The 143,760-nt window shown below is 46.8% G+C and overlaps 2 protein-coding genes, 2 long non-coding RNA genes and 2 pseudogenes across 7 annotated transcripts; 2 read left to right on the top strand and 4 right to left on the bottom strand.

Moving 5' to 3' along the window:
- The first annotated feature begins 5,493 nt into the window (after positions 1–5,493).
- Positions 5,494–8,741, top strand: LOC143266998 (uncharacterized). Its single transcript, XR_013041874.1, has 3 exons — positions 5,494–5,893; positions 6,327–6,534; positions 7,941–8,741. It is a non-coding gene; the product is annotated as an uncharacterized LOC143266998 (long non-coding RNA).
- Positions 8,742–28,952: 20,211 nt separating this feature from the next.
- Positions 28,953–87,938, bottom strand: Znf652 (zinc finger protein 652). Of its 3 annotated transcripts, none has more exons than XM_076543202.1 (6): positions 87,920–87,938; positions 47,361–48,513; positions 44,430–44,577; positions 44,010–44,125; positions 43,419–43,563; positions 28,953–34,104 (listed from the first exon to the last, which is right to left on the bottom strand). In XM_076543202.1, the coding sequence occupies exons 2-6, from the start codon at positions 48,255–48,257 to the stop codon at positions 33,572–33,574; spliced, it is 1,839 nt and encodes a 612-aa protein (XP_076399317.1). In that variant the 5' UTR covers positions 48,258–48,513; positions 87,920–87,938; the 3' UTR covers positions 28,953–33,571. The 3 variants fall into 3 exon arrangements, with proteins under 3 accessions (XP_076399317.1, XP_076399316.1, XP_006971987.1); XM_076543201.1 differs by lacking the exon at positions 87,920–87,938 and adding an exon at positions 87,363–87,515; XM_006971925.4 differs by lacking the exon at positions 87,920–87,938 and adding an exon at positions 52,422–54,000.
- LOC143266996 (large ribosomal subunit protein eL27 pseudogene) lies at positions 57,468–63,617 on the bottom strand (annotated as a pseudogene).
- On the bottom strand, positions 66,816–77,954 carry LOC143266997 (small ribosomal subunit protein eS27-like pseudogene; annotated as a pseudogene). Its single transcript, XR_013041873.1, has one exon. The product of XR_013041873.1 is annotated as a small ribosomal subunit protein eS27-like pseudogene (transcript).
- LOC121831437 (uncharacterized) lies at positions 87,864–90,537 on the top strand. The gene is made up of 2 exons (XR_006074871.2): positions 87,864–88,025; positions 89,429–90,537. It is a non-coding gene; the product is annotated as an uncharacterized LOC121831437 (long non-coding RNA).
- A 31,429-nt stretch (positions 90,538–121,966) lies between these two features.
- Phb1 (prohibitin 1) lies at positions 121,967–134,215 on the bottom strand. The gene is made up of 7 exons (XM_006971926.4): positions 134,093–134,215; positions 132,759–132,873; positions 129,876–130,037; positions 126,531–126,673; positions 126,246–126,362; positions 123,245–123,340; positions 121,967–122,343 (listed from the first exon to the last, which is right to left on the bottom strand). Exons 2-7 carry the CDS (start codon positions 132,844–132,846, stop codon positions 122,131–122,133), a joined length of 819 nt encoding a protein of 272 aa, XP_006971988.1. The 5' UTR covers positions 132,847–132,873; positions 134,093–134,215; the 3' UTR covers positions 121,967–122,130.
- Positions 134,216–143,760: the final 9,545 nt, after the last annotated feature.

Genomic DNA, 143,760 nt, shown 5'->3' with positions numbered 1-143,760 from the left:
CATAAATGTAATTTTTAAACTAAAAAAAAAAAAAAAAAAAAAACCTCTAAAAATAGTATTTAGTTCTGCAAGGACATTTAAGAAGCCAATAAGAATGATTATGGGGGCTGGGGAGAGGGGATAACCAGGAGGCTGAGGTAAGAGGTTTGCTTTCAGTGTATTTATCCTTTGTACCATCTCGTCAGGGTTTCGTCTCTCATACCTCAGTATTTTGCCAATAGGGCTGGCAAGACAGATGAACAGTTACGAACATTACTGTTCTTCCACAGGACCCTGGTTTGACTCTCAATATCCACACCTGCCTGTAACTCCAGCTCCAGGGGATCTGCCGCCCTCTCTGGCCTCGTCCAAACACAGTGCACAGACATAAACACAGGACAGAAAAGAAACCTTTTAAAAGTGTAAATTTATGTCACTGATCATTTGAAACTTTATATATTTAGGGACTGATTGGATGGCTCGGCAGGTGAGGGCACTTGTCACCCAGCCCAGTGGCCCGAGTTCAGTTCCTGGGACTCACTTGGCAGAAGGAGAGAACTGACGCCTGAAAACTGTCCTCTGACTGTAACGTGCACACTGGCATAGGCACACCTGCCCACACGGGCAGACGGGTGGGCAGGTGTGCATGTGTGCATGAATGAGTGGAGGAGGTCAGAGGACGACTTCTGGACATTGATTCCTTTCTTCCGCTGGGCGTTCCCCGGCTTGAAGTCAGGTCATCAGCCGTTTTGCTGGCCCAGCATTTTTTTTTTTTTTAAATAGGGTATCAAGTAGCCCTGACTGGCCTCAAATTAGCTATGAAGTAGAGAACTCTGATCCTCTTTCCCCCACCACCCAAGTGCTGGGATATTGGGTGTGCACCATTACATCTGGCTTGCACAGATGGAACCCAGAGCCTCATACAAGTTCTACCATTGAGTTACATTCCCAGCCCCTCGGCTTTAACTTCATTTTATATTTTCTTTTTTGACCTCGAGTCTCACTGTGTCCTGTGCCACTGGCTGTTCTGGAACTTGCTCTGTACCAGGCTGGCCTCAAACTCAGAGACCCACCTGCTCTGCCTCCCAGGTGCTGGGATGAAGGTGAGCATCCCCATGTCCAGCCGCTCTGTCTCAGTTTTGAAAGTTTGTTAAATTGGTTGGTCTTACTATATAGCCTAGGTTGGCCTGAAACTTACTATGTAACTCAGGCTGGCCTCAAACTCATAGCCATCCTCCTGCTCCAGACTCTAGAGTACAGGGATTATAGGTGTGCACCACCACACTGATCTCAGTTGAAACATGTAGACCTCCATCACAGTCCAAAGTGCTCTACTCCCAGATGTTTGCTTATTTTTAACCTCTGTACACAGACAGAAGCTGAGCTACAGGAGAGACAGTGAGTATGTTCCCAGGCCATGGCCTGAGCCATGCCGAGTCATCCAAGGAGAAGAAGCAGTGACTGTCACCAGTTGGCTATGCTCTCTTAGATTTTGTTACCATCAGATGCAAGCCATCGTTTCTGATCATTATTCCCAACAACAAATCAGGGAACGAGAGAGAACCAGGATTTCAAATAGCTGTGGCAAGAGGCAATGAAGGAGGAACTGAGAGATTCTGCTGCCCACCAGTTTCAGGAAAGAAGAGTTCTACTCCTCATCCTCCTCCCCCGCCCCCCCCCTGCCCCCTGTGACTCACAGGATCCTTCATGTGGTTGATGAATTTGGTCTTTTCTGGGGGTGGGGTGGGGGGGTGGAGTTTGGTCTCATTTTGTAACCCCAGCTAGCCTGGGACTCATGGCCTCAAACTCACAGAGATCCTCCTGCCTCTGCCTCCGGAGTGCTGGGATTAAAGGTGTGTGCCGCCAAGACTCACTCACTTTTTTAAAAAAATCTTGTTTTTGGTCATTTCTAGGCATTTGTTGACAGAGAAGGGATGACCCAAGGCGCCTTTGTCCTCCATTAAGTACCTCTTATGACGCTGGGCCTTGTGATGCAGACCTGTAACACCAGCTGTTCAGAAAGCTAAGGCCTCAAGAGGATGCAAAGTCCAAGGATGGTCTGGGAAACTTAGTGATGAGCCCCATCTTTAAATTAAATCACCAAAAACCAAAAAACCCGATTGTGGGGTGACGCTGGGGAATGATTTTAATCACAGCAGAGGCAGGTAAATCTCTGAGTTTGAGGCCAACCTGGTCTACAGAGCTAGTTCCAGGACAGCCAGTGCTACACAGACAAACTGTGTCTTGAAAAAAACAATCAAAACCAAAAAAAAAAAAAAAAACCCAAAAGACAAAAACCCCAAACCAAAAAACAAAACACACACACACACACACACACACACACACACACACACACACACACACACACACGTGGTTCCAACACCCACATAACAGCTCACAATCTTCTGTAACTTCAGTTCGAGAGAATTTGATGCTCTCTTCTGGCCTCCACAGACCCAGATGTGCACAGATATACAAGCAAACGAAACATCTTTAATGTTCTTAATTAATTTAATTTTAATTAATTTAATTAAAGGCACACTCCTTTAATCCCAGGTGGATCTCTGTGAGTTTGAAGCTAGCCTGGTCTACATAATGAATTCCAGGACAGCCAGAGAGAGCAACAGTGAGTGAGACCCTGTCTCAGAAAACAAAAGACAAACAACAACAAATCCATCCATATCAAATAAAATATTAAAATAAAAACGATACGAAAAGCAATGGGGAGACAGGTCAGGGGTAAGGTACTTGCCTTGTATGCACAAAGCCCTAGGTTTGAATCTCCAGCATCCGCAAAACCTTTGTGTGTGTGTGTGTGTGTGTGTGTGTGTGTGTGTGTGTTCATGTATGCGTATGTAGTTGCACATGTGGGTGCAGGTTCATGGTCACACTGCACACATAGACCAAAGGACAGTCTCTGGTGGTGGTTCTCAGGTGTCCACCATTTTTCTTATTTATTTATTTATTTATTTATTTATTTAGGTTTTTGTTTTTTTCGAGACAGGGTTTCTCTGTGTAGCTTTGCACCTTTCCTGGAACTCACTTGGTAGCCCAGGCTGCCCTCGAACTCAACAGGGATCCGCCTGGCTCTGCCTCCTGAGTGCTGGGATTAAAGGCGTGCGCCACCACCGCCCAGCGTATTTATTTATCTATTGTTTTTTAGATTATGTTTATTTTATTTTATGCATATGAGTTTTCCTTGCAAGTATGTATCTGTACCATGAGGTCAGAAGATAGCTTCGAATCTCCTGGAACTGGAGGAAGAGATGGTTGTGAGCTGCTGCGTGGGTGCTGGGAACCAAACCCAGGTCCTCTGCAAGACCAACAGGAGCTCTTAACCCTGAGCGGTCTCTCCAGTCCCTTATTTGTCTTTTGTACAGGTTCTCCCACTGGCCTGGAGCCCACTAAGAATGCTAGGCTGGGGGGCTGGAGAGATGGCTCAGTGGTTAAGAGCACTGACTGCTCCTCCAGAGAACCGAGTTCAATTCTCAGCACCCACATGGCAGCTCATAACTGTCTGTAACTCCAGTTCCAGGGGACCTGATACCATCACACAGACATACATGCAGACAAAACACCAATGCACATTAAAAAAAAAATTATTAAAAAAAAAAAAAAAGCTTGGTAGCCAAGCAGTGGTGGTTCACACATTTAATCCTTGAACTTGGGAGGCAGAGGCAGGCAGATCTCTGAGTTCGAGGCCAGCCTGGTTTACAACCAGAGCTACAGAGATAAATAAATCCTGCCTTGAAGCACCAAAACAAACAAAAAAGAATGTTAGGCAGTCTCATAAGCCAATAAGCCAGCATGGCCCAGGGATTCAACTGTCTCCACCTCCCCAGTGCAGGGATTACTCATGGTAGCTGGGCATAGTGGTGCAGGCCTTTAATCCTAGCACTCTGGAAGCAAAGGGGGGCAGATCTCTGTGAGGTGTGAGTCAGTTCAGCAAATTTAGGCTAGCAGGGCTCTATAGTGAGACCTTGTCTAAAAAACAAAACAAACAAAAAACAAAGAGGGGGTTTGGAACTGCCCAGTGGTTAAGAACACTTGATTGCTCTTGCAGAGGACCTGGATTTCATTCCTAATAGCCACACGGTGGCTCACAACTGCCTGTAATTCCAGCTCGAGGGGATGGAACATGTCCTCTGACCTCTCAAGCTTTTGCATGGTGTGTCTACACACACTCATGCACACACACACATGTACATAAAAGACAACTTAGAAATGCGTTTTTAAAAAAAGAAAACAGCACACAAGCATATGCCATCATGCATGTCTTTTTTAATATAGGTTTGGGGCCTCACACTCATTCCAAACGGAGGTTTCTCCCCAGCCGCCATATCTTCCCTTGTGTGTGCACACACAGTAGATACATGTCTCGTGTGGAGGTCAAGGACAATCTGTGGGAGTCAGTTCTCTTCCCACGACCATTGGGTCTGGGGACTTGAGCTCGGGCCATTAGGTTTGGTGGCGATGGCCTTTACACGCTGAGCCCCCGCCCCCCAAATCTTTTATTGAGTACACTGGGTGCGCAGCGCTGGGGGGGTGAGCCCACTTTCGACGGTGAGGCGAAAAGAAAAGAGAACTCCTTGCTTAGGCCTGCAGAGAAAGTTTGTGAATGTGAGTGTCTCAGAACAGCGGTGTTGGGAGGCAGCGTGGGGGTTAATTTAGTCCCTAAACCGATAGGGAAATTGAGACCCAAGGCAGGGGAAGGACACCAGGGTATAGCTCAGAGATACACTACCTGCTTGGGATGTGTAAGCACCAAAAACAAAACCAAAGGGCCCCCAAGGAGAGAAGGGGCTCAAGTACACACTCTGAAACACTCAAATAGCCCCTAATTGGACTTTTTAAGGAGAAAACGGGAAATCTGGTCCATAGCTTCCAGTTCTGGTGGGGTGAAAGGGGAAACTGAGACTCGGGTCCTACTGTCAGCTATGGACACCGGCCACCACTACCACTACCATGTGCCCAGTGTATGTTGACAAGCCCTGCACTCTGAGGAGATGAGGAGAAGCCTGGGCAGGGGCGGTGGAGTCTTTCCTAACAGGAGTCCAGAAGGGGATCCCCTGCCTCTTCTGTCTGCTCCAACAGGGGTCAGAGACCCTTGAAGCCTGCCCTCCCCTCCCCAGAGGGTACAGCCATGTGGAGGATTGGAATCTATCCGTCTGAGGGTAGAGGGCTTCCTGGGACCCGCTGCTGTGAGCCCTCGACTTTGCCGTCTGTGAAATGGGGCTGCCCTGCCATGCTTGCAGGCCAGCGGGGTTAAAGAGCATCTCAAGAATAGCCGGGTTATTGTGCCTGGCTTTTCCTAAAGCACAGATTCCTCCTCTCCTCCCCCAGGACCACGGAGGCGTCTGGAAATTGAGCAGAGCCAGCCAGTCTCGGCGCTGAACAATCAGCAGCCGCGACGCAGGGCTCCGCCGCCGAGACAGCGGCAGACGCGGGGGTGGCGCGGGGACCGGGCGGTGCGCGCCGGGGTTGCCATGGCCCCGGCTTCGCTGCGTTCGCCGCGGCGCCCAGGGCGTTCCCGCTGCGGTCCCTGGGCGCCGGCGAGAGCCGGGAAGGGACCTAGATCCGTGGCCGGGGACCCTCGTTCCTCGGGGCAGCGGCCTCCGCCCAGCCCCGGCCACGCCTCGGAAGGCGCCACGTCCCTGCCTGGCGCGTCGGGGCCCGACGCCCTCAGGGGTCCGCCAGGGCGCCGGGCGCTTGGGGCCGGACGGGGCGGGGACCAGGACCTGAGCCCCCCGGGTCCCCACCGCAGAGGTCTGTGTATGAATTCGAGAACTTGCTGTTGGATCTGCATTACGACTCTCTCCCGACACACAGTCAACTAAGAGCTGGCAATGAAGGGGATCCCAAAAGTCAGCGGGCGCAAGGGCTGGGACAGCTGCGGCCCTCTCCACCGAACTGGGTCGGTTCTAGAGGGTTCCTGGAGGCTGGCCTATCATTCTCCCATCTCAAGAGGGTCGTGGAATGATTGGCCTCTGTCACCCTGCGTCCAGGAGTGTACAGAGCCTAGGGCTCAACCAACTCTTTGCATCTCGCTGATGGGGAAACTGAGGCCCATAGAGTCGCTACTGTAGTGAACGACTTGGTGGGACTAGAGTCCCCGCCTTTGTCTACGGTGTGGTCTGCTTTCTCAACTCTCCACAGCCCACCTCATTCTAAATCAGAATTGCTCTGAGGCTAAGGACATCCAGACCTTTGCCAAGACTAAATTAGAAAAAAAAAAAAAAAAAAAAAAAGTCTGGAAAATGAAGGGTTCCTAATAAAAACCGTCTTCTTGGGCCTGTTCACCCACTGGCACCCCAAGTCACCTGCACAACCTTGCTTGACATTTGCAGCCTGGCAGCTCCGGACATACACACAATGGCACCTTCTGTGGCATCTAGAGGCAGGAAAGCCTAGAGACCTGATGTGACCCTGCTCCTCTGGGGCCCTTCTCCCAGACCTCAGAACTGCTGTACGGTCCATGCTTGGGAGGCTCCTGTGATTCCCTTAGTGTCCTGAGGGTCATTCATCTGTGCCACATTTATGAGGGTCTCCAAGCAGGTGAGTGTGCTCTCGTGTAAGCAACAGAGCCTTTATTTTATTTTATTTTATTTTTTTTTTATTTTATTTTATTTATTTTTTTTTTTTTTGAGACAGGGTCTCCTGTAGTCCGGGCTGGCTTCAAACTCCCTATGTAGTCGAAGATGACTTTGAATGCTGGAATTATAAGTAACACCATGCCCAATTTATGGGATGCTGGGGTTTGAACATGTTAGGCTTTGTTCATGTTAGGCAAGTACATGTTAGCAACTGAGTCCTTAGTCCCATCATTGACCTCTTTACGTCTCTCTATAACAGCTTACAAGAGTCCTACCCCCTGACTTTACAGCCTGCGTTTTCCTCTACCTTAAAAAATAAAATAAAGGGGTTGGGGATTTAGCTCAGTGGTAGAGCGCTTGCCTAGCAAGCACAAGGCTCTGGGTTCAATCCTCAGCTCCAAAAAAATTAAAATAAAATAAAATAAAATAAAATAAAAATGCCTAACGGAGGCCTGTGAGATGGCTTAGCATGTAAAGGTGCCCACATGATGGGAGGAGAGAACCGACTCCTGGAAGTTGTCCTCTGATCTCCACATGCATGTGCCATCACATGTAACCACCCCCACGCACATAAACATAAAATTAATTAATTCAATTCAATTCAAAATGCCCAGAGCTGGAAGACAGAGATGAGAGGATGAACGAGATTTCCCCACTACTGTCTCATGCATATAGGTGAGTTTCTTTCATCCCTTCTTTCATGTTTTAAGATTAAAAAAAAAAAAAAATTGGGGCTGAAGAGATGGCTCAGAGGTTAAGAGCACCGACTGCTCTTCCAGAGGTCCTGAGTTCAATTCCAAGCACCCACGTGGTGGCTCACAACCATCTGTAATGAGATCTGGCGCCCTCTTCTGTATGCATAATAAATAAATAAACCTTAAAAAATATTTTAAAAAAAGATTAAAAAAAGTTAATAATGGGCATGTACAAATGCCTGGGGACCCCAGAGACACTGGATTACTATAAGGCTGAAGTTAGAGGCAGCTGTGAGTTATCTGCTGTGGGTGCCGGGAACCGAACCCAGGCCCTCTACAAGAGCAGTACATGCTCTCAACCACTGAACCACACCCCCAGCCTGAGGAACTTCCTTATTGACCCTCTGATGGCTCTTACACTGCCCCACAGGCCCAGTTATTTCTCTTGCCGAGTGCTGTGTGTGTGTGTGTGTGTGTGTGTGTGTGTGTGTGTGTGTGTGTGGTGTAGGCTGCAGGTACTGTCTGCGACAGGGTCCTTTCCAGAACTCTTCTCCAGCACGGGCGGGCGGGCGGCTCTGGCTTTTGCCAAGCAGGGTGTGGCCGCTCTGTTTCCCTTGGCAAAGTGAGTCCACCCTGCAGGCCTGGAATTGCCATCTTGCTCTTGTCTCCACAGCACGCGCCTTCCACGGTTATATTTAGACATGGCTTCATTTCCAGTCTTTACGGAGGGCTAATTCAGCCATTCTCCAAACACACGGTGGCGGTGCTTCAAACCACACCAAGGAGGAGTCTCCGCTTCAGTGGCCCACATCAAAAGTAGCTCTTTCGAGATGACTGCTCGGCCCCAAACAGCGCCACAAGGGAAGGCCACTTGCTCCTGCTGTGGCTAGCTGCAAACCCTAGGGTTCTTAGGGTGACCCAGAGAGAAGTGGAGGTACCAGAGGAGGACTTGGGTCTTCCTCCAAACACGTGAGACCGACTGAACTGTTGGTCACACTTAATTCTTTGCATGATCTATTTTGGGGCACGGGGGTGGAGGGTTAGAGTCTCACATGGGCCATGCTGGCCTCAAACTCTGTGTAGCCAAAGATGACCTTAAGCTCAGTTTCTCTGCCTCCACTGATGGAATTATAGGCATGAGCACTACATTCAGATTTGTACAGATTTATACCAAGATTAAATCAAGGACGAAGAGGCTGGAGAGAAGGCTCAGTGGTTAAGAGTGAGTCTTGTTCTTATAGGTCCTACAGATGACCCGGGTTCGTTTCCCAGCACCCACATAGTGGTTCACGACCATTTGCAACCCCAGTCCCAGGGCATCTGATGCCCTTTGTTGAACTCCAAGGGCACTAGGCATGTACATGGTGTACAGACATACACACAGGTACTCACAGGTAATCCATCCATAGACATAAAATAGATACTAAATCCCATACACACACCTTTAAAAAAAAAAAAAAAAAGACAAACAGGGTTTCTTTGTGTAGCCCTGGCTGTCCTAGAACTGGCTCTGTAGATCAGGCTGGCCTGAACTCAGAACTCTACCCGCCTCTGTCTCCTGAATGCTGGGATTAAAGGAGTGTGCCACCAGGCCTAGCTCCCCCTCCCCCCACTCGGCTTTTTTAAAATTGAGAACTTAAGATGGGCATGGTGGCTGGGCAGTGGTGGCACACACCTTTGATCCAGCCCTCGGGAGGCAGAGGCAGGCAGCTAGGGCTACACAGTGAGACCCTGTCTCAAAAAGGAAAAAAAATAAAGTTGAGGGCTTAGTGTGCGCCAGACAAGCACGCTGCCCACTGAGCCACGGCCCCGGCCGCTGCCTGTGTCTTCTCAGCCAGCAGAGAAATGCCACATGGGGGGGGGGCACAGTGTGGCAGATCCCAAAGTGCCTTTAGGTGTCTGATCCATGCCCACAGAGGGAAGAGCGTGCATTTAACTTCTAAGTTCTTTCTGGTCATGATGCCCAGAGGTAATTTCTTTAAGTCCTGACAAGTAAGAGCTGCTAGGTTGGGGCACTTGGGTCAAGCAAGCTTGGTTTGAGGCCTTAAGAATCCTAGGTCTCTCATGAGCATCTCTCAGGCACGACAGCCCAGTCACGAAGTGTGACGTATGACGGGGGACCATCACAGAGCCTTTTTTGCTATTATCTTTTTTTTTTTTTTTTGAGACAGGCAAGTCTTAGTCTTGCAGCTCAGGCTAACAGGCACGGGCCAGCCCTCCTGGTTTCATCATGGACTCTTGAGTAAGGAAGAGATCTTCAAAAGAACTTACTTCACTTGGGAGTCTGAGGCGGGTTGATTGCTACAAGTTCCAGGCTAATCTGGTCTATATAGATTAAGTTCCGGCCCATATTGTAAGACCTCATTCCAAGAAACCAAAACAGAGATAAATAGAGATAACTTGCCTAGCCCATTTGGAGAGCCTCCTTTTTTTTGTGTTTGTTTGTTTTGGCTTTTTTGATTGTTTATTTATTTATTTGTTTTTTTGTTTGTTTTTTGCTTTTCGAGGCAGGGTTTCTCTGTGTAGCTTTGCGCCTTTTCCTGGAACTCACTTGGTAGTCCAAGCTGGCCTCGAACTCACAGAGATCCGCCTGGCTCTGCCTCCCAAGTGCTGGGATTAAAGGCGTGCGCCACCACCCCCTGGCTGTTTATTTATTTTTAATAAAAGGTTTCTCTATATAACAACCCTGGCTGTCCTGGAACTCACTTTGCAGACCAGACCGGCCTTGAACTCACAGAGATCCACCTGGCTCTGCCTCCTGAGTGCTGGGATTAAAGGTGTGCGCCACCGCCCTTGGAGCCTCCTTAAATACTCATTTGCATACCTGCTGTCACATGCTATGGCTAGACTGAGGAGACCGTGGAGACAATTTTCTTCCTCCAAGGAGCTCACAGGACTAGGGAACAAAGGAGTCTGCCACTAGTTATAATGGGTGGGATTAGGATTGGAATAGCCCAACTGGCCATGGTGGAGCATACATTTTAATCCCAGCACTTGGGAGGCAGAGACAGGAGGGTCAGGAGTTCAAGGCCAACCTGGACTACATAAGACCCTATCTCAAAACAGACAATTTGCACAAACCTGTGACAATTACACATAGAGTGTGGGGTGGCAGAGGAGGGACCATCTCTGCTTGGCAGAGAATCATCTAGCACTTGAGCTGGGTGTGGATCCGGAAAGGTTGGCTGAGACGCAGGATGGAAGGCCGGTTCTCAGGCTGCTGTTCTTTCAGTACATGGTTGGTGCTGCCTGGTTTTCTGGCCATTGGACACCAGCTAGAGACATCTGAGAGGAAGGAACCTTAATTAACAAGATGCCTCCATAAGACTGGGTTGTAGGCATGCCTGGGAGGCATTTTCTTACTTAGTGATTGATGGGTGGGGCCACCTCTGGGCTGGTGGTCCTGGGTTCTATAAGGAAGCAGGCTGGGCAAGCCATGAAGAGCAAGCCAGTGAGCAGCTCCCTCCACGGCCTCTGCATCAGCTCCTGCCTCTGGGGGCCTGCCCTGTTTGAGTTCCTGTCCTGACTTCCCTCAGTGATGAACAGCAGTGTGGAAGTGTGGGCCGAATAAACCCTGTCTTCCCCAACTTGCTCTTTGGTCATGGTGTTTCATCACAGCAATAGAAAGAACCCCTAACAAGACGCGGTCATTTCCTAACACCTTGAGATGGCTTTCTGAGGGGGCAGGGGAGGAAACGGTGCCAGGTGGAAAGACTTCAAAGGTGCTGGTGAGACAATGGGAGTTCTGGCCTTGGCACAGCCGGATAGAAACCAGGGTGGTCTAGTTGCTCTATTTGTCCCGGTGACGGGAGGAGAGGCAGTTTCCACGTAACTCTCCATCATAGCCTGGATGGCTCCAGATGCATAGCCTGGCGAATGTGAACATTTGCTTCCTGACTGTGTGAGGCTTACTCATGGGCAGAGAAAGTACTTTCCAGACTTGCTGGTTCCTGCCATCTGGCACAGGGTGCTCAGAGGAATCCAGTGTCTTAGCGCAAGGCAAAACCCAACTTGGGAGAGAAGGTGTTGCGTTCAACATGCAATTACGGGATGATGACTAGCCGCTAAAAAGGTGTTGGGAACCATTTCCTCTCATTCTGGATCAGTCCCTTTCGCAGATGAGCAGACAAGAGGGTTTTTTTTTTTTTTTTTTTTTTTTTTTTATGTTATTTTGAGAGCAGAACAAGAGAGATACCAACATGAAAGCGAAATGATAAGCGAGGAGTGACTTCCTGAGGAATGCAGCCTTGGCGCTGGCTGTCCTGAAACCAGGGCTTTGTCCTAAAGCTGGTCTGGTCTAAAAAATATTGGTATCCTGGCCTGGTGGCATGAGCCTGTAATCCTACCTACTTGGGAAGCTGAGGCAGTCGGACCAAAAGTTCGAGGGCAGCCTGGGCAACTCAGTGAGAGTATTTTCAAAATAAAAAGTAAAGGAAGGCTGTGGATATACAACATTTCTTAGTGTGTGCAAGAATAGTAGAGAAGTGTCTCCTGGGGTCAGTCCTCCTCATCCTCCTCCTAGTCTAGAACACAGGAGTGAGGCTCACTCCTAGGCACACCAGAGCAGGGAGGAGACACTGGGGTGGCATGGACTCCAGACAGGCAGAGGCATTTGTTGGGGGTAGGGCTGGGGCGGTAGGAGGAGGCAGCAAGTACCGCAGGTGATTCTGCTGGACACGTCCCTTGATCGAGCCCCGAACGGGGCCAGAAGAAAAGGAAGGAGAGATTGGCCAGTAAGGAAGGAGGCTGCTCTGAGGGGTCAGGAATACCGAACAGGAACACCAACTCGTGGACATTACTTCTCTGCCTTCCTCAGTTGTGAGTTTCCGAAAATCAGATCAGCGAGCTGCTGTGTAGCTGACTGGTGCACTGATTCCACAGCATAAGCTGGTCTCCCGAGCACAGCGGGCCCAGGTGAGAGGGCACTCACCACTGCGGGCCAGCTCTGAGAGGAACGCCCTGCGGAGGGCCTGGGAAAATGCCAGCCCACAGGCCTGGAACTGTCGACTTTTCCAGAGCAGGAATGTAAGCAGGCCAGAGTGAGCAGTGTGGCTGGGCTTAACAAATAACATCCCAGACAATCTCAGACCACAAAATAGTGCTCTCTCTGGAAAGCTCCGAAATTAGAACTTCAAACATTAGCTAGTTACAAATTAGGAGTCCTCTATTTACCTCGATCGCCCTCAGGGGGCCACATCTTTCTGTGAAGGTCGCCAAAGCAAAGAGCGAACAGAATTAATGCATGTTGCTAAGATGGGACATGTTTGGGTCTCTTCAAACTCACACCCACCATCTTGAGTGAAAGAACACGGGCCTTTTCAAAGGTGGTGGCTTTTTCCATCTCTTTGTGATCCACGTTCCTCTGACCCCAGCCCAGGTCAAGGAGAGAGCTGGGCACTTGAGCCCAGGAGACCAATGGCTGAGCATTGGAAATGCCAGCTACCCTTGTGAATCTGAGTAAAGGCTGGCTACAACCGACAGAACAAGCTTGAAGGCAGGTGAGTCTGTGAGTTTGAGGCCAGCCTAGTTTATGTAGTGCGCTCCAGGACAGCCAGGACTATATAGGGAGACTCTATCTCAAAAAAAAAATTATTTTATTTTTTTGTGCTCTCTCTCTCTCTCTCTCTCTCTCTCTCTCTCTCTCTCTCTCTCTCTCTCTCTCTCTCTCTCTCTGATGTGGGGGTAGGGAGCATGTGCCATGGTGCCTGGGTTAAGGTCAAGGGACAACTTAGTTCTTGCCTTTCAACTTCACCAGTGTTCAGGTGACTGAACACAGGTCACCAGGCTTCCATGACAAGCTCCTTTACCCCCCACCCCAAGCCATCTTGCTGGCCCCATAATCACCTTTGTTCACATAAAAATACCAACTCCACTTCAGTGGAATAAAAAAGTTCCCTCTGAGTCCGATCTAAATGACTGTGGCACCGTGGCCTGGGAACATAGATTCCAATTACCCCGAATGACACGTTCCACCACGCAAAGGTTGCATGAGCTCTGATTTTCAAAACATGGCACACGACTCCCTCAAAATATTGCAATACATTCTGGATAGTCACAGATGCCCTGGAACTAACCTCTGTCCACACCAGTGGTTCTCAACTCTTGGGGTCGCCTAAGGCCACTGGAAACAGACATTTACAATTCTTAACAGCAGCAAAATTACAGTTATGAAGTTGCAACAAAAATAATTTTATGGTTGGGGGTCACCACAACATGAAGAACTGTATTAAAGGGTCGCAGCATTAAAAAGGCTGAGAACCACTGGTCTACAAGTCATCCGTGAATAGTTTGCCTTAAACAGGTTAGGCAAGCACTCTGTCACTGAGTTACATCAGCCTGACATGAACTTTCATAGTCACAGAAAGGAAACTCATGAATTAATGTGCTTATAAAGTGGACAGTAGGTGGGTGTAGCATGTATGCCCGTAAAGCCAATACTCACTATATTGAATCCCAAAGGAGGACCATAAGTTCCAGGCCACAGGAAGTTCTAGGGCAGCCTGGGTTACCTGGAGATAACCTGTGTCTCAAAAAACTAGCAACAAAGCCTGACCTTGAGGCACAGACCTGTATCCCAGCTACTTGGGAGTGTGAGACAGGGGGATTCAAGACTACCCTGGGCAATTTAGCAAAACCTAAAAAGCAAATAGAGGGGCTGGTGGGATAGCTTGGTGCTAAAGGTGCCTATCTACCGTCAGGCTTGACGATCTGAGTTTGATCCCTGGGCCCCACATGGTGGAAGCAGAGGACCACTTCCAAAATTTCCTCTGACCTCAGTACACACACTGTGGGACATGCACACCCTTACACACACACACACACACACACACACACACACACACACACAAAATGTAAATAAACGTATGTTAGCTAATAAAGAAAAGCTAATCCCAATACTCAGGAGGCAGAGGCAGGCAGACCTCTGAGTTTAGCCTGGTCTACAGAGTGAGTTTTAGGACAGTCAGGGGTTGTAAGAGAAACCCTGTCTTGAAACACTGAAACTTCCAAGTTCATGGCCACCAGTTAGGCCATTTCCCATAGTGCATGGCTCTGAGACTCCACGCCCTCCCAGCCCCCACTCTTCTTTTCCCAGAAAGTCCCAGATGTTCCGGGGCCCTGCCGAAGCTTTGCCTGCTGGGAGGACTGGCCATCACCCGTGTTACTCAGGGGGTGACCAGAGTGGGACAATGCTGCAGTCCTGGTCTGTTCTCAGCTTGTATCCACCGAGGCAACGCATCTGTGAACTAGGCTCTCGAGGGACGGTTGCCTCCCTATGGGCGCCAGGGCAACGGTGGAGGATGGAGGACGTGGGGTCCGGGCCTTGTGCCTGTAGAACGTACCTGTACCGCTTGTGTCCTGTTCTTGCTCAAGTTCAAGCCTGGATACATTCCTCCCCAAACCTTGAAGTGCTGTTGGGCCCGTGTGACTTTGTAGAACTGAACTCAGTGATGGGCAACTCTGGCCTCAGGAACACGGATGAACACGGTCAGCTGTTCTTTCTACTGGGAACCACTGACATTCAGAAGCTGCCCCCTCCACCCCACAGTAGGGATAAAATTTAGACCTGGCCATACATACTGCCAGTGCTCTACCGCTGAGCCGTTCTACAAAGAACGTATATCAGCTTACATGGATAACAGGACCTAGTCCAGAATCCTATGTACTGACCCATCTCGCTGGAACTACCCATAAATTGCATATAGTTTCTCAAAGACATCACCAATACTATAGTTGGACGCCAGTGGCTGCCAAGTGGTAGTGTTTACTATGGCTAGGGCCTGCCTTTCTATTCTGGACACTACCAGCAGCTTCTCACGCTCGCTGCGAACTGAGGCAGTACTACTAAGTACAGGAAGATGCCTTCAGAACCCTCAGGGGCCTCCCAGGCACTGCCTCATTCACTTACAGTACAGATTGCAAACCTTAAATCTCATGTGAATATTAGCTCAAAAAAAAAAAAAAAATGAGAGGTGGTGGCCAAGGGATGGCTGGTCAAGAGTGCTATGCTGGCTGCTCTTCCAGAGGAACCAAGTTCGATTCCCAGCACCTCCATGGTACCTCACAACTGTAACTCCAACCCCTGGGAATTTGATGGCCTCTTCTGGCCTCCTCCAGTACTGCATGCATAGAGTGCACAGACAGACATGGAGGTTAAACACACAAGCACAATAAAATAAAATGGAAAGAAAAGTCCGAAATGTTGTCTGTGAATCATGTGGATTCCTCTAGTGTGGGCCCATGAGGAATAATACTCTCTGATTTCACGAAGTTAAAGAAAAAAGTTTGGGAAGGGAAGACAGGATACTTGAAAGTTCAAGACCTGCCTAGGCTATTATTGAATTTGAGGCTGGTCAGGGCAGTTGAGCAAGAATCTATCTCAAAATAAAAAGTAGGCAAAATGGGTGGGGGGGTGCTCCCCAACAAACCAATCAACTCAACCGGGAAACGGGTGGGCCCTTGGTCCATCATAACCAGGGCAGTCTGGGTACAGACATGCGCACAAAGGGAACACCTCATGAAGGTGAAGGTCGGTGGAGGCTTCTACCAGCCAAGCAGTAGCAAAGGCTGCCAGCCAAGTGCCAGGGAGGGGAGGAGTGGCAGGGAGCACTTCTCACAGTGTACAGACAGGCAGCTCTAGCACAGTCTCACCAGAACTGTGAGGGGATTGACTCAGGCTGGCCTGAGATGCAGTATGGTGCCGAGAATCACCCTGAAACCTTAACCCTCTTACCTCCACTTTCATAATTTTTGTAATTTAATTTCAATTTTCTGAGTGCCGAGGATTGAACCAGATCCCCGGGCACTAAGTCAGCACACCCTCAAGCTGTGGACCCACTTTCAGCTTTAGACACAGGGTTTCCCAAGTTGCTCAGGCTGGCCTTGAACTTGCCCATCTCCTGCCTCAGCCTCCCAAGAGCTGGGACTACAGGCATTGGCTACCATGTTCAACACCATTCCTGAACTTCAGTGTCTTTCTTTTCATTTCTATTTTTATTTCCCCCTTTAAAAACATCTTTTGGGAGCTGGGTGTGGTGGAGCACACCTTTAATCTCAGCACTCGGGAGGCAGAGGCAGGTGGATCTTTCTGAATTTCAGGTCAGCCTGGTCTACAGAGCAAGTTCCAGGACAGCCAACGCTACACAGAGAAACCCTGTCTTGAAAAACCAAAGTGGGAAGGGGAGGGATCTTTTGGATTGGGTGTGGTGGTACACACTTTAATCCTGGCCTTGGTAGCGGGGAGGCATGCGGGTCTCTGAGTTCATGGCCAGTCTGGTCTGTGTATATATCAAGTTCCAGGCCAGCCAGGGCCATATAGTAAGATTCTGTCTAAATAAATAAATAAATAAATAAATAAATAAATAAAACACTGTTTATAGTCTGGCTAGGCGGGGAATTTTCCAGACCATCAAGTCCTGGCCTATTTTGGATTTTTGCAACAGTCTTTTATTATTTTGAAATTTATTCATTTTATGTGTGTGAATGTTTTGCCTGCGTGTGTGTGTGCGTGTGTGTGTGTGTGTGTGTGTGTGTGTGTGTGTGTGTGTGTGTGTAAGACAGAAAGGGTTATGCCCTGGGACTGGTGTTACAGATGGTTGTGAGCCGCCATGCGGGTGCTGGGAATTGAGCTCAGGTCCTCTGCGAGAGCAGCAAGTGCTCTCAACCTCGGAGCCATCTCTCCAGCTCTGTTTGATTTCACTTAGAGATAGGGTCTCTTTATGTAGCCCTGGCTGTCCTGGGGCTTTATAGCCTAGGCTGGTTTCAAATTCACAAAGATCAACCTGCCTCTGTTTCCAAAGTGCTGGAATTAACCACCACGCCCAAGCAGCTCTGTTTTATTTTAGTGTGTGTGTGTGTGTGTGTGTGTGTGTGTGTATGTGTGTATGTGTGCACTCTCATGCTCTAGTTTGAATGTGTGTGTACTCCTGACCGCGGTGGTACAAGTCCGGCAGTCAGAGGACAAATGGGGAGTCACTCGTTTCTCCCCCCGTGTGGATCCTATGAATTGTAGTCAGATCATCAGCCTTGGTGGTAGGTGCCATCTCACCAGCCTCCACAACGTGGTCTTATGTAGCTCAGGCTTGCCTAGAAGATTCTAATTCTTCTGCCGGCAACTCCCAAGTGCTGGGATTACAAGCATAAGTCACCACTCCTAGCTTACTTAAGAAAAAAAAATTATTAGAGTGTGTGTGTGTGTGTGTGTGTTCTCTAACTTTTAAGTGGGTTCTATGTTTTATTCAGGTCCTCAGGCTTCCGAGGCAAGCACCTTACCCCCTGAGCCATCCTGCCTCTTCCCTCACCTCTCCCACCGCTTGCTTTTTATTTAACAGTTCTTTCCAGATGTATTGTTTTCTTCTTACATGTTACCACGAGTAGCAAAAAAGCAGCCAGGCTTTGCCCTGGAACTCATCATTAGCATTTGCCAACTGTCTTGCCTAGGATGACCCCACACAGTTCCTCGGAGCTGGAGCCGGCCGCCATGCACTGCGCCTCTCTCCTCCTTTGGCTCCCGATGGCACATTCCTCTCTGACGTGTTCACTGAGGGTGTCCAGCTGCTTCTAGTCTTCCTGTAGCTTCAAGCTTCTGCTGGGTATGACCTATCACTCAACACTGGGGAGGCAGAGGCAGGATTGCTGCCAGTCCAAGGCCAACCTGGTCTACACAGCATGTTCCCAGGCCAGCCAAGGTGGCACTGTGAAGCTGTCTCAAAAGGAAAACAACTGATGAAGTCTTCTCTGCTCAAGATTTCTGTAACTGCTATAAGCAGGGCCACCAGCTTTGTGTAATTTGTGTGTACACGAGACAGGGTCTCATCATGGAGCCTTGGCTGGCCTGGACTTGCTTATATAGACACGGCTGGCCGTGAACATCCTCTGCCTCCTGAGCGCCACCATGCCTGGCCTAGCCTCTGCCTCCTGAGTGCCACCATGTTTGCTAGCTTCTGTATTTTTTACTAAAGGTTGTTGTTCAAGGCAATCTAGGGTTTGTTTTCTTATCAAACTTCTCAAAGTTCTTCCCAGCCCCCTCCCCTGCCCAATTTCAAAGCCGAGATTGTAGGTGTGTGTGATACCAACTTCAGTGTGCTCACATTCTGGTTTTCTACTGCATAATAACACAGCTGCAGTTCTTTTTGAGAGACAGGGTCTCTCGACGTAGCTCTGGCTGTCCGGAACTCACTCTGTAGACCAGGCTGGCCTCCGACAGACACCTGCCTGCCTCTGTCTCCCAAGTACCGGGATGAAAGGCGTTTGCCTCTCTGCCCAGCTCAGACGTAGTAGCTTTGAGCAACTCGGAGCCCTGTGACTTTTTACACTCATCCCTTGCTCCTCTGCCCCCATGAGTGACAAAATACCCACAGCCTGCCTTGCTCCTCCAGCTCACCAGCTGTGCTCACCAGGAGCCCTCAGGCAGACTTCCCTGACTGTCCCCTATGACCTGCACCCAGGGCACCCCCCTGCTGAACACTGCACCCCTTTAACACAATGCTCAGTGGCTCTATCTACCACGGGGTAGAAACCTCATTACCAGTTGGCCAGCAAGGCCCATGTGAGAGCCTCCTTCCTCAAGTCATTCAACCCGTCAGATGTTCTGGGCACCGACACCAGCACCCAAAGCCAAAAGCTGGTAAGTGCAGGAAGTAGGCCAGGTCAGAGGTCATGTTGGACTCCAGGCCTGGCTGTGATGCAGTCACAACGAAGTCTGCAGATGATGTCACAGGAGATAGGAGAGGGTGACTCTAATCCATCCCATCTAAAGCAACAGGTTTATCTGAACACCAGTCTTTGGATGTGGGCCTCCTCCTCAGTGCTGGCTTTATAGATGTGTACCACTGTCAGACTCTCACGGTTGTGTGTGTGTATGTATTTTTTGAGACAGGGTTTCATGTAGCCCAGGTTGGCCCCACACTTGCTACATAGTCAAGGATGAGCTTGAACTTCTGATTCTCTTGCCTTCGTTTCCCAAGTTCTAGAATTACAGGCAGGCAAGTGCTACCATGCCTGATTTATGTGATGGTGGGGACTGACCCAAGGCTTGTGCATGCGTATGTCCCTGGTCCTTGCAACTATACTTTGCTTCATAACAAATTACCCCCAGAAGCCCCCTGGTGGCACAGTCCTGTAATCCAGCTTTTGGGGAGGCTGAGGCGGTATGATCCGAAGTTAAAAGCTTACATGGACTACAGAGTGAGTTCAAGGCCAACCTAGGCAACTTGCTGAGACTTGAAGAAGAGGTGGGCGGGGGCTGTGGGTCAATGAAAGAGTGCTTGCCCAGCACACACGAGGCCCTCAGGTCCAGTGCCACCCAAACCTTAGTGGTGCCCAGATCTTAGCGGCTAAAACCGCATTACCTTGGAGTTCCTGCTGTCGGTGGCTATCACTCCCAGCCCAGAGTCTCGGGCTCTGCCCTGACTGGAGAGCTGTCTTCTAACCTTGCTCATGCGACTTTCAGCACGCCCTTGCAGATCGACTTCCAAGTTCACTCCCGTGGCTGCTGGCCGGCTTCGGTTCCCTGGCATGCTGCTTTGGTTGCCTAAGTGTTTTCACGACACAATAGGCAGCTGGTGACTGAAGATCATCGAGGCCGCATCCAGAAGTGGTTTTGGTTTTGAGATTGTGTCTCATATAACCCAGGCCGCCTCAGAACTTACCTTGCAGCTGAGGGTGCCTTTGAGTTTCTGATTTTCCTGACTCAGGGCCCTGAGGGCTAGGACCACAGGCCTCCACCCCAGACTAACTGCCTCCCGGTTCTTCACCGTTTCATCTTGCCGGTGGCACCCTGTCACTTCTGACATACTGCACTTACCAGGAGGTCACTGAATACAAGCCAAATCAAGGAGGGGGTCATTTAAGGGTGTGGCTACAGCAGGGAGTGGGTCCCTCGGGGACATTTTTGAGTCACATGCTACTGGAAGTTAACTGTCCCAAAACCTACCTGGCAAACTTTCATCTGCACAGCTTCACTTAATCCTCACGGTGACCTTATGGCAGTGGTTACTAATGCCACCGCTTGCAGACGTGACAACAAGCTCCAAGTGGCTAAATTGGTTGCTCACAGCCATGGACGATGATTCAGTGGTGGTTCTGGACCTGTGTTTCAAGACCCCCACAGGGTTGCTTATCAGATATCCTGTATATCATATATTTACATTACAATTCGTAACAGTAGCAAAATCACAGCTATGAAGTAGCAATGAAATAATTTTATGGTTGGGGGTCACCACAACATGAGGAATTGTATTAAAGGGTCACAGCATTAGGGAGGTGGAGAAGCACTGGACTGTGCGGTAGAGGAGGAGAGATGTATCCTGGGCTCACCTGTGAACAAGCCCATGTGTTTCTCTTCCTCTGCTGGAAGCTCTCCTACATACTCGAAGAATCAATGTTGTACAGGTGTGTGGAACTGAACTGGGACCAGCCAAAGGGCTGGAAAACCCGGCATTTCCCGACTGCAGGGTTCAGGAATGGGGCTGGGAACAGAACGTGGGATGCATGCCCAAGGGGAAACTTGAAATGGTTGTACAGTGAAATTCTCCCTCCTTCCTAGAGGAAGCAGGGATCCAGAAACCAAGCTAAGGACTGATGATTGTAATCAAGAGTATTTGCTTCTTCTTATATAGGGGGCTGTGTGAAGGTACCAGGTCCTAGTAACCGTTAGACCAAAATCTGTGGGCTGTTTCAAGTTACCTATTGCTGTAGGACAACCTGTCTCCCATCCTAGTGGCCTACAACAGTATTTGATTTCTCAGATTCTGAGGGTGGATTGACTGGGTGGTTATTTTGCTGGTCTCATTGGGTTCTAAGCATGCTGTTAGCGGTTGGGTCAGCTGACCTGGAGCATCTGAGATCTTCTCACTCTTTGTCTCTGCACTCCCCAATTCTTCAGGGGTCTAGCCTGAGCTTCCCACCCGCCAAGGTCTAGGCTGTTCTCAAACTGATCAGGTAGTTGAGGATAACACTATTTCTAATCCTCCTGCTTCCCCCTCGGAAGTGCTGGGATTAGAGGTATGGGCTGCCACCAAACCTGATCCTAGTCCAGGCTCCCCCATCTCCTTTCTCAGGTCTCTCTCTGGATGTGCACATGTACATATACATGGAGGCCTGAGGGGGACCTCAGGAACCTTCTCCCTTTGCTCCTTCACTCCTTCACTGAGGCGTCTTCTCTAAATCACACCCAGAGCTCACCACTATGGCTAGTCTCGCTCTGGGGATTCGGTCTCTGCCTTCTGAGACTAGAATCACAGGCCACCCAGCATGCCTGTGGGCTTGGGAGAATCTCAACTCTGGTCCTCACATCTGTGTAAGAAATGCCCTAAGTTCTGTACCATCTTCCAAGTCTGTGTGTCCTTACTGGGAGTCATGTTCCAAGGAAATAAAAGCAGAAGCTGCCAGATGGCTCCACACACGGGGAATCAGATGGAATTTGACACATTATAAAAAGGTGTGGACGTAAGGTTTTTGTTTTGTTTTATTGAGATAGGGTCTCACTGGAACTCACTGTGTAGCCCAGGCTGACCTGGAAGTGACAGAGCTCCACCTGCCTCTGCCTCCTGAGTGCTGGGATTAAAGGCATGCACCCTGCCCAGCACAAGGACATTTTAAGTCACAATAACTTACTTTGGAGACCTAAAGAAGACGGGTTATGAAGGGCCTCAAGGGTAGCTAAGTTGTAGAGCACTCGCCTAGGATGTGTGAGCCCCTGGGTTCAATGCCCAGCACCCACTTCCCAAAAGAGGGCCTGTGTTTGAATTGCAAAGAAGTACTTGTAGTTAGCTACCTACTCTGGTTCTAGTAATGGGTTATGGGCGTCAGTGAGGAGCAAAGTGTCTGAGAAGGCAGACTCTCCTCTGCAGGATCCAGGCTGCAAAATACAGCCATGGAGTTCGGAAGCAGTCAGGAAGAGAAACGGCTAAGACCTAAGATACTGAAAAATTCAGTTAAAACCACCTGACTGTCTATGAAATTGAATTCAGGCCGCTGCAGCAGAAGAACAGAACAGGACTGTACACATAAGCTGCTGTGGGACAGAGTTTGTACTCCAAACAGGACTCATTAATGAGTCCTAAAATTAATTTAGGGGCTCATGATCCACATTAAGAATAATAAGGCTGGGGCCGAGGAAGACACTTGGATCTGTAAGGGGCTTGCTTTGTAAACATGAGTCCCAGGGTTCATCTGAGAACCCGCACTAAAAGGCCAGGCATTGGCGGCGCTTGACTATAATCCCAGGGCTGGGGAGGGGACAGAGGGGTCACTGGGGCTTGCTAGCCAGCCAGTCTAGCCTAACTGGTGAGCTCACGGTTCAGTGAGACCCTTTCTCAAAGGAAGTGGAAGGCATTTCTGAGGGTGACACCTGTGGCTATCCTCTGGCCTACCAATCTAACACACACACACACACACACACACACACACACACACACACACACACAGAGCACATGCTCACACTCACTCTCATGAACAGGCAGGCACACACATGCATCAACAGGCAGATAAATAAACAAAGCTGGATCTGGTGGCACATGCTAGTGACCCTAGAACTTGGGAGGCTGAGGTTGGAGAAGTGTAAGTTCAAGGCCAGTACTATATCATGAGCTCCAGGTCAGCCAGAGGTACATAGTGAAACTGTCTCAAATAAATAAGAGCACAGTACATACAGCTATCTTTCTTGATTTTTTTATTCACGTATATAACATTTACATGTGTGTTAAATATAAAAACACTAATATATATATGTATATATGTGTATATATATATGTGTGTGTGTGTGTGTGTGTGTGTGTGTGTTTGTTTGTTGTTTTGGAGACAGTTTCCTCTGTGAAGCCCTGGCTGTCCTGGAGCTCTGTAGACCAGGTTGGCCTTGAACTCAGAGATTCACCTGCCTCTAGCTCCCTAGTGCTGGGGTTAAATGTGTGTGCCACCACCACCCAGCTATAAATATATCTCTTCCTAAAGCTGTGGTCAAACTGTAAAAGGCACTGATGTAATGTGTAGAGGTAACTGGGGTAGAGGTAAGCTACAGTGTGCAGGAATAAGAAAAATGGGTTGCTGGACACAGTGACACACACTTATAATCCTAGCACCTGGGAGCTGGAAGCAGGACCAGCAGGAGCTCAATGTCACCCTCAAACACATAACAAGAACACAGCCAGGACTACACAAATCCATCTCAAAAACAAAACCAGGTGGGTGTTGTGGTGTACCCTTTAATCCCAGCACTGAAGTGGCAGAGGCAGGCTGATCTTTACAGGGAGCTTCCAGCCAACCATGGCTACTATGAGACCCTGTCTCAAAAAACAAAATGAAACAAACAAAAACCCACCAAAACCAAACACCACCCCTCCCCCCCAAAAGAAAAGAAACAGCTTGTTAATATCTGTCAGGGATCCAAAAGGGCTGGGGTGACTCAGCAGTTAAGAACCCTCAGCACCCACATCAGGCATCTCACAACCACCAGTAACTCCAGCTCCAGGGATCTGACACCCTCTTTCTGGCCTCCGAGGGCACCTACACACACACACACACACACACACACACACACACACCCCAAACCTTACACCCTCTTTCTGGCCTTCGAGGGCACCCACACACACACACACACACACACACACACACACCCACCCCAAACCTTAAAAAAAGCAGAAGAGAATGAAAACGGGCCCTCCTGTGATCTGTTCAGCTCTGTTCCGTTCTAAGAGGTTTCAAACAGGGAAATGGGAACAATACGGTTTCCTTCCTAGACACTGAGTCCCTAACTGGAATCCTGTAAAGGAACAAACAGGGTGGATGAGAGCTGGGAAGGCTTGTGACAGAGCTGGCTTGTCCTCCAGTTGGCACAGCCCTATCTCAGAGGGCAAGCTTCAGGTTACAAGGACCCACACCACCTGACACTGCATTACATCATTTTAAATATACTCCTTCATTCATTCCCCTCCCCCAGAACAGAACCCAGGACCTTACTCACGCTAGGTGAATGCTCTAATCACCCAACACCGTCCCTAGATCTCTTCTTGTTTTTTGGTTTGAGACAGGGTCTCACTAGGTTTTCCAGGTGGCCTTTGAATTTGTGAGCCTCTTGCCTCAGCCTCCCATGGGGCTAAATTGAGGCCTTGGCTCCAGGCTCAGCTGACATGTTTGTCAGGTTTTCTCCCCTGGAAAGCATGCTCGTCAGAGTGCCGACTCCCTGCCTTGCCCACCTGCTGACTCTCTAGGCCTAGACCAGCAGCAAGGACTCACTAGACACATGTGGTGTGCACGGCCGAGGGACTGGAGTGGGTAGGGCGAGGAAAGGAGCCTCACCCAGCACTGCATTTCCAGCTGCTGCCACCCACTGGCTGCGCCTGTTAAGCTGTCTGCACCTGTGTTGATGCTTCCAGCCGGGTCACACCCAGTCCTGACCCTTCCCCCGGGTGCTTCTCTCAGGGATTCTGTGACCACTGCACCCAGTGCCGGTCAGCGCAGGGTCACTGCAGCCGAGCATCACCGAGGAGGGCAGCGCTGCACAAAGGACATCAGGTTAACTGTGGTAGGCAGCCTTGGGAACGCATCACCCAGTTGGACCTGGTGGTGCAGGCCTGTGATCCCAGATACTCAGGAGGTTGAGACAGGAGGATAGCAAGTTGGAGACCTGCCTGAGTTCCGGAGTGAGTTCAGGGCCGGCCTAGACAACGTGGTAACACGCTGTGTCCAAACACAAAGTGTGAAGAGGGCTGAGGATGTAGCAACGGTAATGCTGACGCAATGTGCATAAGCTCTAGATTCAGTCACCAGGAGTGGGTGGGCAGGGGACAGGAAATATGGTAAAGGGCAGGCAGAATTTGGGGCTGGGATAGGTGCTACCAACTAGAGTTACCAACCAATAATCCAGGTGTGGCTTACATGATTATTTTACATAAAATGAGCAATCATTAACCAAGGGACCCTCAGAATGTCATCTGAGCTTAAGGAAGAAATGAAGAAAGACAACATAGGAATATGGCTACTTTTTCTTCTTTTTTACTTTGAACATTAGCATGAAGTTGATTACCGTACACATCCAAAGGCCCAGCATGTTGGAGAAAAAAATCATTAAATGGTACACCTTGTACCAGAGTCTTAATAAGAACAAAATACACAATGCTACATTGAGTGGTTAAAAATACACAAAAAAGTAGTTTTAACAATCTATAAATTTTTATACTTAAGATCATGATTGAGTTGAAATAAAAAAAGTGCATTTCAATTGCTAAAAAAAATAATATTGGTATACTTAACACAAGGAGGAAATTATCACACCAGGGGATCTGACAGGATGCTAGGGGAAAAGACGACTCGGACACCAGGCATTGCGGGCCAGGTCAGAGCCCGCCTGACTCCATCCATCATGAAGCGCCTCAGGTCAAGCAGCCCATGCCCATCCTTCCCATCTCCAGAGATCCTGTCCTACCTACCTGTCACCACCCCCTACACACATACACACTGAAGGTCCTCTGAGCTTCTTTACAACTGAGAGATACCCTCTCTCACCGAGTCCCAGTTTAATGTGACCTTCAACTGGGCCTGTATAGAGACAAGAGGGAGCCGTGCCCGTTCCTGACTAAGCAGTCAATCTTTTGACCTTGCAGGCAGGACCAGAACCAAGCAGCTTGTCTCTTCTCATACTCCTTTGGACAAACATTCAACAGCAAGCTTTGTAAACCTAAGGCTAAGGATTCTTGGCAAGCAAACTGGGCTTCCTTTAAGAAACGAGAAAGTACAAGTGACCTCAGCACTATGGGGAAAGCCACCCGCTACCTAACATGGTCACAGCTTCCATTCCGCTCTGGACAGTGCTGGAACTACAAGGAGCCCCCACTCTATGTGTCTGGCATTGTTCAGGTTCTTGGGTCTTGCTGGGGAAAAGGGACCAGGAAGACATCAGTAAGGGATGTCTTTCCCTAGGTAACTGCTTCCTGATCCTGCAGGGTAAATGTTCACAGGCTGCTGTTTTCCCTAGTGGAGACCCAACTATTCATCTGAAGATGCCCAAAGAGCTGACGAGGGCCAGGAGCCCAAAGACAAGGAACTGTGGAGAGGGCTGGGCCAAAATTCTAGCCTGAAGGGGTACCTGCTGTGGGAGACCTCCCCCCTCGACCTGGAAGACACCTTTTGGTCAGACAAAGTGAGAACATGTGTGCTTACACACACTCCAAAGTCTCCACTGCTGTGACAGATGTGAGGCTGCAGGGCCACAATGGGATTCGCGGGGAGGAAACAGGGGAGAGGGTTACCTTTCAGCTCTGCATTTACTAAATACTGGATCCTTCATGATAAGGGCCAGCTTTCGATCTCATGTCACCAGTATTAACAAAGCCTGGATGATTATGCTGCCTGACCCACACGGACCTCAGACCCAGGAATCTCTGCTCCCACCACAAGGCCTGAGCAACTACTGAACTCAGTGTTTCCGTCAAATCCAATCAGTGAACCAAGGGAGATCCCAGAAGAGACTTAAAAGCTGAGAAGAAAGTCCTTTACCACCCCCTTACGGTCAAAACAAGTACTGCATATGGAATAGAATCAGCTCAAGAAATGAAAAAAAAAATCATATTCAAATTTGTGGAAGATTAACTCATTTGATTTTCTGGGGCCATATATCGGGCGGTACAACTGGAGAAGGAAACACACACCACATACACTACACCGTTCTTTCCTTTTCAACTGAACTCAAATGAGTAATCATGCACGGGAAGATACTTTCCAATGCCGCCAAGCAGTCTCAGATCCCATGCAGGGTGCAAGGGAGACCCTGCTTCTGGCTAGTGGCCCCCTTCACCTATAAGGCAGACTGGAAAGGCTGTGCTCATTCAGGGGAGCCAGAGACACAGAAACAAGCTGCGTCCTTCTCGGGCAGGCTCTTGACTTGACTAAAACCAGGCAACACAAGCCATCAGATTTCTTTTTGACATTAAGCAAAACCCAGCTTCCAGATCTTTTTGAACATCTCCATTTCCTATAAAATCATTTTTAAGTAATTTGTCACATTCCTGATTTCACCAGAGACGCTCAAATAGGATGAAGGTAACCTGGAGTTAAGTGACGGGAACACCTCTGAGGAGCAAGAACTTCCTTTGATCCCTAATAAACACACAAAACAAGCAGCCATCCTTTTCAAAGGATGTAGCTCCTCCCAGTGATAGGTTAAGTATGGCTCTCTGCTATCTGAATGCCTGGGATTCTGGAGAGAAGAGTAACCAATTTAAAAGCAGGTACTTTTAGGCATCCAGTTCTCAAGAAGTGACTGTCTAGATCAGCGATGGGCAACAGCAAGGCCGAAGCTTGTTCATGATTTCTCCAGGAGACTCTACCTCGTAGTCTGCATACTGCCCTCATTGCAAACCACCAGTGAAACATCCAAACGTCCTGACTTCTGTTAGCAAACCAATCCTCACAATCTGCTACTGTCCCACCAATTAATATCCTGTCTGTTCCCAGACAAAAAGGATTAAAAATTTATCAACAGCTGCCTTTTGAGACTCTTACCTCCTGCGGCTTTCAGTCCTGGGTGCCTCCGTACTAATAACTTTCAGGAAAGATGCAGGAGATTGTAAATCAGAAAGCAAAGGTTTTGACTAAGGTCAAATACTCATCAGTGTTCATTCACCTACACAAATCCAATTTCCTCACTGAAAGAGTTCATCTGCTTCCACTTTAGGAGGGGACAGTCAACCCATTACATAGCACAAGGTTTAATTTGGGGTGGGAAGGACCAGCCAGGTGCTAAGTAATTTTTAATCAATGAAGTAAGTGCACATACTACACACAGAACACACTTCAGCTTCCTTTTTATTACATCTTTCATATATTATACACCAATTACACTTTTTAAATGACTTGTAAGAGGACAACTAGAAAATAAAATAAACGGGTTTGTGAGGGGACAGGTGGCTGGGTGAGAGGAGCCGATCCCCCCTCCCAAAAAAAAAAAAAATCAATAAAGGACTTCTGTTAAACCCGAGAGCACTTTTAAATTCCTATGACTAACAGAAGATCACGGGAGGAACCCTGTGAAACGTTTATGAAAGAGAGGATGTGTAGCAACAGCAGCATTCAGTATTCCTTTAATTCGAAAGGGTAGGCATTCAGGAAGACTTCGGATGAGAAAAGGATGGCCCAGAGACATACTGGCTGACCTCTGACTATAAAAGAACACTCAGCCTTCAGTGAAAGAACAGGAAGAAGGCGAAGGATCAGGGCGGATGTAGTAACAGAGGTGTCGTACGTGGGGAGTAAGATACAGAGAAAGAGCAGCAACATGGGGAAGAAAACATAAGTGTGTTCACGATCCTTAGCCAGGTTTGTAGCAAGTTAAGCCCTTTGGGTTAAGGGTGAATTCCAACAGTCATGCAGAATGAAACAATCAGAGGTAGGATCCAGACCAGGGACAGAAGGTTCCAGGACATGGGCTTTTTGAAGGCACTCGAGAGCTGTGATGTAGACTAAAGCCGCACACAACAGCCGAGGGTCAGAAGAACAGGTAACTACTCACTCCTGTGGCTACAGTAATAGAAACAATACCAGGAACACTGTCACTGTGCACAAAGCAACCAAGAACACCCAGTTAACAGGGTGGAAAGACTCACTCTATCACAACACAGCCTCTACTAAGGGAACAAGAAAAAGGAATTTATTTTCAGAATATATAGGTCTGCAAAGTAGTTTTGATTTACATGTGTGATTTTGTTGTTGGAATGGTACGGCATCTGGCTCTTTAAACAAATTTACTGAAGCTAGAGCTTCAAAGTTGGGACATTCAAGGAATTTGATTTTCCTTAGAATCTTGCAAAAGCTATTCTCTAAGATGAAAAGGTCTGATTAAAAGTCTATAAAAAGTCTAGCGAGTATAAAAGTATAGAACTGTGAAGGTGGACATATTGACAACGTTTATGGCTTCCATAGCAAGTGTAGCGAGGATCTCTGGGTTGCTTTATCGAGGTAGTTCCAGGGTTGGAAGGTCAGCATTGCTTCTCATGAATGCTACAGATGACAGAAGCAGACCAGCTAGTGAGCTGTTATTGCATAACAACGCCACTATTCTAATGGCTAATGACCTTTTATTCCTGAAAAAAGAAAAAAAAAGATGGCAAGAGAGAACCCTTGGGGAATTTTCTAACTTAAAGTAAAGAAAAAACTTAAAACCCAATAATGTTTTGCTCAGCTTCAGAGTTATAACAATCCCAGCTGATTTTTTTAAAGCGTTGATAAAATGGTTATATGTAACATACCTTCTTTTCATGACATGTTCCACAGATAGTCTGGAACAGCATCAAAATCTACATCATGTGGACCATCAAAGTAACAAGTGGTATTTTTCATACAGTAGCTTAAACAGAGGGTTCCTTTAACTGAAACGGGTTCTTTTAATGGAAGTTTTAGTTTTTCTCTCTTTAACACAAAAACTCACCCACCATAGTGTATTTTCCTAACCAAAATCTGCAAGAGGGAATAAATCCATATATATATACATGTATATATATACACACATATATATATACATGTATATAGATACTGATTTATTATACCCATACACACACACACACACACACACCCCTGCAATGGAGTTCTCTGCTTCATAGTCTCAAATTTTAAATCTTCCAGTGAGACAAAAATGAAACTAAATACATATCCAATAATAAAAACTGAAATTTCAAGGAGTTAAAAAATTCAAAGTATCCGAGATTTTGCCTCTGGTTAGCAGTGGCAGGGGTCCAGCTCAGAAAGATGCTTCCAAATGAGGAGGTTCTTAGACAGGACAACTCCGGAAAGGCCCATGCACAAGGACTGATTTAGAGTTCCTAAGATGGTACATGGAAATAATTTTCAAAGGTTTCTTTCAACTTTATTAAAGTTTTATGTGGAGACTTCTCCATTTGCTAAAAATAAGAATCAAGTAAAAAATAATATAGAAAAATGAAGCCACATTCCTTTAAAGGGTTTCTCTTCTTTTCGTTCAGTTTGGAAATCTAACCCAGTATGAGCTCACCTGACTCCATTTGAGAGCAGCAGCCTTTTATTAAATCTGTGAGAAAAGAACAAAAGCCGTACAACCCAACCTCTAAAAATGTAATGCCAACTCAAAAACATCCTTGGAGAAGCCAGGCAGGCTGAAGCAGGCACCCATAATCTCAGCTCTTGGGAAGCTGAGGTGGGAGGAGTTATTGGTTTGAGGCTACCATGGTCCATGTAGGGAGTTCAAGGCCAGCTTGGGTATTTAGTGAGACCATTTCTCAAAAAAAATGACAACAATAAAAAGTTTTTGGCTACTGGCTGTTGTGGTTTACTCCTCTGGACCCAGTCCTCAGGCTGTGAGTTTGAGGCTAGCCTGGTCTACATATAAGTAAATAAGTAATCCTTGCAACAATAAAAACCATTTGAAGAGCAAATAATCCTGGTGATGATACAGGCCTTTGAAGGTAGTATAAAGTGACAACGAGAAAACCTCCTTCTGGAACGTGGCCTGTGTCTTTACAAGACAAAAATACAGATGGGCCTAGAACGCAAACTCCTCCACGGCCTTTTTTCTAACAGATAACAAGGATGTAAGGGGTTCTGCAGAACTCTTGGGGTGCTGCAGCACACGAGGGCGGGCATGCCACACAATGCAACTTTTATCCTAGGAGCGGACCCCAAGCACAATTTCAACCCTGAGTTTGAGTCTTCAGCACGTTAAACCCAAAGCACCTGCATGCTTCAGGCCCAACCCTGTGGCCCCTGTGCTCAGAAGCATTTCTGTGTGGATTTCATTATGCTCATTATTCACACATGAAGCTGGTGAGAGTCAGTTTTTAGAGCAGGTTCCCTACAAATTCCAAGTCAGGGAAGATATACTTATCCAGGAAAAAAAACATGGCATTTCTAGATTGTTCCACAATACATTTAGGTAAGAATTACACAGTGTGACAGTGCTAATTCATTGTTTAAAATTCCTGTTTTCCTGCTTCTGTTAAGGATAGTGGTGGTTATTGAGTTACTACTGGACTTCCTATGTAGCAAACAGTTTCTTATGGCTATAGTCATTTGAATAAAAAAAAAAAATCAAAACTGACTACCTGAATTTTTCAATGAGTATTCATAGTACATCCATAAAATGGTTGAGTCAACAGCCTCCAGTCTAGAATTCAGAATCTCTGCCCAATATCATAAAATCATTTAGTATAAAATAAGATACAACCAATTAACTAAGCTACAATTTATACTTTTTTGATAAAAATATTTTAATATTATAGGCTTGACCATGAAATATTGATATGTCTACATGAACGTGTGGATCTGCAGACTTCCCATGGGATACAAAGGAGACTGTGGAGGTGACTGGAGAGCCTCTAAAGGCGCAACAGTCAGAAACGAGGAACTGGCTTCCTTACTTGGATTGGGTGTGTGGGTGCTCCAAGAATGTATGCAAATATTAAAATTACCATTTATTAAAATGTATACCTAAACCAGAGGAAAAGTGTGTCCTGAGATACTTTTCTGCCTCAGCACACAATTTTTCCTATCACTGCAGAGGACACGGTGAAACTGGAGTCAATCTAGAAATATTAACCAAAACTAATGTAGAGGAGGATACTGAAAAGCAGGAACCTCGGCTCAATCCAGAGTCCATGTGTCCCCACTGCAGAGTTAAGTGGCCAGAAAAAAAGTGCGTGACGCATATCTGCACATCTAATATCAAAGATAAACAAATAACAGCTAAGGTTCTGATTTCAGAGCCTGAGGAAAGAGAAATGAGAGAGTTCTGAGATTTTTAAGGAGAGAAGGGGAAGGTAAGTGGCCCCCTTTTGGACTCGCTCTCTAAGGTGAAGAAGTGTAAGGTGTGTAGCTCCCTGCACACATCTGCCAGCTGAACTGAAACCACTGTGTCAGCCCTTCTTAGCTTTCCACATAATCCACTCCAGGGTGGCCACGCTCTGTGCAAGTTCCCCAAGTGACCGAGTGAGGTGCCCGGGGCAGAGCTGTCGCTCCTTCCTCATCTAAGATGCTGCTGTCACGCCTACCTACGAGGATGGGGCAGCAGTACTGGGGCAGGGGAGTTCCTCTCACTACAATAGAAATGGCAGGTGCAGATCAGTGTGGACACCCACACTTTAGAGACCGCAGACATTTTGAAACTTAAAAGCCAATTTGTCTTCTCCCCCCCATTTCTCAGCCACTATCAGCAACTACAGTATCTGTGATTTCAGTTCACCATTTAGCTTCTCTTACCAACTCTTGGAAAACACAGCAACTTCAAAATAAGAGATTCCAATTTATCTTCCCCTAACAGCTGAGCATGACACAGTTCCTACAGAAGTGAGGAACAGATGTGATCAAAAGGAATCCTCTGCCACTTCCTTCTGAAGGTGTTCACACCGTGCCTCAGATTTCCAAATCAGGCAAGCTTTTGATGACCCCACCCCAGCACAGCACCCACTGAATCCACAGGCGCAAAGGGACACCAAGGATGGAGGTGTCCGGGAGCCTGACGGACTGAGTGCCCAGCAGGGGTTTTCAAGTTCCTGAGCACTTGGGTTGAACCTTGCTTTTGTAGTAACCTGGTCTGCTGACCCCCATCCAGTCTCAGAAGCACCTTTGAGTTGTACGGATGTAAGAATAAATTTGAAATAGAACTTATTATATGTATCTTTAAGAATCACATTTTGATGATTATAAAAAATTTATCTATTTTACAACATGGGTTTAGCTACACTGAAAAAATTACACAGCTTATTGAAATACATTTCATTTTAGAAACAGACTACTAAAGTCTATACAAAAACTCTAAAATAATTTCTGTAGTAAAATAAGAGTGTGTTAAAAGAGCTACACAAAGAAGAAAATTCCCATCTTCTCTATAATGCTTGATATTGTGTGAAACGTGGCCAGCTCGACTGCAGTCAGCACCAAAAGCTGAAAAGAATTCATTACAATACACAGTGATACAGTTAATGCTCTGGATTAATCTCACAGCCTCCCCGATTAGTATAAAGGAAACCAGGCCTGTCTCCTCTTTGAGGAGAAGACCAGGATATAAAAGCAAGCATACCTCATCCGCTGATATGAAATTATAAAATCCCACAGTCTGAGTATCTGAAATTTAGAAAAGTCATCAGAAAATGCAAGCAAACTGAGCTTTAGTTCGGTGGTTCCCCTGGTTGCGAGGGCAGTCTTCTTGTTCACTCCCTCGGGTCAGTCTGATGGTTCACCAGCACAATGGCCAAGGCCCGGAATTCGGGAGCCGTGGAGACAGGGAGACCCCAGAGAGGCACAGCTGCACCCTTCTGCCAACTCACCGCGGGGGTGACACTCGGGCGGGCGCTAATGATGCTGGGCCTGGGCCGCGCTGTTCTTCTCTGCCAGGTGCCTCAGGAAGGTGTCCTCGCTCTGGCCTCTGTGGTTTAGGGGCTCACTCTTGAAGAGGGCCGGGGGTGGGGGCAGGTGAGGCACAGGTGGAATGGGGAGGTGGTGCGCATGGTGCGGATGCGTGTGGATGTGCAGGTGTGAGAAAGGGTGCGGGACGGGCCTTGAGGGAAGCGTGCCGCCGCCGCCGCCGCCCACGGGGTTCATACTGACTGCGGGGGCTGGGCTGGTGGGAGTGTTGGGCACAGCTGGAGCGGGAGCAGCGGGCGCCGAGGTCAGAGGGATCTGGACAGCTGGCGGCACGTTCACTGGACTGGTCACCCGGAAGCACTTCTCCTTGTGGGCCTTCAGCATGTTAGAGAAGCGGAACCGCTGGCCACACACGTCACAGGGGTAAGGCTTCTCGCCTGTGTGAGTTCTGCGATGCCTCTTCATGTTGGGCCGGCTGGTGAAGCTTTTGCCGCAGATTTCACAGATAAAAGGTTTCTCTCCTGAGATGAGCACAGACAAACGGTTGATGTTCGGGGTGTGAAGATGTGTGCCTGCCACTCACGCTTCCCCTCAGCATTCTGTTCCCCAAACTGAGACTTAACAGGTCACAGGAGGCACAAACACACCTTATAACCTACCGTGCTGGAAGGGGAAGGGGAAATTCGAGGCCGTGGTGGACGCTGCAGGCGTGACCTATGACCCTTGTCTCTGCCGGTTAACTACTGCTGTGCCACCAGCCCTGACTTGCAGCAGGTGCTCACACCACTGCGCAGCAGGGCTTGCTCAGGGAGCCTGCTCTGCTCCAGTCACTCCATGGTAGCTTTCCACTCTCACAGCAACTGGACGAGGCAGGACACTATCCCTACTGTCTGTGGGCTAGCTTGCCCAAGGTGATCTGTTAGGCACAAGTTAGCAACCCTTAAGTCTAGCTCGCAGTCTGTGCTGCTGGCACAGAAGCCACAGCACTTCCTACCCTCTGGGTGCATTTCTACCTGCATGAAAGAATGCATTTCGCACAGCACTTCCTACCCTCTGGGTGCATTTCTACCTGCATGAAAGAATGCATTTCTCACAGCACTTCCTACCCTATGGGTGTATTTCTACATGCATGAAAGAATGCATTTCTCACAGCACTTCCTACCCTATGGGTGTATTTCTACATGCATGAAAGAATGCATTTCTCACAGCACTTCCTACCCTCTGGGTGCATTTCTACCTGCATGAAAGAATGCATTTCTCACAGCACTTCCTACCCTATGGGTGTATTTCTACATGCATGAAAGAATGCATTTCTCACAGCACTTCCTACCCTATGGGTGTATTTCTACATGCATGAAAGAATGCATTTCTCACAGCACTTCCTACCCTCTGGGTGCATTTCTACCTGCATGAAAGAATGCATTTCTCACAGCACTTCCTACCCTATGGGTGTATTTCTACATGCATGAAAGAATGCATTTTTTACAGCACTTCCTACCCTATGGGTGTATTTCTACATGCATGAAAGAATGCATTTCTTACTTTTTTTATGTAACTCATAACTCATAACCAGGAACAAACACCTCTTTACCCACACCATAGTCCAGTTTCTTTATTATTCTAGTGGAAAGCTGGATCTCCTATTGACTCCTTCACAGAAGCCAGAACTCCACCCTAGCCACCCATGCTTCCTAAGAACGGAACTAAAGGGTCAGATAGAGCTGCCTTCCCCTTGTGGAAGAGCCTTTACTGTGACTCACACTCATCTTTCTGGTTGAATGCTGGGCCTAGCTTGGCTCCTTTTTAATCCATTTCCTTCCATCTTCTTTCTTCATTCTTCCTCCCTTCCCTTCTTTTTTAAGACAGGGTTTCATTATGTATCTCAGGCTGGCTCGGAACTCAAGATCTCTTGCCTTCAGATTCCAGAGCGCTGGGATTACTGGTGTGAACCACAAGTACCTGGCTCCTCCGTCACTTCCCTCTTCCCTTTACAGACAGGGTCTCATACATCCCAAAAGGGGACCTTATATTTCCTATGTAGTCAAGGATGACTTTGAACTTCTGAGTCTCATGCCTCCACCTTCCAAGTGCTGGTGTCACAGGCCTGAGTCATCATGCTTAGTTTCCCTTTAATCATCTTAAGAACTTCAAATACGGCCAGTGAGATGGTTCAGTGGGTAAAGGTACTTGTTGCCACGCCTGAGAACCTGAGTATGACCCCCATGGTAGGAGAGAATTGACCTCAAAAGCTGTTCTCTGACCACCATAAATGCTCCATGCCACAAGGTCATCCTCACCCCCAAATAAATATATGTAAATAATCAAACAAACTCTTCTAATTGCATGCTAAGTGATTCTGGTTATATCCATCTGAGAGAAATGCCATTGGAAACAATTGTATATAGCATAGGAATATAATTATTACCATGAAATCTATGTAAAGGTATCTATAATCTATTAGTAAAGCAAAACAAGTTATGAAAATATGTGCATAGCATTAGCCACTTTCATGTAAAATATGCACAGGAAAGGCATGGAAAGAAACACATTGTATTGTCAAGATTACTTCCAGGATTTCTAAGTAACAGGATTATAGATGGTTCATTCTTTCTTTCTTGTTTTTCTTTTTTTAAATGTAGCCCTGGCTGGCCCACAACTCCATATGCAGATAAGGCTGGCTCAGAGTGATTCAGCTGCCTCTGACTTTCAAGTGCTGGGATTACCAAGGCATGTACCACCACGCCCAGCCTTATTAAAAATATATATATATACATATACATACATATATACACGTCTATATATTTTATGTGTCTAAGTGTACTGCCTGCCATGTATGTTTCACATTCATGCCTGGTGACCACAGAGGCCAGAGGAAGGGACCAGAGCCTTTGGACTGAAGTTACAGATAGTTGTGAGCCAACATATGGGTGTGGGAACTGAACCCAGGCTTTCTTCAAGAGCATCAAGTGCTCTTAACACTGGGTCATCTCTCCAGCCCATTCTTATTTTAAATACTTGTCTGTATTTGTCTTGCTGAAATAAACATGACTTTCTTATTCAATAATATATATATACATACATACACATACATACACATTTTTTTTTTAAAGATAGGTTTTTGCTATGTAGCCCTGGCTGGTTTGGTAACCACTCTGTAGTCTGGGCTGGCCTTAAACTCATGGCAATCCTTCTGCCTCAGTCTCCTGAGTTCTGGGAAACAAGATTGTTCCCTAGTAAAGTGTTGAAAAGGACAGCTGTGCTACCTTCTTCAGCCCTGACCTCCCATCCTTGCTCTGAAAGTCCTTGTTTGTCATCTGTAGCAGCCACGTGGAAACAGTGCAAGGACCTCACTGACCAGTCTAGTGAGATCATACGCTCTGACTCACCATTCATTCATTCATTCATACACACACACACACACACACACACACACACACACACACCCCACTCACAAGCAGCACATACTGAAGGTTCTCAATTAACATGTTTAATTTTCTAGCTCTCTCTAATCATCTCCACTCATAATCTCCTGGCCATTGTGACTTGCCAGAGAAAGCTTCAAAGGAGTTGGGGCTGATTACAAGTCCATGATTCAAATGAAAAATCTTACTGAATTAGTAATCTTTTTTTTTTTTTTTTTTTTTTTTTTTTTCCGGTTTTTCGAGACAGGGTTTCTCTGTGTAGCTTTGCGCCTTTCCTGGAACTCACTTTGGAGACCAGGCTGGCCTCGACCTCACAGAGATCCGCCTGCCTCTGCCTCCCGAGTGCTGGGATTAAAGGCGTGCGCCACCATCGCCCGGCTGAATTAGTAATCTTTTACTTTTGTTTTTTTCTGTGACAGGGTTTCTCTGTCATGTGTAGTCTTAGCTGTCATGGAACTCTCTCTGCAGACCAGGCTGGCATCGAACTCATAGAAATCCACCTGCATCTGCTTCCCCAGTATTAGAATTAAAGGTGTGTGTCATCACTGCCTGGCCAATCTTTTACTTCTTAATATATTAGCAAAAATTTCCACATTTTTGTCACATGCCTTCACTTGACATAAACCCGTTACCCCTGTACCTCTGACTCATTTATTTGGCCTCATTGCCTACCTGTGCTTAATTGCTGGTATTAAGGTTACTCTGAAGCTTAAGATAAAATAAAATGTAATGTTTGAAGTCAACCACTGTACCATGCTCCACTTTGAAGAAGGCTGGGAAATGTGGGCTGGAGAGGACAGCTGAATTCACAAGATAACTAGAAAAGCCTGCACATTAACTTTTTTAGGGATCTACCTAGTAGACCCAGCTGACCCAGCTGGAGAAGCAGAATTGTAAGTAGCCTGAAGAAGGGCATTATACTGCTGTCAATCTTGACAGCACATCTCTCCACAATCTGTACTATCTATCACTTTGCTGTAAATAAAGCTATCTTGCTACTAAAAAAAAAGGCATTATAAATGAACAAGAGTCTGCAAGGAAGACAGAGAGGACTTGGGTGGTTGTCTTTTGCACTGTGCATGGGGAACAGTGATCTGTCCCACAACTCCAAGCATTCCTGCCTACGTGGCATGAATATCTTTGGCAGCATCAGAAATCCATCCATCTATCTCATGTAAATCTCCTTGAGCTTTCAATCCGGTCTCACACTGCTTACTGGTCATTTCCACTTGAATGTGCCACAGATCTCAAAACTAACAAAACAAGTTAAACTCATTATCCTACGGAGCAAACCGCTCCACTCTCCACTATTTTCTACCTAGAAGATCTTCTAAAGCCTCTGGGACCAACCCTTACTTCACCTCACTGGTCTACCATCTGTGTTCTTCACCCCTCACTGGAGCCAAGGTGAACTCTCAAAACTGTCCCTCACCAGAAGAGCCACACCTTTCTCACTGTTCTTTAAGTCCAGAGGTTTCATACGAGGTTTATGCTAGAGCCTCTGTGTCCTGCTCTCCAGTACCATGTCTTATACTCCTGCCTCTTTGCACATCCATGACCTCTTAGTTCAGTGGATTCCCAAGCTGTCAGCACAAAACTGCCATCAGCCTTTGCTAGTCTCCACACCCACCAGCCTGAGCATAAGCTTTGTGGAGCTAAGGGCTGTCTCCAGCTTGCTTACCACAGCAGCTTCATTTAGGAGGCTCTTCATCCCATTTTTGGTTTTTTGAGACAGGGCCTCTTTACGGAGCCCTAGTTGTCCTAGAACTCATCATGTGGACCAGGCTGGCCTCAAACTCAGAGAGATCTGCCTGCCTTTGCCTCCCAAGTGCTGGGATTAAAGGTGTGTGTGTGCACCACCATGCCTGGCCTTAGTAGGCTCTTAAAAATATTTTTAAAAGTGTAAAAACAGGAATTTCTTCTCACATTTTAATGCCCCTGAAACTGTCATTTACCTTATATTCAATGGCATATCACTGTTTAATTTACAACATTTTCTCAGCAGCATATAAATTAATTTTACAACTTAAAGCAACATGGATTCAATGAAGTATGGTGTTCACCATTTAGATCATTACATTACCTTCTTTTGCTAATTCTCTATCCCTGGCAATCTTCTCATAATTCAGCTTCTAATATAGAGTTTAGTTTAAGCAAACAATGTTGACCAAAAGGCATTAACAGTTCTGGCCTGGGCTGGAGATGTAGCTCTGCAGTAGAGGACTTAACTAGCACATGTTGAGACCCTAATCCCTAGGACAGAAACAAACAAACCTGATTTGAGAGATGGCTCAATGGTTAAGACCACTGGCTGCTCTTCCAGAGGACTTGGGTTCAATTCCCAGCAACCACATGGTGGCTCACAACCATTTGTAACACTAGTCTCAGGAATCCAACACCCTCTTCTGGCCTCTTCACCAGGCAAGCATATGATACACAGATATACATGCAGGCAAAACATCCATACACATATAATAATAATAATAATAATAATAATAATAATAATAATAATAAGTCTTCCAAACTACTTGCCATTCACATATAATAAATAAGCAATTTGATATCATCAGGACCATGTAGCATATCTAAGAACCTCTGATCTTGAGCTGCTGACTACAGTGAGCAAAGCCCATTCGAGAACCAGACCCCGTGATGATGCTTCCTACATTTATAATGTCCAATATACCTTGTTTTATTACTTGTTACATTAAATAGTAACAGAATCACCGAGTGTCCAGTTAGAGTAAAGCTGTGTTGAGCAAATTATTTACTCTTTAACCTCAGCTTCTTTATTTTAAACTAAAGACAACAACCCCCCAAATAGGTCACTGTGGAATAAACACAAGCTCGTGCTTAGAGCAGCATCCGGCACACAGGTGCTCAGAGTTATTGTCACTATCACTGTTAGTCAGTGGACCATTTCTGGAGGGCAGAAACCAGTTCTTCATTCATCCTGGTGTCCTTACGCACGTGGTATGAGGACAATCAGCAAACATTCTGCTTTAAACTTACCCTGTGCCTAGACTGTACTAGGAACCCTGCCTGATGGTGGTCAGCTTTCCTAGGTAAGATCTGCCTTATGTGGCTGGAGACATGACTCAGGGGTTAAGAATACCACTGACTGTTCTTCCAGAGAACTCAGTTTCAATCTCCAGCACCCACATGGCGGCTCACAACTGTCTGTAACTCTAGTTCCAGAGGACTGGACACCCTTACACAGGCAAAACACCAATGCACATAAAATAAACAAAAGATCTGCCTTACTTTAACTGCCAAGAAATAACTCAATCGATGCTAGTTCCCACAATGGGTGTGATTCCCACCCAAACAGCTTCTACGTATAAATGTCATGTCATCCGGCTTTCTCTCTTCTCCTCTAAAGCTCTCTAATCCTGTATTCTCTCAGACACTACAGTCATTCTTATTTAATGCCATGGAACTAGAGGGCAACCAGTTGCACAATTTTGCAAGCGAGGCTTGTTAAACCCACCATCCTGCTGCTTTCCCAGCTTTACCATCACAAACAATCCTGAAAGGCAGATGAAAGACAGGATGGGAGGTATTTCAATATTGGTGTTAAACAAAGTCTAATACACTTAACACATCAAGACCTACTGTCAACAGTAAGAAAAGCATAAGCAATTCAGAAAAGACAGATACTACTACTCAATAAACAAATGAAAAAAATTCAATCCTATTTAGTAGTTAAAAGTGCAAATTAATACAAGAAACCATTTCTCACTTATCAAGTCAGAAGGGCTTTCTGGCTCTGGCTGGAGAAGTGGGTTTTCTTTTTTACTTTTTTTGATTTTTCGAGACAGGGTTTCTCTGTGTAGCTTTGGAGCCTGTCCTGGATCTCACTCTGTAGACCAGGCTGGCCTCGAACTCACAAAGATCGGCCTGCCTCTGCCTCCAGAGTTTTGGGATTAAAGGCGTGCGCCACCACTGCCCGGCGAGAAGTGGGTTTTCATGCCCATGTGGTGAGGACAGTTGAGGAGGGTAACTTTGTGATACACACCATCAGGTGAGAAATGTTCATGTCTCTTTGCCCTATTAACCCCATTCCCAGAGCTTTACCCTAAGTAAATAATTGTGGAAATATTAATGATGTTATTCATTACAGCATTATTTATAATAGAAACACTGGACATAAACAACCTAAATATCCAACAGGGTGTTGGCTAAAGAGAAAACATCCTTTACTTTATAGGACTGTTATAAAGGTTGTGCTAATGAAATACTAAGTATAACAAACCAGATAATCTCTGGCATATCTGTACATAAAAGATGGCTACTTTCATAGTAAACTTTCAAGAAGGACCATTATCTAGCTAATAAAATTATATTACTGATAATGATATGATATATGATAAAGAAAGTTAAAAATCATGTTACAGGGTGCTGGAGCAATGGCTCTTCTAGACAGCTGGGCTTGATTCCCAGCACCACATGGTGGCTGAAACCATGTGGAACTCCAGTTCTAGGGGTTCAAGACCCTCTTCTAAATTCCAGAGGCACCAGGCATGCTCATGGCACACATACAAACGTGCAGGCAAAAATAGTCACACACATCAGATAGTCTAAAAACAAGTAAACAGGACCGGGCAGCGGCAGGGGTGCACACCTGTAATCCCAGCACTTGGGAGGCAGAGGTAGGCTGATCTCTGTGAGTTTGAGGCCAGCTTGGTCTACAGAGCGAGATCCAGGACAGGCTCCAAAACACCAGAGAAACCCTGTCTCGAAAAACCAAAAAAATAAAAAAAATAAAGAAAAGTAAATAAAAGCAGGTTGTGATAAAGTATAAAGATCCAACTGTATTATCACATGCATGGACACTGTAGACACAGTACTTGCCTAGACCTTGTTAAAAGCTGAAAGTTGTTTTGTCTGTGGTACTGGTTACTGAGTCTGCTCCTGCTAAGCACATGCTATATCACTGGCTACACGTTTAGCCCTTGGAAGAATTTTTTTTTTTTTTTAATAGAGGGCTGGAGAGATGGCTCAGTGGTTAAGAGCACTTGGCTCTTGCTGAGAACCCAGGTTCAGTTCCTAGTACCCAAATGATAGTTTACAATCATCCTTAATTCCAGTTCCAGGTGATTTAGTATCCTCCTGGCCTCCGAGGGCACCAGGCACACATGCAGTGAACATACATACATGCAGGCAAAAATACTCATACATATAAAATAAAAATAATAAATAAAATCTTTAAAAAAAATAAAATAAAATAGGAGCCAGGTGGTGGTGGTGAACACCTTTAGTTCCAGCATTTGGGAGGCAGAGGCAGGCAGATCTCTGAGTTCAAGGTCAGCCTGGTCTACAGAGAGAGTACCAGGACAGCCAGAGCTACACAGAGAAACCCTGTCTTGAAACCCCCCTCCCCTACAAAAAAAAAATAACAATAATAAAATAGGTTAAATTAGCCAAAATGTTATTATTTGGCTAAATCTTGGTACTCTCTGTGGTAAGATTTTATTTAGTTCCTCATTTTCTTTCTTTCTTTTTTGGTTTTTCAACACAGGGTTTCCTCTGTGTAGCTTTGGTGCCTGTCCTAGATCTTGCTCTGTAGACCAGGCTGGCTTTGAACTCACAGAGGTCCACCTGCCTCTGCCTCCCGAGTGCTGGGATTAAAGGCGTGCGCCATCATTCCTGGTCGGCCCTTAATAAGCATGTGTTCTTCTGATAATGGGGAAGAGGAAAAGCTAAGTGAATTGTATTCTTTTGGAAGAAACATTTAGTGGATGTTTTCCTGAAAGGTACTGAATTTTGGTAAATCAAATCCAATCAACTCGAAGAATATTGAGAAGGCTAGGTGTGAAACCCCATGCCTTTAATCCCAGTACTCCGGAGGCAGAGACAAGGCCATCCTAGTCTACAGAGAGACCCTGTCTCAAAAAATAAGACAAAACAAACAAGTCATTTACAGTTGACACGGTGGCACACACCTGTAATCCTAGCGTGGGAGCCAAAGGCAGGAGGATTGCTATGGGTTCCAGGACAGTCTGTGCTTCAGTAGGACAGTCTGTCTCAGAAAACAAAAAACAAAGACCAAACACACACAAACTCAAAAGGCATTCACATTAACACATCTTTTAAAAGCAGTTATAAATATAAGAGAAAATTTCAGTATTGTAGATCAATTTTTGTCTCCTAGGCTTAAAGTGAGATTTTCACTTACAAAGCAAATCTGTGCCAGGCATGGTGGTGCACACCTCTGACCTCAGCACCTAGGAGATCAAGGCGGGAGGATTGCTGTGAGTCTGAGACCAGCCTGGGCTGCACAGCAGGACTTCACCTCCAGACAAGACAAAACAGGAAAATAACATAAAGTTATGTTTGGGTTTAAAGACATATCCCCAAATGACTACCAGCGAGCAGGTGGGGCCATGTGTGCCCTGCCAAGAAATCCTTACCAGTGTGCGTCTTCATGTGCTCATCGAAGTACTGCTTCATGTTGAAGTCCTTGCCACACCACTGGCACATGAACTGCTTGTGCCCAATGTGGATGCTCATGTGGGAGCGCAGCTGGTACTTGTACTGGAACCTCTCATCGCAGTTCTGCAGGGGACACAGGGATGGATGGGATTGGAGGCCAAGCACAGAAGCGTCACTCCAGCCTACCCTCACAGCCTTATAGGTTGCTTTCATACTCAAAACACAAGCTGCTTATGGCGGCTCTTTGGATTTGCTATGTTCCTGCAGCTGAAAACAGGGGAAATTTTCTCATGTGATTATCACTGGCTCATACTCAGCTTTTCTGAATCACTGAGAAAGAAAAGTCAGCTACTGCGCATTACTGCCAAGCTAACCTAAAGACTGTGTGCTAACAAGACATTTCTCTTCCTAGCCGTGAGAGACCCCCAAACCCGGCGCACATCTGAAGTGCACATCCGAAGCTTCAGTGGTACCCAGCCTTGTGCTTTGCACCCCGCACTCTGTTCTCACGGCTGCATCATCAACACACCCTAGCTTTGGAGCTGGTCTGGGTATGGCCTGTTCCTTACCTCACATCTGAAGGGTTTCTCTCCAGAATGCTGCAAGGAGTGCACCTTGAGTGACATACTGCGCTTGAAAGATTTTCCACAGGTTTCACATGTAAATGGCATGTCTTTTGTGTGTGCTGTAACACAGAATACATTCAAACTCAAAACAATTCCACTAAAGCACCCAGACTGGAAGGGACAGACGTCCTAAGGTGTGGCCCTTTAACAGAAGTGTTCCGGAGGGAAAGGGACAGCAGTGCTCAGGAGAACTCTAGGTGGAAAGACTGTGCCGTCCGACCTGGCGATGCTTGAGACCTGCTGCATTTAGTCTCAAGGAGTTAAAACGAACAGCAGTATGGCGGCTCTACACAGCCTGCCTACCGTGGAGCAGAGTACTTCAGAGACCACCACAGGCTGAGTGAGGAGGGCAGAGAGACTTACCGACCATGTGTTTCCGCACGTGAGCCATGGTATAGAACTTCTTTTCACAAATCTCACAGGCAAATTTTTTTTCTGCATATCCATGGACAATCTTGATATGTTCATGCAGGGACCAGAGTTTCTTGAAGGATTTGTTACAGGAAACACACTGAGCAGGATAAACAGAAAGAGCCTTTATTTATGGAGACTTCAGGAGGCCATCCTGCCTCCTGGCAGATGAAATGGATCTACTTTAGATTTGTGGCACAAGGTCAGAATCTTGACAAAAAACTATTCCTCCATGGAGTCCACATTCCAACACCAACATATGTATATCCTACTGTCCAAGATCCAGTTTCTAGAAACCTTGGTAGCATATAAACAATGGCAGAATCTAAGGCAAGACTTGGAAAGCTCCACTAACAACAAAGAACTAATTGCTATTACCACTTCAGTGTTGCACTTATGAAAAGAACATTCACTTTGTTTGGCATATATATATACATACACACACACACACACACACCTACACACATATATGTATATATACATACACATACATATATATACATATAAATACACACACACACATATATATAGTTGTTGTTGTTTATTTTGAGATAGGGTGTCTCACTACAGAGCCCAGGGTGGTCTTAACTTACTATTGGCCAAGGCCAGCCTCAAATCATGATTCTGCCTCTATGTCCCAGGTGCAGGGAACATAAGTATACACTAGTACACCTGCTGGACCTTCAGGCTTGCTTATGACATAGACCAGCAAGCACAGCTGTCCCAGTTCAGGGTGTCATACAGTTATGAGGTGTTTACCAGAGAACAGAAGTATGAAATGAGCATAAATAAAGGCAAGATACATAAGCATTATAGATCTGAAGACTATAACAACGTCCTTCTGCATTAGAAAACACCATTTTGAAAAATTCTGTAACAAATGCTCAAGGTTTACTAACTTTCCCCGAATCTAATCTCCTCTGTTGCCATTTCCTAGACAGAAGCACCATAACCTCTAACCGCTGGCCTTTCTCCTCCTCCTCTTTCACACTTCCAGACCTCCTCACATCACAATGCCCAGCTCTTCAAATCATGGCTCATTAGCACCCTGGCATAAAGTATGACAAAATAAACAAAACACCTCTCCAGAGAGTTCTTGACAATGGCCAGGCTCTGAGGGATAAACTTAGAGAACTCAGTTACTAAAGCCTCTTGAGTACCACGGCCACTGCAGGCAAGAAGGACTCAAGAGCTCAGAGACAGGTGCTGGCTGGACATTGCCCTGGGAAAGGACAGACTACCCTGTGAGCCTGAGGTTGCCAGGATTATCAGGAGCTGTACAAAGAAATTCAACACAAGGTTCTTTAGGAATGTAAAGGGCCTCCTTTCTGAAAACTATTTCTTAATTTTTATTTATGTATATGAGTGTTTTGCCAACTGTATATATGTATAGTGTGTGTGTGTGTGTGCCTGGCGCCCAAGGCCAGAAGAGAGTGCTGGATCCCTGGAACTGCAGTTACAGATGGTTATGAGCTGCCATGTGGGTGCTGGGCACAAACTCAGGTCCTCTGCAAGAGCAGCCAGTACTCCTAACTGTTGAACCATCTCACCAGCCTGGGAATGCAGGAGGTTTTCATTCAGCAGAACCACACAACACAAGCACAAGAGAACATACCATAACAAGGAAAAGCACAGACGCTCATAAGAACTGCTGTTTCTGTAACTTTAGCAAATTCAAGTTTTTTAAAAGAAAGAAAGAAAAGAAGAAAAAAGGAAAAGAAAAGAAGAGAGAAAAAGAACCCACAAAACAAGTAGCTCCTAGAGACAGAAATGAGGAGGAACGCCTTTTCAGTAAGGAGCCATTATGAAATCCACGTTTGACCTCTAGGGGGCAGCACTGTACCATGCTCTGTTGGACTGACCCTGCAACCAACTCAGGGTCCCCAGGCACCTGCAGGGGAACACGGCAGAGTCTTTTATTTACCCAGCACGTCTCAATCATGATACACAAGCCAAATCAGTGGATTTTTAAATCTCTTTAAAGGAAGCCACTGACCTCAGTCATTGATTAAAATTAATTGTCAAAGAAAAAATTAAAGGTGATCACCAATATTAGCAGTTCCCAAACCAAAAGTATAACAATTTATCTTTTAAAAAGTCAGCTTTAAAATGGTAGATTATTATACATATGGAAACATAACAGACTTACCTTGTATGAATATACATTTACACACAAACATACGGATAAACCAATATAGCTGCAATGCATTCAACACCTCTTAACCTCTCATAATACAGTTTTTTTTGTCACATTAACAATACTGTACCGCAATGTTATGTAACCTACTGCCAGGTAAGCAACCTTTTCAAACAGCTCAGCCTCTGTTTAAAGTTTGCATATTCCCACGGGCTCGCCTCTTGACACATTTAGTGTTGCCATCTCTCCACGGGTGAAAAGAAACACACTGCAGGAGATCTTCCATTTCCACAGGTCTGAGTCATTATGGTCTCTGTCCCCGTCAGCTGCGCTAGCCTCTGGCATCCTTTTACATAGAAAGGAACCTTGCTCTACTCCTGACCTTCACTCAGTGTCTCCCACCCTGACTGAAGATGCCAGAGTGGATCATCTCCCGGGTCCTACAACAGTGACTCTCAGTGCCAAGCCGGAGCTGACTTTACATCCCAGTCAATCATCTACAACAGATCCCCCTTCCAGTGTGCCTGGGCTCCCACTAGTCCAGCGTCAGGGAAGTGTAACACTTTTGAAATACAGGATTAAGCCTTGGCTTTGAAAAAGACCCAAGCAGCAGCGTCTAAAACGATAAATTGGTGAACTCTGTCCCTTCAGCCTCTATTGTATTTATTCTCTTGGGCAGACACCAGATGACTCTGAACAGCCAGGTTCTATCCTGGAAAGTTTGCCCTCTCGGTGATGAGACCTACCTGAATGTTTTTTTCACAGTCTGTTTGCTGGTGAAGGGACAGCTCACTTTCCAGGACAAACTTCTTGCCACATTTATCACAGATCTGCATGCGCCTGTGAGTAACGTTCATGTGCTTCTCCAGGTACCAGCGAGTATTAAAGACCCTGGGGCACTTCTCACAGGTCAGAGTCTCTTTCTCTTCACACTTAGCTTTCTGGACTGGGGCTTTGGGCTCCTTGGCGGCCCGCTTCTTCCGCTTGGGTAGCTCTGCACTCTTCCTCCGGCCTCGAGTTGTGCGAGGTGTAGGGGAAGTGGTAGCTGCGGCAACAGAGGCAGCTCTCCGGGTTCGCCTTTGTGTAACCCTGACTTTCTCCACTCGCTTCTCCTTTTTCTTCTGCCGTCCGTTCTCTCCGTAGTCGTTGCTGTCGTCTGTGGCCTCCTCCTCGCTCTCTTCCTCTCCTTCCTCGCTGCTTGTCTTAAGAACAGGAGTCTCTTTGGACTGAGAAGAGACACCCTTTTCCCCTTTAGACACATTTAATGTTTGATTATTAAGGTTTACCTCCACTATGATCTGCTCCCTTTTGTAAGAGACTTCCTCCTCCTCCTCCGTGTCGTCAGAATTCTCCCGGTCTTCCTTGACAGTGTGCACCTCAGACACTGCCCTGGTCTCCCTGAAAAATGGCTGTTCCTCCGTCTCGTGGAGATGCGGTTTGCTCATCTTGGTGTCTACTAGCACAGAGTAAGGGCTTCCAGACTCTCGTTTGTACACTTTGGTGGACAGGTCGAGCTCCTGGCTGGCACCGTGGTAGAAGGTGGGTGGCGCCTGACTCCGACGGCTCTCTTCCTGTGCCATCCCTGCGGCATGTGCTGCACGGTTCTCAGCCAGCTCCTCACAAGGACTGGCTGTGTAGCTCATTGGGAAGTGGCCCAGTTTATGAAGCGGTGCAGACTATGGAGAAACCTTGAACACAGGGCAATCAAGACTCCAATCCGTCTCCATCCACAGAGAACTAACCACTCCAGTGAAAACGAGGAACTCCTGGAGCCCGAGTGCAGCTCCTCAGTGTCGGAGCGCCAGCATGTAAGTCAAACCTGGCTGTTCTTACGGCAAGAGCGGAGAGCACTTCTGACTCTCCTCCCAAGAGAGCCACAAGGGACTTGGAACGCCTTATCTACAAAGAGAAAGAAAACGGGGAAAATTATACCACCATTTCCTTCTTAGGCCACGTGTTTCTCACAACATACAAAATTTAAAATCAAACTCCATAAACCATGACGGATGGTTATTATTATTATTATTATTACTATTATTATTATTTTTTGAGACAGGGTTTGTCTGTGTAGCTTTGGTGCCTTTCCTGGTACTCACTCTATAGCCCAGCCTGGCTTCGAACTCACAGAGATCCACCTGCCTCTGCCTCCCGTGTGCAGGGATTAAAGAAAGGCGTGCGCCACCACCGCCCGGCTTGGATGGTTATTATTTTACAGGCTGTGTGAGTTCCCATTTTCAGTCAGAATGTACATTCTATCAGCCAAGAGCCACGTCTGTTAAGTTCATGCTAGCAGATAACAAGTCCTCAATGACTAAATAACTACCTACTGCTGCTGCATGATGTCTGTCGTGCCGGATGCCGCAGGACCGACTGCTATCAGTCTAGTGACACAAGAGGCCGTGGGACACTCAAGGACCCCTACAGGCAGTTTCCTTCAGCATCAGCCACCACATGCACGAGAGGGAGAACCCACAACAAAGGTGGTAACAGGAGCGGTGTGGACCTCTGGTGATTAGGAGTGAACTGTAAACAGAACTAACTGCCTTCAGGTCTGTCAGGGTAAAGCGGAGCATTCTGACATGTGCTGCACAGCTTACTAGATCCCCTCGACAGCTGGGTGGTTTTTCATGTGTCAGTTGCGGAGAAGTCAAAATTCTGAGAATTGGCAACCACTAGGTCGATGTGGTTCTAAGAAAACTAAAACCATCCATTAAAAAAAATCAGAAGGGCATCCAATTTGTTGGCAGCATGCCTCCTAGTGCTGGTTAGCCAGCCAGAAACAGCTGAGTCAAATGACTAACGCCGAAGGAACTGTCCTGTCAGGCTGACAAACGGGGGAAGCCGGGGTTTACTGAATGCCTGTCATGTGGCGGGCACTGGAGAAAATTCTATTCCTATCTACTTTGTACCTACTGCAAAACTTTGGGGTTGATTTTTAGTTAATTCAAAATAAGTAAAGCTTATTTTTTTTTCTTCCTTTAATTGAGACAAGGGTCTCACTATGTAGCCCTGGCTGTCCTGGAGCTCACTATGCAGACGAGGCCACCTTGGTCCCAAGTGCAAGGATTGAAGGTGTAGCCACCACTTCTGGCTTTTTCTTAATAAAACTGGTTCTACTTGCCCTGAATAGATGAAATCGTGCTATATTGTCTTTTCTTAAAAATAATCTTAATAAGAAGCTATTCAGTACACCCGATGCTGAACTGCTATGTTAACTTTAACAAGTCGAACGGGAGTCACCTACGCCTCTCTGACCTGTTCTAGATAAAACAACTCATAATATTAGGGAAGAGAAGGTGTGACCAACTTCATAAAGGTTCATAAAGGGACTAAAAAGTAGAGTTAATTTCTAACCTGAATTTTTACTCTCAATCCTAAGCTGTACCAACAATCTACACCTTAGTAGTCTACCAGTGCAAAAAATGGAGCCAAGGCAGCAAACCACAAAACTGTAAAGCTTGGCCGATTCTCTGGTTTATAAAATAATCATAAGGATTTGCATTTATACAAAGCACTCTGTCACATACTTGTTGAACATTTAAGTGCATCCCATCTGTTAGGTATTACAGGAGTTTTAACAAGCTAGCTAGAAGAGAACAAAGCAGAGTTGCTTCTAGGTACTACCTAATGACTTGCAAGCACTAACAGTCCCCACGTTTCCACACAAGAACAAAACCAAGTATGTATTACTCATCACACAGCCAGCTTAAGCAACTTTAACTTTCACCAAATAAAAGCCCCTTGGGCCAAAGATGCAATCAAATACTAAATAAGCTACATTTCAAGACCTATGGAATTCCAATGAGCGTTCAAAGCACTTTCCATTATTCAGTTCTATCCACAAACATCATCTATAGGCAGAAATATGTTTTAAACAAAAGGAACTGTTTATTTTTAAGGTAAGGAGTTTTGTGTGTATTACTGAGATAGTTTCTATTAAAATTCAACACCTGTCAAGAACCAGAAGAAAACATGGTGTGGCTCTGCCCACCTGTGTGTCCAGGAGGAAGGGATGAGAGAACATCCCAAAGCCAAAGTTATTTTGGTCTGTATACCAAGTTTGATGCTGGGGTACTGGAAGGGCTCAGTCTAGCCATGACCAAGGGTAGTTTTGTAGGATGCACATTTTTAACACAGTAGTCTATCTTTAAGATGGCTAACCAAGGGGCTGGAGAGATGGCTCAGTGGTTAAGAGCACTAGCTGTTCTTCCACAGGTCCAGGGTTCAATTCCCAGCACCCACATGGCAGCTCACAACTGTCTGTGACTCCAGTTCCAGAGAATCCAACACCCTCACACAGATATACATGCAAACAAAAACACCAATGCACATAAAATAATAAATAAAGATGGCTAACAAAAAAGAAAGAAAACCTATGTAGAGAATGAGAATATACAGGAAATGTCTTCTTTACTTAAAAAACAAAAAAACAAAACAAACAAACAAAAAAAAACAAAACAAAACAAAAAAAAAAAAAACAGGGTCTCACTATGCAGCCTTGGCTGACCTGAAATTCTCTCTATAGATGAGAGTGGCTTGGAACTCACAGAGATCTGCCTGTCTCTGCCTCCAGAGTGCTAGAATTAAAAGTATGTACCATCATGCCTGGCCCTACAATTTTATATTTCACAAAAATTAAAAGTCACAAATACTTTAATTTTTTGAGATAGGGTCTCATATAGTTCAAGCTGGCCTCAAACTATGTAACTCAGAATGACCTTGAACTTCTTTTTAAAATTATTACTAATTTTATGTGCATGGGTGTTTTGTCTGTCTGTCTCTCTCTGTACTATGAGCACAGCTGGTGCCTGAGGAAGCCAGAAAAGGGCATGGGACCCTCTGGGATGGAGTTATAGACGACTGTGGGCCACCATGTGGGTGCTGGGAATTGAACCTGGGTCCTCTGGAAGAGTAGTCAGTACTCTTAACTTCTAAGCAATCTCTGCAGTTCCCACCTTGAACTTCTGACCCCCCTCGCCACCTCTCTTTCCTGAGCTGGGATCACCAGTAGGTGTCTCCACTCCAAGTCTGAAGTAGTGCTGGGAACCAAACTCAGGTCTTCATACATGCTGGCCAAGCAGTCTCACTATACGGCCTAAAGTGGCCTCAATTTTGGGTTCTGTCTTGCCTCTGCCTCCTAAATAGGATTACAGGTGTGCACCACATAGCTTAAACACACACACACACACACACACACACACACACACACACACACACACACACTTTAGATGTGTGAATAGTGTCAGGAGATGATGGTGATCTGTTATTCTCTTTCTAGTAAAATTTTTTGGCATTTCAAAAAGTAACACCTTTTTTTGGGGGGAAATTTTTTTTTATCTAGTCTTAGACCAACAGGTATAAATAAATAGTCTAAAACAAAAATATTTGAACAGATGGGAAGGTTTAGTCCAAACCATAACATACCCACAACACAGCCAATGGGAAAGATGAATCACTAACACATCGCCACCTGCCTTTTCCTCCTAGCAAGCCTACATACAACTCTTCTTAGTAGCAACTCTAATACTGTAAGATTCTCTTCAAAATTAAAAATCATCACTCCACCCCCAGAAAACGAGCACAGAAAATTTCATATGCAGTTTTCAGGTTGCTGCCCACTTCTAAAAACATACCAATGAGTCCCTAGGGCCCCAAGCTCCAAGCTAAGAAAAAAGCAGATTTTGTTTTCTTATCTATAGTGTATATTTAGAGAAAGCATATAAATTGAATTTTTCTGTTTTTCCCCCTTAGCTCCCTACCCACTTTTCTTATTTCTCTAGCACATATATGGGTCAGAAATGAATTACCAGGGGCTGGAGAGATGGCTCAGCAGTTAAGAGAACTGGCTGTTCTTCCAGAGGACCTGGGTTCAATTTCCAGCATTCACATGGCAGCTCACAACTGTCTGTAACTCCAATTTCAGGGGATCTGACACCTTCACACAATGCACATACAATAAATTTAAATAAATTATTAAAAAAAGAAATGAATTAACAACATAAAAGGAGATCAAGTTTGAAGTCGTATACAGAAAGGTTAGCACATGGTTTACAGACGTCAGGCAGGAAGCAAAGTACAGCCTCAAGAACTTATTGTGTACCCCAATATGCTACCTGCCCAGGTCTATGACCCCAGACAAGGGGGATAACTCTCACCCATTCTCAGAGTGCTCCCCCAAGGGCTGTTGTGAAGGTTGAATCCAATCTCACAGGCCAAGTTTCCGTGTTATACAGAGGACTGGGTGCTGGCTCCCTTTCCAGTTCTGAAGAGGTTAGAAGTGTGATCGGCAGATCAGAGGTTTATGTATATATAGCATGCTGCATACCCTACTACATAGTAAATGAGAAGAAGATAAAGTAAGGAAAGGGAAAGTTAAAAATGAAAAGGCAAGGGATAGGGAGATGGTTCAGTCAGTGAAATCCTTGCCAAATAAGCCTAAGTTCAGTCTCTGCACTCATGAATACAAAGCTAGACACAGTAGTAGTCTATAATCCTAGTCCTGGGGATGCAGAGACGGGACCCTGGGGCTTGCTGGACAGTCAGTGTAGCCAAATCAGTAATTTCTAGGTTCAGGTTCTCAAAAACACAGTGGAGAGCAGTTAGTGGAGAGACCTGTCATCAACATCTGAGTGTCTACATGCATGGGCATATACACACAAACACAAACGAAGTGAAAGCCACTGGTACTGGTCAGCATATGGAAAGTAGGAATGACCAGTGCAAGGACATTCACACTAAAAGCAAGTTCACACATAGCCTGCATTCCAGGAGATCCTGTCCTATCCCACCCTTGAGACACACACAGACACAGATTGCACTCACTTCCCTCTGCGTGTATCTGCTTCCTGGCTGCTGACACCATGTGACTAGCCAGCCAGCAACCAGCTAGCAAACCTTCTGTGCCAGGATGAACTGTTTTCCCTCCAACTTAAGCCAGAACAAACATCCCTTCCTTAAGACGTTTCAGTCACTGCTTTGTCACCGCAATGAGAAAAGTAGCTGGCACAAAGAAAGTGTCTATGGAGAAGGGGGCTCTTGCTGTGACAAAGCCTGACTGTGTTGTTCACTGGCCCTGGCAACTGGCTTGGGAGAGGAATGTGGAAGAGGTTGGCACTGGAGGCTGAGAAACCCTAGAATGCAGTCTGATGGCCAGTCTAACGGGAGTCTGGAAGACCCATATGTCAATGCAACCAATGGAGGTCTGGTCTAGGGGAACTGGGCTAGTGGCCTTTTACGTTACATTCTGGCAAAGAATTACCTGCATTCTTCCCATGTCCTGAAAATCTGAATGAGACTGAATTCAAATTAATGAACTAAGTTGTTTTGAAAAAGAAATTTTAAACAGCAAATATCCAGGTTGTGGCACAGTTACTGCTTACTTCTCTTAGTCATATCTACAGTGAGAAAAAGCAGAAAAAATATGCTTAGCATATTACTTGAAAAGAGCTGTGACTTTAGGGATATAGACAAAGCAGGTGCAGAGAAAACTGTTAAAGAGATTAGCACCACAGAAGAGCAACCTTCTTAGGAAAAGTGTTCCAGGAGAGGCCCATCTGCAAGGTGAGGCTGGAACTGAAATTGCTGAAGAGCAGTCTCTACTCTGGGAAACCATCTAAAAAATGCCTTCCTGGGGTCAGTCACTCAAGTGCACAGCAAGTGAAGCCTACTTTTCAGTGGAGAAATCAGGATACTGGAGATGCTAGGGTTGTGGGATATCTACCAAGGAAAGTCACCGACAGAATGGGACCAACCCAGGACACAGGCTATGTGTGCCACCTTCAGCAGCGCTTGAAAGCAGGGCTACCCAACATCACTGGAGCTCAGGATCCCATCCCAAGCTTCAGACAGTGTTTGTCCTACTGGGTTTCTGTTTCGTTTGACCTGACTCATTTTCTTAGGGAGGTTTACTCTGTGCCTTTGTATACTAGAAGTAGGTAACTTGGTTTTTACTTCATAGACTCACAGTTAAAGCATTTCTTTGAATCTCAGAGGAGAGTCTAGACTTGGGTTTTTGAACAATATTATGATCTTAATACTTTGGGAACTTTACAGATGAGTAAAATGCATTTTGCAGTATGAGATGGACATAAACCTGTGAGGCGAAGTGGTGAAGTAAGGCTTAACAGTGATGTGTTCAGATGTCAAACTAACAAGGGGACAATGAATCTTTACTGTCAACTTGACTGCATTTGGAATCACCTACGTCTTTGAGGGCACTTTCAAGGAGATCCACTTGGAAGGTGGATGACACCATCCCATGGAATGTGGTCCCAGACTGAATAAAAAGGAGGACATCAGATGAGCAAAAACATTCATCTCTCTGCTTCCTGATGGCACACAGTGTGGCTGGCCACCTCATGCTTCTGTTCAAATACCCTCACACTGTGAGCCAAACTAAAAGAGGAAGGGGAGAGAGGGAGACAAGGAGGAGGCAGAGGTGGTGGAGAGGGGAAAAGAAAAACTACAAACTCCTAAAGAAAAACTATGAACTGAACTTTATTAAAATTAATAATGTTTGTACACTAAAGGATGATTATCAAGAGGATAGAAGCAACACATAGGATCGGCAGGATATATTAATAAATCATAAGTTTGATAAAGGTCAGGTATCCAGAACATACAAGGAACTCTCACAACTCAGCACTAAAAAAACAAACAAACAAATGGAACCAGGCCGAGTAGTGTACACTTGTAACTCCAGCTTTCAGGAGGAAAAGGCAGGAGGATCAGCAACTCAAGGCCAGCCTAGGCTACAGAGCAAATTTGAGGCCAGCCTAGGCTACAGAGCATTCAAGGTCATCCTGGAACAAATAAGATCCTGCCTCAAAAAATAACACTATGGGCTAGAGAAAATAGCTCAGTGTGGCTTCTCCTGCAGAAGACCTGGGTTTGGTTCCTAGCACCTACCCAGTGGCTGACAGCCATCTGTAACATAAGTTCCCAAGATCCAAAGCCATCTTCTGAATTTTACCAGACACCAGGCATGTACATGATGCACAGACATCCATGTGGGCAAAACACTCACACGCATAATATAATAATAATTTAAAAATTTTAAACCCCAAACAGGTTTTCCCTGAGTATCCCCAGCTATCCTGGAACTCCTCTGTAGGCCTGGCTGGCCTTGATTGAACTCACAGAGAGCCACCTGCCTCTGGTGGGATTAAAGGCGTGCATCATCACTGCCTGGCTTGTAATTTTTTTAAAAAGGTAAAACAAGAGTTGGAGAGAATATGGAAAAAGCATAAGCTTCATACATTATTGGTAAATATAAAATGGCACAATTTAGAAAACAGTTTGGTAAGGCCTAAGAAGGTTAAGCAGGGGCTGGATAGCACTGACTGCTCTTCCAGAGGTCCTGAGTTCAATTCCTAGCAACCACATGGTGGTTCACAACCACCTGTAGTAAGATCTGGCGCCCTCTTCTGGCCTGCAGGCATATATGCAGACAGAACACTGTATACATAATAAATATTTTTTTAAAAAAAACAAAAAACATTAAGCAAAGAGAGACTGGGTGACCTAGTAGTTCCACTTCTAAGTACATATCTAGGACTGGAAAACATACACCCATAAAAACTAAAACATTCATAGGAGTGTCATCCCTAACAGCCCTAAGTGAGAGTCATCCAGACCCATGCCAGCTGGGGGAATGTGCACCACCATAGAGTCAAACAGTGTCAGGAACCCAACAGGGAGATGCTGATGCTCAGTGTAACATGGATGAACCCTAAAGCATTATACCAGATACAAACATCCACATCACTGCGGGATTATTTTTATGAGAACTGAGCAGAATAAGCCAATCCACAGACACATCAAGTCAATCCGTGACCAGTGGGAGCTGCAGTTAGGGAGGTATGGCTATCACTGCTAATGGACTCCAGCGTCCGTGAAAACGTTATGGAATTATGCACTGGTTAAACAGTTTTGTGAATACACTAAATACAACAACAACACTGAATTATACACTTAAAATGGTTCTATGCATATAAATTATATCTTAAGAAAGGGCTTGAGATGCAGTTCAATGGTAATGAACTACTTTGCCTAGCATATTTTAGGCCCTGGGTTCAATCTCTAGCATTGAAAAAACAAATCAATAAAAATAATAAAAAATATACTGTCTGAACACAAACAATCCAAAGATTATATGAAAGGAACATAAGTATTTCACATAAAAATGGTACTCTTGACCCCTTGGATAGTTCATCAACTAAATGACAAACAACAGCTGGGCTTGAGATAGAAAATAACAGCTTGAGCAAAACCACCAAAGATCAGTCTCCCCTGGTAGATGCCGGGAAACCAAACCAATGGTGCCTTTCTCCTTTGGGAGAGTACAGGTGAACATAGAGGAGAGGTGGATACTGAGATCTGGGGGGGTTGCACTATGATTAATGAATCATTTTAGAAGATTTTTATTATTATTTATGTGTTGTGGGATATCTGTACACTGTGTGAAGGTGTATTGTTGTGACTGGTGTAATAAAAAGATGAACAGCCACTAGCCAGGCAGGAGGTACATACGGGACTTCTGGAGACAGAGAGAACTCTGGGAAGTAGAAGGCGGAGTCACCAGCCAGATGCAGAGGAAGCAGCATGGGCAGTACAGAGAGATGAGGTAATGAACCACGCAACAGAATGTAGATTAAAATAAGTGGGTTAAGCCGGGCGGTGGTGGCGCACGCCTTTAATCCCAGCACTCGGGAGGCAGAGCCAGGCGGATCTCTGTGAGTTCGAGGCCAGCCTGGGCTACCAAGTGAGCTCCAGGAAAGGCTCAAAGCTACACAGAGAAACCCTGTCTCGAAAAACCAAAAAAAAAAAAAAAAAAAAAAAAAAAAAAAAAAATAAGTGGGTTAATTTAAGTTATAAGAGCTAGTGGGACAAGCCTAGCTAAGGTCAAGCTTTCATTAATTAATAATAAGTCTTTGTGTCATTATTTGTGAGCTGATGGCCCAAAGAAAAATCTGATTACATTTATGTTTTGTGTGTCTAAGTGAATAATATATAAATATGGTGCCGGTGGATGCCAGCAGAGGGTGTTGAATCCCTTGGAGCTGACTGTGAGCTCACAGGTGACTGTGAGCCATGCCATGTGTGTGCTAGAAACCAAATTTGGGTCCTTGGAAGAATAGCAGGTACCCTTAAGCACTGGGCCATCTTTGCAGATCCCAGAGATTAATGAATCATACATAATACTGGATATCACCGTGTTGTAAGTGAGGTAACTATTACTGAAATTGGTGCCACTCAGTCTGGGGCATATGTGAGACTACCCACACCTCTTCCTTCCAAACAGTTGCTTTTTAATTCTCTTCTGTTATCAAGGTAAAGCTATAGGTAAGATGGGTTTATACAGCAAGTATTTCCTGCTCAATTCCTGCAGGTGTGAATGCACAAGCCTTGACTACTGTCCATACAAAGTCTAAGAGGAATATTTTACTTATTTATTACTGATAATAAGAACTGTATTAATTTATTCTTTTTTGGGGGGGTTTCGAGACAGGGTTTCTCTGTGTAGCTTCGGTGCCTGTCCTGGAGCTCGCTTTGTAGATCAGGCTGGCCTCGAACTCACAGAGATCCGCCTGCCTCTGCCTCCTGAGTGCTGGGAACAAAGGCATGCGCCACTACTGCCCAGCTATTTATTCATTTATTTTTCAGACAAGAACTCCCTATGAACACTAGGAAGGCTGGCCTCAAACTCAGAGACACCTGCCTGCCTCTGCCTCCAACAGGCACCACCACACCCAACTACTGTATTGATCTGAATTTTCACACACTTAAAATTTGTCAGGAAGCAAACCCTATGTACACAAAGTAAGTCATGATTGCCAATGACATTATTTAAAGGCAATGAAGGAATGAACTGGACATGATGGAAGGCTGTGTGAAGAGCCCAGGACCTGGCTGGGTTCTGAAGAATGGAGAGATCTGAAAGCAAAAGAAATTAAAAGATGTTCCAGGCACAGAGGAGACTCTGAGAAAGCTGCCATGTTCTTGATGAAGCAGTCTACTTAGGAACAGACCAAGACACGGGTCTACCCAAAGAAACCCAGGGGCTAGTAGAAGATATGGGTTCCGAAGTAGAGCAGGGACAGAAAATGGAGGGTTTGGTTGTTACAGGTTTCTCTGTGTAGACCGGGTTGTCCTGGAACTCACTTTGTAGACCAGGCTGAACTCAAACTCCGAGATCTGTCTGCCTCTGCCTCCCGAGTGCTAGGACGAAAAGCACACACCACCGCTGCGCAGCGAGATGATGATGTGTGTATGAGAGTTTGCACCATGTGGAAGTGTGGAGGTCAGAGGACAACTCTGTAGTCGCGTCTCTCCTTTGGTCTTCACCCAGGATCCAGGGATCAAACTTAGGTCATCAGGCTTACACAGTAAGCACCTTTACCTGATGAGTCATCTTGCCTGACCAGAACAGAGAGGGTTTTGATGGAGGCTGAGAAAGAGACATTGAAGGTAGCAGAGAGAGCAATAAAGGGGAGATATGTGAGAGAGACTCAAGGCAAGCCTGGGCAAGAGTCCAATCAGCCTGAGCAACCAGAGCAAGACTGTCTCAGACAGACAATTACAAAGTCCACTTGCATATTTAATGGGAAAAGTACAGGTGGAAAAGACAAGAAGTAACTTTTTTTTATTACTTTGGAAATAAGTTTTAGATTTAAACACAGTATCTCATTCTACTTTTTGTATAGTGTTTGTTTGTTTGTTTGTTTGTTTGTTTTCAGACTGGGAACTGAGCCTGGGCTTTGTGCATGCTGCAAGTGCTCCACAGCCAAGCTCCATCTTAGGCTCACTCTCTTTTAACCTTTTATTATGAGCCAGGGTCTTTGTTGCCTGGAACTCACTAGCCCAAGTGGGCTGTGAACTTGCAATTCTCCTGCCTCCAAGTCTGGAGTGCCTTGTATTGGAGGTTGTGTCAGAGTTCTGACTCAAAAATTGTTTATCCATTCTCATGCCCTTGCCAGGGATTGATTTGGAGGTAGCCTGATCAAGTTGTGGATGATGGGAATTAAGTGGAACTCTGCTGAAAGATTTCTGAGAAAATGTCGTGAACTGTCCTAAAAAGCATAAGCAGACATAGGCACTACTACTTCTGAACACCATCTTGCACCTGGGCTGGGCACTGGGCAAAGGATAAAGCATATTAAGTGGGCGTGGCAGAAAAGTGGGGAAAATGGGTCTTGAATTTTATCACTGAGTCCACCCAATCCTTGACAAAGACTTCTGGACGATACCAAGGGTAAACTTTCCTTATTTTCAAATTGCTTTAAATTGGATTTTCTATTATCTGAAGTTCAAACATCCAAGTTCATCTAATCATGTTTGTGAAGTAAATTAGACACTTCCTTTTGTTGTTGTTAGCTTTTAATGATGGAAACAGAAATATCCCTAAAGGTGAAGCTTCTGGAAAAACCACTTGTCCTTCCCTGTCTTGTATCGTCCCTCAAACTTGACCCTGGCCTGCTACTGCCTGGCCTCGTGTTTCAGAGCTGGGTCTCTAAAGACATCCTTGTTGAAACCGGTTTTGTCTAAGGAGTTATCCACAGAGTGAGTGCCTTGTGGGCATGAAGTGACTGTAGTTATGAAGTTTGACAAGGGACTTGATCTTTGATCACTTGGTGATTTTCTTCATGCCCGTGGCAGCTGTCACTTTTCAGGGGTAGTGGGCAATTCTGGCCACCAGGGCATGGCTGTCAGGATGGTCTGAGGTGCCATCATCAATGTTCCTCATAATGACAGCTTTGCATCCAGAGTATCGAGCCAGGACCAGCACCACACTCCCGGGTTTCATGAACTTGCCCATTTCAACAGCAAGTAGCTGGCACCCAGCAGAAAGGAAGGAAGGACACTTCTGCTGGAGAACTGTCAAGTAGTCAGGTGGACAGACGAGTCTCCGAGTCAGGGAACAATCAAAGCTGTGTGTGTACTGACTGTCTCTGTTTACAATAACTTAAGAATTTTCAACTTTATTATGACAAAACTTTTGTTCAACAACCACATGAGTCTCACCTCAGCCAGAACTACATAGAGACGTTGTCTCAAAAAATAAAACAAAAATTTGAAAAATTCTAAAATTTAAAACCACTCTGTGATAGATTATAATGACTTTTGAAGTTGGACTGAATGCATTTTTGAATTATGGTATGTTCAACTCTGCTTTAGTGATAAAATTCAAGACTCATCCCCCCCCCCCCACTTTTCTGCCACACTAACTTAAACATGCTTTGTTCTTTGCCCAGTTCCCAGCATGGGAGCAAGATGGTATCCCAGTTTCTGGCATCACTTCCCCAAGCCTACAGAGCCAGGGAGTAGAATGCGGTGGTTTGAATGAGAATGCTCCCATCAGCTCATATATTTAAATGCTAAGTCACCAGGGAGTGGGGCTGTTTGAAAGGATTAGAAGGATTAGGAGGTGTGGCCTTGTTGGGAGGAGGTGCAGCCTTATTGGAGGAAATGTGTCACTGGGAGTGGGCTTTGAGGTTTCAGAAGCCCAAGCCAGTCCGAGTGCGGCTCTCCCTCTCTCTGCATATGGATCAGGGTGTAGTTCTCAGCTACTGCTCCACCAGCTGCCTGAATGTCATCATGCTTCACCACAAGATGACACTGGACTAACAAACTGTAAGCAAGCCCCAAATTGAACGCTTTCTTTTCTAAGAGTTGCCACGGTCATGGTGTCTCTTCACAGCAATACAACAATGACTAAGACACACTTTAAAATTAAAATATGACCACTTCAAAGAGAAGGGATAATCTCAAAGTCAAGACCAAGACAGCTTTTGATGCAAACCACCGCATGTTGCAGAAGCAGTAACCTAGTTTCGTTCTGAGTAGAGCATCTGCTGTCCTCAAGAGAGCTGTGACTTTCGAGCAAGATTTCCTCCATTACATGCCAGATAACAGGTAAAGTAGAGGGGCCAGGGAGGGCCAGCAACACACTCCTGTGTTGCAACTGGGGAAAAAAAGCATGCACGTGCACGTGCATGTGCACACACACAAACACACACACACACACACACACACACACACACACACACACACACACACACACACACACAAGCCTCTGTTCATTATTCTTAACCTAACACTGAAATTTAACTGGAGGCTAATAGCAGGACTTGTGATGACATAATGATTTCCTTGGGTGTGCACATGTGGGGGGGGGGTGTAAATTCTTTTCGGTATACAGAATTATTCTTGGCTATTTGCTTTATTCACAACTACTCATGACTAACTTCAGCCAGGAAACCTGATGTTTGAACATATAAAGTTTTTTCCACATTACGTGTGTGTGTGTGTGTGTGTGTGTGTGTGTGTATGTGTGTGTGTGTGTGTCTTCTTTTATATGATGGGCCTTATGTCTCCACATATGTCTGTTTACCACGTGTGTGCCTGATGTAGGTGGAGCCCAGAAGCTGGGCATGATGCATGTCTGTAATCCCCTCAGGAGGCAGAGGCAGGCAGATGTCTAAAAATCGAGGCCAACTTGATCTGCATAGTGAGTTATAAGTCAGCTAGGCGCTCTCAAAAGAAAAGAGGGCGATGGCTGCCCCAACCTCCAGTCCTTAGAAGAGCATCAGGTCCCCTGGAACTGGAGTTACAGATGGCTGTGAGCTGCCACGTGGGTGCTGAAAATTGAATGAGGTTCTTCTGGAAAAACAGTCAGTGCTCTTAACTGATGAGCCATCTCTTCAGACCCTGTTTTTGGTTTGTTTGTTTTGTTTTTCGAGATAGGGTTTCTTTGTGTAGCCCTGGCTGTCCTGGAACTTACTCTGTAGCCCAGGCTGGCCTCAAATCCACAAAGATCCGCCTGCCTCTGCCTCCCAAGTGATGGGATTAAAGGCTTGTACCACCACCGCCCGGCCTGTTTTTGCTTTTTAATTGCAGTACTAGAGACAGTTCTAAGGTTTTGTGCATGCTGGTCAAATGCTCTACCTCTGAGCTACATCCCCAGCCCTCCACATAGAATTCTTATTCGTCTTTTCCCCAAAACCTTTCACTAAGAAAGAAGTCGTACATACCTCTATTTCTGTATTGAACCAGCTATTCATTCCATGACCTCTTCAAAGAAATTACTTTCAGAATATAAGATAAACTGTTAGTAAGCACCCATTTATGTTTTAGACATTTATATTTTAACTGCACAGGAATGTCTAAAGGTATTGATAAGCAACAAAGACTCATCAAGGTAAGTGAACACACGCCTGGCTTGCAGACCGGCAGGTGGAAGAAACACTGGGAAGATGACTTTTACATTAATCATTGTGATTTATACACAGTACCTGTATTATCTACAGAAAACCCTAACCCCTCACAATACATGTGCTATTTAGTAGAAACTTCAATGCTTTGCTTTTTGCTTTGTTTTGTTTTTCAAGACAGGGTTTCTCTGTGTATCCCAGGCTGTCCTGGAACTCTGTAGACCATGCTGGCCTTGAACTCACAGGGATCCGCCTGCCTCTGCCTCCCAAGCGCTGGGATTAAAGGTGTGCGCCACCACCTCCTGGCTGAATACTTTGCTTTTTAAAAACTGTTTTTACCTTTTCATTTAGTGTGTGCTCGTGTGTATGCCATGGCTGGCATATGGCAAGGACAAGTTGCCAGAGGGCTACAATACCAGTCATCTGGTTTGGTGGCAGGCACCTTTACTGGCTGAGCCATCTCACAGGACCACTTTTCTTTGTTTTAAAGTTGCTTTGTCATAACACAACCTAGTTCATGGCCAAACATAAAAGCAATGATGTGAACACACAGGAATGTGTCACCACACCTTGCTGTCTTCATTAATTATATATATATATAAACTTAAGTAATGAGAAGTTTTGCTGTAATATCTTCAAATATAGTTATCTTTCTGAAACCAAAGAATTCTTATATTAGCTCAAACCATGAGAATTCCTTCTTTTAAAAAAAATTATGTATAGGGCTGAAAAGAGCCTGAGCAGTTAAGAGCACTGACTGCTCTTTCAGACGCCCTGGATTTGATTCCCAACACCCACAAGGCAACTCATAACGATCCAGCTCCAAGGGATCTATCTGATACCCTCTTCTGGTCTCTGCAGGCACCAGGTATGCACATGGTCCTTACATATATGCAGACAAAATATGCATACACACTAAAAAAATACATTTTAAATGTGCATGAGAGAGACAGAGATGGATGGATGGATGGATGGATGGATGGATGGATGGATGGAGAGAGAAGAACAGTATGAATTAGAATGCTTTATGTGTGCACGTGCCCTTGGATCTCCTGGAGATGGAGTTACAGGCATTTGTGAGCCACCTGATGTGGATGCTGGGAACTGATATCCAAGTCTTCTGGAAGAGTCATGGGTCCTCTGCTGAGCCATCTTTCCAGCCCCTGGGAATTTTCTATCACTGCCTTTTGTAACATCTTCAAGAAATACAGGTAGAGCAGGTGATAATAGTTTTGACTGTAGAAACATGGCTAAAGGAATCACTCCTTCCCTGACCTCACTCCTTAAAAACACATTCATCTAAGGTGGCATACGCCTTTAATCCCAGCACTTGGGAAGCAGAGGCAAGACAATCTGTGAGTTCAAGGCCAGTCTGATCTACACAGTGAGTTTCAGGATGGCCAGGATTACATAGAGACCCTGTCTCAAGAAACCAAAAACAAAAAAGCCCACATACATGGCTCTAAATCCAACAAAGCTCCTGTCAAGTAAGTATTCTTCATGGACTAAGGAGACGAAGACCCACTGGCTAAAACACGAGTCAGAGGGACTTTGAGAGTGCAAGCGCTTGTCCTGTATGTAACCGTGGTGCCTCTTCTCCCTGAAGGTAAAATCCAACTAGGCACACATGACTCTTTCCCTTTCTGTTTTTAGAAATGGAAGTGAGAAGTAATGGTGAGGGTGTCTATATTTTCTCATTTAAATTTAATTTTGTGTAGTGTGTGGTGTGTGTGTGGTATATGTGTGGTGTATGTGTGTGTGTGTGTGCGCGCACAGATAGCCAAGAGAAAATGTTGGCTGTCCTGTTCATTACTCTCCACCTTCTTCCTTTGAGAATAACCTGGAGTTAGGCTGGCAGCCTGCAAACCCAGGATCCACCTGCCCCACCCCACCCCCAGCACTGGGGTTACAGGTATGCTCCAACACACTTGGCTTCTTACAGGGGTGCTGGGAAATTTGAACTCAGATTCTCATGCTTGTATAGAAAAAATGTTCACAGATGCTGAGATAACTTTCCAGCCCCAATTTTCACATTTCTTTTAAAAAATTTATTATTATTGTGTGTTCAAGAAATGTATATGTGGGTGTACATGTCAGGGGACAAGTTTGTGGAGTCAGTTTACTCCTTTACAGGCTCTGGGGATTAAACTCAGGTCTCTAAGGCTTTGTTTGAGGCGTCTCCCACTAAGCCCTCTCTGGCTGGCCTTTTCTTTTTTCCTTTTTTCATTTCTTTACAGCAAACATGCGTTATTTCTACAGTAAGCAAAACAACTCATCCTCATCCTAACCTTAAAAAATAAATGAATTCATCACAACCTTCAGATCCAATATCTAAGATCATTTAGATACAAGTGTTCATAAGACACAAAAACACAAATCTAATTTACGTGTAACAACCACTGAAAATGTCTATCAAGCTTCAAAACATCAGTGATGTCATGAACATTTATCATGTATCTACTGAGCACCTATTGTGTGCGATGTCTCACAGACACAGACATGAGCAGAGCAGCCCAGACCCTTGGTCTCAGAAGCTGGCCTTTTGTCCTCACCGCTCTACTTCTTGTTAATGCCTGTTTCTCCCACAGTAACTGTTTGTTAAGATTTCTTTTCCTTCCTTCCTTTTTTTTTTTTTTGAGACAGGTTTCCTTTGTGTAGCCCTGGCTGTCCTGGAACTTGCTCTGTAGACTAGGCTAGCCTTAAACTCACAGAAAAAATCCACCTGCCTCTACTTCCAGGTGCTGGAATTATAGGCATGTGTCACCATCCCCCATCAAGATTTATTTTATTTCCTATATGTGGGTGGTTTGCCTGTATGTCTGTATGTGTACCACATGTGTACAGTGTCACAAAGGCCAGAAGAGAGTGGCAGATCCCCTAGAACTGGAGTTACCTAATGTGGGTGCTGGGAACCAAACATAGGTCCTCTGCAAGAGCAGCCAGTATTCTTAACCACTAAGCCATCTCTCTAGACCCAACTACAGTAATGGTTAATAATGCCCCTTTCACATCATCTTGCAGTGGGGACATCACACAGCTATTTTATTTATTAAAAATAGCAACCACTGGACTCCAGTTACAGGGGATCTGACACCTCCTTTTACTTCTGAGCGCTTTAGTGCACAGGTGATGCACATACATACACTTAGTTGCATGCACGCATGCACACATGCACACACACACACACACACACACACACACACACACACACACTACTTTTAAAAAACAAACTATTGTTCCTATAGGGCAGAGGTTCTCAGGCTTCCTAATGCTATGACCCTTTAATACAGTTCCTTATGTTGTGGTGACCCTCAACGATAAAATTATTTTTGTTGATACTTCATAACTGTAATTTTGCTACTATTGTGAATCATAATGTAAATCTCTGTGTTTTCTGATGGTCTCAGGCAACCCATGAAAGGGTCATTCAACCACCAAAGGGGTCTCAACTCAAGGGTTAAGAACTGCTACTACAGCTAGGCATGGTGGCGCACGCCTTTAATCCCAGCACCCAGGAGACAGAGGCAGTTGGAACTTTGTGAGTTCAAGGCCAGCCTGGTCTATAGAGTGAGTTCCAAGACAGCCAGGGCTACATAGAGAAACCCTGTCTTGAAAAACCAAAAAGAAAAAAAAAAGAAAAAAAATAAATAAAAAAAAAAATTGGGACTTACGTTTGTAAAAATGTCTTTTTTATTTACTTTTATTTTAAAGACAGGAACTCACTACGCAGTTCTTGCAGGCCTGAAACTTATGATGTATAATAGGTTGGCCTCGATCTCACAGAGATCACACACAGACACAGACAGACAGACAGACAGACAGACACACACACACACACACACACACACACACACACACACACACGAACACACGAGCACACGCATACACGCATCCCTCTCCCTAACTGCTTCCTGGGTGCTGGGATTAAAGCTGTACAGACCATGCCTGGTTTTCTTTAATTTTTTAATTTTTTTTTTTTTTTTGTTTGTTTGTTTGTTTGTTTTTCGAGACAGGGTTTCTCTGCGTAGTTTTGCGCCTTTCCTGGAGCTCACTTGGTAGCCCAGGCTGGCCTCGAACTCACAGTGATCCGCCTGGCTCTGCCTCCCGAGTGCTGGGATTAAAGGCGTGAGCCACCACCGCCCGGCAATTTTTTAAAATTTTTATTTAAATTTTTTTAGGGATAATTTTATTGAGGGACTGGAGAGATGGCTCAACGGTTGAGGGTACTGGCTGCTCTTCCAGAGGACCTGGGTTCAATTCCCAGCACCCACATGGCAACTCACAACTGTCCTTAACTACAGTTCCAGGAGACCCAACACTCTTCCACAGGCAAAACAAAAAACCACCAATGCATACTAAAAATAAATAACAATTTTAAAAAAAGAATGGTTTTATTGTATGTGCATGAGTGTTTAGCCTGCATGTATGTGCACCACATGCATGCCCAGTGCCTGAGGAGGTCAGAAAAGGGCATCAGATCTTCTGGAACTAGAGTTACAGATGGGCTGTGAGCCACCATGAGAGTAATAAGAACTGAACCTGGGTCCTCTACAAGAGCAACACATGCTCTTAACCACTCAGCCATTTCTCCAGCTCTTGAAAAAAAAATTAAAAGACAAACTTTTATTTCATAGCCCAAGCTGGCGTCACTTACTATGTGGCCAAGACTAGCCTCAAAGTCACAAGCTTCCTGCCTCAGTTTCCATATTCTGGGAATACAGACATGCATCACCATGCTTATAATTACTCACCTACCTACCTCTCATTTCCTTATTTAGACAAGGTCTCTTTGTAGGCAAGGGTGACTCTGTACTCACTATGCAGTCAAGGCTGGGCTTGAACTTAATCTACCTGGCTCCACCTTTTGAGTACTGGGATAACATGTGGCACCATGCTGGATTATCATGCTTATCTTTAACTTCAGTTTTTATTTTATTTGAGATTTTCACTTCTTCCTTTTTCTTTTCTTTCTGTCTATATGGATGTGGTACTGGGGCACAAACCCAGGGTCTGGACCATGTTAGGCAAATACTCCAATACAGAACAACTAATTATGTACGAGATTTCTCCAATTATATAAAACATTATTTTAGAATACTCACTATATGTATGTGTGTGTGTGTGTGTATACACACACACACACACACACACACACACACACACACACACCTATTACATAATGAAACCAAACCTCTGCTAGAATCAAAACTAGAGTCTGTGGGGACTGAGGTGACGGCTCAGCTGATAAAGCATGGAGACCTGAGTTCATCTCCAGCCCCTGTGTAAGAAGCTGGTGGTCGCGCTATCCTTTAGTCCAGCACTTGGGAAGCAGAGCCAGGCAGATCTCTGTGAGTTCAAGGCCAGCCTGGTCTACAGAGCAAGTTCCAGGACAGCCAGAGCTGTTACATAGAAGCCCTGTCTGAAAAAACAAAAATAAACAAACAAAAAGAGCTGGTGCATGTTTATAATTTCAGTACTAAAGAGGCAGAGACAGGATGGTCTCTGGAGTTCACTGGCCAGCCAGCCTAACCTAATGATCAACAAGTGCTGGGTGCCAGTGAGATAATGTCTCAAAATATTAGGTAGATGGCTCCTGAGGAATGACACCCAAGGTTGATATCTGTCCTCCACATGTTTGTATACACACACACACACACACACACACACACACACACACACACACACACACACAAGCAAGCACAATTCAATCTCTTACCTCCCCATGTGAATAAATAAAATCTGATTTTTATTATACCTAAATATACCTATTTTTCTTTTCTTTTTTTTTTTTTTTTCTTTTTGTTTTTTTGAGACAGGGTTTCTCTAGGTAGCCCTGGCTGTCTTGGAACTTGTAGACCAGGCTATCCTGGAACTAACAGAGATCCTCCTGCCTCTGCCTCCCAAGTGCTGAGATTAAAGGAATGCACTGCTACCACCTGGCTAGGTTTAATAACTTTTAAAGCTCAAAACTTTACATATTATAAAACCTTGAGGCACATAGCTCTTTTTGGAGACAGGCATTTCTCTTAAGAAATGGAATTTCTAAGTACTACGCAGAATGGATGTTGTTATGTGCAGTTTGGAAATAAATTCATGTCCGCAATTAATTTTGAGAGAAGGTCTTGCTATGGAGCCCAGGCTGGCCTCAAACTTGTATTCCCCTGTTTCAGCCTTTCTCTTCTGGGCTTACAGAATGAGCTAGTCCACTTGACTAGAATTTTTTCAATCCAAAGTGTGTCTCTTGGGACAGCTCCCATTCATCTCACATCAGGCGCTTTTGGTGCCGCCTCCTCCTGGAGGAGCATCCTTCTGTCAGCCACACTCTTCCCTGTGGCCTGACAGAGCACAGTGCAGCAGCCAACACACAAGACCACCATCTGCGCATGGCTAAAGACTGTGGGGTTTTTACAGCACCCTGGGCATTTCACATTCATAGAGCAGGAATTGGGGCTCTTTCTGCACCAGGCGCTTTCCTCTTCTCCTCTTCTAGAGAGGGATAGTCTTGTACGGAGGACATCACCGCCAGAAAGGGAGACTTTTGTTAGTATTCTACCAATCAATGAATTATACAACTGCATATTGTTCTGCAACTCTTGATGAATGAATACCTAGGCATTGTTAATCAAGGGCTGGATAACAATACCAAGAAAGAAACAATGGTTCCTATTCTAATAGGAATTCTAATAGCAATTCTAATTGCATGTTATTGCCTATTAAATAATCTTCCCCCATGGCAGGCAAGAATTGAACTGTAATCTGATCAAGCATGGAGAGCTAAAACCAAATTGTGGGCCATAAAAAGAACTGAGGAGTATGCCACATGACATCAAATGGATGCAATCAGTGAAATTCAGGTGATAGGAAACTACACAGCAAATGACTGGATTCTTCAACAAAAGAACTGTAAAGGGGCAGTAAGGAGGGGCACCAGAGTCAACCAGCCTAGAGACCTAAAGGGACTTAAACGGATTAACCCACTGCAGCGCCCCCTCCTCCTGGGGCTGCTTTTTTATTTTGAGACAGAGTATCACCATGTTACTCTGTTGGCCTGGAACTCTCCACATAGATCAGACTGGTCTCAAACTCAGAGATCTGACTGCTTCTTCCTCCCAAGTGCTGGGATTAAATGTAATCAGAAAGTTTGTTTTTGAGCTTAACAATAACGGTAGTTATCTTTTTCATTTGTTTTTTGGAGTCAGAGTCTCCTGTAGCCCAGGATGGCCTAGAGCTCACTATGTCTCTAAGGAAGACCTTGAACTTCTGATCCTCCTGCCTCTACTTCCTGAATACCAGGATTACATGTGTGCCGCTAGGCTCAGTGCCATGTGGTGCTGAAGATCAAAGTCAGGGCTTCAAGCATGCCAGGCAAACATGCTATCAACTGAGCTACACCCCCAGATTGGTAGTTGTCTTTTTAAAAGAGTTCTTAAGTTATTAAACAATAACTTAAATATTAAACAATATCTGAATTTGCTCCAAATTAACGATAGGGGCTGTAGGTCGGGAAGTATAATGAACATGAATAGTCATAAGCAAACATTCCATATACGGGTAAGTGAAACCGAAACTGGCTAGATGGACATATTACGTTCACTCCTTTCTCCCTTCCTTTCCCTCCCCCCATTCTTTTAAAAGAGATGACCTTACTCCAGTCTGGCCTTGAACTTATGGGGATCTTCTGGATGTTGCTACCTCTACTCCTGAGTGCTGGGATTACAGACATGAGCTACCAATGTCCAAATTTACCTTTCCCTCTTTACTTGTTTATACTTGAGAATTTTTCTGTAATAAAAGTTTATATCTTTGTTTTATCTCTGTTTGCTTGTTTTTATTTTGGTTTTTTGTTGTTGTTTGGGGGTTTTTGTTTTGTTTTGTTTTGTTTTTTAAAGCAAAGTCACAATCTTCCTGCCTCAGCCTCTTGAGTGCTAGGATTACCATGTTTTCCCTACAAAGCACTATTATGTCTCTTTTGGGGTTAGGGAGATGACAGTTTTGAGACAGGGTTTCTCTGTGTAGCCCTGGCTAGCCTGGAATTCACTCTGTAGCCCAGGCTGGCCTTGAACTCAGAGATCTGCCTGCCTCTGCCTCCTGAGTGTTGGGATTTAAAGGAGTGTGCCACCACCACCACCTGGCCAGTATTACTTCATTTGAGAGCCCCAAACATCATCATTTAGAAACAAATGGGGCACTAGAACTTGATGATAGAGAAAAACTATTTATTACAATGAAGCCCGAAGTAATGTGTGTGGGCATGCCATTCTTTCCTTCTGTGCAGTCCCCTCCCCACCCCGCCTCTGTCACTAAGTCCTCACCATCCTTCCGATCCTAGCTCCACGGAACCTTCTCCTTGAAGCTTTTCATGACCAACTCTGGAAGAGCTTCCTGCCTTCTGGAAAGAACAGACAGACAGATCTTCTCCTTCCCTACGTGTTCATAAGAGCTCACCTCAGCACCTTAGAGTCAGCCTTCACCTCAGCATTTGATGACAACTGATATTCTCTAACCCTGTGTTTCCCACGATGAGTTCTTTAAGGGAAATGCATGCTCCAAGACACCCAATGCTATGTCTGCCCAAGGCACTCACAACACACAAAACCAGGACTTCACTTAGCTCATTAGTCTCAATGATGTATGTGACAATCGCCACACCTGTTTTCTGCTTTTTGACTCCAAAAATGGAAAATGTACTTTCGATTTACTGGCCGTCCATCCCTCCACCTTTCTAAATGGGACTGCAAAGTTGTCCCTATGTTATTGTTTCCCACAATGCTTAAGAAGCTTTCCCCCCAAAACAGTGGGGCTGGCGCTGGAGCTCAGTTGGCAGAGCGCTTGCCTGGCAAGAGAAGACCCTGAGCGGTGCTGTAGCCTGTAATCTCGGCACTGGGGAGGTGAGGTCAGGAGGGTAAGAAGTCACCCTCAGTTTTGGCTACACAAGGAGTTAAGACCAACTTGCGCTAAATGAAAGCCTGTTTTTAAAAATAATAAACGGAACTGGAGTGAATCCTCAGCAGTTAAGAGCACTTGCTGCTCTTCTAGAGGACATGGGTTCAATTCCCAGACCTCACATGGCAGCTCCCAACTACCTGTAATGCCACCCACATGGTATACAGACATATATGCAGGCAACACAGGCAAAACATGCATACAGTCCCCCTTTTTTATTTGTTTTGGTTTTTTTTCGAGACAGAGTTTCTCTGTGTAGCCCTGGCTGTCCTAGAACTCAGAAATCTGTCTGCCTCTGCCTCCCAAGTGCTGGGATTAAAGGTGTGGGCCACCACTACCCAGCTCATACAGTACCTTTAATCTTCCAGAATTTGGGAGGCAGAGGCAGGGGGTTCTCTATGAGTTCGAAGCCAGCTTGGTCTACAGAGTGAGTTCCAGGCCAGCCAGAACTACATAGTAAGACCTTGTCTCTAATTAATTAATTAATTAATAATCCACACACATAAAATAAAAATTAATTTTTAAAAATTTTCATACTTTAAAAATATAATTTATTTCACTTTATTTTATGTACACTGGTGTCGGGTCCCCTGGAACTGGAGTTATGGACAGTTGTGAGCTGCCATGTGGGTGCTGGGAATTGAACCCAGGTCCTCTGGAAGAGCAGCCAGTGCTCTCAACCTCTAAGCCATCTCTCCGGCCCAAAAATTAATTATTTTTAAAAATCCGTATCTGAAAGCTGGAGAGCTGGCCCAGTGGTTAAAAACACTTGTTACTCTTGCAGAGGGCCTAGAAAGTACTTTGCCACCAGCTGACAAATCTGTGCCTGGTCTTCAGAATGACATGGTGGAAAAGAACTGACTCCCCAAACTGCAATCTGGCCTCCAAACACACTCACAAAAAACAAATATAAATATAATTTTAAAATGCTCTATCTACTTGATGTTACCAATTCCTTCCTTCTTGCCATAAACTCATCTGCTTAATGGAATGACTCAAATCAAGTTAGTGAGTCTGGATGAGCAGCAGCAGTGAGCCTCAGCAGGGATTCCATGCACTGAAACACCAAGTGCTTTATATATATATAATATAGACAAGGGTATTCTGCCTCAAGGCCAGCACCACCTGAGAGGGCCGGAAAAGAGAGAGACACTTGCCTAGAATGCACAAGGCCCTGGTTCAGTCCCTAGTTCTAGGAACAAAACAACCCACAAGATATTTAAATGCTTAACTAACAATGAAAGTGCCTACATAAGAGACTCTTGGCTACTATTCCCAATTAGGTCAACCTCCTAGTAAACCCAAGTGGCTATTTTCCCTGTGCTCTTGGAGATGAGCTCCTGCCTACACTGGGAAAGGCAGCACTGTGCATGAACCACACTCACAGGTGATTATAAATCATGTTTCTGCAGGAACACAAGGGTGGAGAAAGATCTTTAGCCCTACCTTAAAATTGCCCTGAGCAGAACTGTCTATGATGTTAAAACATAATTTTTGAGATATTGATGTTGAAGATAAAATTTATTTAAACAGAGATCCATATAATTATATATAACACGCATACATATACAATAAATGTTATAAATAAAATTAATCTATGACAAGGTTCAAGCATTTAATGTTTAAAAGTTTAATTTGTTTTCAAATGGAAAAAGTATATATGCTGAAAACTAGTGAAATCTGAACTCTGAAATCTAGTTAAAAGGAATAAAGTCGGTTTCTTAATTCTGACAAACACTGTTACATAAGACTTTATCAATAAAGAAACTGAATAAAGTGCAGGCGGCTTTTTCCAAGCTTTTTCTTCCTTCCTTTGCTCTCCCTCCATCCTTCCTCCAACCCCACCTCTCTCTCCTTGAGACAGGGTCACTAAGTAGCCCAAGCTGTCCTCTAACTCATCAGCCTCCTGACTGCTGGGATTACAGGTGTAATTCTTTGCAACTTTACTGAAACACAAAATCTTCAAATACATCAAAAAGAACCTACTGCAATTGCATCTACTGAATTATAATCACCTTAAAAGATTGACTCAGCCGAGGGGGGTTGGGAGGAATCTACTCTGCTGCTTCTTTCAGAAGAGACATTCTTGGTTTTCCGTTGCCCCACCGCCCCTCCCAGCCTCCACCCTGCACTGGAAATGCAGAGTCTCAGTTTATTTGGTAAAGACTATCAATGAGCAAATGGGCTTGGTTTTTCACCAGAATCCATGTACAGGCACGTACAAATACGTTTTATGGCTAAAGTCCCAAAATGACTAACGCCAAGGTAACCTGACTGACTTCTGGCGTTAACCACCACTGCTACCTACAGCCCGTGACACTGTGAATCTGGAACAACCTGCCCGAGTGCAGTTCAGCACTTTTTCTAATTCTGAGGTGTGCCTGCTTTTGGAGCCAAGCAGGGAAGAATTCACTACCAGTGCATAAAGACACGTGAGGGGGATGTCCTTACAGCATTATCTATTGTAACAAAAAGTTTAAACAACAACAAAAATGGACCATACTGATACAGAAATGTTACAAAACCATCGGCATTTATGGTATAGATATATACTGACTGAACCAGATTAGGTCCATGTGAAAAAAAGGGATGTCAGAATATGTGAGAAGGAAACCATGCTTTTGGAGGATACAAATTAGGGTCCCCGTGAGACGGATTAGGCTTATTTTGATCAGTTTCATGCAGTTCCATTATGCAACACCATGATCATACTCTCACTGAGTCTGGAGCCTGCTGCTAAGCCACTGAGTCCCTGGGGCCTTCCTGTCTCCACTTCCGTAGCACCACATTCTCTCTTACACACAGACATCATATGCATGCAATGATGATTACACTTAAATTTAAATAAGGTTTAAAAAATCAAGAGACAGACACGGTGGTTCACACCCATAATGCCAGCATCAGCTCCAGGGAAGCAAAAGAAGCAGGGTACCAGGAGTTCCAGCCCAGCTCAGTTTTTTATGAGAGTTTCAGGCTAGCCAATGCTACAGAGTTAAAGCCTGTCTCAAATAAAAGAAAATAAAAATTCAGGGAAGCCAGGTGTGGTGGTACAATCACAGTACTTGAGGGCTAAAGCAGGAGGACCCTGAGTTCGAAGCCAGACTACACAAGAAGAGCTGCTCCAAAAACACAAACATTACAGCACTACAACAGGTTAGCGGCTCTTTATAGTGGCAACATATCCATCATGGGATCCCCCAAACCTGCTTGTGGCTCTGTTCATAGTCACCAACAACTGGGAACTAGTACAAATGTCTTCAAATGATGAGTGGGAAACAATTCGTGTACACTCAACAATGGGCTTCTTACCTGAAGATAAAACCCAACAACTACTGATGTACACAAAAACTTGGATACACCTCAAAGACACTGCAAGCAAGAAGTCATCTTTATAGGTTACATACTGTATGACCCTATCTCTATGATCTCTTCCAGAAGACAAAGCTACAGAGAGAGATTAGGTTGGGGGTGAGGGGATGATTCAAAGGGACTGCAGGGAGATCTGAGTGGGAATTATACTGTACCTTGATTGTGGCGGTAGAGCTACACAAGTGTACTGACATTCACACGTTTCTAAAAGCTAGAAATATTTATGGGATTCAAACCTTTAAATTACTTTTTCAATTGCTGAAGTTAAAATAGTTTCAAAGTTCTTTTATTAATGCAAAAACAGCCAACTTGGGGCCAGGTAGTGGCAGTGTGCGCCTTTAACCCCAGCAGTCAGTGGGCAGAGGCAGGTGGATCTCTGCCTTCAGGCCAGCCTGGTCTACAGAGCAAGTTCCAGGACAGCCAGGGCTATACAGGGAAATCCTGTCTAGGAAAACCAAAACAACAACCACAAAAAACAGTCAACTTGGAATATTAACAACTGACCTGTTGGACAAATGAGAATGATAATAATTGATATAATATGACGATAGAGTAATGCTTGAAAAGGTTCTAAGATGATTAACTAGTAAATGCTATGTAAGTTTGTTAAGTAAACATTTATAAATATTTATAAATACACAGTATATAAAATTTTGGGTATAAAAATGAAAGACTACTCTAACCAAGTAACTTGGAACTTTGTCCTCTGGAAGACCAGGTTCTGATTATTATTATAATCATAGGGTCTCCATGTAACCTAGGTTCACTGTGAGCTTGAGTTTCTTGCCTCGGCTTCCTGAGTGTGGGCTACAGGTATACACCACACTGCCCAGCCTGGTAGCTGTCTCTGAAATATTATCTAAGTTCATTGACTGACTTCTATAGAAACAAATGTTCACTACTGGTTCCTCGTTGTGTTTTTATTCTATAACCATTCTACATGTAAACTACTGCTTAAACAGGACCAGTGTTAAAGGAGATTATACTAGAGAGTTTAAAAAATCTTCTGGGGGCTAGCAAGATAGTTTATCAGGTAGAAGTGCTTGCCGATAAGCTTGCCGACCTGAGCTGCGTTCCCAGAGCCCACGTGGTGGAAGGAGGACTGACTTAGACTCCTCCAAGTTGTTCTCTGACCTCCGTGTGTGCAACAAGGCAATGCAACACACCCACTCCACACACACCATTTTGAAAAGCTTTCCATATATTCATTAGTTCTATCAGTTTTACCCAGCATAACAGGATCCGGCATGTGAATGTATGTGTGCATGTGTGTATATATTAAGTAATGTTAAGTATATAGAAGATCACCAATTTAAATGTGATACAAAATGGCACTCAACCTTAACTCCTTTTGGAGTTTCAGGTATTGAAAGAACTACTACTCTGTAGGATAAGATCATACAAATAATGATTTCTTAAAATTATTTATTTTTAATTATTTGTATATATGTCCATGTGGTACTATGAGCACAGGTGTATACAAGAGCCTGAGGGGCCAGAAGAGGGCATTGGATCCCCTGGAGCCAGAGTTACAGGCAGTTGTAGACCTACTGATCTGGACACTGAGAACCAAACTCAGGTCTTCTGCTAGAGTCGTAAGAGCTCTCAACTACTGAGCCATCTCCCAAGTCTACATATACAATGATTTTATCACTTAGTTTTCCACTCCCTTTAATCTAGTGAGCAGTTGAAACTCTATTTCAAGAGGTTTCTCTTTGTGAAACATACAGGGCAGTGGTTTTTCTTTTTCTTTCTTTCTTTTTTAACCTTTATTTTTGTTTAATGTGGATGGGTGTTTTGCCTCCAGGCATATCTGTGTACCGTGTAGATGCAGTGCTTTGTGGAGGCCGGAAGAGGGCATCAGATCCCCTGGGACTAGAGTTATAGGTAGTTATGATCCACAATATGGGTTCTGGGAATTGAACCCAGGTCCTGTTGAAGATCAGCCGGTGCTCTTAACAGCTGAGCTCTCAACATTCTTCCAGACTCAGCAGTAGTTTTTCCAAACTGCCTGACCAGCCCAATTAAATTTTTCTAAAGGAAGTAAGCCTGAATAGAAACAGAATGCCCCACTGACAGCAAGCACTGTGGCATGAAGCTTTGGTTCAGCTGAGGGTGTGGGTGTGAATACGAGTGAATGGGTGTGAGCACACATGTCCTACTTATTTCTGTGAATCATGGTCCAAAAGTTTAACCCTACTAGATGGAGATAATAAGTATCACTTCTAGATCTGAGCAGCCTAGCCTTGCAACAGGTGGCTTCTGTGGGCATCTCCCAGAGCTCAGCATACTGCCATCCCCAAGATGTCATCTTCAAAAGCATTTTTAAAAAATCTAGCTTTCTATGTGAGGTGGTGTGGTGGTCTGAATGAAAATGGACCCCACAGACTCAGGGAGTGGCATTATGGGAGGCATGGCCTTGTTGGAAGTATGTCAGAAGCTCAAGCCAGGCCTACTGGCTCATTGTCTCTTCCTGCAGCCTGCCGATCCAGATGTAGAACTCTCAGCTACCTCTCCAGCACCATATCTGCCTGCATGCCACCATACTTCCCACCATGGTGACAATGGATGAAACCTCTGAACTGTAAGCCAGCCCCAATTAAAGGTTTTCCTTTATAAGAGTTGCCGTGGTCATGGTGTCTCTTCACAGCAATAGAAACCCTAACTTAGACAGGTCGCAAAAGGACAGGGAGATGGGAAGGCAGACTGAAGATCTGACAAGCTGCAATAAATGCATGGTGCTTATTTCTTCACCAAAGACCAAAAAGAAAACATCCTCCCTATAAAGTCAAATCATTTTACTGGGGGCGGGGGGTGGGGTGGGGGTGGGGGTGGGGTGGTGGTGGCTGATGCCTGTAATTCCAGCATTCAGGGACCGAGGCAGAGGACTGCTATGATTTTTGAGGCCAGCCTAGTCTAAATTTAAGTTTAAGCTAGCTAGTGCTACATAGTGAGACTAACTGATTAACTGATTAATCTAGTTGATTAAATATACAAATAGGGCTGGAAAGACAACTCAGCCATTAAGAACACTTGTTGCTCTTGCAAAACACTTGGGTTCGATTCCTGGCACCCACATGATAGATAGCTCACAACCATTCTTAACTCTAATTCCAGGGGATCCAATATCCTTTTTTGGCCTCCACGGCACTGAACATACATGGTGCACAGACAAACACCAGGCAAAACACTCATACACATAAAATAAACACAAACATGTTAAAAATAAATAAATATATAAACAAAATCAGGTCATTTCTACTGTGTATATATTTACAAATGTTTAATTTTTATAGTTTCCCACGAGGCAATATTAGCATACTATATTATTTTCAAGATTTAAATATTTCTAATTTAAAAATAAAATTTAGGGGCTGGAGAGATGGCTCAGGGATGAAGAGCACTGGCTGCTCTTCAGAGGACCCAGGTTCAATTCCCAGCACTCACATGGCAGCTCACAACTGTCTATACTCCAGTTCTGGAGATCTAACACCCTCACACAGACATACATGCAGGCAAAACACCAATACATATAAAATAAATTTTTTAAAAGAATGTTTAAAATGATAAAAATAAATTTTAATATAGATATATATTAATATTAATTAGGTCAAGATCTGAAATTTTAGAGCAAAAATCCAAATCAGAATCACATAAGATTTATCTGCTTAAAAAAAAAGTCATTACTGTTTTATATGTGTGTGTGTGTGTTTGTGTGTGTGTGTGTGTTTGTGTGTGTGTGTGTGTAAATATATATAAAGATTTTCCTTGTGAAACTCCTTAGTTAAGAGCTATATTCTTAGACAATGCTTTGCCCGATAGAAAACGGCATGGAGTCTCTTGTTTAAAGGCAGGGCTAGCCCTTGCCATGCAATTGTGAGGACCTGAGTTCAGCTCCCCAGAGCGCATATAAAAACTGGGACTCAGTCATACACCTCTGTAATGCCAACACTCCTGTGGTGAGATGAGAGGTGGAGACAGGAAGATCCCAGAGCCCACAGGCCAGCTGGCATATGCAGAGGTGAACAAGAGACCCTGGCTCAATATGAGACCAACATCTGCGCTTGTCCTGTGACATCTGCACATGCACCCCAGCACACAAACACCAATATCCATGAGTAGACTTGCCAGGGGTGGTGGCACATGGCTTTAGTCCCAGCACTTGGAAGGCAGAGGCAGGCAGATCTCTGAGATGACCAGCCTGGTCTACATACCAAGTTCCAGGCTGCATAGAGACACCTTGTCTCAAAAACAAACAAACTTGTCCACCAAGCCTTATACTAAAGTCTTCATATTTACAACTATTTTTATTTAGAAACAACCTACCTTATTTCTTTCTTTCTTTCTTTCTTTTTTTTTTTTTTTGGTTTTTCAAGACAGGGTTTCTCTGTGTAGCTTTGGAGCCTGAACTCGATCTGTAGTCCAGGCTGGCCTCGAACTCACAGAGCTCCACCTGCCTCTGCCTCTTGAGTGCTGGGATTAAAGGCGTGTGCCACCACCGCTCAGCCCTACCTTATTTCTTATCTAAACTAGATTAAATGAGTTTCATTCGTGTACTAAATCTAATGAAGTTAAAACTGTCACTTGCCTCCTAGCATCAGTTTAGCCACTGGTTTCTCAGCCTGAGCACTGTTAATATTTAGTTCACGGCTGTGGTGAGGTGTCCTGTGTCCTGGAGGGTTAGCAGTACCCAGGAGCACATTCTTATCCCCAGCCCCACAACTAAAACAAACCAGAAAAAAAAAAAAAAAACCATCAAAAAAACCCTTCCCAGACATTGCCAAATGTCCTCTGCAGGCAAAATAAGACTCTGCTTTACAGATTTATAGACTTTCATCGTTTCTGTGTTTGAGCAAAGGGACAGGGGTGGGCAACATTACTACAACAAAGGAAAAACATCTATCAAATGTGGTTTTTAATGGGAACAATAACACCTCAAGATTTACTCCTGTGTATCTATGACAACTGCATTCCATCAGCCAACTGGTTGACAAGACTAATAAATCCTAAAATATTCAAAGCAAGGTTTTGCTATATTGCTATTTATTTAGAACTTGTTGCACTATAAAACATACTTTTACATGGGTCATTTATAAAAATTACATAAAGTAAAAATGGAGGAATATATGGAGGCTGCCTTTTTTTGAGACAGAAAAAAAATCAAACTGTACTTTTTGTAATGATTTTTCTATTTTTCTGCATGCACTTTAATAAAAATTTTACTTTTAAAAAAAAGTATATACTGCCGGGCGGTGGTGGCGCACGCCTTTAATCCCAGCGTGCGGGAGGCAGAGGCAGGTTGATCTCTGTGAGTTCGAGGCCAGCCTGTGCTACAGTGTGAATTCCAGGAAAGGCGCAAAGCTACACAGAGAAACCCTGTCTTGAAAAACCATATACTGAACTACTTACCTTCAACTCAGGTTCCCCATCACTCAATTTAACCCCAACAGACAACGAGTATTATTAGCTTTTTTGGAAAACTACTAAATTTTTAAAAACTTACTTTTACACAAGAAAATCCCCATAATATAAACAGTGGCACACCCAGAACATTAATCTATGCCTTTTAGCTTTGTTTCTGTTTTTTGAGACAGTGTCTCATGTAGTCCAGGATGTTAAACTTGCTATGTAGCTGAAGCTGGCCTTGAACTGTTGATCCTCCTGTCTCAGCCTCCCAAGCACTGGGATGACAGGCATAAAGCCACCACACTCATTTTCCTCTGGCCTTTCAAAATTAACATTACTGAATACTGAGTGTTCCACAGCAATATATATGTTATCCTACTATATAAATATATGCTAATTTATTTAATTAATTCTATACTGGTGGATACTGAGATGGTTTCTGAATCTTTTTTTTTTTTTTTTTTTTTAACAGGGCCTCTATGCAGCCTGGCTGACCTGGAGCTTGCTAGGTAGACCAAGCTAGCCTTGAACTCTGAGACACAGAGATCCACCTGCCTTTGTCTTCTGAGTGCTAGGATTAAAGACCTGCATCATCATTCCTGGCTGGTTTCTGAACTTTTGATTAATTTTAATTTAAATGACTCTATATCTAAAAAGAAAAGTATAAGGCTTTCTACAATGAGTAACCTCAAGAAAGGTGATTTAAAATTCCAATCATGTCCTAATAACAGGAAAAATCCTCAGCCATTCCAGTTGCCCAATCACATAGATTTATCCACAGACTTGAGGTCACACTCTCTCCTCCAGCTACTTTATTTTTTTAAGATTCATCTTTCTATCTATCTATCTATCTATCTATCTATCTATCTATCTATCTATCTATCTATCTATCATGTATATAGTGTTCTGCCTGTATGCGTCCCTGCAGGCCAGAAGAGGGCACCAGATCTCATTACCGATGGTTGTGAGCTACCATGTGGTTGCTGGGAATTGAATTCCAGTCCTCTGGAAGAGCAGCCAGTGCTCTTAACCCCTGAGCCACCTCTCCAGCCCCTCCAGCTACTTTAAATGTGTTAGAATGATACACTCCGAAGAGAAAAGCCATTCAGGTCTTCTCATTTTGTAGGTCACACAGTATAAGTAAAGAGTTCTGTTCCAATGCCCATCCCAGAAGTCTAAATTCCAAAGCTGAGAGGCAGAGATATACTTAAAAATACATTCTGCACGGTTGACACTATGTCTTGGCTTAACTTCCTGATGTCACATGCACAGTAAAGACCAAAATCTCACTACTCATTCACGGGTTTGTGAAAGGGGTGCAGGGCCTTAAAGACTAGCTTTCTGCTAAACCATTTGATTTTAGTGACTCAGGAAAAGTAATGTTTGTTTGTTTGTTTGTTAAAAGAAAGCATCCCTTCCAGAAAAAATTTACTCAGCCAAACTGACCAGAGCATGTAGCCCGATCCTATGTTGTTTGCGCTTCATTCCCGGCACACACGGCGTCAGTGCTATTTCCATGACATACTCTGGCCAAGGGTAACTTCTTCTCAGTGTGCTGCACAATCTACGGCAAGTCAACAACCATCGTTTGCTGATCCCTCTTTATCATAATTCAAAGTCAGTGATGGATCCCACCACAAGGCAGCTCGATAATCAAAGAAAATAAGGATTAGCAGATTCCCCTGAGTAAAGCCTAACACACTGCTGATATGTGTCTTCCTTATCTGAAAGTCTCTAGGTAACTCTTGGGGGCTCATGGACTTACCACAATGCTCTACTGGGGGAAAAAAAAAGACAGTTCATTTACTCTACAGGAGCCAGAGTGATTCTATTTTAAAAGTTGTATGCACCAAATAATACTGCATACATAATCTTAACTGAACCTATTTTTCCTCTTACTTTTTTGTTTTTGAGACAGGGGTTCTCTGTGTAGCCCTGGCTGGCCTGGAACTTGCCCTGTAGACCACGCTGGCCTCAAACTCAGAAATCCACCTGCCTCTGCCTCCCCAGCACTGGGATTAAAGGTGTGCTCCACCACTGCCTGGCTGAACCTATTTTTCAAAGCAGTCGAGGTCTAGCTTTAAAAGAAAATGAGATGCCACAATTTACCATAAACTGCCTTTTTGACTAATAAGCAAGGCTCCACAAGCAATCTATAGATCAAAAGCAGACTGTTAATTAAATTTAACAGGTACAAGATCTTACCTTTCATTTTTTCCTCCACCAAAGCAAAAAGTGCATACACATCTACAGTCCTATTGACAGTTCATGATCAAAAATTCAGATGAGCATTAGGAATTCTCACAAGTATTCTCATAAAATATTCACTAGTATTTTTAAAGTCAAACAGAACTGCCATATAAATAAGCAGATTAATAAAATAAGCACTGGTGTCTCCGCTGACTGTACCAAGCACTTCATGGCTTGCACTAACCAGAGAATTTACACAAGGCTTTGCATGTGATTCGATTCTGCACAGAACTCACTGAAGTATGTTAATGTCCTAAAACACCCTTTTTACCACATAAGTCTGAACAGACTTTAAAACAAGCACAGCCTGTGAGGTAATGTTGCAGAATTTAGAGCTAGGTTTTACTGTCTCTACCAAGTTTGATACTAACAAATCAACTTTCTAATAATCATGTTGAACCTTCAAGTCGCAGTCCAGCTCCAAGTCAAATATTTGCAGTTTTTCATCCTAAATCAACACAAACCAAGAAATACAAAGCTCTAAGTCTTGTCCTAAGTTACAACGACCTCCACTCCAGCTTCACGCTGACAAGCTTCGGATCCCACCACTTACTGAGGTCCTGACCTGCACATATGACCGGCCCAGTGCTGGGAATTTGCGTACTTTAACTCTAACCCTCACAAGAAATCTCACTGTACTGATGAGGAAACTGAGGCAGAACGAATCAAGTGATTTGTCCAGTGCCATAAGGCCAGTAAACAGTAAAACTACAATGTCAGCCTAGTCTGCCTGGTTCCAAGGAACTCTTCCTTTAGCTAAAATCACCAAATACAAGACCAGTTCACCCCCATCAAACTCAACACATACGAAAGCAAAGAAAAACATCATACCTAAAACAGTGGCACACAACCCAGGAGTTACCAAGGAGATGCAGCTACCTACTCCAGAAGAACTAGTTTCAAAGACTGTTTGCTCAAACTCAAGACAATCCACTCTTTCCTCCACCCCTTTCTGGATATCTTTCAACTGACTTTTTAGAACAAGGGAAAAGAAACTCAAGTATATATTCTCAATTTTTGTAATCTTCAAAAACCTATGAGAAAAGAGAAAGGTATATATAGTTCACATATTATATATTAGGTATATTATAGTTTACTTCTTCAACAGGCTTCAGACATGTAAAACCGAAAAGTCACATCAGTACCCTACTAATCCATATCTCTATCTGTACATATACACACACACACACACACACGTACACAAACAGGCTTGAAAATTATTTTCTTACCACACTACAGGCTTACTCCCCAAAACTTAGGGCACAAATGGAAACTGCTCCGGGTGTCTGGAAGCAGATCTTGAGGCAACAGTTGCAGACAGGGGCTGCTGGTCTGAAACCTCCTAAGGGAAGGCTGTCTGCAGAGTGTTGAGGAAACGATGCTGTTGGTCCTAATGAGGGTGAGCTCTGCAATCACTCCTCCCCCCATGTCTCACTGCTGTGCTGCACAATTGTTTCCCAGCTTCCACATTCTGAATCTGACAAGCAGAGAGAGAAGGCTGTCCTCACAGCCCTAAGTGTTACCTGATCAGCGGCTCCGTGGTGTGTGGATGTTTAACTAGGGAAGTGACTGGTTAGAATGGGTGCTGCAAAACTAAACCAAGCAAGCACATTGTTCCCTGAGACTCCAGGGTCCTCCCCTAACATTACAATCACTGACCAAGAAAAGTAACACATTTGAAACTTTGAAGTCCTTTGGGTTTAGGACAGGCAAGTAATTCAGATGATAAAAACTACAGGCGTGCCACTGACAAAAAAATATAACCTGTAATATAAGTCACTTCAGTCATGCATAGTAGGTAATAAAAATGCAACATATGCAACCTCAGCATACTTTTAAACATCACAGAGTACACTGAATAATTATTAGAATAAATGCTATTCACCAGGTGTGTGGAACAGGTTCTGTGCAAGATTCCAAGCCTCTCCTGCTTTTCAAAATGCTAGTTAATACCAGGAATTCCTTAAGCTCTCAGAACCCTAATTATTTTTTTTAAAGTGGAAACTGTATGCTGTTAGAAACTGGGACTGTGGTTACTATCACTACCTATCACAGTACTATCATAAGCTGGAACACATGTGTCTTGGTTGAAATATGATCAAAAGACAAAAGTTGAGTAATTTAAACACACACAAAAACTGACATTTATCAACTGCTTATTAACAGAATAGTGCAAAGTTCATCCTCAGCTCTAGATTCTGAATAGGGAGAGTAAATTTTCCAATTATAACCGAAATCCATTGAAGTGGATGGTTTTGATGGCACCATGAAATCAAATTTAGCGAAGCTAGAAAAAATTCTCAGCCCTGAACAGGTGTTCTACCATGGAAAAACAGAGATCGGCCTCAGTCTTTAAGCCATGTATAGTCCATACAGGCACTGCCAAACACATTATACACTTCACCGTTGACATTCGCTACCTTTAGAATATGCCAGGAAGATAAACGATCAATTGGTCAAATCTAGATTATTTTGTCTCTAGTTTTAACTTCTTCTGATTCTCACCCACCTCCCTTTTCACAGGAAAACTATCTTGTAATTCCTAACTGACCTTACTTACCCGAAGAACAAAACACAATGACAAGCCATCCGGAGAAATGGCTCAATAGTTCAGAGCACTTGTTGCTCTTACAAAGGACCCAGGTTCTATTCCCAGCACCTACATGGTGACTCAGAACCATCCTTAACTCCAGTTCCAGGGTTTCCACCACCCTCTCTCACCCTCTTCTGACCTCTGTGGGCACCGGGCACACATGTGGTACATACACACACACACACACACACACACACACACACACACACACACACACGCGCACGTAGATGCAGATAAAATATGCATACAAACAAAACAAAAACAACCATACAATGATACATACTTGCTCTTTAGTCCAGAGCCAAAGTAAACCTAATGGTTAAGAGAAGCAAAACACAAACTCAAAACTGCTTTCACTTTTGCATAGCACAGATCTTAACGTGAGGTTCCAGGACCAGCTTCAAGATGACTGTTGAGTTGCATACAAAACTCTACATGTATTTCACTGCAAAGAGGGCCCTGAAGACTTCCACAGCCCCAGTCAAGAGTTGAGAATCACAAAAAATTCAGCGGTGAATCTTTTATACGCAGGACAGTATCTATGTGAACACATGTGCACAGTGGTGATATAAATAAGCAAGCCGTTGACACAAGGCAACATATCCACCCCAGACCAGCCCCACTGGGGAACATAGCTAACTGCCTTCAGCACACAGCGCACAAGCGAGCAACGGCAGCTTTCCTTTCCTGAGCAAACACACACGCTGTCAACAAAGCATGTGCTCTTTGCCTTTCTCAGAACAATACGGACCCAACCATCCTCCGGGAAAAAAGTATACAGACCTTCATCCCAAAAGATTACACTACGTACACAGGCTATGCCTTGTTATGTTAAACGTTGCAACAAGAACAACAACAACAACAACAAATCGATGAAATTGCTGTGTGCAATAAGTATCTAATTAACTGGGGGGTAGGGGTGGGCGGGGGAGCATCACTCAGGTGATACTGAGAATGCGCCGGAGAGGCATATAAGGGAAACACTATGACGATGCTTAAACATGGGTAAGACCCAGGGGCAACCAAAGACTGGTTGACAGAGGTACATCCTGTAGCTTGGTTGTGGAAAACATCTTCCTCCCAAGGCACATTCCTTTGATTGGCACAAGCCATTTCTGACAATGGATCCGCGATGACAGGGGCCGTTCTGTAATCAGGAAGTGCACGAGTGTGCGTGTGCATATGTGTGTGCTCGCGCGTGTTCGTGATGTTGTTGTTGGGGGGGAGGGACGAGCTAGATGTACTCAAAGACTGGCCAGCTGCAAAGAACAGCATATGGGATCTTAAATCCTGAAGACTGACTTCGGGGCGAGGCAGGGACATCTATCATTTCTACCGGAGACATCCCTCGACCATGATCATGTTTCCTAGAGATGTAACAGGGGTGTCACTCTCTTTGGTGTCTCCGATCTGAGACTCTTCAGTTGAGCCTGATTGGAGGGGAGGACGAAGTGGGGGTGGAGAAAGGTCTGCATCGCCCACTGGGCTGAGTGTGGTGCTGCCGGTAGCGAGTGTACATCACATGCGTGTTATCTCCTGGTGCCACAATACTCCAGAGGACTGGAGGTCTGGGTGCAACCGCAGGGCGGGGAAGGTAGTGGGTGCAAGCCACCAGCTGCAGGGCAGGAGAACGCTCCCCTCCGCCCGCTAACCCGTGCACCCCCCGCCACCCCGTCAGGCCTCGAAGCGAGCCCACTCGCTGCAAAACTGCAGCCAAGCTGGGGTCCCGGAGGGAGGGGGCGGCGGTAAGGAGCCGGGACCCGGGGCTAAGCCGGGAGCCGCAGACGCGCAGCGCCCGGGGCCTGCCCGCCGGATGGGGGCTGCTCCGGCCTAGCGCACGCAGCTGCCTCACTCAGCGCAGGCTCCGCCAGCCCCGCCAGCCGGATCAGGCGCAGAGGAAACGCGGCTGCCCCGGCGCCGCCGCCGCCGCCGCCGCGGCGGGGGGCGAGAGCGCGGGGAAGGGGGCCCCTACTCACCCGGGCCGCCGCCGCCGCCGCCGCCGCCTCCGCCGCCTCGGCGGCCCATCCCTGCGGCGGGGGCCTGTCGCCGCGCCGCGTCGCTCCAGTCCCCACCGCCCGCCGGGCCGGCCCCTCCCCCTGCCCCAACGTCTGCGCTCTGGGCCGCTCCTCAGACCCGGCCTCGGCCGCCGCTGCCGCCGCCACCGCCGCCGCCGCCGCAGCGCTACGTGGCCGCCGCTCCGACGTCTCGCGACTCCCTTCCGAGCGCGCGAGGCCGAGCGGGGCCGCGGGGCGGGCGGCGCGCGGGGCGGGCGGCGGGGGGGAGGGAGGGAGAGAGGGGGGGGGGTGCTGTAGGGATGCGCGCGCGAGGGGGCAGGGAGGCCGGCGGGGGCGCGCGCGCGCGTGCCCGCGCGCCCGCGGCCCTGCGCTCGCGCGCGCGCCCCCCCCCCCTCCGAGCGCGCGGTCGGGATCCCGACACCTCCTCCCCCCCCATACACACACACACACACACACACACCCATCCCCGGCTGTGGGGTCGGCGCGCATGCGCGGCCCTTGGCTGGGCCCGGGCGCACCTTTTCTCCCTCCTGCCACAATGTGAGCGCTCAGCCGCGCAGATAACTGCCGGCTGCCTGCTCCACCCCCGGCCCTCGCCCACTCCGCCCACTGCCGAGCGCCCAGGTAAGGCGTGGGCAGCGCATGCGCGTCGCTTCCGAGGGGGGGGCGGGAAGGAAGGGGGGTAAGGGGGTGGGAGGGTAAGGGGGTAGGGGGTGGGCGTGGTTGCCAAAAGGAAGCCTGAGTGCTGGAAGGTGAGGGATCTGTGGGCCGGGGGTTTGGCATCCCACGAAATAGGGAAAGATAAAAGTGAAAAGGGGGAGAAGAAGGTGGGAAAGTGGGTCAGCGTGAGGTCTGGGAGTAAATGTCTTTGACTTAGGGAATATGTTAAAAAAAAAAACAAAAAACTTTTAAAAAAGTGCTGACCACCTTGTTAGTAGAGTGAGTGACCCGGCATAAATAAAAGCAGCGACGGACCTATAAGCAGTAGTCATTCTCCAGAAAAATGGGATAGCCAATAACAACTAGAGAAATTTAGAAACTGCTGTGATGGTCAGCAAAAAAAAAAGTGGATTGCTGCGCTTGTCCTGTGGTTAGGAATAGGGAAGTGTGTGTGTGTGTGTGTGTGTGTGTGTGTGTGTGTGTGTGTGTGTGTGTGTGTGCTGGAGTCCCAGAACTGCTGCAAGAAAGGACGACTCCACTGTAAGAAGTATGACCACATTATGACTAATTAGCTATTAATCATTAATATAATTAATGGTACTATTAGCTAACAAGGTAGCATTTATCCAAGCTCAGAGCCAAGAGGGTGTCTGCAATTGGAAGTGCTTAGAGTACAAGGAAAGGAAATGGCGTGGCAAGGTGAAGGGAAGACCCAAGGTTACGTCCCCTAGGTCAGGATAACCCTTTCCCACCAGAAACAAAACTTCCTGAAGTTCTCCGCTCCTTAGTTGGAACTCCTTCCATTATTTACTTCTTTTGCTTTGTGTGTATGTGTGTTTTACCTGCATGCATGTCTGTGCACCTGTGACTTTGTCAGATCCCCTGGAACTGGGGTTATGGATGGTCGTAGGACACCATGTAGATGCTAGGAATTGAATCCGGGTCCTCTGCAAGAGTAACAAGTGCTCTGAACTTCTGATCCTTCTCTCAAGCCGCCTTCTGTCATTCAGCACAGACAGTATTAATGTTCTTTCACTAAAGCTGACCCCCACGACATGAAAACCATTCCCATATAGATGGAGCTAACTTTTTCTCCCAGTACATCAGCCATAACCCCCACTCACCCAGTCCCCCAGGGAAGAAAATGACTTGAGTCTGGGACAAAGTTAAGAAAGAGATTGAAACTTTATAAATACAGGGTCCAAGAGCTGACTCTGTCTTTGGCCCCTTCCAGAAACAGATGTTTGGATTTTATTATACTTAGACTCCAGGCTCCAGGGATCAGAGTTTTGGAACTTTGGGCCACATTCTTCAATAGTGAGTGCTTTCAGTGGATAAACACTAAAATCTATATCATGTTTCAACAGGTGGAGAGGATATCTTCAAGCAGAATGGGAGAAAGTAAGCACACGTAATAAAATTGAATTCAGTGTAAGAATGAACTTGAGCCGGGCGGTGGTGGCGCACGCCTTTAATCCCAGCACTCGGGAGGCAGAGCCAGGCGGATCTCTGTGAGTTCGAGGCCAGCCTGGGCTACCAAGTGAGTTCCAGGAAAGGCGCAAAGCTACACAAGAGAAACCCTGTCTCGAAAAACCAAAAAAAAAAAAAAAAAAAAAAAAAAAAAGAATGAACTTGAGGTCTGCTGAACTCAGGATGTCTTCTTGGACACTTGACCCCATTCCTCCACCCTCTCTGCTGGTCAGGCTGTCTTGTTTGGATGAGGGGTGTGTGGAGTGATGGCCAAAGAATGAGGTGACCTTCCAAGTGTTCTGCCTCTCCGTCCGGAGGCCAGTTCTTTGGATTGACCCTCGTAATCACAGTATTCATTCAGCTTTTCACTTCACCTGGGCTCTGTGGTTTCTCTTTTTTGATGGTTACATCTGTGTTATTTGTGGTTGTATATGTGTGTGGTCGACCACCTCCTGTGTATAGAGGTCAGAGGACAGCTTGCGGGAGTCAGTCCTCTCTACCATACGGGCTGTGCATTGAAATCAGGTCCTCAGACTTGGGGACAAGAAGTTTCACCCAGTGAGCCATTTCACCTGCCTCATTCTATGGTTCCTGTGGGGACGTTACATCCATTGTCTCCTCAGATCTTCCAACAGCTGCAAGGGCAGACAGAACAGGTATTCTTCCCAATGAGAGAAATTTAACCCAAGGAATGTTTTGATGGCTTAGCCAGTCACCCAACCCAGTAGACAACAGAGTCAAACTAAGACCCAGGTTCCCTAGTTCCCACGGTGATAGTCTCCTGGAGGATTTGATAACCCTACTCTAAAAGACTGTCAAGGGCTGGAGAGATGGCTCAGAGGTTAAGAGCACTGGCTGCTCTTTCAGAGGTCCTGAGTTCGATTCCCAGCAACCACATAGTGGCTCACAACCATCTGTAATGAGATCTGGTGCCCTCATCTGGCATGCAGGCATATATGCAGATGGAATACTAATGCATAATAAATAGATACATAATAAAAAAAAACTGTCACAAAGTCTTAAAAAAAAAAGAAAGAAAGAAAAAGAAAAAGATTTATTGGCCAGGTGGTGGTGGTACACACCTGTAATCCCAGCCCTTGGGAAGCAGAGGCAGAGTAAGTTCCAGAACAGCCAGAACTCCCTTTCTCGGAAAAAAAAAAAAAAAAATTATTTTTATATGCATTGGTGTTTTGCCTGCATGTCTGTCTGTGTGAGATGCCAGATCCCCTGGAACTAACGTTCCAGACAGTTGTGAGCCACGTGGGTGCTGGGAATTGAACCAGGACCTCTGGAAGAAGAGCCAGTGCTCTTATCTGCTAAGCCATCTCTCCAGCCCCTCACATATTCTTAATAAGTGAAAACTAGTACCTTTGGTGCATGGTAGAAAGGAATCCTAACTTTAGCTCTGTCTGTGTATCTTCTGTAATATTTTTTTCCTTCTTTCTCTCTCTTGAGCCCTGGGACTCTAGAAACTTTTACAGAGCCATGTTTTGCAAGTGCTTGTTTGGGATTCAGGTCTAGCTAAGAAGGTCCAGCTAGAGAACCCTGTTCCTCTGTTCTCTTTTTACTCTTTCCCCTTCACTCACCACAGGCAGGGGGTTGCCTCCCAATGCTGCTAATCCTGCAAATCACAAGAAAAGAAAAGAACAAGTAGCAGGATCCCCCATCCAATGGCCACACTGAAGCTTGTCCCTCACTACAGGAGACTTCAGCACACATCCATTCTGGTTTCTTGGTCTTGAATAACTCTTCACTAATTGTTTTTTTCATTAAGAGAGTGGGTAGAAGCCAACAGAAACGCACCCCACTTTTTTGGGACAGCTTCTTATGTAACTCACACTGGCCTCAGAAACTCTAGGTTGCTAACAGTGACCTAAAGTCCTGATCCTTTTACCTCCACCCCCCAAGTACTGCAGTTATAGACATTCATCACCATGTCTGACCCCGAGGCCTCCCCCCACCGCCTTTAATGGAAACAAGGTCTCACTATGTAGTCCTGGTTGGCCTGAGACTCCCAGTGTAGACCAGGCTAGCCTCAAACTCACAGAGATCCAACTGCCTCCACCTCTGGAATACTGGGATTAAAAACATGCACTACCACACCTGGCCCCAGTCTTTTTTCTTTAAATTATTTATTTATTTCTATTTTATTTGCATTGGTGTTTTGCCTGCATTTATGTCTATATGAGGGTATCAGATCTTGGAGTTACAGACAGTTGTTAGCTGCCATGTGGGTGCTGGGAATTGAACCTGGGTCCTCTGGAAGAGCAGTCAGTTCTCTTAACTGCTGAGCCATCTCTCTAGACTCCCCCCAGCCCAGATTGAGTTTTGTAACAGCCAATAAAAATAAGGTCCTAATTTTAAGAGTCAGATGGGCAGAGCTAAAACCTGGGTGTCCAGGGTCCAAGTCCAGGACATCTCTGACCCCATTCTGTAGCTCTTTGCTGGATACCATACAAAGCAAATTTAACAGAACTGGTCTCTGCCCTCTGAAAGTTTGGACTCAAGTGGACAGCCAGGATGCCGACGAACATAAAAGAGCAAGCTGATTTACAGTCGACCCATGCCAATAAATAAACGAGTTAAGCAGATAAGGAGAAGCCTGTTGATCTGGTCTGCTAGTATTCTTTTAACTCCAGGCTAAAAGGACAGTATTAGTAAACTAAGGTTTAGGGCTAATCTCAATCTGCCTACTTATTTTTCACAGAGGGAAAAATATTTGTAGGCGGTAGAGAGATGGCTCAACAGTGAGGAGTACTGGTCTCTTATAGAGAATCTGGGTTCGATTCCCAGGACCCAGGCAGCTCATAATCATTTGTAACTCTAGTTCTGACTTCCATGGGCACCAGGCATGCACATGATGTATAGACATACATGCAGGCAAAATACCCAAACATATAAAATAAATAGGGCCAGGCATGGTGGTCCACACCTTTAATAGTTCTAGCACTGGGGAGGCAGAGGCAGGCAGAGCTCTTATGAGTTTGAGGTTTGAGGCCAGCCGGGTCTACCCAGTGAGACCTCTTTCTCCAAAAACAATAAAGATTAAAACAACAACAAATAGATAAAAAGGAAAGAAGTAGGAAGAAAGGAAGAAAAGATGGTGGATCTCTGTCTCCCTCTCTCCTCCCAGTCAGTGGCATCTTCAACGGTGCCCTCCATGCTGGGTCTTTAGTGATGCAAAAGGATAAACCAATTCAATATCCATTTTAGTGTTGGAACACACAGTAAAGACATATCCTTACCTTGCCGGGCGGTGGTGGCGCATGCCTTTAACCCCAGCACTCGAGAGGCAGAGGCAGGCAGATCTCTGTGAGCTCGAGGCCGGCCTAGTCTGCAGAGTGAGTTCCAAGACAGCCACGACTACACAAAGAACCCCTGTCCCGAAAACAAAGTAAAAATAAAACAAACAAACAAGATACATCCTTACCTTTGCCTAATGGCCAGTTCCCATAATGGAGAGGTGGACTTTTAAATTTGAGAGACTTTGGACTTGCCCTAAGATCAATGGTTCTCAACCTTCCTAATGCTGTGACCCTTTAATACAGTTCCTCATGTTGTGACCCCAACCATAAAACTTCATAACTGTAATTTTGCTACTGTTATGAATCGTAATGTAAATATCTGTGTTTTCTGATGGTCGTAGGTGACCCCTGTGAAAGGGTCATTCGAAATCCACGGGTTGAGAACGCTGCTCTAGAGAAATGAGGCCACCACCTACAAACCTTAGCTCCCTAGCTCACTAAGGAAAGGCAGAGAAGAACCCTGGCCTTGGGTACTGGGCCCCAGTTCCTCTTAGGGTTTGGCCTCAGAATCTGTCCGTAGCAGAGCGCTCTAAGACCCTTAGGCTGCAGTTGTATGTGAATCTTCAAAGAGGTTCATTCTGTTAGGTAGTAGGGTTAATTTGTTTGTAATTGATGTGACATGTGCCCCAGAGGCATGCACTGAGGTCCAATCGAGATTTTTTTTTTAATTGGAATTAATTAATTTAAGAGAGCAGCCAAGAGGGGCTGGAGTCAGTGCCAAACTCCGTAACCCTAAACCAGCCAACCCACCCAACCGGCTGTACCACCTGAGAAGTGTCCGGAAGTCCTCAAGAGGAGACCCGGGAAGCAGGGCCGGAATTGGGGGCTGCTAGGGAATTCTGGGCACCTCAGATTTCATAGCCCTCGAGGCCTGATTCTCGAAGACTCTACGGGGTAACTTGGTAGCTGGAAAAAGGGAGAAGAAGGTCAAAGGAGATCTGTGAGATTACCCAGCCTGGGAACGAACGGGCTGGGAGAGCAGTGATTGGCAGAGGTGAGAATAAAGGAACCCCTGGAGGATCTGCCGAAGAAGAGGACCTTGTGAGCCGAGTCGGAGGAGGGGGAGGAGCCTGTTTGTGGAGTTGTGGGGGCGGACAACACGTTGCCTGAGGACTCAGCCTTCAGAGGTATTAATTAAACCCAGACCTGCGGTTGTTAACGGCGCTGTGGCAGCTTTTCATAGGAGTTGGGTTAATAACAATAACAATAACAATTAAGGACCCGGAGACCTTATCTGGAGCGAGTTTTTCTTAGAGGTTGTACCAGTAAGTCTTTAATTCCCCCAGCCCCTCGGGGCCCCATTTCCTAGAAAGTAAATAAGGGTTTGAGGATACCTATTGTCCTTTCGTACCTGAGGATGCAGCTGGAATCCCTTACCAGCTCTCAAGGCCTACTGTCTTTGGTTAGGTGGCTTTGCTCATTTCTCAGGAATAAAAGCCCCGGATTTTTTTAAGATTTCATGGGGGTCTGGGTGTGTGTGAGAGAGATTTTGGCTGAACTGGGGTAGGGGCTGGCTCAGCTGCTCAGAGCACTTGCTGATTTTTCAGAGAACCAGGATTTGGTTCCCACTCCCCACCGCAGTTCACAGCCACTGGCTAATTCCAGTTCCATGGTTTCTGATACCCTCTTCTGGCCTCCACAGATATAAGGCACTCATGTGGCGTATACACATACATGCAGACACTCCAACATACTCACAAAATAAAAGTAAATTAAAAAAAAGATTTCATAAGCTGTTAAAGTATTTTGCCTTGTTTAGTCTCTGAAAGGATACTTAAAAGAGTGCGGACATGTAGGTACCAATACCACAAGATCCTGGACAACTCTGATGTGAAAACTGATGTCTGGCTGAGAGCACTAGGGAGGTCAGTGGAAGGAGACCAAGACATATTTGGAGTGGGGAGCTGAGAAGTGCTTCTAGGAGCCAGGGTTGTGGGCTGCAGGGAGGGAGAGATCTGGCCGGCACAGTGCCAAGCCTTGATGGTCAGTCATGATAACCTAGCCAGGCATGGTGGTGCACCCCCTTTAATCCTAGCACTTGGGAGCAGAGGCAGGTGAATCCCTAAGAGTTCAAAACTAAACTGCTTTGCATAGTGAGTTCCAGGGCAGGTAGGGCTACACAGAGAGACTCTGCCGTGGCGGGGGGTGGGGGGGGTTGGGGGGGGACTGAGGAGGGGGGTTGGTTCAGGCAACTAATCCACAGACCATGGAAGGAAATTTAGAATGAGGAATTGGGGGTGATGGGTCAGCAGGGGAGGAGGATGCTAGATGAGGCACCTGTAATGGATCTTTGGAGAAAAAGCTTTGAGCAAACATTCTTGTCAATGGAAAGACCAGCCTTGTAGATACAAACCATAGCTGGTTACAACAGCTCATCCTCACCAGTCTAATGCATACTCCCAGGTGGTGAGAGCTGACATGATCCTAGACTGCAATGTAGAACATGCTTTGTACAGTATGCAGTTGGATTCATTGATTCAGTTTTGAAAGATGGTCTTTCTGTGCATGCAGTTCAGGTTGGCTTCTAACATGGAATCCTTCTGCCTCAGCCTCCCAATTGTGGGGTTACCCATATGGGCCACCATGTCCATCTAGCACCCGTTTTCAAAAGACAGCAGGGTACCAATCTCAATATACTCCAACAGAATGAGTATCCTGAGGGCTCTTTAGATCCCAAGGAACAAGGCTGCACCCGCCCCCCCATTAGTGGAGGGGCTTGTCTGTGCTTGTGAACCCCAGAGCTGGGCAGCAGAGGATCTGTGTGGTGAGACAGCGGTGCCCACTCTTCTGACCACCATCTTTCCTAGAACCATTGCCTGCCTTCTCCCCTCTGCTTACCACATAAAAAATTTGTAAAGAAGACGCTGGAACTTTCTGGAATTGAATACCAATTTACCTTGTAAATTGCACCAGAGGACAAAGTGAAATGTTACTTTGTGATGCTAGGGAATGGAATGTTCTGGCTAATCAAATAGCTGGTTAATAAAGCACTGTTTTGGACAGATAGCAATATTTAGAATGTACTTACATTAAAATTATTCACTGTTTATCTGAAATCCAAATGCCACTGGCTGACTTCCGTTTTATTTGGGCAACCCTGCTGATAGGCAAACCGCTAGATCTGTACCTGTGGAGGTGCTTAGAGAAGAAATCAATAAGAGAAAGAGAACAAGGAGCTTGTTGGCGCCTTAGTAGAAAAGGAGGACAAAGGAGATGGTTAAATGTGTGTAATGGCGTCTAAGAACCCAGAGCAGGTCACTCCCAAATCAGTCAGGTGCATGTCATCACACTGGGTACCTGGCTGAGACATTACCATGTCTTCAGATGGCTGAAGGTTGAGTTAAACAGTGTTACAGAAATCTGGGGCGGGGGGGGGGGGGGGATAAATAAATAAATGGTAAATAATTAAAGAAGTATCATAGATGGTAGTGGCAGCTCATGTTGGTAATCCCAGCTGAAGCAGGAGGATCACCCTGAGCTTGAGGCGAGCCTGGGCTACATTTCCAGGCAAGCCTTGGATACAAAGTGAGATCTTCTCTCTAAAATCCAGAATAAATAAATAAACATCATCTACTCTTTAGCACCCAGAACAAATCTCAGGAGAAACGGGGGACAGATGCAGGCAGCTTCCAGTCTTTCGTTTCTGTATGTCAACAGAGGCAGTGGGGGTGCATTATCCTGAGAGTCGGAGTATCACGTTTTCTTCATGTCAGAGAACCCCGGGTGCTTAGGGCTGACTCCTTCCTTCCTGTGCTGATGAGCCTCATCATGGGCTAGGTTCTGTTCTTAGCACTTAGGTTGTTCTTAGCTACCAAGATAGTTGGTTGGGTGGTGGTGGCTCACCCCTTTAATCCCAGCACTCTGGAGGCAGAGGCAGGTAGGTCTGTGAATTCCAGACCGGCCTGGTCTACAGGGTGAGCTCCAGGACAGCCAGGGCTACACAGAGAAACCCTGCGTTGAACGTCGTCATCCCCACCCCCTACCCCCCACCCCCCACCCCGCCGCCCCCCTCCCCCACCCCGCCACATTCCAGTTTACTGAATGGCTCATCCTGACCTAAGTTTCATCACTGTGACCCCATATAATCTGAATAACTAAGGAGGAGGTAGGTGTCCCTCTTTTACAGACAAGAAAACTTAGGTACAGAGACCACGAGCAGGAAATGACGTAGGTGACATTGTTCTCACAGAGCAGAGGCGAGAGCGAACTGGGACCGTCAGAGCCCATAACTGTGATTTTCTTTCCAGAAGATAGTTTTTCAGTGTGGATACGTGAGTGCCTACATGTATATATATGCACCATATGCATGCCTAGTGCCTGGAAGAGGCTGTCAGATCCTCTGGACATGGAATTATAGCTGGTTGTGACTTACCATATGGGTGCTCAGAATTGAACCCTGCCTGGTCCTCTGCAAGAGCAGACCACTGAGCCATCTCTCCAGTCCCCACACCAGCTGTTTTAGCCACAGTGCTGTACTACCTAGCACCCCAAGCTCAGATTTCTTCAGATATTTTTCCCCCCAAAAGACCCACATCCACTTTTCTGAACCTGTGAATGTGTTACCTTACATCACAAGAGGGACTTTACAAGGTGGTTCGGTTAAGGAGTGTGGAGATTGTGCTGGGTTCTAGGGGTCCCGGTGCCATCACAAGAGTCCCTAGGCTGAGACAGATGTGTGGGAGTCTGAGATTCAGTTAGGGAAGCAGGATTGAAACCACGCGATGCTGGCTATGGAGATGGAAAGGGATGTGAGCTGAGGAATGTGGGCTGCCCTGAAAAGCAGAAGTAGGCAAGCGAGGACCCACGTCTTCCCATTTCTGATACAATGCTGTCTGCTGCAGCCAGTGAGCCTTCTGGCCTCCAGATCGGAAGGCAACACATTTGTGCTGAGTTATGCTTCCCAGTCTGTGGTGATTTGCTAGAGCAGCCACAGGAAATACATCCAGCTCTCCACAGAACCCTGAACTGTTTTGCGAGATAATCCGGGACTTGTCCAAACGTGGGGTCAGCTTCACTGTTCCTTGACTTCCCCATGTTGTACAGGTTGACCGTCTCCAGCATCTGTCACAGGCCGTGATCCTTCATCTACGCTTTCTCCGTATCATGTCTTCCACCTGAACACCCCGTCCTTGTCTACCTGGCAGAGACCTTGTCCTTTACATTTCAGCTCAAGTGCAGCCTCTTCTGGGAAGCCTTCCACACTTCCTCAGAGGGCTTTGGGCCACTTCCTCTGTGGTCCAAGACATTTTGTATTCACTCGGGTAAAAACAGTACCTGAATTTTAAGGACCTCTCTGGTCCCTCCCTGGAGTGTAAGCTATTTGAGAAGAATAGGGTTTCCTCTTTCATCTTTGGTATCCTTTAGCAGCCATAAATGAAGGCTGCTAAGGGCTAGAGCTCTTTCTTGACTACCAGCATGCCCCGGACCAGTGACGTGGTACTCTGACTCCATTTTCCCACCAGTCGTGCGACTTGGGCGAACGACCACTTTCTTTCCTAACAAGAGATGAGGATAGAGGAAATGAGACCGTGTTAAGAGGGAAAGGCGCTGGGCTGGAATGTAGCTCACCCGGATGGTAGAGTGCTCGTCTCGCAAACAGAGCCGTGTGTTTGATCAGCAGCAGCGTATGAACTGAGTGTGGTGGTGCACACCTGTAAGCCTAGCACTGAGGAAATGGATGCAGGAGGATCAGAACTCATGACAGCCTGTCTCTAAGGAGAAGGAGGAGTGAGAGGATGATGACGAGGTGGTGGGGGAGATTATAATAATCTGATAGTTCCCACTGCACATACAGCTTCCTCTTCAAGTCTCACTCTCTTTGCCTGAGACATGAGTCTGGAGAGGAGCTTCATAAGAGAGGGCCAGGTCTGCCCTCCTCCTTCCTATCACATCTGCCGCATTTACACTGCTCTTTCCTCTCAGGTGAGTTCTCCCGTGTGGACAGGTGGCAATCCTGCAGAAGGCTTTCCCACATTCTTTGGATTCCCGGGTTCTTCCTAAGGTGCACACTGCTATTTGGAACCACGGGGACCGCAGGTTTCCCCATAGGTAATTGAACTCCATTTCAAGGTATTGTGAAAGATGTCCTGCAACCTCCAGACTGCTCCCAGGGCTCTCCATGATGCATCTAAAGGCAGGGATTCTGTCTACCAGGAATTTAATTGCTGTTGTACAATATGGTTCTCCACCCAAACAAGCTGCGGACCGTGATGACTCCAGTGGCCACCTTTCAGTGCACACTCTCCCAGGTTTAATGAGAAGCAAAAGGGGGGGGGGGGAAAGGCTCCATCAAGTCCTGCAACAATTCATCCCTGTGCTCGGGGCTCTAAAAGACTCTAAAATGGGCTTGCTCTCTCCACATTTACACCCTGCCCAGCGAACCAGGACTCAGGTGGGTTATGCAGCTAGACAGTATCAGGTGTGGTATAGTCAGATGTATCCCGTAGCACACCTTATGCAATGGAATTAGAATTCAGAGAAAGGAGAGTTCAACCGGGGCTTGACAAGATGGGGAAGGTGCTATAAAGGACACAACGTTGAGCTGAGGAGCTGTAGAATGAAAGGCAGATGGGAAGAGGGTGTGACTGACGGTAAACTGGAGAGGCGGCAGCCTGATGTAGGGACTCACTGCTAGGTTCCACAGGGAAGCGGAAAGGAAAGGGATCGGGGTGGGGAAGAGGAAAGAGGAAGAAGGGGAGGGAGGAAGGAAAAAAGGGAAGAAGGAAGAGAGAGAATTGGAGAGAAGGAGGGAGGGAAAGAAGGTAGGGATAGAGGAAGGCAAAGAGGGCCGGGGAAGAATGAGGAAAGGAGAGAAGAAGAGAGGAAGGAAGAAGGAAACAAGTGAAAGGAAGAATGGGAGGAAAGAAGGGAGGAGGGAAGGAAGAGACTCTTACCATCACCACCCTTTTGTTGAGGGGCATTTTTTTTTTTTTTTTTTTTAGAGACAGGGTTTCTTGGTGTAGCCTGGAACTCACTCTGTAGACCAGTCTGGCCTCGAACTCACAGAGATCCGCCTGCCTCTGCCTCCCCAGTGCTGGGATTAAAGGCGTGTGCCACCACTGCCCAGCAGGACTCTTATCCCTGTAGTGACCTGCCCTTTGATTTGGGAAACCCCACACTTGGGACAGCATTTTGACCGTGTTATTTCTCGTGCCAGTCTCGCTGTACAGCCTCAAACACTTCCACTGCTGCTGCCAGGGAAACCTGAACAAGGACTGCTTTCCTGGGCGCAGCAGCTTCTCCCTTAGCGTTCTCAAGAGCTATCCCAGTTTCTTGACCCTGGGCCAAGGTGCTTTGGAGACAGAGCCACAAAGTTGCGGGGAGAGGCCCGAGTATGAGAGGACCCTAGAAGATCATCAAGAGACCAACAGCATGTTCCGGCTCCCATCTGCTTCCTTTTATCACACCCTCTCAAAATTCTCCATATGGGATGCTGATGCTTAGGGACATGAGGCTGAACAGGTTCAAAGGCTTCTTGCTTACGTTGGTTTATAGGAATTGTGCATTTAGAGTAGAGAACATTTCCTAACTTGCCCATGTTGTCTGGGGCAGATAAGCAAGAAGGGGTCATTTGTAGCATCTTGCCTTCCTGAGACAGTTGGAAGACTTTTCTTCTGATTACACTGGTTAAATACCCACCCCACATCTAACAACCACAGTTGGAGTTAGAGTCTTCCTTCATGGACAAGTCTCACACCACACACAGGGGAACCGCCTACCACTGTAGTTAGAGCCAAGGAGAGTGGATTTCTTTCCCCACAAGATGGCTGCCCTCTGGGTCAGGGCATGGGAGCTGTTATTTCCTAACTGGGCGAAATGGTAAGGGCCGTTTGCAGCCCTTCATCACTTCCATTGCTTAAAGGGTGTGTGGGCGAGGTGAGCATGTTCATGGGTCTTCCTCGGTCACTTGCCATCTTGGTTTTTGAAACAGGATCTCTCCCTGGACCTAGCACTCACTGACTTGGCAAGCCTGGCTGACCAGTAAACCCCAGACAGTCTCCGGGCTGTGCCTGGATGACAATGTGGGTCTCCAGTGGATGCTGGAGATAGAATTCAGGTCCTCATGCTTGTTTGGCAAGTATTGTACAATCCAAGCCCAGCCTCCAAAGGGCTTGGTTTTTTGTTTATTTGTTTGTTTGGTTTTTCGAGACAGTGTTTCTCTGTGTAGTCCTGGCTGTCCTGGAACTAGCTCTGTTGACCAGGCTGGCCTCTATCTGCCTCTACCTCCCACATGCTGGGATTAAAGGTGTGTGCCACCACTGCCCAGTAAGGGCTTTTTTTTTTTTTTTTAACACAGAAATTTTAGACTCTAATTTCTGCTCCTTTCCTGTATCACTTCCAGAGGATGCTGAATTCGGGAATGGAGAAACATTTTCCACTGGAGAACAATGCGGTGCCTTCAGGATCATGCCATGTGAGCATCTCATTAGAATGTTCTCCTTCCTCCCAGCAAGGCATCACTTTGTGATGTGAAGCACCGAGGAAGGAAAGCTCTATGAGACCACAGTGGGCAGCGCAGCCGTGAACTTGCTCTGTCTGACCCCTCACTGCATCTGTCTCCCTTAGTGTCTGTCCTCCCTGGTCAAGCATGCCCCTGACTCTGCGGCAGGAGGCCTACCTTCCCCCAACATCAAAAGAACTACTTTGTGAGTATCACAGGACCTGGTCCATAGCCTCTATAATGTACATGCTTGTCAAATGAATTGGCTATAAACATGGAAAGGATTCCCTTGAAAAGTTTGTGGTGTTGTTCAGATGTTGACAGTTAGGTTACTGATATTTGTGTGCTGTGAATGGGAAGGGACACCACTGGGCACTAAGAATGAAACTTGTGTCGGGGCTCTGAAACCCCCTAGAAGCTCTTATTGTATCTAATTAACTTTGAGAAACTGCTGTGGGTTCTCTGGATCACCAGTAGGAGGAAGCAAGTGGGTGGAGGTCTTGGCAAAAGGATGTGTTTGGTATGGTAGGGTCACACTGAGTCTTATGGTGGTCTGGTATGGTAGGGTCACACTGAGTCTTATGGTGGTCTGACACAGTAGGAATCTCAAGGGATGCCTTTTGTAGCTGAACGCTGGATGATTTGGCTGAGTGAGTGTCAAGACACCAGCAGGAGTTCTAGTGAAATTTGCCCCCTCCCTTTTTTTTTTTTTTTTTTTTTTTTTTTCCTTGTTTCCCGAGACAGGGTTTCTCTGTGTAGCCGCCATGGCTGTCCTGGAACTCACTTTGTAGACCAGGCTGGCCTTGAACTCACGGAGACCGATTTTTTTGGTGCGAATCTCCAGAGAATTAGCAGACTGATGGCAGAGGTAGAGCTCGCATAACCACAGCCAGGGAGGAAGAAGAGGTCTCCGGATTCGGCTGAGGAGTTCTTCAAAGAGAGAGATTTGTCTTTCCCCTGAGAGCCTCCTGAGGGCGGAGAACGGATCTCCGGAGTTGCACTGCAGAGCCAAGTAGCCCACCTTGCTCACAGAAGCCGCCTGATAAGGGCCGGCTTCGCGAACACACGGCGGGCGCTGGCTCTGGGAGCTGTGGGGCCTGGGAGTGCTTTGTGGGGGCTGCTTGTCACCTCCTCTCCTCCCGCCTCTGTAGCCTACTTGTTGACCCAGTTTTCCTTTAAGCCCGAAGATGTTTCCAGGGGCCGCTGCTCTTGAAGGTGACGTGTGTGAGTGGAGAAGGAGACAGGGCCTCAGCCTGCACGTGGAACCACTCCCTTCCTTCTCCAGTGGGTGCCCAGTGGGCCCGAATCCATGTGTTTTGTAGGATTCCACTCAACCCCTTACCTGCTCATCAGTCTTCCAGTCACATTCCCTCCAGCCCTTCTCCCTTCATCTCATCCCAGCAAGCAGAGACTCGTCGTCACTGGAAGCTGGTGTTACCAAAATGTGCACGCACCACACGCGGACTCACACAGCACACGCGGATTCGCACGCCTTCCTCAGTCTATGAGCCTTTGTCTGGCCCTTTGCTCTGGGGCCTGGCCCATCTTTATGAGATCTAGGCTCTTCCTATCCCAGGATGCTGAATCTGGCCTCTGATGGACAGAGCTGGGCATTTTGCACGTCTCCAGCCTTGCCTTCCCTTGGGGGCTTACAGAAGATCCACCCATATGGCAGAAGATTCCAGAGAGACTTGAAACCGGGAGCCTGACCTCATGATGCCCGCAGCACCTGGCACAGAAGGTACCAGCTCTGAGGTCCTGGCCCCAGCCCAGTTCTCGCTTCTGGAATCCACACCTTCTCTGGCTCTCCTCCAGTCCTACAAAATCAGCCCCAGCGTGGAGAGAATAAGCATGGCCTCCTGAAGGGCATGGTGAGGGAAGGAGAGGTCTCTGCTGAAGGACCTCGGCCCACTCACTCCTCGCTAGTGTGTCTCAGTTTCCCCTGGAGAAACTCTGCGCATGCATCTGTGGTTACAAAGGATCTCAGAACTGCCAGAAAACCCCTAGTTATGTCCTGCTCCCTTGCTGCTGGGAGCCACCCGCCCCACCCCTTGCTAGTTGATGACGCTTGCCCAGCCAGGCAGGGTCCTGCAGGATGAAAGTTCCAAGAAGCCCGAGCAGGAATAATAATGATAATCATCAACAGTGACGGCGGGCGGCGTCTTAGCCACCCGGGAATGCAGGGCCCCACGCCCTGCGCCTCACACCCCGGGACACGGCAAGGACTCTTTTCCCTGCATTTTATTGCAACGATCCCACACTCTGCCATTCCCAGCCCAACCCATCCGAGTTTCCAGCAGCTTCAGTCCAGCCACCAGCCTCATCCACCACCCAGGTTCCATGGGAAGATTTGACTTAACGAGACCAAGCCAACAGTAGAGAAGGATGCCCAGCTTCTCGGGAACTCCAGGCTTTCCCAGAGAAGCAGCCCGCCCGCCCCTGGCCCCGGGCACTTTCCCACAGACCAATCTGTGTCTGGTCAGTACAAAGGCCAGAAGGCTTGCAAGTGTCCTTCTGAGTCTCTGTTTCCAAGTCACTCACTGCCAGGCCCTAGACAAGTTTTGTCTTGACTTTTACTTACCTAGAAACTTTCCAAGGCTTGTACTGCTCATGAGTAAGAAACAGGGGTCTAGATTGAGGGGAACATCTCTCGTTTCCGATACACATTAGCAAGCCTTCGTTTCTCCCATATTCTTCACTCACCAGGCTGAAGTAACTACACAGTGTGCCGCATGTGTCCCATTTGCCTGTTTGTGGGTTTGGTTCCTTCTTTGGGGATGCCAATGCCTCCATCCCTCCTTGATCAGATTCGCTGACCCTTCAAGGCCAGGCTTTGACTCATGACTCTGTCCGACTCCCACCCCACTCTGCTTCCTCTTCATCAGAACCTCTCAAGTCCCTATGCATCTGTGCCATAGTTACCTGCACATCTTAACTTACCCACCAGGTCACCTGTGCCCTGGCATTTCCTCCATGCTCGTTGGTACAAGACTTCCCAGCCAAGGCATAAGCTCAATGAAGATGTGTTGGATATAAATTGTGGAGGAGAATCGTTTCTGCCCTGTTAAATTCCTCACACAAATGTGCTTTTAAATGGAACACATGATTATTTTTTACTACAAAATGTAATTGGTGTGGAGAGAGAGAAAAGAACAAGAACCTCACCCTAACTTTCTTATCAGGTGGGCTCCAGACACCTAAACCTCAGTGAAGACTTCATCCCCAGGACTTTGGCCCCTAGGCTGACACATGTAATGCTTTCTATGACCAGTCACTGACCCAATTCATTATTGGTCTCTGTCTAGAAGGAGGTAGGCTCTTCCTTCCATAGAGAATGATAGCTCCCCTCTTTCAGCCCCAGCAGCCTCCACGCCCCCTAGGTCTCATTTACCACAGGGACCCCTAGATTCACATGGCGTTAAGAGGTCAAGACTTGGAGTTCTATAGACCCCTGGCCTAGATGTTCACTCGAACCCCTGGGGGTACGTACGCCCCAGCCATTAGTGTTGTTAATAATAGTAACAATAACTCGGCAACATCCTGTATTTACCTAATGCTTTTCTCCAGGGAGCTCAACTAATCTTTCCCTCATCTCCAGAAGGAAGGGAAGGACCAAGGCGATGAAGGACAAGTGAGCTATTGCAGCCACACTCCCGAATACAAGCACCCTTTGTGCTGCAGGATAAACACAGTCCTTGGTACTGCAGATGTGAGTGCTAATGAAGTAGAGAGGCGGCCCATTCGTTCTCTGAGGTCCAAGGCCCATGGTGTAAAAACATTTGCTGAAATTAGAGCAGTTGTGAGGTGACAGTCCCCCACATCAAGGTATTACATCTGGTGGTTGTTATTTTGAGACAGGGTCTCACTGTGTAGCTCTGGCTGTCCTGGAACTCACTATGTAGTCCAGGCTGGCTTCGAACTCACAGATTCACCTGACTCTGCCTCCTGAGTGCTGGGATCAAGAGGATGCACCACTATGCTCAGCTAAGGTATTACATCTTATCAGCAATAGCATTTGAACATTAACCCGCAATCTGTGTCTAATGTGTGTGTGTGTGTGTGTGTGTGTGTGTGTGTGTGTTCAAAAGTTGTATGTCTGTGTGCTTCTTAGCAGAGGCGAAAGGAAGTCACCGGGAGTCCTGCTTTATCACTCTCCATTGTCCTTGAGACAGGGTTCTCTTACTGAACCTGGAGAGCTAGGTTGGTAGCGAGTCCCAGCGATCCTCCTGTCTCCATACCCCGACCCCAGCCCTGGGGTTACAGATCCAGGGACTCAGCCACACTCAGCTTTTTACAGAGTTGCTGGCATCCAAACTAAGGTCCTCCTGCGTTCAAAGCCAGTGCGCTTCCCCCAGGCTGGCGTCATGTAGCCCAGGCTGGCCTTACACTTGCTCTTCAGTGGAGGCTGGCCCAGACCTCCTGCTCCTCTTGCCTCCACCTCCCAAGGCGTGCGTCACACCTGGCTCAGTTTTCTCTATATTGTACACACAGCCTGCTACCATTAGTACCTCATGCCATAGTATATATTTGAGGTGAGTCTCATTTTTAAACAATGGTCCACTTCCAATTGCTGCCTTAATGATGGCAAACATTATTTTGGCTGTCTTCCTGTTGGACCTCATTACACAGTCACTGTTGTTTTTCTTTTTTCTTTTCTTTTCTTTTATTTTACAATACCATTCAGTTCTACATATCAGCCACGGGTTCCCCTATTCTCCCCCCTCCCACCCCCTCCCCTTACCCCCAGCCCACCCTCCCATTCCCACCTCCTCCAGGGCAAATCCTCTTCCGAGGCACAGTCACTGTTTTAACATCATAATGGGACTATTGATAGAGACATGTGAAGAAGAGGTTCAACTTTGTTTTTTCCTTCTTCTTCTTAATTTCTTTTTTATTGTCCCCTTTCATTTTAAAAAGGTTTTTTTTTTTGGGGGGTTTTTTGCCAGGTGGATCTCTGTGAGTTCGAGGCCAGCTTGGTCTACAGAGTGAGTTCCAGGACAGGCTCCAAAACTACACAGAGAAACCCTGTCTCGAAAAACCAAAAAAAAAAAAAAAAAGTGTTTTTTTTTCCTGTGGTGTATGTGTGTGGTGTGTGCACATATGTCTGCAGGTGCCAATGCATGCATACCTGGAGGGCAAGGGAGGATGCTGGGCGTCTTCTATCACTGTCCACCTTATTCTTTTGAGGCAGGGTCCCTCGCTGAACCTGGAGCTATGTTAGTAGCCAGCAAGCTCCAATGGCCCTCCTGTCTCGGTCCCTCACAGCACCAATGTTTCAGAAGCCTCCAGCCACATCTACATCTTTTACACAGGCGGAAGGTTCTAAGTCTCCATGTCGTAAGCACTCTTAGGCACTAAGCCATCTCCCCCACCCTCCCACCCCCTTTTTTTCTTTCTCCTTTTTGTGTGTATCTGTTTCTGTGTGTGTTCAGGTACACATGCATGTGGAGGGGCTGGATGAAGGCCAGTGTCTGACTTTGGATGTCTTCCTCAGTCATCTTCCGCTGTCTTTTTGAGCAGAGTCTCTCACTAAGCCTGGAGCTGGCTGGTTCAGCTAGACTCGCAGCCGGCCAGAAAGTGCAGGGATTCTCCTGAGTCTGCTTAGTGAGTACTGGGATTATAGGCACCTGCTGCCACACCTGACTTTTTTTTTTTTTTTTTTTAATGAGTGCTGGAGATCAAATTCAGGTCCTCAAACTTGCATGGTTAGTACAACCTTTCTTTCTCTTCCTCTCCCTCCCCTCCCATATACTTCCTTCCTTCCTTCCTTTCTTTTAATAGGGCCTCATTATATAGCCCTGGCTGGCCTGAACCTTGCTGTGTAGACCAGGCTGGGCTCAAACTTGTGGTACCCCTCTGCTTCTCCCGAGTGGGAAGAGACCACCACGCCTAGCTTGCCATTTTCTTGTGTGCTAGCATTTCCTGGATTTAGATGATCTTTATCTACAGTTTCTGGGCAAGAACCTCTTTAAGCCATTTTTCTGTTTTGCAAAGATTGATTTAGCTCAAGCCCAATAGTAATAGATATGTCATTTATGACGCAGCATGAGCTATGATGTTTTACCGTCTTTCTGACTACAATTCAGGAGCAAGGGAACCTTCCTGGCCCCTCTGGGGTGCCTCCCATCTCCGCTCCCAGAGGAGGCTCCACCTGCCATACAAAGCCAGTGATTCCACGTCCAGCTATACAATAAAACAGGGGCTCAGTGGTAGAGCTATGAGTTATCAAACTCATCTTTACAAATAGTGATGGTTAGATGGGTATGGTGGTACACACCTTTAATCCCAGCATGCAGGAAGCAAGTGGATCTCTGTGAGTTTGAGGCCAGCCTGGTCTACCTAGTAAGTTCCAGGACAGCCAGGGCTATGAAGAGAGACCCTGTCAAAAAAAAAAAAAAAAAAAAAAAAAAAAAAGTGATGGTTACAGAAGTCTGAAGGGAATCCTCTGCCTCTGTCACTTCCACCTTCTCTGAATCCCCTCCCCCCAGCCCCCAGACTCCTGGCCGGCCTTCTCAGCCTCCTCCTGAAACTTGCCCCTCTGTAAGAGTCGTTGTAACCCTTTCTCCCTCGTCTCCAGTAAGGAGGCGACTACACGTCCAGCTGAGGGGCCATACATCACCGAGATTTCTCCTTTCTCCTGTCATCTTTCCAAGTGACTCTGCTTCCTAAGAGCCTTCTTTCTGTCTCTTGCCTGGCCATCGCTGGGGCCGTTTGGCTCGCTGGCTTCCCTGTCACAATCCTCTCCCCCTCTCCGTTACCCTCCACTGTGAAGTCGTCCAACACACAAGTTTGATTGGGGGGCCACCTTCAGAAGTCTCCTTTCACCTCATGCCTGCACCATAAGGTACAAAAGCTGCCGTCATTGTCACAGTGCTGGAGTTTTAACCCAGGGCCTCAAGTGCGTTAGGGGAGGGGACTGGCTTTGAGTTACACCCTAGCCTCTAAAGTGCAAGCTATTTTTATATATGATTTTTTTTTCTTTTGAGATAGGGTCTCTCTACGTAGTCCTGGCTGTCGTTCTCTGCCAAAGGCCACTCGTTGGCATTAGTGTCATAAGAGCTTTCTCTCCCGGGCTGGAGAGATGGCTCAGTGGTTAGAAACACTGGCTGCTTTTCTAGAGGACCTGAGTTCAATTCCCAGGACCTACATGGCAGCTCACAACTGTCTATAACTGTGGTCCTATAGGATCCAATGCCCTCTTCTGGTGTGCAGATGTACATGCAGACAAAACATCCATATAAAAACATCCATTTATGCCGATGGTGGCCCACACCTTTAATCCCAGCACTTGGGAGGCAGAGCCAGGTGGATCTCTGTGAGTTCGAGGCCAGCCTGGTCTATGGCGCAAGATCCAGGACAGGCACCACAAACTACACAGAGAAACCCTGTCTCAAACAAACAAACAAACAAAACAAAACAAAAAATCCAGTTACATAAAATAAAAATCTTTAAAAAGAGCTTCTCTCCCACCTGCACTGCCCTCCATGACACGCCTCCCCCCTCACACACACCATATCCAGCTTTAAGAAGCATCTTGTAGGGACCAGTAGCTTTGATTAGCTCTCTTAATCCTCCCCACAATGCTACTAGGCCACCACCTACAGCCATCTACTTTCCACAGGTGAGGAAACAGAAGCATGAGAGAGTCAGGCACTCGTCCAAGGTCATGCAGCTGGTAGAGGCGAGTCAGGCTTCCTGCATCCAGGAGCTCGGATCTGTACCTCTGCGGTACTGACACCATGCTGACTCGGTTCGGTTCGGCAATCCGCCTCACTGTTCCCCCTTCCCCACGAAGAGCAGGTGAGGTTCCAGGTCAGCTAAATACCCTTCCCACTCTCCCCAGGGTGGAAGGGCTGGTGGATCCCTGACTCTCTCTTCCCAGAGACCATAGCAAGGATGACAAGCTCCTCCTCCGAGCCTCCAAGGACCATTGACCTGAAAAGGTCTCTGCTTGACTCAAACCTGGGTCAAGACTTTTCATGGGGACCTGAATCCGGGTCTCAATGGACCCAAATCATTTGTCTGGGAGAACCTGCCTGACCGCAAGGACACCTGCAGAGAGCGCCCCGGAACCTCCACCTGATCCACTCTCAGCCATTAAGAACACCTCCTTCTTTGGGGATTTTTCTCTAGACTGCCTCCCGCACTTCCTTCCTGTGCTGCTTTCTCTTTACAACAAGGCTGGGTATTTTTAACCTGAGGTTTCCATTTATCTTTTGTCTGTCTGGTGGGGACTGGGCGGAGTGGGGGTGCTGGTATGGGGTGCTGGCATGCTGACAGGGCTGGGAGTGGCTGGCCAATCACCACTGCTGAGCCCAGCCTCTGCCCTGATCTCTGCACGGAGCTCTCCCTGGCTTTTGAAATGAATGCTTGTGCCACGGCTCTGGGGCAGAGCTTTGGAAACGGCACAGGATACCAGAGATGCTCACACCAGCGCGGTGTTGTCAAGACTGTATGTGCTACGTAAAGGCCAAGGAACACCTGGAACCTCCTGCTCCTGCATCCTTGGAACAGCTCTGTCCACTTCCCTGATCTTCGTTATGAGCATGGTAGCCATTAGGGACTTTCAGAGCAACTGCCCCAAGGACTCCCTCCTCGCTCCCTCCCTCCCTTTGTTCTAGGGAATCGAACCCAGAGCCTCGAGCTCAAGGCCCTGCACTGAGCCACACATCTAGATCTTTTTTTTTTTTTTAAAGATTTATTTATTTATTTATTTATTTAGTATAGTGTTCTGCCTGCATGTCTGCCTGCAGGCCAGAAGAGGGCACCAGACCTCATTACAGATGGTTGTGAGCCAGCATGTGGGTGCTGGGAATTGAACTCAGGACCTCTGGAAGAGCAGTCAGTGCTCTTAACCTCTGAGCCATCTCTCCAGCCCCCACACATCCAGATCTTGCTTCAGTCTTCTGTGACATGGCTCCAAGTGTACCATGCTCCCTCCTAGCCCCTCCGCACACATCTGCTTCCACATTGCCCTCCCTCAGCCCCATCCTGGCACACCGGTCCTCCCCGCGGCATCCTCCCTCCCGTCTGTCCTCGCCTGTGTGGAGCTCCTCACCCTTCCACACCAGTCTCACTTCTCTGCACCCGGGTGCTCGATGAAGAAACTTTTATTCAAAGTCCAAACAACCACAAAGAAAAGATGACTGGGTGTTTAGAATTTTGTAGTGTGTGTGTGTGTGTGTGTGTGTGTGTGTGTGTGTGTGTGTGTGTTTCTTTCCATATCCAATTTTCTTTCTTTCTTTCTTTCTTTCTTTCTTTCTTTCTTTCTTTCTTTCTTTCTTTCTTTCTCTCTCTCTCTCTCTCTCTCTCTCTCTCTCTCTCTCCCTCCCTCCCTCCCTCCCTCCCTCCCTCCCTCCCTCCCTTCCTTCTTTCTTTCTCTCTTGGTTTTTTGAGACAGGGTTTCTCTGTATAGTTTTGGTGCCTGTCCTGGATCTCGCTCCGTAGACCAGGCTGGCCTCAAACTCACAGAGATCCGCCTGGCTCTGCCTCCCGAGTGCTGGGATTAAAGGCGTGTGCCACCACCGCCTGGCCCGGTTTTCTTAAAGAACGAAACAATAACAACTGAACAGGTTGATAGCAGAGACGTTTCTTTCCCCTCCCTCTCCTCCTCTTCCTCCCCTCTTCCTTCTTCTTCTTTCTTTTTATAACTGACAGTGACTCAACCCAGGCTGCCAGGCCCACATCTAATGTTCTCCCAGGTAATTGATAGTCGTAGAGATTGCCTGAGGCTCTATGGCATCCTACTTTGTACTCTGAGTCACGCTGTAAAGGATTAGATATGTGTTCAACCTTGTGTTTATGTCTGACAGTAGCTTTTTAAATTGTATTTATTTATTTTATGTGCATGGCTGTTTTGTCTGCTTCTGTGTTTGGGCACCACGTGCATGAATACCCACAGAGGCCAGAAGAGAGCATCGTATCCCCTAGCACTGGAGTTACAGAGGATTTGTCAACCAACCCGGGGCTGCTGGAGCAAGAGCCAGAGTCGGCTGGAAGATCAGCAAGCAAGCCCTCTTAACTGATGAGCCATCTCTCCATCCCCTCTGGTGGTATTTGTAAAAATTGTAGTTCCTTTTGAACAGTCACCCTCTGTCTGGTGTCTTAGGGACTTTTCAGTTAGGCAGCCTATCTCCCAGGTGGGCTGGTGGCGTTCGGGACTTGTTGACGGCACCGAATATCTGCAGTTCTCATCTCCAGCCTCCACCCTGGCCACGCCTCTGTCTCACACTCTTGTAACTGTCCTCACCACTCCCTCTGGCTGCCCCAGAGTCCCACGGAGCCATGCTTTCTGGCCCCGTTGGGAGCCAGCTCTGTTTGGTGCACCTTTTGCGACTGGTTTAGTCTGCAAACATTAATTGAGCGTCCCGGGGAACAGAGAGAGCCGTGTGGGGCAAACACTGAGAAAGGCCCAAGAAAATATGTCAGTGCTACCTGTAGGGACAGCACATTCTCACGAAGCGGCGCTGTCACCTGGGGAGCTGCCTCACCAACATTCAGGGGTGCCCACATCAGAGCGGTGGAGGCTAAGGGGACCCAAGCAGGGTTAGGTTTATCAGAAAAGCCTTCCCATGGGCAGACTGGAACTAGACCTTCGCTGTCAGGAATGCTGGCCAACCCGGACCAACAGGTGCGCGTAGTAGGGAGCCCATCCTGGCTGTGGGACCAAAATTCCTTGTCACCTCCGCCAGGAAGGTGTCTTCTGAATCCTAAGCTGCTCCTTCCTCTCTGGGTTGACTGGCTCATAAAGACTGGGGGCCAGCCTCACCAAGGAGGAAGTGGACTGGCTTCCTGTTTGTTTGTGACTCTCAGAGCTGTGGGGCACAGCCATGTACAGCAATCAAACAGAACAACCTGGTCTGAGCCCAGAGTCGCGGGGAGCTTGTCTGTCCGCCAGCACAGCTCCGCAGCTAGGCGTCTCAGCACTGCGTCCCAGAGCGGCAGGCACTCGGGAGGGGAGGGCTAAGCCTGCAGATCAGGAAGGCGGCAGCAATTTGCTCGAAGAGGAGGCCAAAGGCATGTATAAATAGCATTCATAATGCTAAGGCACTGGGAAGCTCGAGGCCCAGAGCATTGATGTCGTCCTCAACCCAAAGGTCATTTCCTGGAAGAGACCCTGGCTGCAATCCTGGGGTCTTTTTAAGAGCCAGACAGCGAGTGTAAGATTTTCTCAGCAACAGTAAAAGCCAACCAGAGACAACAAAAACAAACAAACAAACAAACAAACAAACAAACCCTTCTTGAGTACACACGAGGAGAAGATGACCTGAGTTTGAGTCCCCAGATCCTACAGTGAGAGAACTGACTGGTTTGGTTTGGTTTGGCTTGGTTTGGTTTTTGAGTCAGGGTTTCTCTGTGTAACAGCCTTGGCTGTCCTGGGACTCAGAGATCCACCTGCCTCTGCCTCCAGAGTGCTGAGATTAAAGGTGTGCTCCACCACTGCACTGGATCTTGAAAGTTCTCCACATGGGGGCTGTGGCATGCACAAACACTCCCCCATCCCTCTCTGTCTTTGTCTCTGTCTCTCTCTGTCTCTCTCTCTCTCTCTCTCTCTCTGTCTCTGTCTCTGTCTCTCTCTGTCTCTCTCTCTGTCTCTGTCTCTCTCTCTCTCTCTCTCTCTCTCTCTCTCTCTCTCTCTCTCTCTCACACACACACACACACCAGTGTAATGTAAATAGCACAGAAAGACTAAAAAAAGTGAAAGTCCTCCCAACCATTTTTCTCACAGTTCCTCCCCAAATAACTTGTTTGATTGCTTAAATCCACCCCCACACAAATCACTCAGTAGTGCATATAACTCTTAGCTTCTGTGTGTCTTTTTGTAATTATTTGCAGAAAAGATCATATTTATAGTACCTGATTATCCTTTTCCTTTCAAAAACAAGTATTTATCATGATTTATGTGTGTAACATGTGTGTGTGATATGTGTGTAGCGTGTGTGTGTAATGTATGCAAAATGTGTGGTATGTGTGTGTGTAAAATATCACCTGTCCATTCTGTTTTCTATTTTACATTTCACCATGTTGTTGAGAATCAGGAGTATTAAACTGTCGGAATTCTTCTATCCTTGCAGGATGAAGCAGGGCGGCGCTGGGGTCAGTGATTCCGAGAGCGTGGCCGGGAGGAGGTAGCAGCGACACTTCACTTTCAGACCTCAACACATTACTCACGGTGTAGGGGATCCCACATTCTGCTTTGTGGGTCCCTGACGGCAGAAGTCGAAACCCTCCAACCATTTGGCTCCCTTCCACCCACTCCCTTTCTGTCTCTTCCCCTTTTCACCTCCTCATAGCTTAACTTTTGGCCTGAGCCGGATAATAAAGAACAGAAACCTGAAGGAAGAAGACAATCAACACTATAAAGTCCTTTCATACAGACGACCTGACCACCTGCTATGTGGACTAAGCCTTTTTAAAAATTTACTTATGTGTGTGGGTTTTTTTTTATTGTTGTTTGGTTCTGCACGTATATCTGTCTATGTACCACATGTGTGCCTGGTACCTGGCATCTGCTTCCCTGGGACTGGAGTTACAGATGTTTGTGAGCCACCTTGTGGGTGGTAGGAATCAAAAGTGCATCCTCTGGAAGAGCAGCCAGTGCCCTTAACTGCTGAGCTATTTCTCCAGCCCCTGGACTGAGTTTCTTGAGAAAGGACCTGTGTCCTATCTGCATTTTCTCTCCCTGAGACACCTAGCCCAGGACTGCCCCTAGTAAGTGTGCATAAAACTTGCTGGGCAAATGGATAAACAAACTCATATTCATGTATATAGCATTTGCCTTTTCAGGTCTATCCATTCATAAAAACACCCACAAGATTGCAGGTCAAGCCTCCTTAAGCCCTCAGCCTATCAGATTTAACTGTGGCCCTCCTCCCAGGTGTTTTGGGAAATTGCAAGGAAAACTCTGGTGTCTCAGAAAGAAATCTGATGTTCCTTCCGAGTCCTATAAATTCATTAACAGCTGGATAAGCTCCCTCAAACTGACCTCAAGCTACTAAAACCTGAGCAACCAGCACTCTGGTAGCCTCACTGCTCTAAAAATGGGTGAGACCAGAGCTGCCTGGAGGTTTGATTCTTCCTGGTAGAGACATGGGTATCACCGGTTTGGCTCATGGTTAGGACACTTCGTATATTTACAGCCACAGATGCCCAGGGGGTTCTCTATCAGGAAGTCATCTGCAGAGGGTTACCTCAACCTGTTGGCTTATCTTCAGCGCTGGCCAGAACAGATGAATCTCTTTCTGAACATCTTGTTCCTGTCACCCAGCCTGGAATCCGCGATGGCAATCAGGCTGCTGCCATCTGGTGGAGAAGAGCAGCCATAGTCACGCCTGGCTCAGCGTTTGGCGCTTACGAGGGTGACTTCTGAGAAGAAACACTGGAGTCCAAGCTGGTCCAGCACAGAACCTTCCCACAAACAACAGCAGCGTCTAAGACCTCCTCGGGAGGTAGGAACACTCCGCAATGCTCTGGTGGCGAGCACTTCCACGTCTTCATCCTTCAGCAGCACCGTCAATACGGAGATGTTAGCCAACTTTTTGTTACTGCAACAAAATACCCGAGAAAAATCAGCTCAAGGAAGAAAAGGTTTACTCGGGCTCAGATTTCCCGAGGTGTCAGTCTATGGCCGGCTGGCTCCATTGCTTTCAGGCCTGTGATGTGGCAGAAACATCATAACAATGGAGGGATGCTGCTCACCTCATAACAGTTGGGGAGAGTTGGGGGTGAGAGGAGAGGAGAGCCAGACACACGCCCACACTGATGGACTTCCTCCAATGAGGCCTCACTGTCTAGTTTCCACTGTCTCCCAATGTCATTAAATTGAGAATCCATTAATGGATTAACCTTGTGTGTGTCTGTTCTGTGTACATGTTCGTAAAGTTACCTACCAGCCTGTGTGCAGAGACTAAAGGGGTATGTCTAAGTCTGGTGTCCTGCTCTATTACTCTGGATTTCCTTAAGATAAGGGTGTTTCACTGAACCTGGAGCTTGCTACTTATTAGTTATTTTTTGGCTAGGCTGGTGGCCCACAACCCCAGCAATTGTCTCTCTGTCCAAGCCCACGCTAAGGTTACAGGCACTAGTAATGATGCTTGCCTTTTTATAGGGATGCTGGGGATTTGAACTCAAGCTTTCATGCTTATGTAGAAAGTCCATCAGTTCCCCCAAATCACACCTTTGGACATCACATTGGGAACTGAACCTTCAATGCAGGAGCCTTTTATTTTTTTTTTTTTTTTTTTTTTTTTTTTTTTTTTGGTTTTTCGAGACAGGGTTTCTCTGTGTAGCTTTGTGCCTTTCCTGGAACTCACTTGGTAGCCCAGGCTGGCCTCGAACTCACAGAGATCCACCTGCCTCTGCCTCCCGAGTGCTGGGATTAAAGGCGTGCGCCACCACCGCCCGGCTAAAACTTTTTTTTTTTTTTTTTTTTTTTTTTGGTTTTTCGAGACAGGGTTTCTCTGTGTAGCTTTGTGCCTTTCCTGGAACTCACTTGGTAGCCCAGGCTGGCCTCGAACTCACAAAGATCCACCTGGCTCTGCCTCCCGAGTGCTGGGATTAAAGGCGTGCGCCACCACCGCCCGGCCCGCAGGAGCCTTTTATATCCAAATGATGATAGTCATATCCTCAGGGGGTTTTGTTGTAGATAATATTGTTTGTTTTGATTATAATGTGTGGTACTGCCGGTGGAATCCCCAGGCCTTGTGCATGCTAAACAAATGCTCTCCCCATGAGCTACATCTCCAGCCTTCTCTGTTTTATTTTTATTTATTAAAAAACAAAACAAACAAAAGCATAACCCAGGGGCTAGAGTGGTTAAGAGCACTGGCTGTTCTTCCAGAGGACCAGGGTTCAGTTTCCAGCACCCACATGGTAGTTCAGAACTGTCTGTAACTCCAGTTCCAGGGGATCCAATGCAGGCAAAACACCAATGCACACAAAATAAAAATAAATAAATCAAGCCAAGCGGTGGTGGCACACACCTTTAATCTCAGCACTCGGGAGGCAGAGGCAGGCAGATCTCTGTGAGTTTGAAGCCAGCCTGGGCTACAGAGTGAGTTCCAGGAAGGGCACCAAAACTACAAGAGAAACCCTGTCTCGAAAAAATAAAATAAAATAAATAAATCATAAAAATGGCAAATACATTAAAAAAAAAACAACCAGGATGAAGAATTTATAAAATTGACCAGAGATCTCCCAAGAGCCAGAATTCAAGCCCAAATCTCTCCAGTTCTACAACTTTCCCTCTAGTCGGAGCTGCCTTCCAGGGTGAGAATGTTGGTATCCCCACCTAGTGGACATCCTCATCTTGGCAGCAGGCCCGGCTCCAGGTCACTGGCGTGAAGAGGCTTCAGAGGAGAAGGTACTTACTGCTCTGCATCCTGCTCAGTCCAGTCTAGCTGGTGACAAAACTGTGCTCATGAGAGGCAGGAAGGTTCATGCCAGCACCGAGAGTGCAAAGAAAGGATTTCGAAGCCAAGATGCCCCGAACACTGAAACAGCTGAGAGCTGAGAGGCTAGGAACAGCACCAGACAGTGTGTAGACATCTGGACTTCTCCGATGACTCTGCTACCCGGATCCTGTGGGAAGCCAGACAAGACCCCTGGCCCTCCACATCTAAAGGAAAAAGGTTCCCTGCTCAGCTCCATGCTGTCTGGGATGTCAGTGGAGTACAGTTAGAGAGGAGAGGAGTCTTGGAGCAAAGACGTGCCAGAGAGGATCTTGACAAAGGCACAGGGTAAGAGGAAAATCTCCCCAAATTGCAAAAGATCATGTTTGGCACAATCCACCATAAAGAGCTTCTGCAGGTTCTCTTTGAGTCTCTGACTGATGGACATAACCTTAGCTAGAGGCTGGAGCTTCACCCTGACTTTTGGGGTTCAGGGAGCTCATCACTGCCCTTGTCTCCATCCTAGGCTGCGGCTTCTTCTTGCATCCTCAGGGGGTCCAGCAGCAAATAATTCTCAGAGGACAGAGCCATGGAAGTAAAGGCATTTGACCCGCACCTAGAGCTCCTCAGACCTACTGGAGACTATGGGGTTCCCCTTCCTTCCTAATCCCTATTTGCTCCCCATTCTCCGTCCAGTGCCGTGGACATGCGCACAAACCAGTGACGATCAGATGGTGTAGGTCTGTATGCCACAGCCTCCGTGTAACTGCTCCTCAGATCACTGTAGCCTTGGACACCATCAAGGGCCCTGGTGACAATCCACCGTATCTAACAACTCCCCCTGGGGCCTGAGGCCTGCAGACTCCAGAGAGCTCTTCCCAACTCAGGGGTCAGCCATGTTTTCTAGAAAGGGACAGTATTTTAGGCTCTGTGGGCCACAGGGCTCTGCTGCACCCCTTCAATGCTGCAGTTGGAGCACTTAGGAGCATAGACAGCTGTGCCCCAAACAAACTCAGCTATGGACATTAAACTTGGACATTTTCACATGTCACAAAATACTATCCGTTGAGTCTCCTCTTCAACCTTTTAAATGTACAGAAACAGATCCTAGCTTGGGAGCTACACGTGGTTCTATTGGCTTACAGACGGCGGTTTACCAACTCCGAAGGACTTAGAGCTCTTACAGTCCAACTTAGATGGTCCCAGCCTTTCACAGCTCATAGCTTCTCCAGCTCATCAGGCAGTTTTTCTCATCTCCCAGGATGACAACGGCCTTATGCTCCCCCCTAGTTAGCCCTGCCACTCTGGCTCACCTGCTCTTCGGCAGGAACTGGACTAGAGGGGACTGTAGAGAAACTCCTTCCTCCACCTACCCAGTGTCGAAGGCAAGGGTGGTCTCTTCTAGCTACAAACTAGGCCCAGTGTATCCCCATCCATTCTTCTCTCTGCCAGCTCTGTTCATCTGGGCTTTGCCAAGGTACCCAAGCATCTACTACTAGCCAGGGCAGGCATCATCACTCCTTTTCTGCTTAATTTTCAACCCTAGTGTTGCCAGAGCTCCGGGCTCTTCTTTATAAAGGGAGCCATCATATATGAGATAGGCTTCAATGAGGCCAGCTGGCGGGGCGGGGCGGGGGGGGGGGGTGGTGGTGACCAGGGGGTGGGTGGGTGGGTGGGGAGTTCCAGAGCTGGGCTCGAGGTAGGGAGAGGGCAGGGATCAAAGGAGAATAGCAGAGAGGTGGGCAGGCGACCACAGAGGGTCAGTCCCCGCTCACATGGGCACCACATGGAGGGAGGGGTGATTCCCAGGAATTGAAGGGTGCTATTAGCAGGTATCCTGCCTGACTCAGGACCAGCGCAGAGCAGCTTGGCATAACTGAGTGTGGTTGGTGCACTGCCGTGTGCCTCCAGTACTTGGGAGATGGCAGCAGAAGGATGATGACTTCGTGGTCATCCTCAGCTACACTGTGAGTCTGAGGCCAGCCTGGGATACCTGAGACCTTGCCTCAAACACAAGCAAACTAAAACCCTAGCAGGAGCCTTAGCTTCCAGCCCTCCCTTCGAACTCAGCTCCCTGAGCGCTGTTCCATTCGTTTGACAAACACCAATTCCTGTTAGGGACCAGTCACTCCCAGGGCAAGAAGAGGAAGGGTACCCTGGCCTAATGCAGGGTAGAGGAGAGAATAGGTGTATGTGTGTACGCAACATGCACACAGAACTGCACTCCAGGGTGGCATGCTGAGTGCCTCACAGGAACGTGAATACACATTGTTCAGGCCAGGGAGAGGCAGTGGGGCTATGGAACAGGGGACCACGGGCCAAAGTGGTGTTAGAGAAGCAACTGAACCAAGACTCAACGGACAGGTCGTCTGGACCTGTGTGATGTCAGGGAAGGACAGGCTGTCCAATATGAGGTGACCGTGAGAAGAGGTGCAGCTCAGGTATGGGGGGGGGGTCAGACGAAGGTGAGGATCAGTGTGTTTCCAGGGGAGGAGCTATTGACAAAGCAGCCATGTCCCACAGCCTCTTCTCCTGGGACCTTCTTTCCCAGGTTACTTCCCATCGCAGCTGGTGGCTTTACCCGAAATTAGTGGCAGATGGCAAAGGTCAGGGGAGGTCCCCTTGCTGTTGCTGGAAGGCCCTATTAGACCAGCACAGCATTTGCAAACGGGGCATGGTGGCACAGGGTGCCTGTAAACCCAAGCACTCAGGGTGGAGGCAGAAGGATCAGAAGATGCAGGCTAGCCTGGGCTACACGAGAGCCTGCCTCCAAATAAACAAACAAACAGCTTAAAAATAACAAATGTCATTTGCTAATCAATATTTGACAGTCTCTCTCTCTCTCTCTCTCTCTCTCTCTCTCTCTCTCTCTCTCTCTCTCTCTCTCTCTCTCTCTCTCTCTTACAGAAACCCACACAAGAATGACTACCCCACCACCACGAACCTGTCAAATTCTCCGAAGTGAGAAAAATGGTGAGCCTTTGAGGTTTTCATTCCCTTCCCTGTCCAGGGTCCACCGTCTTAGCATGCAAGCCTCTGAGCCTGAACAAGGAAACTATTCATCCTCCATGGAGCCAACGGGGAGGAAGCCACTTCCTGTGCTCCCTTTCCTGGCCAGGCCAAGCCAGGCCATGGCTTTCCATCCCAGGCTGGGAGAATGGAGTTGATAAAGGCCCATTGTGACAGTCTCACAGACCCAGAGGCCATCACGGGGCTAAGAAGCCACTTAACAGCTCTTGAGCATTTGCGGAAAGGATTAATTCTGTGGAAGTGAAGGCGGAGGGAGGCCCTAAGGTTGCCACGGGGAGGCACCTCTGCCACCCACGATAGGGAAGCTAAGAGCCAAGCCAGCAGGGGGCCAGCCCGCCTGCCACACCAAGGGCTGACCTGAGGCAGGAGGGACCCAGACACCACCACCAGGCAGCTTTACAGTTCAGGGCTCCTGGACACCTGGAGATGAAACCCAATCTCCTGCCAAACGCAGGAAACACAAGGGTCCTTGAAAGGGCCTGCGGGAGAGGAGCCTCCTGCCTCCTCCTCCCAAGGGTGTCCAAAGTAATAAATGGCAGGAAAGGAGGAAGGCTGTAGCATGGATGCTGGTCTGGAACTTATTAGGAATCAGGCTCCTGCTGCTGCAGACTTCAGTGTGCTCGAGGCAGGCACCTCATCATTCGCAGGCCCCCCAGTCTTATTAGCAAATGCGCAAGCAGGAAGAGATAGGAGTTCTGAGGCTGCAAGGGACACCCAGGTGAGCACATGGAAGCTCCAGCGTCAGTTTTGAGGGCCAGGAGCCCATCCCTTCTTTGTGTTCCTTGGGAGGTAAGGGATCAGATTCTGCAGAGGCCTAGGGAAAGGTGTACGAGTACAGTGTTGGGAGAGTCCATCCTTTAACTCCACCCCGAATCTGTCCAGCTGTGCAGCCTGGCCCTGTGGGAGAGGAATTGCAGGGTCCAGATCACACAGGGGCTAGGGGTCCTCCTAAGGGCCCCTCTGTAAGGCCAGGTGGTCAAAGGGAAGAAGAGGTTTTTCCACCTTGTTCCACCTCTCAGTCCTACGTCAGCTCGCTGTCTCTCCCACCATCTAAATGCACGCATTTGGTGTCCTTCAGATGCCAAGGCCCTGCCAACCCCACCAGCAAAAGTGAAGCAGAATAACCCACTTCAGAGAAAGTCAAGTCACCTGATGTCTAAAAGCCAAAGGAGAGGACAGGGGGGATCTGGGTGTGGGCATGATACCAGCTGCATCCCTCCTGCCAGGGGAGCAGTGCCCAGAGCACCCCGTGTGTAGTGGTACTAAAATACTCTTCCCCCTGCCTCACCTCCTATGAACTCATTTCATGACGAGCTCACCCAAGGTTTGGTACCAGGGTTCACTTCAGGATGGGGCGGGATCCCCCACACATCACTAGGCATTTCCTAAAACCCAAACATTTTCTGTCTTGCTGGATATTCCTTCCCATCTGGTGATACAAACGCACACACGCACGCACGCACACACAACTTCTGGGACACTCTGTTCTGATCCTCTCGCTCGCTCGCACAAATTGAAAACAAACCCTGAAGCAGCTGGAAGGTCTGGGTGTCGTTTATTGACAGCAGCTTACATTGTCTTTTCTTCCCTTGATTGCTTCCCTTGGAGCCCTCGGGAAGGAAGGGCAGTCTTTAGAGAGGGAGGGGGAAGGCAGATGCACAAGTCCTTGGCAGGTGTCTGCTCAGCCCCGGCAGGATGCAATCCTTCAAGTTGGAATCCCATTGGGTATCTGAGAGGACCAATGTGGGGAGTGAGCGGACAGGAAGTCTCCAACAGGACTCACATCTCAGTCCAGGCCTCTTGCACTATTCCAAGTCCATCCCAGTTTTAGGACTCTGGTGGGGGCGGCAAAATCAGGCCCACCCACCTTGATGGGCAGATTCTTCACTCCATGCCCTGTTCGCGCACACCTGCTTCCGCTGGTCAGTTAGGGGGAAGGGGCCTTACGGTTAAGATAGACCGCTTCCTCCGGCCCTCCCCAGCTGCATCTGTGTTCAAGTGGCTGGAAAAACTGCGGCCTTGCCTTTTTGGTCCAACTGTGTGTGTGCCACTGTCCTCGAATCTTCAATATACGACAGGATGGAGGCTATGGGTCTACTCAGGCTGCGAGCTGTGCGCCCATCCATCACACATACTGCCCTGTCTTTCTTCTGCCAACTGTCAGTGCCTAGGGTGGAAGGCCAGCAGGCTCCAAAAGGCTCAGAGCCAGTCTGCATAAGCACTTGGCAATTTTGGATATGAAAATGGGTAAAAAAGTGGAACAACAAAAGCTTCATTTGATAATTAGAGGTCTGAGTGATTTTGCTTTTATTTCCTTCATGTTAAGCCAATCATGAAATTTCACAGTGATTTCTGGGGTGGGGCAGAAGGAAAGCGTATTCGGGATAACGGAGGCCCTGGCCTGGTTGCCCGAGAAGGTGCAAGCAGGGGAGGCCTCACTGGGGAAGCTGGAGGAGCACGGACTGCCCGGCCGGCAGGTAGGTGATGTTCCGGGAGCGGGAAAGCTGGTAGGCAATGTCCTCAGCAGCCTCCAGCTTGCGCAGCTCGATCAGGCCGTCACCTGCGGTGGCCAGGGAGTTGGCGATCAGCTCGGCTGCCTTGGAGTCACCCTCAGCAGAGATGATGGCTGCCTTCTTCTGCTGCTCAGCCTACAGGAGAGGAGGTCGAGAGACTGGGATTACACCACAGCACTGCATGTACGGCCTGACTAGGACCAAGTCAGGCACCTCACAGAGTCCTCAAGGCACTCTGGGAGAATCCTTCCCTCACCGTGGCGTCAGCATTGTCTACCCAGCCCTCCTCTTCCCCTTTATGCCCACTTGTCATCGTAGGACAAATCAAAACAAACGGACAAAAAATGTTAAGCGATCTATTCAACAAATGTTTATTATGCACCCAACATCAGCACACAGTGCTAGACCTCTTACAGGCTCTAGAGCCACAGTGGACAAGCTAAACACACCCTTGCCCACTGAGGGCTTATGCTTCCTATAACTAAATCCCTCTTGTAGATTTTAAGAATGAAACATCCTTCATTAGGAAAACTAGCAGTGTGGCAAGGCAGATAGCAAACGGCCTTTGCATACACCAGGAAGAACAGGATACTACACATATACATTGTGTTCTACCACTCTCTCCAACATCTGGATGGATTCAGCAACAGAAAAAAAAAAAAAGCACATCTGGCACATTTGATCTTCTTTGCTGTCAGTTTCACTATGTAATCATGGCGTGAAAGTAACTCCTCAGTGCAGACCATACTGCAGGAGTAACATTTTTATGTGTAGGGGAAGGTTTTGTTTTGTTTTTTTTTTACTGTGGGCAAGTAGGAAAAAAGCGACCGACCCTTCAGTGATTTAGGAGCACACCCTCATAGCCCTGACAGCTCCCCAAAGACTCTGGAACTGATTGTAGGAATAAGGTTCCCTCCACCTTCTTCTGGTTATTCCAGACAGATGACAGATGACGAACGTGTAGGCCACCCAGCAGATGGGGAGGCCGAGCACAGGAGAAGGGGAAACTGCTCCTGCCATCTGGTTGAGCGCTCACCTTTTCCACCACAAATCTGGCCCTCTCCGCTTCCTGCTGAGCCACCTGTTTGGCTTCCACTGCCTCTGTGAACTCCTTCCCGAAGGTCAGATGTGTCTGTGGGGAGAAAGTGAGTGCAAGCTGAGGCAGTAATTGCTTAGACAGCGTTGCTCAGAGGCCTCCCCGGCCACTGGCAGGAAGAGGCCAGGAATGGCTCCAGCAGCAGCCGGAGGCACGGGGAGATGCTCTTCCATCTCTGTCCCCTCAGTCACACCTCTGTATTCTTAGCTGCTCACACTGTGCCTACACAGAATTCTGTCACCCTCACCGTGGTCATCCCATGAAGAAAATGGCACCTGGGGCTTTTAATGGGGCCCATGGACACTAGAAAGGATCTAATCAATCAGTCACCTCCCTAGAGAAGACCTGTGGGTTCCAAGACCCCCACGACTGACTATTGCTCTTCCAAGATCTTTTGATGCCCCGTTCCAAGACTTGGGCTGGGGGAGGCAGATGGAAAACTGAACCCCTGAGAGCAGGGGCGACAGCTGGTTCCCAGGGATGCAAGAGCCTGATGCTCTCTGCTTATGGATTAACCAGTCCACTTCCTTCTCACAGCACCCCCACCCTCGGACAGGAAGAAGAGAGGGCGGGGTGGAAATCATGGCATCTCGGCACACAAGCAGTTCTGGTAAAGGTTTTAAAAGAAAGGCAGGTAAAGCCATTGGTCAGAGTGAGAGCTCAAGTCTACTATCCACAGACCTTCCTAATCATATAAATAGCTGGGACTCTTTGGCTGATGTGACTGTCTCTAATGACAGTACAGAACAGGGAACAGATCTCAATGCTCCTAAGGCCTAGCCTAGAGCAAGTCACTGCAGCCAACTTTTTTTTTTTTCCGAGACAGGGTTTCTCTGTGTAGTTTTGGTGCCTGTCTTGGATCTCGCTCTGTAGACCAGGCTGGCCTCAAATTCACAGAGATCCACCTGGCTCTGACTCCCAAGTGCTGGGATAAAAGGTGTGCGCCACCGCTGCCTGCTGCAGCCAACTTTTTATTTAAAAAAAGGCACAGGGGCTGGAGAGGTGGCTCAGTGGTTAGGAGCACTTGTTACTCTTGTAGAGGACCCAGGTTTGTGTCTTAGCACCCACACGGTGACTCACAACTATCTGTAACCCCAGTTACAGGGCATTTGATGCATATATGTGGTGCACTTACATACAGACAAAATATAAACACGAGTTAAAAAAAATAAATCTAAGGTTGGGGATTTAGCTCAGTGGTAGAGCGCTTGGCTAACAAGCGCAAGGTCCTGGGTTCGGACCTCAGCTCTTAAAACAAAAAACAAACAAACAAGCCGGGCGGTGGTGGCGCACGCCTTTAATCCCAGCACTCGGGAGGCAGAGACAGGTGGATCTCTATGAGTTCGAGGCCAGCCTGGGCTACCAAGTGAGCTCCAGGAAAGGCACAAAGCTACACAGAGAAACCCTGTCTCGAAAAACCAAAAAAACAAACAAACAAACAAACAAACAAACAAACAAACAAGAAAAACTAGAGGAAAAAACCTGAAAAGGGCACAAAATGAAGAAATCGTTGGTTCAGGCACCAAATGCAGTTTGCTTCACTTCCACTCCAGCCCCAACCTCTGCTGTTTAAAATACATGCAACCTCCAAGTTCAGCAGAGAAAGTCCTGGCCCTAGAGTCTTTCACACTACACACCTAAGTCTTTTGGTTTGTTTTTTGAGACAGACTCTTTCTCTGTAGCCCAGGTGGGCTGGAACTCATGGCAAGACAGGGCTGGGATCCCAGGCACGGGCCGAGACGCCCAGCTAAGTCTTATGCTGCAGCTGCCAGACTCTGCCTGGTCCACTTCTTGCTCAAACTCTGGATAGGGAAATACAATCCTAAGAATTGAAAAGCTAAATGTGTAATTAAAGAATACAATTTCTTTCTGAGAGGGCCAGCTGAGGGCAGCAAATTCCCCAGGAAATCTAATTTTCTTCTCACACCTCTTAGCTATGGTTTCTTGTGGTCAGCCCACATTTCCCCAGGATGGAGTATGTGGTCAGAGTCTAGAAAGATGCCAAGTTTCTCTTAGGTTTTTACTCCATGCATTCTCACAGCCAAGGTGCTTGTGTTAACAGTGGAAGAGCCTGGGGTCCAGCGCTTTGCAGAGCCCAAGGCTGCAGCTTGGCATGTTGCCAGTAGAGGGAGCCACATGCCCTTCCCTCCCCTAGGAGGCACAGGAGAGGCCATGCCTGGGGGGAGCAGAGGGTGTTCAGAGGATGGCTGTTTAAACAGCTGCACAGATGCTGAGGGAAGCCCGGCCTTTCCCAGGCCAGCCGGAGAGGGAACAGGAAGCACTCTGCCTTGCTACCTGAACAAATCACTCCAAGACTTTTCCCAGGGACTCTAGGAACACGACCCCTTCCCCTCACCTCAGTCTGAAACACTATACTGCCTATATTGCTTTCTGTCCAAGTTACGACACCCAACATCACATTAATACAGTCAATATAAAGTCTCAAAAGGTAAGCTACACCTCCGCGGTGTCTCCTGCCCCTCCACACCAGGCCCGGGGGACAGCCAATCGCTTGCACCCTATCACCTTTCACCAGGGGCTCCCAGGACCCCTCCACTAAGCTTCAGACCCTCAGTGTTGAGGAATCTAGGAGCCTGGCTGGGTCTACTCTAGAGAGGAAGACTCAGCTGTTCCCAGGCCTAACTGTCAGCCTTTTGACAAGGCCAACAGGAATCACTTTCTAGGGAGCCTGGGAAGTTCAGTGGTTAGGAACCATCCAGGGCAGAGGTAATAATAAAAATGTGTGTGACAGACGGAACGGAAAGAATGCTCAATCAAAAACAGACCCAAGGAGATGGCCTCCGGCATCCCTCCATTTTCACGTTTTCAAGCCCCACACCCAGCTAAGTGGACACAGCACCTAACCCTGGTGCCCAGAAACAAAGCCAGTCACCTAAGCAAGAGAAGAGGGCCCTCCCCTCAGCCTCCCCAAGGATCTTACCAGGGACACGTCATCCAGGATGAGCCCAAACGTTGCTGCTCTCTCTGTAAGGTCATCGCTCACCTGCCTCGAGACCAGCTCTCGCTGGGTGATCAACTCTCCAGCATCAAAGCGAGCCTGGCCCCAAGGGAAGACAGACAGAGCACGGGTTACCGAGGAAGAAGAAACAACCAGCCCACCGACAGCTGCACCCTCCGACCACCACCTGGCCACGCTGTTCTCCCTGCCACCTAGCCACCTCTCGGGCTGCGCTCTAGGCTCGGGGAGAGGGTCCTGTTCACTCACCACTACTGACTTGAGGATCTCTGTGGTGATGGATGGCAGCACCCGCTCATCATAGTCCTCACCGATGCTGGTGTAGATACGAGGAAGCTGGCTGGCCACCGGCCGGAAGAGGATGCGTAGTGTGATGTTGACATTCTGCAAATCTTAGGGTAGGGAATGCATGGGAGTTAAACACAAAACCACAGCTGGACTTCTCTATGACCTTCCTAGCCCAGGTCCACTACAAACCATACACAGAATGTCGGTTAGACCCTAGGAGAGGGCTGGCTCTGTCTGTCCCTCAGCAGAGCACAGCAGATCACTCAGCACCGCAGTCAGGAACCACAGGCAGGATGGGGCTGCACTAGCTTTTCAGTACGTCCCGAATGCCCTCTGAGGACAGCAGTCCACACGGTGCGACTAAAGAGTGTTTGGGACTGTGAACACCTTAAGACAAAACAGGCCAATGCCCAGAATTCTGAAGCGGGCCTTTCCAAGGGCTGGTGTGTGTGCTCAAGTCAGCAGAGTCAGGCCTGGGTTACTTGGATCTGGTAGAAACAGCATCCAGCACCCACTGACCTGGGCTGTGGCACCACCCTGATGGTCACTAATGACGCAGCCTGATGACTTTAGCCAAACTGAGCGTACTAGTATGCGAGAACGGAGAGAAACCGCCAACGGTGGGGGAGGCTGGAGGAGAATCAGCGGGAAGAGCACCTTCACGTATACAGCGGACCAAGGCTAAGTCATCACTCAGCCAGGGCCCACTTCCTGACGCACGGAGAAGGCTGCGGATCGCACCAGTGCACTGATGTGCGAGGAACCCCGATAAAGTCTAAACAGAGGCAGGTGAGCCATTGGCGGGGTGAATTCAAAAGGCTCATTATTCACACCCACTCAGGGAGACGCTCAGCCCCTACTGCTCCCTGGCAATTCAGGCCTGTGCAGCGCTAACGCACAGCCACACTGCTTAAGCACCGGCACCAAGTGCCACCCGTGAGTAGGGTCCTGCCCCAGGCACCGAGAGGGTGGAAAGTCCCCGAATGCACACAGCCTCCAGAGTCGCCCGTCCCAATTTTAACAAGGGGAGGTCCGTACTGCATCCTTAGCACAACTGTGAGACGACACAGAAAAGCCCAAAGGCAGGAAGTTCAGGGGGATTTTAAACGCGACCTCACTCTTCGCCATTACCCAAGCCCACCTTTTCTCTTTCCTCCGCAGCAAGCCGGTCCCAGCAGGCAGACTTCCTATTCCCCTCCCCTCTCTCTTGTCCTAACTTCTCACTCTTCAGGTTCTCCAATCAAGAGACAGCACCAGGGAGACTGGGCAGATCTCTGCTCCACATGCCCCTGGCCATCTTCTCCTCCCACCATTCCAGCTGCTTGTTCTCACACCTGCCTTCTTGAGAACTGAGGTCCTTAATAGTTCTTTTTAGTCGTCCCTGTACTCCAGCCTTCCAGCCAGCACCAAGCTGGGCACAGCACACACATCTGCTGGGGACAGCACCGAGGGCATCGAGTGCAGTCCGCATACCAAGCCCACAGGAGCCTTCTTCCCGCGACTTCCACTGTCTGCCTGCACTCTGACCGGGGAGGGGACCGGTGAGGGCGCATCACTTCAGGCTCTAACTAGAAACCCAGTGCCGTGGGGCCCGGCCTGTGAGAGCGCAATCTGAGGTCTGCCCCATTGGAGCAGAGACCATGGAAAGCAAGGCAAAGGGAAAATTGCCAGCCACAAGGGTTTGGACAGTCACTCTGGGGAGCAGGAGCTGATGGGAAGGGTCAACCACAGCAGGAAAAGCGAGGAGCAAGAGCTGATGGGAAGGGTCAACCACAGCAGCGAAAGACACATTTAGATTTCCTCAAAGTTAGGACAGCATGTAACTTTTTTCCCCTAAGACTTATTTTACTTTATGGATGTTTGTCTGCATGAGCACCACATGCATGCTTGTTGGATGCCCTGGAAGTGGGGTTACATACAGATGGCGCTGTCACCTTATTGGAGCTGGGAACCGACCCCAGGCTCTCTGTAAGAGCAACAAGTGCTCTTAACCACTGGCCACGTGTCCAGCCCCAGGATGAAACTCTCAGGGTAGCCTTTATATCTGTCTCTGAATTTCTCCTGCTGCCTGTGTTTACCTTAAATATGTATTTTAGTCTACAAATCTACACACTCCTCTCCAGGACAATCACACTACCAATTCTCCACAGTAATTTCTAATGACTTGCATGTGTACGTTTATGTGCATCACAGCACACACGTGGGGGTCAGAAGACAGCTTGCAGGACTCTGTTCTCTGCTTCTTCCATGATGTGGTTTTTAGAGATCAAACGCAGGCTTGGTGCCAGGAGCTTTTTACTCACTGGCCCGACTCACCAGCCTGGAATTCTTTTTTTTTTTTTTTTAAGTTAACCTTTAACATTTATTTATTTATCTATGTATTATGCATTGTGTGGGTGGGTGTGCACATGCCAGGGTGTGTGTGTGAAGAGGTCAAAGGACAACTTGCCGGAATCAGTTCTCTCGTCCTGACATGTCGGACTCGGGGACTGAACTCAGGTTGTCAAGCTTGGCAGCAGGCATCTCTCTAGTCCTTAAAGTAACCTTTTAAGTTAGCATGCAAAGTAATGGGTTTTATTATGACATTTCCTTTCCTTTCCTTCTGTTTCTTCTGAAACAGGGACTCTCATATCAGAGCTTTGCCAAAGATGACCTTGAACTTCTGATCCTCCTGCTATGGAAGGCAGGAATTACAGGCATGCACCACCACACCCAGTCTGTGCAGTGCTGGGGACTGAATTGAGGGGCTCGGGCCTGCTAGGAAGGACTCTTCCAACTGAGCTCCACCCCAGACAAACATTACGGCATTTTTATTCTTGACTCATTATGTCAAGATATGTCATTTCATGTCCCTTCCTCCAATGCCCCCCAGGACCCCTGCCCACTCCCACACTAGAAGTTCTTTAAGACAGGATCTCTCTACATAGTCTTGCCTGGCCTGGAACTCACTCTGCAGACCAGGCTGGTCTAAAGTCACAGAGATCCACCTGCCTCTGCCTCCTGAATACTGGGATTAAAAGCATGCACCACCATGCCTGGTCTCCCACACCAGAAATTTGTTTTTTTTTTAAATTTGTTTTTTGTTTTTAGAGACAGTTTCTCTGTGTAGCCCTGGCTGTCCTGGAACTCACAGATCTGGCTGCCTCTGTCTCTCCAGCGCTGGGATTAAAGGTGTGCGCCACCACCGCCTGGCACAGACATTCTTAACCTCTTGCATCTTTGCTGTGCACAGATGTTTCTGGGGTGCACAGCACAGCACAGCTCCACAGCTCCACAGCGCCTTCATCAGTTCCAGGCAACACTCACCTTTGCTGCCAGTGATGACTGGTACATTCCGGGGTCGCGAGCGGCAATCAAAGACAATGGGTTTCTGTACCCAAGGGATGAGAAAGTGAGTCCCTTCCCCCACCACAATGTCCTGCACTCCACGGAATCGGTCAAAGATGACAGCTCTGTGTCCAGCATCCACTAGGAAGAAATAATAACGACAGGTCAGAAAACTCTGTCACTCTTTAGCAGAAAGGGTCCTATGTTTGCAAGATCCTCGCTTCTTACTTTAAAGATTTGTAAAAATTCCTTATCTTACTGTGTGTGTGTGTGTGTGTGTGTGTGTGTGTGTGTATGTGTGTGTGTGTGTGTGTGTGTGTGTGTATGTGTGTGTGTGTGTGTCACACGAGCACATGGTGTGATGCTCATGTGAAGGCCAGAGGACAACTGCGGAAGTCAGTTCTCTCCTTCCACAAGTGGGTCCTGGGATTAAACTCAGGTTATCAGGCTTGGCAGCAAGTGTCTACCCACTGAGCCATCTTGCCAATCCTTTTTTCAATCTTTATTTTTAAAGAAATAAATTTCCTGTGTTTGGGAGGGGGCCACGCGCATACCATGATGCACGTGTGGACGTCAGGAGACATTTCTGTGTGGCCAGTCTGCTTCTGTCTTTGCACAAGCCCCAGGGACAGCACTCAGGTGACCTGGCTTGTGCCCTGCGTACTTTTACCACTAAGCCATCTCACCGGCCCTCTTTCCCCCTCGTAATTAATATTCAAAGCGTTTAGACCCTTGCCTCTTTCTCCCACTTGTTAGGGTCCCCTCTTCCTCCCTGTCTTCCTGAGCAATCTCTTCCTGTCCCGTAAGTCTCCCCAGGTACTTCAAGGCCGCTCCTTAGCACCCTTTCTCCTTTCAAGAGCTGGCCACTGAATTCCTAATTAACCATCCCACCCCAGGGCCAACTCCCACCAACACATCCCAGGAACTGCTTCCCAAGAGTTCTATAACTCAAGAGCTCTTCACTGCCAACATGTACGTACGCGCTCCAGTTTAACCCGATGGTCCCAGAAGCACGGGCCCCACTATGGGAATCCTGAAATGCAGATGTTCCCATTGTTCTGTCCTTTTTGGAGGCAGGGTCTCAGGATATAGCTCAGATCAGTCTGGAGCTCACAAGTCTGTCTCATCCTTTCCCCCACCAGTTCAGGCAGCATAAGGAGAATACGACTCTGTGGTTTTTTTGTGTCGCCCCCCCCCCCCCCCAAGATAGATTCTCACTATGTAGCTCTGGCTGTCCTGGAACTCACTATGTATACCAAGCTGGCCTCGAACTCAGAGATCTACCTGCCTCTGCCTCCTGAGTGCTGAGACTAAAGGCAAACACCACTATGGCCAGCTTGGCCAGCATCTTTCTCATAGCTGTCTTGTGTACTCAGAGAGAAATTTAAAAAATGCTCTACAGATGTATACATGAAGGTATGAAAATGTGCCTCATGAGATAAGCAGATCTCTCTCTCCCTCTCTCTCCTTCCCTCTCCTCTTTGTGAGACAGGATCTTACTATGTAGCCCAGATGGGACTGGAACTCAAGATCCTCATACCTCAGCCTTACGGGTACTGGGGTTACAGGAGTATGCCCCCAGACCCTGGCTGAAGTAGCTACTTTCTCTTTTCCTATTTGAATTGAGAATTGGCCTAAAAACTTTCACTCTGAAAATAATACTCATCAAAAAGTCATATAGCCAGAAGCAAGAGGTTCAGAAGTTCAAAGGCTACAGGAGACATTGTCTTAAAAAGACAAAATAGCAGGATGTGGCTGAGTTGCTTAAAGCCACTACACTTGAGCTGGGTATAGAGGTGTGTACACCTTTAATCCAGCACTCGGGAGGCAGAGGCATGTGGATCTCTGTGAGTTCTAGACCACCCTGATCTACATAGAGTTCCAGGCCATTCAAGAGCTACATGGTAAGGTCCTGTTTCAAAAAAACAAACAAACAAACAAACAAACAAAAAACCGTACAGGAGGTATATCAAATCATACAGGGAGTATATCAAATCTGTTTGTTCTGAAGAGCATCAAAATTGGAGGGAATCTTAAGAGAAAAACTAGTTCAGTCCCGTTGTTTGCCACTGAGAAAGCAGAGGAGTGGAGGGACTTGCCTCTAAGGCCATAAAAACAGTCAAAGCAAACCTAGCTTGAGCCCTGCGGCACTTTCAATGCCGAGCAATGCATCTCAGAAATTATTTTCTCTGCAACTAGCTGAGCAAAGCCCTCTTTCTCAGGACGTGGTCTCTCAAGCTGAGGGAATCTGCCAAGTTATTTCACCCACATGCAGAGGAGAACCAATGAGATCCTGCCACTCTGCAGAGGCATCTGGGTAATAGAGCACCACTTCAGACTGGCTAAAGCACTAGAAACATCCACCAGCACCTGGACAGCAGGGCTCCTCTTGAACAAAGGCTCTAAGTCATCAGCTCTCAACCTGTGGGTCTCGACCCCTTTGGGAGGGAGTCAAATGACCCTTTCACAGGAGTCACCGAAGACCATCGGATAACACAGATATTGACATATTCTGTTATACTATTAAATGTAAATAGAGGTTACACTATTAAGTAGTAGATTCATAAGAGTAACAAAATTACAGTTATGAAGTAGCAACGAAAATAATTTTATGGTTTGGGGGGGGGGCACCACACCACGAGGAGCTGTATTAAAGGGTCACAGTGTTCAGGAGGTTGAGGACCCCTGCCTAAGTGAAGACAGGGCCTCTGATAACACACACCTATTGTTTGTGGGGTAGCATCAGGTGAGCTCCCTGAATCTCACACACCTTCAGACAGCAGCTAGCCTCAGGAATGTCAAAAGGGCTGTGCAGATCAACAGAAACCATCCAGAAAGCACCCCACCGCCTCAGCGCCTCACCGTTATATAAGGCAGAGTTCACCACGCCTCCTGCGACGGCCAGCGTTAGGCCGAACTTTCCGATGGACTCAAACACTTTGGCAGCCATGATTCCTTCTGTCGCACCCACTCACACCTAAACAAGGGGTAAAAATAAAACAACTTGACACGAAATCCTCAGAGAAGGCCCTCCCCCTCTCCAGGGCCCAACATTCACTTCTCAGGATAAATCTTCATGTATCTACTCCTTTGAGCTCTAACTCACTCACTGAACACCTCCTAATAACACTCAACATCTTGCAAAGTGTAGCATCACCGTTTGCTTTTGCAGATGTTTCTTTTCTTTAGAGCCATTCAAAGAAGAGCCGGGTGCACTTGGCTCACCATAGGAACGGTGCGTCAGATAACTTCGTGCCACAGAAAACTACACTCCCATTTGCTAGACACAGGAGTATGCGTATGGTTGGCTCTGTGCAATTTGGGTTTGGAAAAATAACTCAAATAATGTACTACAAGGGTTACGCCAACAACAAAATGGATAATTCCTGTTGACATTTAAGTTAGGCAGTCTCAGGCCGGGTAGTGGTGGCGGCGGCGCACACCTTTTATCCCTGCACTCGGGAGGCAGAGGCAGGCAGATCTCTGTGAGTTCGAGGCCAGCCTGGTCTACAGAGCAAGATCCAGGACAGGCACCAAAACTACACAGAGAAACCCTGTCTCGAAAAACAAAACAAAACAAAAAAGTTAGGCAGTCTCCAACAGTTTTATTTAACCTTCCGTTTCTTTATGAAAATTACTACTGGTGCAGAGCGGTTACACTATTAAGTAGTAGAACCAGGGTTAGAATGAGGAGATCGGAATTCTAGAAGGCACTGGAAAACTCCTCCCCACACCTGTTAATGGGAAAGCGGGAGGGGGCAGGGGTGCAGGGAGGCAGAGCAGTGAAGGACTGGAGGTGGAGCTGCGGCGGGGTGGGTGGGAGCACGGAGCTGACACACTACAAACCGCTCAGCCTTGAACTTTTTAATGCCCCGCCCCTGAGTCGCCCTGCGTGCAATCTTCAAATCCTCCCTCCCTTTTCCCAGACCTCAGCTGCGAGCCTATCCCGTTTTCCCCGCGCACACTGATCCTCCGCCCCTGACACTAGGACACCGTCGTTTCTATTTCTGCTAGCTTCTGGATTTTTCCTCATCCAGTCCCTTGCACAACCCCTGGTTCGTTCTGGACTCAGCCTTTCCCCCTTCTCCATTAGGCGTACCCACACATGCATGCCATGCCCCCACTGCACAGAGACGAGCAAAGGAGGGCTACGGGGACATAAAAACAGAGGCCCGCACGACCCCTACCACGCTCACCTGCTTCCACTCTGACCTCCACATGAATTCCCCAGCCTCGCATACTGCGCGTGCGCCAGGCAGCTCCTCCCTTTCCCCCGCCCCCTTCAAGAACCGTCCCTTCAATTGGTAGAGCCGAGCGCAACGCATTCTGGGAAGCGTGGTATGCTGTCGTTCCGCGGGCCCGGGGGTTTTTCTGAAGCCAACTACAACTCCCAAAAGCGTATGCAGCAGCGGGCCCGAGCAGGAAACCTGCTTCTGTTTGGCGGTAATTAATGGGACGTTGCCGCAAAGCCTTTCGGGGGTTGTAGTTCCTTGGTAATTAAATGCACGTGCCTCGTTCGTAAGGAGGTGATTGCGAGTGAGGAGCGGCGCGGGTTGGGTCGGAAAGGCGTGGGCTTCCACTTGGTGGCGGAAGTAACTGGGTAGTAAAGGGGGTGAGTGGGCATTTTGGAAAAAGGTGAGGTGCAATAACTGATGGCCTGCGAGACTTCTAGGGAGGCTAAGGACGGCCCTCACTCAGGGACTTGAAACTTGGATCGGGACTTTAGAAACGGCTTTTAAAAAAGAGAGGAAGAGACTCATTCACGTCTTGCACGACTCCAGCCAAAGGGCGTGATTTAGGGTCTAAGTCTCCTGGGCACTTTTTTTTTTCCAAGTTGTATTTGAGAAATTGCAAGAACGGGACGGAGAACGTGTGCCTTTCCTCGAGTTCACCTGTTGTCAAGAAGCATTTGTTGTTACCCTTCTCTCCTCCCCTCCACTTTCTTCTCCCTGTGCTCCACTTGTCTCTCTCCTATATTCTCTAAATACAAGGACACCCTCTTACTTGTCAGTTGAGCCAATAGTGACTTTTTATAGCAATCCTCTCCACGATTCGATAAAATCTAAAATGTAGTACTGTGTTTATTTCTCTTGGACATGTTGCTCTGTAAAGACAGAACTCTTCAGAGAATGTGTGCATATACACACATACATAAAAGGCACGAAACAAGCTGGGTATGGTGGTGCATGTCTTTAATCCCAGCACACAGGAGGCAGAGGGTTCTAGACCAGCCTGGTCTTTTTTGGTTTTTCGAGACAGGGTTTCTTTGGAGCCTAACCTGGAACTCACTCTGTAGACCAGGCTGGCTTCGAACTCACAGAGATTCGCCTGGCTCTGCCTCCCGAGTGCTGGGATTAAAGGCGTGTGCCACCACTGCCTGGCCTGAACTCAACTGTCTTAAGCAATAAGAAAAGGTGTAGGAAGTCAGTTTCGGGGAGCTGTTCTGAGGGTGGTTTATTCAGTGGCTCTTACACTGTTAATTACTCTTCTAATTGTTGTGACAAGATCCCCCAAAAAAGCGACTTAAGGAAGGAAGAGTGTTTGGGCTCACCTGTAGGCACAGTCCATTGGGCAGGGAAGGACGGTAGGGTGGCGGGAGTGTGGGGCACAGCCAATGCACCCGCAGGGAGGAAGCAGAGATCAACAGTGAGCTCCACTCACTTTCTCCCTTTTATTTAGTCCAAGACACAGCCCGTGGGACAGTGCCACCCACACTCAGGGTGGGTCTTCTCAGTGTGTTTCTAATGTGAGTTTATATCCAGGCAAGGTGACAGTGAAAACTTACCATCACACCCTCCAGTCTCATAGATGATGGAGGCCTCCGTCTGTCAGTCCTGACACCTTTTGGTACTGACTCTTGTTTTTACACTTGTCATCTCAAGGCCACAGGATGCTGTAAGAGGTCCAAGCCTAATCTCATAGTATAACCAAAAGCCAGGAGGCAAGAACAGAGCTGCCATATTTTGGGGTCTTTTTTTTTTTTTTTTTTTTTTAAATAAGAGTAAAGTAAAGATTTTCGGATATGCCCATCAGACATCCGCTTCTGTTACTGGGCAGAACAGTGTCCCTGCCCATTTCTAGGTCAGTTACTGGAAAAAGCACATCATTACATATTGGGACTCCAGGACTCAAGAAGCAAGCTCTGGCAGGAGGACTTGACTTCTAAACCTTATGATCACCAAGACCCTAGCAAATCAAAATGGCTATTCTTCCCAGCGAGGAAGAAGGATGGGAGGGAGATTGGATATTGGAATTGGAGCCAACAGTGTCCTCCAGAATGGTCCATCTGGGACAAGCTAATCAAGGAAGTCTCTATGAGGAGAAAGCACTGGAAGCAGGTTATAAAAAGATGAGGCATGGGTAGGGCAGAGGAGTGGAGAGTACTTGATCAAAAGGATCAGTGTGTGTGTGTGGCAGACACCAGTCAGGTCTGCCAGGTAAAGACAGTGAGAAAAGAGTAGCCCAAGGTGCCATTTCCTGTTGACCCCCGTGCATGGAAGCAAGAACAGCAACGACAGAGGTCAGATAGATGACTATGACATGATGACAGGACATCACTTCTGAGGGGGTGACGCCATGCCACACCGCTGTTGGCAGTGGTGTCTTTGGTGGGCGGGGCATGAACCTAGGATGTCATCAGAGTTGATGGGCTATGAGATGCTGCCTCGTGGCAATGTGTGGGGCGGACAGGCAGGTGAGGGTGAGAGGGCCCTACATCACCCCACAAAATCTTCCCTTGTGTTTCAGGAGGACCAGAAGTCATTCCAACAAGCGTGTGATTCCACTGAGCTTCCTCTCAGTCTTCCTTAGGGGGACTGCATGTGTGGATATGTTAGATAGCTAGCCTGCCATGGTGGAACAATTTCCCTATAGCGCAAAGAACTTGAGGCAGGTTAAGCCTGATCCACCGAAGACAATGGATGAAGATGAACGTGGCCAGAGTGTAGTGAGTGGGTAGGAAAGTGACTCCCAAGTCTACAATAGGAAAAGGAGCAAGCACCAGTTATTGTAGGCTTGGCTGGAAATCTTCGCTTTATTTTAAGCGTGTTGGGGAGTCCTGGAAAGTTTTGAAGTACTGGAATGGATTGTTCTTTTAGAGGAAAATAGTGGACCCAAGAGGAAATGCATGAAAACTAACACTTGGAATTCTCCAACAAAAGAACCCAGACAGATCATCCTTTCTCAGTGGTTCTTGAATCTTATTTTGTTTTGTTTTTTGTTTTTCGAGACAGAGATTCCCTGTGTAATAGCTCTGGCTGTCCTGAAACTCCCTTTGTAGACCAGGCTGGCCTCAAACTCACAGAGATCGGCCTGCCCCTGCCTCCTCAAGTGCTGAGATTAAAGGTGTGCACCACCACCACCTGGCAGTTCTTGGAGAATTTTAAAGTTTTTTAAATTTAATTTTTTTTTGAGACAGGATTTCTCTGTGCACCTTTGGAGCCTGTTCTGGAACTAGTTCTGTAGACCAGGCTGGCCTCAAACTCAGAGATCCACCTGCCTCTGCCTCCTGAGTGTTGGGATTAAAGATGTATGCCGCCACCACCTAGCTTAAATTAAAAAAATTGAAGATATTTATTTATTTGTGTGTGTGTGTGTGTGGTGTATGTGTGCACTCTCACACATTTGTACAAGTGTGCTTGCAGAGGCCAGAAAGTATCAGCTCTGCTGGAGCTGGAGTCGTACGTGGTTGTGAGCCGTCTGATGTGGGTGCTGGGAACTCAACTCTGTCCCTTACAAGGGCAGCAATCACTTTAAACTACTGAGCCATCTCTCTAGCTCTTAGTTTTTATTTTCATGGCGCTAAGATCTGACCCCAGGACCTCAAGCATACTAGGCAAGCACTCTGCCGCTGAGTTACAACTCCAGCTATTCTTAAACTGTTTTATTATAGAACACTGTTCTATTTTTAAAGCTATCAACTTCCCCCAAAGAGTTTTAAAATATGAATTCCAGATACTCAAAATAAAAAGGAGAAATGTAATACTTTGAAACAATTTAAAAATAACCAGAGTAGCCAGGTGTGGTACATACAAGTAATCCCTGTACTCAGGAGGCTAAGGCATGAGGACCATGAGTTGGAGGCCAGTCTGGGCTACATGTCAACATCCTGCCTCTAAAAACAAACAACAGCAGGATATGGTGGGGCACACCCCGAATCCCAGTGTTAAGGAGGTACAAAACATAGATCTCTATGAGTTCAAGGCTGCCCTAGTCTAGATAATGAGTTCCAGGCCGTCAGGACGGCATAGCAAAAACCTATCTCAAAGAAAACAACAAAACATCAAACAAAAAACAGTTTGTAAAAACTGATAGTTTGTCAAAACTCTTTGCTGTAGAGAGTGGCATTGTTTCACATTATTGTAAATCTTGGTCCCTTCGTTTAATCTCCTGGGCCATCATAAGTCAAGTGGCCTCTGGAAAACTCAGGAGAAAGACAGTGACCTAGATGTGGTGGCACATGCCCACCATTCCAGTACTCTGGAGGTTAGGTCAGGAGAATTGTAAGTTCAAGGCCCATTTGAACTGCATAGTGAGACACTATTTCAAAAAACAAATAAAATGCATAACAAAAGAAGACAGACTAGGAGTGCTCTGTTGTGGAATATTATTTTAAGATGTGTTAGATTTGTTTATGCTGTGGAACACTTGTTTAATGATTCAAAGATGTGTCACATTCTTTTACGTTGCATTTGTTTAACTCTGTAAAGCTGTGTTACTTTGCCTGTTTAAAACACCTGATTGGCCTAATAAAGAGCTGAAGGGTCAATAGCAAGGCAGGAGAAAGGATAGACAGGGCTGACAGGCAGAGAGAATAAACAGGAGGGAAACTCTAGGGAGAGAGAGAGATCTAGAAGCAAGAGAAGGAGGAGGGCTCCAGGGGCCAGCCCCCAGCCACACAGCCAAGCCACAGAGTAAGAAGTAATGCAAGGTATATATATAGGATAAAGATAAAAGCTCAGAGGCAAAAAGTAGACAGGATAATTTAAGAAAAGCTGGCTAGAAACAAGCCAAGCTAAGGCCGGGCATTCATAGGAAAGAATAAGACTCCGTGTATTTATTTGGGAGCTGGATGGCAGGCCCCCCCTAAAAAAAGAGCCCAAACAGCAAAGAGTAAACAACAACAATGCCCAGTCAGCAAGACAAGCTGGAGGTCTTGAGTTTGGCCCCACATAGACTGTCAGTTTAGGTGCATGAGCCTATATAAACCCCAGTGCTAAGGAGATGGAGACAGGAGAGTCCTGGGGGCACACTGCCAGCCAGCCTGGTTGAATTAGCAAGCTCTGGGCTGAGTGAGAGACCCTGCCTCAAAAAATAAGATGGGGAGCAATCGAGGAAGTCACCTGACAATGACCTCTAGCTTCCACATATATGTGCTCACATGTGCACACACAAAATCACATACCTACACACATACCCCCACACACACACTCACACAAAATAAGACAGAAATTAACTTCTTTTGAAACTGGATTCTAGGTGTGTGCCACCATGCTTAGCAGAAGTTAATTTATTTTTGCTCTATAGGTCACTCACAGGCTCAATTTCTTTTTATTGTGTTGGGTTTTTAAAAATTATTTTTATTTTATCTGTAGAAATATTTTGCTTGTATGTAAACCTGTACACCATATGCTTGCCTGGTGCCCACAGAAGCCAGAAGAAGGTATCAGATCCCCTGGGACTGGAGTTATAGATGGTTGTGAGCCACCTCATGGGTTCTGGGAATGTAACTCTGGTCAGCTGAAAGGGCAGCCAGTACCCTTAGCATCAGAGCCATCTCTCCGTGTGTGTGTGTGTGTGTGTGTGTGTGTGTGTGTGTGTGTGTGTGTGTGTGTTTAACCACCTCCTAAGTGATAATCTTCATCTAGCCACGGTACATCTGTGTTCTGATTTGCAGGAAGGAGAAGACAGAGGAAACAGACAACAGAGATTTTATTTTTGGCAAATGAAGCAGAAAGAGCACATATATTTTCTGCCCAGTTTTGTTGGTGAAAATCAGTTACTTGATCTCATGAGGTCACAAAATGGGCTTGGAAATGTAGTTTGTGGCTGGGTAGCCAAATACAAAGGAAAAAAGGATCTGGGACTAATTAGTCACCCTAGGGGTCTTATTCTTCTTTGTGATCAATCAGACAAGTGACATAACTCAACACAAGATAAACAATAACAGGGAAGAAAATCAAAACAAAAACAAACTAATCCAAACAAAACGACACAAACAAAAAGCTTGGTATATTCTGAGACAAGAAGCACAAACGATCTAAACAAACCACTTGCTATAATTGGCATATTCAGAGAAAGATTTTGTCATTCATGAAAACAAAACAAGGTAGTATTAAGAAAAAGAGGAAGAAATGAAAAGTGAAATGTTTTCTTTAAATGAAAGAAGATGCCTGGGCCTGGGGGATGACTTAGTGGCTAGAGTACTTCCAAGCATGAGGACTAGGGTTTGGATCCCCAGAACCCACAGAAATGCTGGGTGGGCGTGGCCACCTTCCTGTAATCCGGAGCTTGGGAGGAAGCTGACTAGTTAGACTATCTGAATCAATGAGCTCTGGGTTCAACATGATAGCCTGCCTCAGTAAATCAAATGGATGGCAGAGAAGACACCCAGCATCAATCTCTGGCCTCCACACACATTTAAAATGTTTATGGGATGTTGAGATGACACAGTGGGTAAAGGTGTTTGCCGTCAAGATTGGTGACCTGAGTTCGATTTCCCGAACCCACATGGTAGAAAGACAGAACTAACTCCCACAGGTTGTCCTCTGACAAACCTTTCAGGAGACACACTTCAAATACAAGGTCACAAACATGCACATATCTTGTGCATTTCTCAAGAAATGACTTAATGCACTAGAGGAAAAGAGGGCAGAAAGCTGAAAAAGACAGGGTTCAGAAACATCACAATCAAGATATCACACTGGAAGAGGGGACCTGCGATGATGGTGTTAAAGGAAGTTATGCAGAAGCCTGAGAAACGGGGCGAGCAGATGGGAGCCGAGGGCAAGTGAAGAGGGAAAGGATTGAAGACACTCAGAGAGGGGCCGGGAAGTAGCTCATCCGGGAAAGTGCTTGCTGACAGGAGGTGAAGATGGAGGGTCCCTGGTTAGTCAGTTTACCTAATGGGTGCACTCTGGGTTCAGTGAGAGACCCTCTCTGAAAAAACAGGCAGAGAATGATTGAGGAAGACACCTAACATTAACCTTTGACCTGCACAAACACACACACAAACATGCACACACATATGAACATACACATACCAATAAGGAGAACGGTTAAGGAAAAGACTGACATGTTGATGTCTGGTTTCCACACACACGTGCACATGCATACACACACATACACACAAAGTTTGTAATCCCAGAATTGGGAAAGCAGAGACAGGAGGATCCCTAAGGCTCACTGGCCAGCCTAGCTTAATTGGTAAGCTCCAGGTCAGTGAGAGATCCTGCCTCAAAAGAAAATAAGACAGAGGCTGGAGAGATGGCTCCGGACTTAGGACCACTTGCTGTTCTTGTAGAAGACCTGGCTCAGATTCCAGCACCCATATGATGGCTCACAATCTCCTATAACTCCAGTTCCAAGGGATCTGATAATCTCTTCTGACCTCCCCAGTCTCCTGCACACACACACACACAAATAAAACCAATAAAATACTGTGAGAAACCAGGTGGCAGCAGCAGCAGCAGCGCACACCTTTAATCCCAGCACTCTGGAGGCAGAGGCAGGTGGATCTCTGTGAGTTGGAGGCCAGCCTGCTAAAGAGTGAGTTCGAGTTTGAGGCCAGCCAAGGATACAGAGAAACCCTGTCTCAAAAAACCCAAAACCAAAACAACAGCAACAAAATACTATGAGAAGATTTTACTTCTATCGGTATGAGGATTAGTCAGCAACAGGTGCATAGAAAACTAGTCAGAATTTTAAAGAAATGTAAGTTTCATTCCTAGGTATGAGCAAAGGAAATGGCTGTGTGAGGAATGTGTCCGTTAGCACTTCAAAGATTGCCTGAAGTATGAGATGACTGCTCCGGATAAGAGAGGGCAGGGGGAGCTGCGCCTGGGCTCCATCTTCATCTCCCCGATGGAAGGCACTAGGTGGTGTTAACAGTGGGGAACTGTGCATGTAGAGCAAACAGTGCGTCCGTGTTCAGAAACACAGAGGGGCACCAACAGAGGGTCGCCGGGTGTGGTGGCACACGGCTGTAATCCCAGCACTTGGGAGGTGGAGACAGGAGAATCAGGAGTCCAAGGAAGGTTTTTCTTGCTTAGACACTGAGTTAAGGGCCAATCTGGGCTACCTAAGGCCAAGTCTCAAAATACAAACGAATGAAGACTTGGAAGTGGCTGGGAGTCATGGCCTCTGTTTACAATCTCTCCACACTCCAGAGGTTGTGGCAGGGGGAAGTTAGATGAGTTAGAGGGCAGTCTGGGCTACATAAGTAGCCTAAGTCAGCTAGTTAGTTAATTAACTAATAAACTAATTAATTAATTAATTAAAGTATGCACCTTTGGGAACAGTTAGGTAGAGTGTTCCTCACTCTTTATCCACCTTCTGGAACTCTGAGTTCCTTTTTTGAAATGTTGAGACTAGGCTGGCCTTGAACTCACAGAGATCCACCTGTCTTTGCCTTTCCAGTGCGGGGATTAAAGGTGTGCACCATCACAGTTGGCTGGAACTCTGAGTTCTAGATACGAATATACTATATGCATATTTATCTTTGACGACAACGACAATAAAAAGAGGGCCAAGCAAGCACGGTGGCTCATGCCTATGATCAAAGCACTCAGGATGAGGCAGGAGGATCATGAGGTTGAGACAGCCTGGGTTATGTAGCAAGACCCAGTCTCAAAAAATAGGAGGAGGCCGGGAAGGAGCAGGAGGAGGGGAGGAGAAGGAGAGAGAGATGCTAAGAAGAAGAAAACAGACAAGAAAAGTGACAGAAATTTATGTAAATGAAACCCTAGTGTCAGAAAAGAAAGAAAAAAGAGAAGAAAAAAAAAAAAAACCTCTAAATGTAACCAAAATTGTTTTCCTCGACTGCTAAAAATAAGCAGAATGTGTAAACTTGCTTGATTGAAGTAATCATTTCATGATATGTGTATATCAAAATAATTACTTACAGTATTGATTAATTAATTACAGAGAACACGCCATGATAATTATGCAGGAAAAAAATGCCTGTTCTTCTTAGGCATAAACACAAGACATCTAGCTAAAGGCATTTTTCTCTTCTTTTCTATAATACTCTTTTTTGCATCACAAAAACTGGTCCTTAAGAAATGTAGCGAACCTTAAGAAACAGCCCCTGTTAGAATGTTGGCATCCTTCCCTCGTTTTTAATGTATGGATAATTGGGATTCGACTGAACACCTGGCCTCCTATGGCGCCTTTCACTTGGCATTCTCCCTGGGGAATCCTCTAGTCTCTGAATGTTTTTGCAAGCACAGGGGACCATGACAGGACACAAGGACGTGGCAGTTGAATGTGTCAGTGATTCCTTAGGGATGGGAGGGGAGGAACAGTAAGGTGGGGGCTGCAGGATGTGGTGAGAAAAGGGGGTCCCCACCCTGGAGGTGCTGGAGCCTGTGTGGAGGCTGCCAGGAGCTGCTTTACCTGGTGTGGCAAGGGTTGGCTCAGAAAAGGGCACAGAGGAGGGGCAAAGCCTCTGGAGAGGCACTAGGGAGCAGAAGGGGGGGCCTTGGCCATGGAGCAGGGATGAGAATGCAAAGACAGGAGGGTTTGTGGCTGGTGGTGGGTAGAGGTGGAGTCGTGGCAGATGGTGTCTCCATTCATGGTGTGCTAAGGTTGAGCGGGGAGAGAGGGGAGCTGGGGGCCAGGTTCCAGGAAAGGCATGAGATGGAAG

Source organism: Peromyscus maniculatus, chromosome 8 (genome assembly GCF_049852395.1).
Source record: "Peromyscus maniculatus bairdii isolate BWxNUB_F1_BW_parent chromosome 8, HU_Pman_BW_mat_3.1, whole genome shotgun sequence".
NCBI lineage: Eukaryota > Metazoa > Chordata > Mammalia > Rodentia > Cricetidae > Peromyscus > Peromyscus maniculatus.
This window is presented reverse-complemented; position numbering and strand designations above follow the sequence as displayed.

What these genes read in the sequence shown, in the direction of transcription:
- Phb1 (XM_006971926.4), bottom strand. Translation starts at nt 132,846, where the DNA reads ATGGCTGCCAAAGTGTTTGAGTCCATCGGAAAGTTCGGCCTAACGCTG. An exon ending in GAACTCTGCCTTATATAACG is followed by an intron (nt 130,038 to 132,758) that starts GTGAGGCGCTGA and finishes ATTTCTTCCTAG; the next exon opens with TGGATGCTGGACACAGAGCT. An exon ending in CCAGATTTGTGGTGGAAAAG is followed by an intron (nt 122,344 to 123,244) that starts GTGAGCGCTCAA and finishes CCTCTCCTGTAG; the next exon opens with GCTGAGCAGCAGAAGAAGGC.
- Znf652 (XM_076543202.1), bottom strand. Translation starts at nt 48,257, where the DNA reads ATGAGCTACACAGCCAGTCCTTGTGAGGAGCTGGCTGAGAACCGTGCA. An exon ending in CGTGCGGAAACACATGGTCG is followed by an intron (nt 44,126 to 44,429) that starts GTAAGTCTCTCT and finishes TCTGTGTTACAG; the next exon opens with CACACACAAAAGACATGCCA. An exon ending in AGAAACCCTTCAGATGTGAG is followed by an intron (nt 43,564 to 44,009) that starts GTAAGGAACAGG and finishes TGTCCCCTGCAG; the next exon opens with AACTGCGATGAGAGGTTCCA.